The 144,179-nt window shown below is 43.9% G+C and overlaps 1 protein-coding gene across 1 annotated transcript; it reads left to right on the top strand.

The window, feature by feature from the left end:
• Positions 1 to 47,080: 47,080 nt before the first annotated feature.
• On the top strand, positions 47,081 to 113,987 carry Papss1 (3'-phosphoadenosine 5'-phosphosulfate synthase 1). Its single transcript, XM_051185490.1, has 12 exons — positions 47,081 to 47,175; positions 60,204 to 60,318; positions 61,898 to 62,133; positions 62,704 to 62,842; positions 64,771 to 64,889; positions 79,309 to 79,422; positions 81,674 to 81,785; positions 83,034 to 83,239; positions 84,304 to 84,439; positions 93,636 to 93,904; positions 99,898 to 100,127; positions 113,305 to 113,987. Exons 1-12 carry the CDS (start codon positions 47,116 to 47,118, stop codon positions 113,441 to 113,443), a joined length of 1,875 nt encoding a protein of 624 aa, XP_051041447.1. The 5' UTR covers positions 47,081 to 47,115; the 3' UTR covers positions 113,444 to 113,987.
• The last annotated feature ends 30,192 nt before the right edge of the window (positions 113,988 to 144,179 follow it).

Here is a 144,179-nt window from a genome sequence, read left to right as displayed (position 1 = left end):
GTACATTCATATGTGTGAATACATGTGCATTGTGTTGTGGCATGAATGCGGAGGTCAGAAGACAACATTGGGTATTTATCTTTGCTGTCTCCCTTGTTTGCCACTGTATGCAGTACACCAGGATGAATAGAATATAAAGTCCCAAGGATTATCCTGTCCCTACCTCCCATCTCTCTGTAGAAAGACTGGGATTATAGATAAACAAGTGTTTACCTTATGTGGACTCTGGAGATTCAAACTCAGGTCCTCAGGCTCACATTGCAAGTTCATTAGCCATTTCCCCAGCCTATTTCCTTAGTTCTTTGGGACAATTAACCTTGTCCTTTCAGTTTTAGCTGTCTTTCTTTGTCTGACTTTATTTGACTTGTGTTTGTCCTCTCTTACTTTGGTGAGAAAATGACTTTCTGTCCAAATATTTTCTTTTTAATAGGCGACAATTAGGGAAGAAACAAAAAGCCATTTGTCAAAGTAAGATGAGTGGTTACACAGGCTCTGCCAACTCAATTCCAAGTTTGACTCCCAACATACATAAGCACACAACAGACAGACAAGACACAGATGTGCATACACACACACACACACACACACACACACACACACAGCCCAGATCATCATAAGCTTTGAGATATATGAACTCCTCAGAAGGCTCCTCTCCAGAAACATCCAGACAACTAGAATCTATCTTAGCAATTTAGGGTTAGTTTATGACTTATTCTAGGGGTGTGGTAATTAAAAAAAAAAGTATTTTTTAAAGGCAGGATCTCACTTAGCCCAGGCTAGCCGTGACTCACTCTGTAGTTGAGAGTGACCTTACAGTCTGGTCCTCCTGCCTCTGTCTATCTTCTGAATATCGATCAGGTGCAGGCACAGGCTACTGTGCATGGCCTTATGAAAATTATTGTTTGGACATCGTTCACCAGTTGCTTAGCCAGTTAGAGTCCTATGACTCTTTGCCCACAGTGGTTACCTTTTCTGGTAACATAATCTGACTATCGATTCCCAGCCACTGCCTTTGATACGAGAGTTCTCCTAAACAGCTAGACTTTAACTAAGAAGCTAGCAAAACGTGAAGTAGCCTCCTCTGACTTCCCTCCTGGCCTTCAATTCCAAATGATCTTGACCAAACTCGGGACATTTTCAACTAAGGACTCTTCATGCTCAATGCGGTCTGTTACAAAGCAGAAACAGTGAAGAAGGTTCCCCTTGCCATGGAGGTCACTGGTCCCCTTTGCCAAAACAGTTCAGTGCAAGCTTTCCTGTCTGGAATGCCAAGGCAGGCTAGGCTGGTGAGCCTTGGATAATCACGGGAGAGTTAAAGCTGAGCCTTAGCTTCTGATATGGCGGGGGTGCCAGGGTGACCTTTTGTGCTCTCTCAGAATGCTAAACAAGAACACTCTGCTATGGGTGCCATGATGCAGGAAAGTGGGGTGCTGCTTTAGGGTGATAGGTGTGGCCATCTAAAATTATAGCTATGGAGGGCCGAGTGGAGAAACAGGGGTGCTGGCTGTAACTGTGGAAAACTCTTTCAGAAGACACCAGTGAAGGGAAGAAGGGCAGGCTTCTAAGAGCTTCCAGAGGCAAGCTCTAGAGCAACGTGCAGAAGATAGAAAAGGGAGAGCCTGGGGTCAGTGGCGATGGAGAGAAATGGCAGGCACACGGTTATAAAGTGGGAAGGAAGAACACTGAGGGGCTTCATGCTTCTGCCTGCTGTGGTCTTTGATAAGGAAGAGGAGGTTGAAGTATCAGCTTGGAAAAGAGAGGCAGGGTCTGAGAGGAGGATTTGAATATCTACTGCCCAAAAGGAGGAAAGAAGCTGACAGAAGATAAAACTGCCAATGGCCAAGGCCAACCTGAGGGTGGAGCTGCAGTGTGTGTGTGTGTGTGTGTGTGTGTGTGTGTGTGTGTGTGTGTGTGTGTGTGTGCATGCGTGGGGGGGGACACTGGCTGGCTGCATGGTGAATTTGAATTTATTGGAACATGAACCTTGTCTCCATTGGTTTCCCTCATACCTGAGGAAATGGTGACCAACTTGCCTATGCATTAGAGTTCCACTGACTAAACTTCACCCTGAACTGGTCAAGTTAGACCCTCTATGGGCCCCTGATACGGTGATTCTTCCGAAGCTGTCCAAATGATTAAAAGTCCAGCCAGGGGTGAGATCCACAGATCTATCGCAATGTCTGAATAAGCTTTAGTTACTGAGGGAATGGAAATTAGGCCGCACCACAGAAGTCTTGAAGCTAGAAAAGAGTGCAGTTCATACTTCGGAAGTGTGAGTCTGGGGCACGGTTATCAGGGAGAGATTTACAAGATCATTAGTTTAGAATGGGCACAATGGTTACAAGATCAGATCCAGTCATAGGCAAGGGGCCTTTGGTACGGCACTTAAAGGTTTGAAGCTGCAGGGCTCAGAGGCATGGGAAGCGGCCTCTTGGAGTTGTTATGGCTTCAGATGGAACATTCTTCTAGGCTAAGCAGGCTCTGACTCACACCTTTTACTGATCCTTTTATGATCCCAGAGCCACATTTCCCAGGAAATGTCTCTTGTCTTTGAACCTGGAGGTTACCTTTGCTTCCCTGGACAAAGAAACACATGCTGCTGGGGGTGTGTGGACCACATCTGTGCTCCAAGCTCCTGGGCAGGATGAGGCAGGAGGATCGTGAGTTTAGGGTAGCCAACCTAATGAGACCCTACCTTTAAAAAAAAAATTACCCAATATACAATGTGTCTTCCTGTGAATTAGTTTATCTCACAATGTGTCTTATTGAGAATTAGTTCATTCCTGAGAGCGCCGAAGGCTGACAATGAAGAACCCATGATTAGTAAAGTGGAGGGACCAGCTCTCTTGTTTGTAATTAATTTTGCTTGAGACTATTCACCCAGTAGCATGGAAAATAAGGACCAGGGAAGACAGATAGGCTGATAGATGTTTATTCAGGGAGAAATCACTTACAACAAACACAGATGACCGCCAGCAGGTTCCCATCCCAAGGATGCCTTCTGATGCTCTCTGTCTCTGACCAGGAAGCATAAGAAAGAGCCTCTGGGATCACTGACCCCAGACCTAGTTCTTCCAGGTCACATCAGCACCTGTCCCCACACCCCAATGGGTGTGGTCGGTGCAACAGGTGCAGGTGGAGTGAATACCTCACTACAACCCAGGGCTTCTAGTAAGAAAAAAAAAAAAAAAAACTATAACACTCCCCCTTCTGTATGTCCTATAATGTCCCAGGGGGAAACAGTCAAAAGGAGAATGGCTGTGTCATTGACTCTTTATATGAATAAAGACTATATTTATTATTCCTTTAACTTATCACATCCCATACCTCCGAAAGAGTTATACCATGCCACACTGTAAAATTCTAATGGTGGATTAGGCAGAGCATGTGGGACTCCCATGAAAGAGTGAGTTCCCATCCTCCCCCTTCCCCTAACAGCGCAGTCATTTCTGATAGATTATTTTGGTTGTGAGCCTAGCCTTTAAGGGCTGAGCCATCTCTCTCCAGCCCTCTGACAAGATTATTGTAAGAGAGCTGAAGGTCATGTGATCCGGTGGTGAAGGAGTTCGTAACTTGTGATTTATGAAGAAGAGCTTGTACTTTCTCCAGCAAGGGGAACATTAACCTTCTAGAAGGAACACTGCAGTCTTGATAATCTGTGGAGCATTGATTGTCACATGGCGTATCTGGGGGCATCATGTAAATCTTGGAGCAATACTGGTTGCCAATTGATCTGTTTCTGAGATATAATCAGTATTCAGATCAGGAGATCCTGGTAATTGACCCTGTAGTGTCTGCTGCTATGGCCCAGTGTTGGAGAAAATTACAAGAGGAAAAACAGAGTCTACATTACCGTAGAGAAAGGTGACCACAGGCATGGACACACAGAGCTCTCTCTACCTGGGGGGGTGAACACAAATGGGCTGGGAGTTGTGGGCCATGCAGAGATCAAGACCAGCCTTGAATACATAGGGAGTTCAAGACCTGAACTACATCAGACTTGGTCTCAAAAGATAAAGCAAAGACAAAAAAAAAAATGTTGTTGGGTGGGAAGTAAGCTGAGTATTCTGACCAGATTACCTGGATATGTACACACGTACACACACACACACACACACACACACACACACACACACACACACGGGGAAGCCAGAGGACAGCTTTCCAGAGTCCCTTCTATTTTCCTACCATGGGCTCCTGGGATAGGACTCAGTTTGTGAGACTTGTTCAGAAAGGGTTTTTACCAGCTGAACCATCTCACAGGTACCATGCTAGTTTCTTTGCAGGGGCGCGGTAGTATAGAGCAGAAAGACCATTCAGCTTGTGTGTTGGCTGGCTAGGGCTTAGCATAACAGCAGTTTATGCTCTCATAGTTCCTCTGAGGCTTCCAGGGAACTGGTTCTCCTCCGACTTTTCCAGACTCGCCTCTGGTAGCTCCAGATTGCCTTTGGCTTGTGACAATCACTCTAATTGCTGCTTCTACCATGGTACCGTGTTCTCTCTGCCTCTGCACATTGCCTGCCCTCTATTCATGTCTGTCCCCGTGTCCCAGTATCTTCATTTTGTAAGGGCGCCAGTCATACAGTATTTGGAACCGTATGAACCCCTTTAAACCACATCACACTATTTCCAAATGTCATTACATTCTGAAATGTTGGGGGTTAGGACTTCAACTTATCTCTTTTAGGAGAACATAGCAACCTGGGAACGTGCAGACGCGCACCAGTCCCTCTTCCCCTTGTTGCCAGGCAGGCTATCATTTTTACTTTCTTTGGGAAAAGACACAGAAGCCAAGAGTGTCCAGACTATTCTATTTCTAGCTCTTCCATTTCTCCAAGGGTTGGGATTTAGAGATTACCCCCCCACCTCCCTCTTAAAGGCAAGTTAGAAATAGGCTGTCCCATTCCCAAAACATCATCCAGTGGTGGCTGTGGGGCCAATTAGCTCTTTGGAGCTGCTAGAGGTCCTGCCTTAAAATGGTCTGCGGGAGTGTTCTGTCTCTCCTGGGCCCAAATGTGTGCCTGTGGGCACTGATAAACCTGGTTACCTAGACACCAGAAGCTAGTGTGCTCCTTGGTGCACTTGGGGCCACCTCCAATTGGCCATCCCCTCGGGAGTTGGTCCTTTCAGGCCTGAACTTGGTTGTTGCCAATATTCTCATTTGCCTTAGAAATAGCTGCTAGCAACTAATGCACAACAACATGTACTTAGATTTTCAAATTAAGATTTGGGAGAGATGGATGAATATTTAATATTGGAAAAAATGGGATTGGTATATGAAGCAAAGATACTGTTTTAAATAGCAGTGGAGGAGGCTGGAGAAATGGCTCAGTTGGTAAGGTGTTAATCACACATGCATGGGTTCCTGAGTTCAGACCCCCAGCACCCCTGTGAAAAATAGGGTACAGCAATACATATCTTGTATTCCCAGAACTGAGGAGGCAGAGACAGGCAGATCCTTGGGGCTTGCTGATAAGCCAACCTCGCCTTGGTGAGCTCTTAGCCAGTGAGAGACCCAGTGTAAAAGAAAGTGAATGGCATTCCTGAGGATGACACTTGAGGTTGTCTTATGGTTTCCACATGCACAATTACTCACATGTACCACACACACACACACACACACACACACACACACACACAATTACATACCCATGCACACACACATGCACAATACTGGAGAGATGGCTCAGTGTCTGAGAGCACTTAAAAGACCCAGGTTCTTAGTATGAATATGATGGCTTATAACCATCTATAACTCCAGTAAAGGGATCTAATGCCCTCCTCTGGCTTCCATAGGAGCAGAGATGATGTATTGCACAGACATTCATTCAGGCAAAGAACCTACACTCATAAAATAAAAATAAATGAAAGTTAAAGCTAAAAGGAAGGAAGGAAGACAGAAAGAAGAAAAGAAACATCACCTGACTAAGCAAGCTCACACCTTCACGTATGGAGAAAAGCTAACCATGGTTGAACATTTACATGACCTTGACCAGTGAAGGCTGTGGGCAGGGAGTCTCTAGCGTGTGTATTTCTCAAACACAGGTACAGAGAAGAACCTCTTATAAAGGAACTTTTATTTGAGAAGGAAAAACTGAGACAGCAATGTGGGACATACATACAGAGGCCCGGAGAACAAAGGTCAAGTTGAGGCTGTACTAGGACAGAAGAATGTGTGTAAGCTGTCTTAGGGATCTGGCAAATGCTGATTAGGGAGCACAGCAAGGACTGTGTGAACTTTAAGGTCACAGTTGGCAGTTCTCTGACAGTTAAGATAAAGCAGGCTCTAGTAGTTCCTGGAACAATCACCTGCAACCCAGGAACATTTTCCCTTGTGACCTCTTGGCTCTGCTTTTGATGGGCATGACAAGAATTATTTCCTCTGTGCACTCAGTTTCCACACTGGTAACTGCAGAGCCCATGGGAGGTGGCGAGGGAGGGCGAGTTATCTTTCCTCTTTGTCCTGAGAGCAGGTTAGCTAAGTTCTCCTCCAGCATGTAGCACCTTTGAAATCTCTACTCTCCATCACACATCCATTATCCTAGATTACAAACCCTTCCAGGACACAAACTAGTCCACAGGCACCTTCATTGCTTAGTTTTCTGTCTATGACTGTGAATGAAGTTTTAGTTAAGTAGATGAAAGATACTCTTACCAAGGAGTTGACTGATAACTTTCCTGGTACATATAAATTCAGTTTTGAAATTTGTATGTTTTATGCACTGTGATTGCTTCAAACAGCAACAAAAATATCCAGGCCAATCATCTGTATTCAGAGATGTGACAGTATGTTGACCATCATTTTTAAAAGTTTATTTATTTATTTCTTTATTTTATATGTATGAGTGTTTACCTACATGTGTGTATATTAGCCATGCCTGTATTTTGTGCCTATAGAGTTCAAAAGGGGGCAGTAGATTTTCTAGAACTGGAGTTACAAATGGTTATGAGCCACCATGTGGGTGTAGGAAATAGAACTTTAGTTCTCTGCAAGAGAAAAAGAAAAAGTGTTCCAAACCACCCAGCCATCTCTTCAGCTTCCCATTCCCTTCCTTCCTCCCCCTTTTTTGGTGTGTGTGTGTGTGTGTGTGTGTGTGTGTGTGTGTGTGTGTGTGTGTAGGTCAGAGGACAACCTGCAGGAGTAGGTTTACTCTTTCCATTTTGTGGGTCTTGAGGATTAAACACAGGTCATGAGGCTTGGTGACAAGTTCCTTGAATTCTTGTTCTTTTTCATTAACTGGCACTTTCTTTACAGTTTCCACTGAAAAACCCAACTTCTTTCTCGACATGGAAGCAGTGTCTCATGCCAGGTACTCAAGTGCTTCCAGGGATTCTGCTAAATAGTCTCCAAAAGTCTCCTTCAAGACTAATTGTGACTCATTGGGCCATTGCTAACAGGGAGCCATATACCCCTGGCTAGTTTGTGTCAGCTTGGCCCAAAACAGGGTTATCTGAAAGAAGATTGAGAAATTGAGAAACTGCTGTAAGATCTGACTATATGTCATTTTCTTAATTAGTGATTGATGGGTGGTACCATCTGGGCTGGTTGTCCCTGAGTCTATAGGAAAGTAGGCTGAGCAAGCCATGGGTAGCAAGCAAGTAAGCAGCATCCCTCTGTAGCCTCTGCATGAGCCCTGTCTCCAGGTTCCTGCCCTGTATGAGGGCCTGCCCTCACTGCCTTTGATGATAAACTGCTGTTTGGAACTGTGAGTGAAATAAACCCTTTCCTTCCCGAGTCACATCACAGCAATGGTAACCCTAACTAAGATAAAAGGGAACGACCTTTTTGCTGTATTATAATGTTCACAAGGTATCCTGTTTCTGGGACCCTTAAAGCATAGTCATACTCTACTAAACTCAAAGAAAATTATATATTAGAAGAGTATTAAATTAGAATCTGATGCCAGCTAATCATGTGACCTGCGTGGGAAGGAGGGGAGTAAAGCCCTAGCTGATTAGTTCCTTATTAAACTGGAGCATCAAATCCCTGTGCTGCTGTGGACATTCTGTTCCATATAAGACAAATGGAAGAGCAGGGGGATGGTATGCTAACTTGAAAATGGCAAGTACTGGAAGCTGGGTGGTGCCCAATGATAGGAATGGTGGCAAAAAACCACGTATGTACTGTTTCTTAATCTCAAACATGAAAATAATGCTCCAGGTTTGATGATGCTGGCCTGAGCAGCATAGCAAGACTCTGTCTAAAGGAAAGAAAGAATTGAAGAACAAGAAGTAAGAGGGGGTAAGAAAGAAAATTAAAGGGGTAATGGTGGTGGTGGTAGTGGCACATCCCCTTCAACCCAAACACTCAGGAGGCAGAGGCAGGTAGATCTCTGTGAGTCTGAATGTAGCATGGTCTACATAGCGAGTTCCAGACCATCCAGGGCTAAAAAGTGAAACCTTGTTAGAAAGAGAGACAGACTGATACACAGACACAGATATAGACAGAAACAGACACAGAGAGAGATACCAAGAGACAACAGACAGACAGACAAAAAGGCACACAGACACACTACTGCTTGCTTTCTGGTCCAGTATCCTTTGACCTGACTGGATCTTTAAGTACTTCTTCAGTTCAGTAAGCTTCTCTTTCTTTCTTTCTTTTTCTTTCTTTCTTTCTTTCTTTCTTTCTTTCTTTCTTTCTTTCTTTCTTCCTTTCTTCCTTCCTTCCTTCCTTCCTTCCTGCCTTCCTTCCTTTTTTTTGAGATGTGGTTTCAAGAGGTGGGATTAAAGGCATGTCCCACCACCAACCAGCTAAGCCTCTGTTTCTTAATTCACCAATTAGTCTATTTACCGGCTCACTCAGGAAGCTTTCCATGACACATATGATTTGCAAGGCACTCAGTGGGACACTGAGCCACAGATAAAGGGACTCACTCATGGGTGAAGTAGATAGACTGAGAACACCTTAAAGGCAGGAAGGGAGCCATTGTTGCATCATCAATACCTAGCATGGTGGCTAGCACATTGGGGAGATTTAACAACTGTTTATTGACTAACTTAATGAGGTTCTTGGCCATACCTTAATAAAGTAATGATCATCATGTGGGGTTAACTTGTCAAATACATGTAATGTAGTCAAAGATTTTAGTAAGTACTGTTGTGCCCAGACTCTGAACCCCCCAAACCACCAAGAGATCATCTGAGCAAAAGCTAAGAGTCTTTATAATTAAGGAGTTAACTGGGGTCCTCCATCTGTCCCACACAGTGGGTGGCCCAAGGAGCAGTGGGGCAGAGCAATGGGAGTGTCTTGGGGGTGCGGGGTGGGGTCTGCTAGTTGCATAGCAATAGTCTCAGGATTGGTGCACCTCCTGACATGGGCAACCTGTCCTGAGTTGATTGGTCAGCTGCAGCTGCAGAAAGGTTCCTATGCCTAGAGGCCATCCCAGGACAGCTGTTATGCCCTGCATTCCACTATTATCAGTAAAGCACATTCAGGGCCCGCCAGCTAACTTCTGATTGGTTCCTTGCCACATGGAGGGTATCTGGCTTCCTAGTGATTTGGGCAAGTTTGGGCAGGGTGGGGGTGGGGGTGGTGCTCAGCACTTGTTGCTGCTGACCCAGGGTCTATGTCTTGCTGGGTCTTTTCTGCAGCCTGTCATGGCTGCCAAAGCAGGGGGCTGGGTACCAGATTTTTAGTTGCATGGTAGGAACTTCAATAAGATTTTACTAGCTAGAAATCATCCTATGATAACCTATGATAACTGCAACTGTATGGCCGCACTATTGCGTTCCAATGCTTCCTTAAATGCTTTAAACGGCTCATCCTAACTTACAGTTCCAAAGTAACATGTTCTGTAATGCTTTTGAACATTTCATTCGGCCACAGCTCAACCTGCATGAAGTAACTGGCCTTAAGAGGATGCCATTTGTCCTGGGTGGCTCTGTGAAAAGGGTAGCATGGCACAGGATGACAATTGTTTCGAGGACATTTACAACAGCGGTGTGTTTGTGTTCTTATTGATTTCTTATTGCACTTTAAAAATAGAAGCCATAAATTATGCATGGGCAAAGCCACTTAGGAATTGTAAGGGAACTACACTTAAAAGAAATGGCCCAAGAACTGAAGAGTCAGCTGGCTCGGAGGGAGAATTTCGAACAATAATTCTGTGGAATGCTACCAGCCATGCTCTTGGCCTTGGAGATCACTAAGGGCTATCTCTGATGTAACCACAGCCATGGGTTAGATGTTGGCTGTGGGGAGAGCACACAGGACATGGGCCACCTAGAGGTAAGTGCATCCACTACAGGTGAGGCTGTCTTAGCAGCTATTTGTCCCAAGGCTGCAGAAGGAAGCCAGAAGGCAAAGGCTACCCTGCTACAGTGTAGTGACAGGCAAATAGCTCCCTCCCAGGTACATTTGGAATGAACTGGAACTTATGTGACACGGTCTCTACAGAGTCCAGACTAAGTAACATGTGGCAATTTGCTTTGAAGCAAATTGTGCCAGATGACTCTCTTGAAGTCTGCCTGACAAAATTTGAAGACAGACAGCTAGCTGGGGTCCCTTAAGGAGCTGGTACTGTAAAGAAGGCATGAAGGAGAGTGAATCAAGTTCTGATTAGTATTTAAAGTCCAAATGAGTCCAAGTTTCACATAAATTATTTTTCCCCAGTTGCTTCAGTTTCAAGAAACTTAACATTTCACTTAAGTAGCATCTTAATCTCCTAAGGAATGGCCCAGGAGGGTTGATTCCAGGGTTTATTAATATTTGGGAAGTATGATAATAAAGGGGGAAATAATCACCTGGCTTCTAGCAAACACCACTTTAATTAAAACTGTGGAGGGAGCCTCTCTGATTCCCTGATTTGGCAGTTTGTCTGGTGTTACAGCTCAAGTAGATTAGTATACTACTAAGAAGGAAAATATGCTTTAAATTTTCTGTCTTATTAGCATTCTCATATAAACATTCTTTGTAATCTCCTAGTAAGCCGTGGGGTCCTTAAACATGAAAACTAGTAAACACAGAGAGCTGCAAGCTAGTTTCTCAGCAAAAAAGTTTGTGATCTTGCTATCAAGAAGAAAAGAAACTAAACAACTTTGTGCATTGTTATAGTTTGGAAAAATAATGTTCCTCCAGAGACCCATGTATTAAAAGTTTGGTTGCTGGTCCAGTCAATGTGGTGCACAACTCTAATCCCAGCACTTGGGAGGTACAGGCAGGCCCATCTCTGAGTTTGAGGCCAGCCTGGTCTACAGAGTTTCAGGACTGCTGGGACATTACACAGAGAAAATCTGTTTCAACAAACAAAACAACAACAAAAAGAGTTCAGTTGCCAATATGGTCCTATGAAACGGTAGTGAGACCTTTCACCAGACTCCCTAGACTGTGTCAGCCAATCAGGATCTTGGACCACGAAAACTTCCTCAACTCCCACCTTTACTATGACAAAAGCCCTACCCCACCTGGGCTGGGCCCTCTCTGCTCTCAACCACCGCATCCGATAGAGAGTCCAAGCTTGAGCTTGCTTGAATAAAGGCTCTTTGCTTTTACGCATGGAACTCTTTTTATATACGGAACTCTTGGTTACGGGACTCAGTCTCCTTGTTGGTCTTTGGGGACTCCAACATCTGAGCATAACAATCTGAGCATGAGGAGGCTGACGCAGGAGACTGTGAACTAAAAACCAGCCGGGACTGCGTGGTGAGATCCTTTTTCAATAAACAGAAATAAAGCTGGTTATCTTTGATTTCTGTCATAGTGACAGGAAGCTGCCAGCTACATATATTCTATGCATTGGTTTTCCATGTTATGTCGCATGAAATCCAACACGTTTCCAGTACTTATCAGAGGTGGAGGTTGGAGATGACACCTGGAAGTTGTCATCTTTTACAACACTTGAGATACTAGTTTGTGCTCATTTGTTGGTTTTGAAACCGTTTCTCTGTGTAGGTCTGTCTGTCCTGAAACTCTGTAGGTCAGACTGGCCTGGAACTCAGGCATCTGCCTGCCTCTACTTATCCTCTACAAATCCTGAAAGTAAAGGCATGTGCCACTACCACCTGGCTGAGAGATTGATTTTAGGATATAACTGAGCTATCTCATCTTCCTCCCTCAATCTCACTAGTGCACTCGTTTGGGTGCCCTTAAACACAGACAGCTGCAGGAAATGATCGCTGTAACTGAGGTTTTGGAGGCACAAATTCTTTGGCTAAAATATCATAAACTCTCTCATTGGAGCAGACAGCTCACTTATCTGAAGGAACATGAGAGAAAAACAGACTTCACTAAGAAGTCAGGTGAGCCAGGCGGTGGTGGCACACGCCTTTAATCCCAACACTCACAGGAGAGAGAGGCAGGTGGGTCTCTGTGAGTTTGAGGACAGCCTGGTCTACAGACTGAGTTTCAGGACAGGCTCCAAAGCTACAGAGAAGCCTGGGGGAGGGAAGCAACCCCCCCAAACAACAACAAAAATATGTCTGGTGAAGTATTGAATCTTTTACACAATTTTAAGCTTTTGTATTATCTCTAGCAAATAGTAAATGCCACCTCCAGACAGATATCTAACGACCACATTAACATGACAAAAAATACTTTGAGACAGGTTCCCATGTAACCCAGGTTGGTTTTACGTTTGCTGTGTAGCCAGAGATGACCTTGCATCCTGTTCCACCTGGCTCCGCCTCCAGTGTGTTGGGATTACAGGTGTAAACTGCATATCTGGCTTGTGCAGTCCTGGGGGTTGAATTTGGGGCTTTATTCATCCTAAGTAAGTATTGAGCTACACCCAACCCACTAAAACTTCTTAAATATTGTCTGAAAAAATGTAGTGTGTGTGGGTGGGTGTGTGATGTATGCTGTGTGTATGGGTATGTATGTGTGTGTGTGATGTGTGGTATGTGTGTGTGATGTGTGTGTGTGGTGTGGTGAATGTGTAGTGTGTGTCTGTGTATGTGTGATGTGTGTGTGTGTGTGTGAGATGTGTGGTATGTGTGTGTGTAGATGGGTGTGCATGTATGTGTGTATGTGGTGTGGGTGGGTGTGTATGTGTGTGTATATGTGTGTGTGTGATGTGTGGTATGTGTGTGTATGGATTGTGTGGTGTGGTGTGTGTGCATGTGTGTGATGTGGTGTGTGTGTGTGTGTGTGTGTGTGTGTGTGTGTGTGTGTGTGTATGAGTATGTGAATGTCCGAAGGCTCATGTGGCCCATGTTGAGGTAAAGAACACTATATAGAAGTTGGGAGTCAGTTATTTCCTTTCACCACGTGGGTTCTGGGAATCGAACTCAGATCATTAAGCTTGGTGGCAAGTGCTCTTACCTGCTGAGAGCCTGAAACAGTTTTTAGACACATTATTTGGAATTTATGACTACTTTTAGTTTAGAGAAGGCCTTGTTTTGAGGTAAATGTAATATATACATTATATTTATATGTAATACAAATTAATTATATTTTATATAAAACAAGAAGAATAGGGTCACTCAGATAACAAGAGAGGTCTTATTTGAAGCCTCTTTTGTGACCTTTGACCTAGTTATCCTATGGTTCTGTTGTGCATAGTTCTCTTGATTTTCTTTTTATTTATTTTGGTTTTTTCGAGACAGGGTTTCTCAGTATTGTTTTGGAAGCAGTCCTGGAACTAACTCTGTAGACCAGGCTGGCCTCTGCCTCCCGAGTGCTGGCATTAAAGGTGTGTGACAACAATTCCTGGCTTGTTATTTTTTTTTTTTTTTTTTTTTTTTTGTTGTTTTTTTTTTGTTTTTTTTTGTTTTTGTTTTTGTTTTGTTTTTTTTTTTTTTTTTTTTTTTTTTTTTTTTTTGAGACAGGGTTTCTCTGGGTAATGGCCCTGGTTGTCCAATTCTCTTGATTTTCAAAGACCAAGAAGTTACCTCCCCAAAGAGGCTTGAATAATTCTGCCTGAAGGAAAAGCACAGGCACCTTTGGGCTTCTTTGGATACCCATGGATTTGTTGTTGCTGCACAGATTCACAAGCTATGGAGTAACCCTTTCCCGGGAAAGCCACTCTTAGGGGCATTGGATAAAGCCTTTTTGCTGCCATCCCCTTCCTCTAGGAGCTTTTTATCTCACACCCTAAAGACTCTGAAGATCTTGGCCACCATTCAAGCACAGCATGACTTTTTCTAGGCCTGTAACCTTCCCTTTTACGCAAACAATGTTTGGCACTATCAGTGTTTTACAAGGTCTAAATGATATTAAGGGCTCTTTTTAAAAGATTAACAGAACGCAAAAACTGTAAAAACAGAACAGTAAAACTGCGAATGCCATCTGACTTCATAGAGTCCGTCTTTACTTGCTCCTCAGTGCAATGCTGAGCAGAAACCACACCTTTAGATCTGGTTCAGATAATGTCTTAACTGAGAAAATCACTTTGAATAGGGCATTGCAAGTGTCTTCATCTAGCTATGAATAGCAAGTTTCTAGAGTTAAAGTGTCACCGTATGTCACAAGCTAGAAGGACTGGGCTTCAGCTAGAACACACAGATGTGGGCTGTGGTTTTGTGAGGTACCAAAACCACGGGAGTAAGTACCCCCGAGAGCCAGGAAAGAGTATTTAGCATTGGTGGTTGTCTGTCCTGAATATTCAGGCAATTTTCAGGTTGCCTGTCCCAAAGCGCCCATAGCTCAGGTTATATAGCCAGAGATACAAAAGCCAGGGGGACTGACCTGGAGGAGAGCACGGAGTTGACTGGTGTTGAGGAGAGGACTTTCCAGGGACCTCATGGACCAGCTGTGGCAGGGTTAGTTCTCTCTCTCTCTCTCTCTCTCTCTCTCTCTTCTTTCTCTTCTTCCCTTCTCTCTCTCTCTTTCTTCCTTTTTTATATGCATGTGTGTGTGTAGTGGGGGGGTACAGACCAGAAGATGTTGTTAGGGTTTTTTTTTTTCTCTCAAATTGCTTCATCATCCATTCATTCACTCACTCACTCACTCATTCATTAATTTTTTTCTTTGTTTTTTGTTTTTTGTTTTTTGAAGACAGGGTCCCCTCCTCCCTTTGGAGACTGTCCTGGAACTAGCTCTGTACACCAGACTCTCCTTGAACTCAGAGATCCGCCTGCCTCCGCCTCCCAAGTGCTAGGATTAAAGGTGTGCGCCACCATCCCTGGATCCCTGCTAGTTGTTTGTGACTGTGCCCAGGAGTCTCATTGAACTTGAAGCTCACTGTTGAGGTAGTCTAATTAGTCATCTGGTTCCCAGGCCTTGCCTTGGCCTGGGATCGCCGACACCTGTGGCCACTCCTGGCTTTGACGTGAGTGCAGGGGATTTGAACTCAGGTCCTTTTGTTTCATGGCCAGTGCTTCCTACCTACTGAGTGGTCTCCCCAGCCAGGTGTGTTCTTCACATGAGACAGTAGCAAGCAGTGTGCACCACCAACTTCGAGTCTTCCTTCACTCAGCAAACAGTTAGATGGAGAAGCTGAAGCTAAGTGTTTGGCATAAAATGCTAAGCAGAGTGGCCTTGATTCTTGTCCCCACGGAGTGTAGAGCTCTGTAGAAAACAGACATTTTTCCCCCATCAAATTATATATACATATACTTACCACCTGCCAGTTACAATGTTCTAAGGCATTTGTAAATGTCGTTATTGCTATGCACAGTAGTCTGCGTGGTATCATTGCCACTCTGTCAATGAAGAAACAACTACAGAGAAGTGTGGCTGAGGTCACTCATCTACTCCGCCCTGTGCCAAGGTTTGAAGCCCGTGTGTTTGGCAGCAGGATCCTGCTCGTCAGTATTTGTTTATACACTCGAGCAAGTGTTCTGTAGGAAAGTATAGGCTGTCATAACAACATCTGACAGGGGAACTGATCTAATTTAAGGAGAAGAAATTCAATTAAGCCTCAAGTTAAATACACGTTGCGCCCATTAGTGTCAAATGTTCCAAGTAGTTCAAGTGATGGCAAATAAAAATGGAACGTTTAAAGGCGAAAAAAGGCCAGCGAAATGGTTCGGCAGGTGAAGCTGCTTGCTGCCAAGACTGATGGCCTGGGTTTGATCCCCAGAAGCCACACAAGTACAAGAGAACTGACTCCCACAAAACTTCTGACTTCTCTACATGCAAATGTGTGTATACATGCACACATGTGCACACACAAGCACACAAATACATTCATTAAGATTTATCACAAACTGAAGAAGAGAAAAAAGATGCAGGTATGGAGGTGCATACCTGTAGTCCCAGGAATTGAGATGCTAAGGCAGGAGGATTGCCAGCCTGTGATATCTAGGGGAATAGAAAAGGAAACAAAAACATGGCTCAGGGGACTGAATCATTGAGTTTTGCAATTAGAAGGTCAGCAGTGTGTGTGGTCAGAGCGGAGAATCTACAAGCACAAGGGGGGCGGGTGGCCATCATCAGTTCTGCATTGATTGCTGGCACTTCTGTTCAGGGATATATGGCATCCCTTCTTTTGGAGGCTTTCCTCAGAGAACTTGGGAAACACCCATCACGGGCTGGAACACAGTGTGTGTTTCATGAATGCATGCTTCCTCGCTAGTGGGCATGCTCGAATAGGCAGACCTTAAGATTTCCTCCAGCGTTAAGGATCTACCATTTTCACCTGCAGTGGATTTCTGAATGTCCAAATTCTGAGCTTCTGATACTATGGTGGATTTGGTTCTGACGAAGTTTCCCTCCACAGTGTCAACCTGGCTTGATCTGGAAATTTATAATGGATCCAAGTTTCTCCAGACTAACATGAATTTTTTTTTACCTTGACAAATTCTATTTGTACATAGTTAATATGTTACTCTAACACAGGGTCATCTACCCTCTATTAAAACGTGTCACATTCATTGTTGTTATTAACGTTTACCATTTTGACAATCAAATGGAATCACGAACTGTTGGGCTTTGTGAAAGCGCCCTCTCGTGGTCAGAGTCCCCAGGTCACCCTTAGACAACTAGTTCTTCCAATTGTTTAACTCTGCAGGGAATTTCACTTTGGCGATTCTCCTTTTTTATAGATAGATATGCATATTGAAGTGGGAAATGCCACACTCAATTTTCCATCTGCGGAGCTGGAGATCTCATCAACTCTGTGACTTCTCGTTGTCTGAAGCCCCCCCTCCCCCCATTCATTCTCCTGCTGTTGCTTTCCTCCGTCCCAAAGCGCTGGCCTAAGTGTGCTCCACAGGCTTGTCAGGGTTAATGAAAGGTTTCGCCAAGATTTCACGGTGCAGCCCTGGCTGACCTGAAACTCATGCTGTAGACCAGATTGGCCTGGAACTCAGGGATCTTTGAGACTCTGCCTCCCCACTGAGCACAGCCATCCCTCGGGCCCTGTTCTCTTTGTCTGTGTTTTTGGTATTCTTATTTATTTTTTCTATGTATGACTCCCGTTTCCTTAGGGTTTTAGAAAGATATTTATAGCCAAATAATGAACATTACTCCTGGCAGGTTTCTTGTTTTGTTTTTTGTTTGTTTGTTTTTTGTTCAAAGCTACTTTTGGGGTTGTGGATGTGGTTCAGTTAGTGGAGTATTTATCTAGGATGCACTGGACGCTGGGTTTGACCTCAAGTATTGCATAAAACAGGGATGGTGGTGCACACTTGTAATCCTAGCACTTGAGAAAGAAGGAAAACATTTAATTGGGGCTGGCTTACAGGTTCAGAGGTTTAGATCATTATCATCGTGGTTGGAAGCCTAGCAGCTCACAGGCCAACATGGTGCAGGAGAGGGAGATGAAAGTTTTACATCTAGATTGGCAGACCGCAGGAAGAGAGAGAGAGAGGCACAGAGAGAGAGAGAGAGAGAGAGAGAGAGAGAGAGAGAGAGAGAGAGAGAGAGAGAGAGAGAGAGAGATTGGGCCTGGCTTGAGCATATGAAACCTCAAAGCTCACCTCCAGTGACACATTTCCTCCAACAGGGCCACACTGAGTGTTCAAACTGCCACATTTTCTATGTAAAGTGGTCTCACCTGCCCCCAAACACACACAAATACACATACACACACACACACACACACACACACACACCTATTTCTGCTTCCTAGGCAATGGGATTATGGCATGAATCACAATGCCCAGTCCCTTATTTTTCAAATACTAGTTTATTTTCCCATCAAAATTGGTGATTATAATGATTTTACTTGCTTCATCAGAAATACTTGCTATTATATATTCCCATCCTAGTAAAAGTGAGGGAAATTTTTCTTTAAAAATTATTACTTTTGTAGAGGGACTGGAAAGATGGCTCAGCAGTTAGGGACACTGGCTATTCTTCCAGAGGACCCAGGTTCAATTCCCAGCTCAGAACTCTTTATAATTCCAGTTCCAGGGGATTTGACACCTTCACATCAATACACATTAAAATAAAGTTAAAGAAATTATTTTTTTAATTATTACTTTCATAGAGATTGAATGAGAGATATGTTATACAGTCTTCAATATTCAAATATTTGTGTGGACTTGGAGCCCAGCACAGCAACCAGCCATGTCCAGGGCCTGAGCAGATGTTGGTTTGGTACTCCAGCAGCTGGCTCCTTTGGTTTCAAGTCTATCAAGGATTCATTTAGAAAGGGTAGACTTGTGGGCCTTGGCCATGGCTGCATATGAAAGTCACCTTGCTAGATTACAAATGCAGATAGAGAACAATCAAGTTGGGATCTCAGGGCCCAGGGCTCAGGAGCCAGCACAGAGAGCCGTTGGCACCGGCAAAATTGTTTGGAAATTTATTTTAATGTTTACCTAGCAACATCTTCTCATCTGTGACGTGTTAATTGTCACAACTGCTAAGAACTGATTGATACGGGGATGAAGAAAGACATGTCCAGGTACATGGGACAATTTAGCTTCAGAGAGAAGGACAGTGGCAAGGGGGCTGCAGTCTGCTGGCTTGGCCTTTGTTCCTTCCTTCCATGGAGCCCTTTGGTGTGGAGCAGCACTTACCGAGGAGGGGTAGCTGACAAGTCAGTGCTGAGCAAGGTCAGTGAGGGGGCCTGCCTCTCACATGCCCTCCCGAGTCAAACAGTGGCTTGTGGGCATGGAAAACTAATGAGAGAGTAGAGCTCAGATCTGAGTTATTTAAAATTCAAGGAGGTTTTGTCCTTCAAAGGCAAAGCAAAGTTAAATTAAGGGCTCAAATCATAGTTTTCAGTGTGATGTTTTCAAAAGGTCTTATTTTTGTGGCTGGTTTGGGGGATAGTTGTGTCTACAACTAAAGACACGGTCTTCTAATCTTTACCATAATTTTATCCTGTTTTTATAACCCAGGGGTAGAAACCACCAGAATTAAAGGGCTTTTTGTGTTCTTTTGTAGTAAAACACTGGTATCTATTCCATAGTAAGTGAAACACACATGCACACATATAAACAAAGAAAGGTAGATAAATGGATAATTAGGATCTCAGGTAGAAAACTGGAAAACTAAATGAAGATTTTTAATAGTATGAATTATAATAATATTAAAAACTATTAATTACTGTCATATTATTAACTACAGTAGTAAGAATTGTTACTTCATTATTACATTGTGAATTACAGTAATATTAATAACTATTAATTACTACTATTAAACTACAAAACTACTATTACACACCTATGTGGCTGGGAGTGCATTGTTGGTAAGGGTTAGAGGAGTTATCCAAATTCAGGGACTCTGGTCCCAGAATTTGCATATCCCCCACCCCACAGCAGCTCTGTACAATGAAGAAATTCTTGGGCTTCAGAGAAGATAACAGATTAAATATTTTGTTCGGTTTGGGTGATAAAAATAGTTTTCTGTGCCTTTTATATAAATGTGATTTGGGGTGTATTTTCATTCCGATTGTGTTCTTATTGGCTTTTCCAAGGGCTGGTTCTTAATTCTCTTTTTGTGTCTGGGATCCAGTTCTGCTTGCTTTGTACTCTAGATTTTGATTACAGGACAGGAAGGTACCTTGGCTGCAAACTAAATTGATCAAAAACCCTTGCAAATGAATGGCTTTCAATCGGGTTTGGCAAAGGACCTGTGACTAGTGAAGATAAATTTTATGTCTAAGCTCTTGTGGAGTGTTCCCTCAGGAAAAGTGGTTAATATTGCACAACTAGCATTTCCCATGGCCATTTTTTTTTTTAAAAGATAAAGAAATCCTTCTGCTTGGGAACTGATGTGCTATCTATACGCAAAGCCCAATCCAAACGTCCATGTGTCAGGACTGTAAAGCTGGTTACTTCAGTTTCTCTGCACGTTGGTGTGTTTGTGTGTGGGTGTGTGTCATGTGTACCATGGCATGAATTTTACTGTGAGAAAAATGCATCTAATGTGTGCACCGATACTGTGCAAGCTGTGGGAATATGAGTGAAGGAGATCTAACCTCTCCTATAACAGCAACTTAATATTCTGTGTTTGGAAGATCTAGTTGTACATTTGAAAGTAAGGGAAGAGTTAGCATACTGTGACTGTGGTGCTCAGAACAGCTTGGGCACACTGCTGCCGTGGCATGCTAAATAAAAACCAGCTAAAAAAGCAGGCCTGGGTTCAGTTTACTGGCAGGCAGTGCTGGGTTCCAGGAAAAGTAATAAACTGACACCACCCAGAGAGGGCCAGCATCTAAGGGCTTTAACTGACATTCCAAACATCCCAACCATTAGATAAGATTAGATAAGATCACCAGATGTCCTTGAGTCCCGCACACACCTATTCCCCTTTCACTAAGACACCTAGACAAGTGTCAGCCAGTCAAAGTCTTGAACCCTGGAAGTCCCCTCACTCCCAGTCTCTACTATGATAAAAACCCTACCCTGCCCAGTCTGGGTACCTTCTGCCCTCAACCACTGCTTTTGCATACAGATTGGGTCTCCTTGGTGATCTTTGGGGAGTCCCTGTGATCTGGGCATAACAGTGACTATAACAGCAATAAAAATGATTATGAAGTTACTGTTTATTTGAAGCTATGAGCCAGGACTTCTGCTAAACAAAGCTATAGAATAAAAAATGAGATTTAATAAAAGACACTTGTTGCTACAAGGTCAGTGACACACCAACACTGTGTGTGTGTATGTGTGTGCGTGTGCGTGTGCGTGTGCGTGTGTGTGTGTGTGTGTGTGTGTGTCTGAAGACCCCAGTGCCATAAGTGTAAAGGGAAGGAGAGGGGTGGGATGTGGCCTAAGTGATCAACCCAAAACACTTGGTAGGTCATTCTCACCTGGAATTTCCAAGTCATGCTGTTTTTCTCACCGAGGAAGCCAATGCCTTGGTTATATAGTGTCCAAAGAAGCTGCCTGCGTACACATCTCTCCTCCATGCTAGAAGGACTCTGAAGACTCTGCTAACAGAGATGAGGGTAGAGGGATCATTGCTGTCTAAACAGACGGGAGAGTGGAAATCTTGTGTGAGCCCCTTCCTGTGGTCCCTGAATGCTTGTGTATAAGCAGTGACCCATTGCCATTTGGAAGGGGAACACTAGAACTATAGTGCGTAGGGGTGACCTTACAAACCATTTAGGAAATATATACATTTCCATTACCGTGCCTCTAATAAATCTGGCGGTTGTACTGTGTGGGTTCTTTGGCTTTTGTCTTTGTTAACTGACTACTCTGAGCTGTCTGTCTTTGCATTTGAACTTGCAAGCAGTTTGTTCAGACCCACAGAGTAACATGCTGGGATTCTGACTGGAATTAAATAGCATTTATATATCAAGTTGGGAAAATCCAAAATCTTGGAAGACTTAATTTTCTTTGATACCATCCTCCTTCTTATACCACTATGTGAGTTTTGTTACCCAGACATCTCATTTTGGGAGTGCTAATATAAACGACAATGTGGTTTTTGAACTTCAAAGTCTGTTTACTCATTGCTAGCATCTAGAAGTGACTGCCTGTTGCATATTGTCCTTGTATTCTGGACCAGTGTCATAGTGCTTCTCAGGTCCAGGCGTGTTTGATGACTCTTAGGTTTCCTGCATGTGTTGTGCCCTGATTATGAACCCCAAATCCCCAAGAGACCGGTTCCTATGCAAGATCAAAGAGTCTTTTAGTGTTGTTTAACAAGCTAACTGCATTAACTTGGACCCTTTGTCCGTTCATCACAGCAGATGGCGGGAGAAGGACCTAGGGGAACCACGAGGAGGGGAACTTATTGGGCAGCATAAGGGGTGTGTCTGGGGGGGGGGTACACAACAGTCTTAGGATTGGTGCGCTTCGGGGCTTGGGCGGCCTGTCCTGTGTTGATTGGTTAACTTGTTGTTATGGCTCATAGGCCCTCCCAGGGTGGTTGCTATGCTTTGCATGTCACTGTTGTGCCACTTTTACTCCCAGAGCTGTAAAGCACATCCAGCCAGAGTCCTGCCAGCTGGCTTTTGATTGGTTCCTTGCCACGAGAAGGTTATCTGACTGACCTCCTAGTGATTAGGGCCGGCCCGTGCTGAGTCAGAGGCCTATCTGTCTTTTCTGTAGCCTGCCATAGCTGCTAAAGCAGGGGGCTTGGTGAGGGGCTGGTCCCGTCCTTCACATGGGTCATGTCATCCCGGTATTAGTTTCACAAGAGGTTTCCCAGTAAGCTAGCTGCACTGCTGGGGACCTGCTTCCGGGGATCAGGACCCTAAGGGAGTTGGCTGGGGCATGGAGGAGACTGACATCAACTGAGGGTGAATCAGGATAGCTGCCTGTGCTTATTGAAAAAAAGAATGCACCTTTAATAGTCTATAGTTGCACATAGAAGTAAATGGGAGAAAACAGGCACGTGAGCCAGGGTGTAGCTCATGCTCAGGTATTGAGGAGGCATTGATAGGCACAGTCACATGTTAATGAAGGCCCACAAGCTCCTCCTGCCAGAGATAGGAGTGTCTCCCTTTAAAGCAAGCAGGGACCTTCTTCAAGCCCCTAGGGGAATGGGGACTTTAGTCTAAGGGATCAGACACTCCATTGTAGACTATTGCAGCTTCTTGTGTGGCTTAGTTTATCCAAGCTAAAGCTCAAAAGTGAGCAAAGACTATGTTAGACAAATATTACTGTAAATGAACCTGAGTAGACCTTAAGAATTTATAAACCTTCTCTATCAAATATACTTTACTTATCAAGCATATGCTACTTATCTAAATATTTTAGCAGCTTGGTGTTAACTTGTATGGGAGTAGGCAGAGTCAGTAGGCTCTGTGTTTCTACCGTGTTCCAAAAGAATTATTTTGTTTAAGGAGACTGCCATTTTGTATATTTTCACCCTTCAGAGCCCACACGAAATTTCCCAAAGGTAAAGACAGGCGGGAACTCCCATAGCGCACGCATAGTGATAATCATTGAAAATGAAAGTGAAAGGGTGCTGGAGAATTGGGATCCAGTGTGGAAATGCTGGAACCTTGTCAGGCAGCGATGGTTGCCGCGTGGCCCACACTGCACTGGTCTGCACCTGTCTACATCTCCAGTGTTAGGGGCAGTGGTTTAGCCCCATCTTACTTGTTGTATGGAGAGTTTCTGACTTTTTCAGTTTATTCAGATTTTTCTTGTTTATCTTTTTTAAAAATTGTGGTGAGGACAGAGTAGCAACTACTAAACTATTTCTACCCCAGACCAGAAACCCAGATCTCCCCATTACCTTTCATTCTTCCATGGAGTATAAGACGCTATCCCACGGAATTTACCCAAGTCATCTCATAGAATCCTCAAGCCAGACTTATACAATGTCCTTGATCATAAACCCCTTTAAAAGAAAAGAATCTCATAACTGTCTAAACAAACCACCTAGCTGGTTTGAAAGAGCCAAGATTTTATTCCAGGCAACTTAGCTCCAAAGCTCAGGCTTTTAATCATTATAGTATTGGCATAAAATAATGTACATGCAGTTTTGTATCTTTCATTATTTATTGTTTTGTCCTGGAAATTGTTTTATAAATGCATAGAAATAATCCATTATTTTTGGCAACTGAATATTATTCCATTACAGGGCTCCCTTTTGTTCTCCAAGTGACATTAGGCAATGACAGAAGATACTGCTTCTGTCATCTAGGGCATGGAATTCAGAGGTATAACCTTACAATAAATCAAGAGTTGAATATTGGGAAATCTTATAGCATTTAAGTTATTTAATACTTTTCTCAAAATTTAATAAAATTTCAGTTAGGAATTTGATTGTGTCTTTGTTTGCATTCAAATTTCTTTAAAGTAATAGAATATAAAAAAAAGCCTCAAATTCTAAATTTGAGAGGTCAAGATGACTATGTGGATTCCTAGAAACTTCTGCCTATCTGTAAAATCCTTTGGGAGTTGAGAGGGGCAAAGCTGGAAAAGGCTAGAATTTTACTGATCTTTTCATCTCTGCTTACACAGAACATTGCTGTGAAAACACACAGTTCCTATTTGCTTAAGGAACACACTGAATCCGGAATGCATTCAACCTTAGAGAACACTGATCCGGGCTGCTGAGTCTCCTGATGATCTGGAGCTCTTAGTGTGGGTGTATTTGGAGATGAGCAACAGTTCCCTGAAGTCTTTTACTTATAGGATTTATGCTTTTTCTGTTAAAAAAGTAACAATAGAAACATAGCTGTGACCAGTCAGGCACTACTGAAGCACGGAAAGTAAAAAGTGAAATTTCCCTGCCTACCTTCACTCTATTTCCTAAGGATAACCACTACTAAGAGTTTACTGTGGAGCACAGGTTGCAGCTCAGTTAGTAGAGAGTTTGTTAAGCAGGTATGAGGCCTTAGATTCAATTCCCCAGCACCGTATAAACCAAGTATAAATGCCACGTACTTGTAATCTCCACACTTGGGAGAACTAGGAGGACCAGACATTCAAGATTATCCTTGGCTGGAGAGTGAGTTTGAGGCCAGTCTGAGATACATGAGACTTTGTGAAAAAGAAAACAACAGGTCACATATTTTATATATTATATAATAACTAGAATAAAAAGATTAAATGGGCAGGGAGATGGAAGGCCAGGGTAAAAGAGAGACTATGGGGAGGAACAACTAACAATAAAGGCCTTTTGAAATGACATATGGGAACCTATAACTGTAGACATCCTAAAATATACACATTAAAGATCTTTAAATGGTGTCACTGTCTAATGGGGAAGACAATACCCCAACTAGACATCTTATGCCACCAAGCAGAGCCTCCAGAGCTAGGAGTGGTATATCTTCTTGAGTCACTGGCCAAGAGGGTCCCATGTACCCCTCCCCCAAACCCCACAGGCTCCTCCCCCTGCCCCCAACACTATAACCTGATGCTAAAGACCTTTTTGCTGAAAAGAACACTTGCTTGTGTCATCAAACATGGAAAAGTTGAGTTGGTATCAAACCTGAAGCTTCACTTCTACTGCCTAGCATTCATGCTGCTAGAAGGTAACCTGTATACTACAGAGGAGAAAGACGATCGATCAGTATCACTCAGATATAAACCCTGCAACCTATAATAGTGGCCTGCCTGCAAGGTATACTGGTATAATAGTGGCACAAATGTCCTGGGAATAATCAACTACTTTTTGATTAGATATAAGGTCCACTCAATGAGATGGGACCCGTATCTGACACTGCTAAAGTGGCCAAGAAACTGAGAGTAGACAGGTGATGGGCCCAGGGGAAAACCTATTAGTGTTCCCATAAAGGGACACAGCAACACAACGACTCCTCATGACATTACCATATTCATAGGTCAGTACATCCCGCTAAACTCTCATCAGAGAAGTTCTTTATGCAGTCGATGGTAGTCAACAGTAGTCAACAGAGACCCATAACTGGACAATGTGTAGAGAGTGAGAGACTTGGGAGCACTTTAGGAGCACAGTCCTAAATGGGATGTCTTCATCAAATCCCTCTCGTTAAGGCTCAGGGGTCTGTGTGGAAGAGGAGATGGGAAGACTGTAACAGCCAGAGGTGGTTGATGACTCCGAGGGAATAGTGTCTTCCGGAAACAAGAGGACTGATCCACAAATGAACTGACGGAGATGGTGACAGCATGTACAAGACCTGCATAGCTTCAAGTCTGACAGGGTCCTATTTCTAAGAGGGGACAGTGGACACAGGGTCCTATAACTGACCAAGAAACTATTTGATACCTCTGACAAAAGGAAAAGCAGGTTTCTTCAAAGTAGTGTCAGTGGGTAAACTAACCATACTCCCGGGCAAGCTCTAGGTATAGCTGGCCAAGCTAAAGTGAATTCCATGTTTATTTGGTTGGTTGTTTCTTTTTCTTTCATTTATTTTATTTTGTCTGCGTGTGAGAGAGTACTGTTTGTTTTGGCTTTGTTTTGTCTTACTGGCTTTTTGCTTGTTTTGATTTTAACTTTTTTTAAAAGAGAGGCAGAGAAAGAGAAAGGCCATGAAGTGGGTGAGTAGCAATGTGAAGAGGACCTGTGTGTGTGTGTGGGGGGGGGTAGGTGAGGAGGAAACATGATCTATTGGACAAAGATTAATAAAAGTATTATGTAACAAAACATATATTCTAACAAACACACACACTCACACACATATAGATCAGGCTTGATGATGCATGTCTATAATTCCAACTGAACTGGAGGGTTGTAAGTTCAAAGCTTACCTAAGCTACATAGTGAACTCCAAGCCAACATGAGCAACTTAGCATGAGTCTATCTCAAACTCAAAAGTAGAAAAGGGTGTGTTAGAGTATGTTTTTCCTGCCAGCCTGGTCCCACCGCCACTGCACCAGCCCCAAATAACACACTGAGACACTGTATTAGATATAATTCTGTTGGTCTGTTACTAGTTTCTTATCAGCTAGATCTGTCTTAAAAATTAACCCATTTCTATTAATCTAAGTATTTCCACGTGGTCTCATCTTTCTGGAGAGAGGGGCTGGTATTCTGCTCTCTCAAGTCCCTACATGCTGACTCTTCCCTACTACTTCCTCTCTCCTCCTTGTCTCCTAGTCCCGCCTATCTTGCTTTCTTATTGGCTAGCAGTGCTGTATTCATTAACCAATACGAGAACTTTATTTACAGAATGATATCTCCCATCAAGGGTGATGGGTTAGATCATAATAGATCACCTTCCTGGCATGTGTAAAGTTCCAAGGTTCAATTCCAAGTTCTGTTCTTAAAAAAAAAAAAAAGAAAAGAAAAAGTAAAAGAAAAGAAAAAGCAAAACCATACAAACACACACACACATATATAAAATATTTCTCCCACAAAATGTTCAAAATGTTTATCTAAAGTTTATTTTTCTTCTCCAACTTCCCCATGCATTGATTTGTCATGGACATCTTTCATGTCAGTCCAGGTAGATCCAACTTATTATTGCCATGTAATACATTGTGTGATATAACACATTATTTGCTATCATCTTTTGGTTGCTAATTTAGGTCTTCTCCAGACGTTTTTTTCTTAGATAATCCAGCAAAGAGCAACATGATGATACATATAATTAATCTACATGTCTTTCTATCTTTGTTTTTTTTTTTTTTTTTGAGACAGAGTCTCTTTGTATTTCTGTATTGCTTTGGAGCCTGTCCTGAAACTAGCTCTATACATCAGGCTACAGAGATCCACCTGCCTCTGCCTCCCTAGTGCTGGGATTAAAGGCATGCACCACCAATGCCTGGCCTATAATCTACATTTCTTAAATCATCCTGTAAGGATAGACTTTCAGAGAATAAATGGTTAAGTCAGGGGTATGCATTTCTTCAGTTTCTGCCTAGGGAAATGCTGCTGTCTTTTTCTTGCTTCTGTCTGGTTCCTGTTCTATAACAAAGAAACCTGAAGCTTAGGCATTTGGAAGAAGACACTATTCTCTTTAGAGGCTGGCTGCCTGTTTGGCAGCATCTCCAATGACTCTCTCACTGCCAACTTCGAATGCCCCTCCTGCAGGCCTGGCTCAGGGTCTGTCCAGCTTCCTTCTCCTTCAGTCCTCCTGAGTAACTAACCCCTGCCACACAACACATGCTCACTGCCTGACATGCTGTTTTTCTTCTGTTCTTTTAAGCATATGTTTATTTTTCACTATTATTGTTATTATCATTTTAACAGGGATTTAAGAGAAAATTCTATTCAGTTCGCCATGTGAATCAGGAGTCTCCACTTCTAATACTGACAGTCTTGTTAGGGTAATGCTTTATCATCTTCTTTTATGTCATACTGTTGTTACATTTGTTTCTTAAAGATAATTTGCCCAAAATTGAATTAGTGAACTGAGACATATCTCTGTTTTCTTTACTATGGGAATCGAAGGGAGATGAATTTTCATTCTTGGAGATGCTTTTGAACATGTGATCTCTCTAGTTGGTAAGGAGTGACTTTTTTTTTTCTTTATGTCTTTTCCAGACAGGGTTGCTCTGTGTGACTCTAGCTGTCCTGGAACTCACTTTGTAGAACAGTTTCATCTTGATCTCAAGCGATCCGCCTGCCTCTGCCTCCCACATGCAGGGATTAAAGGCATGTGCAACCACCTAGCCACAAATGACTTTAAAAATATGTTTATTTTTAGTTAGGTCTATGCATGTGTGTCTGTGTATGACAATGTACATGTGAGTGCTGGCGAGAGAGGAGACTAGAGATATCAGATCCCTTTCTTGGGTCTGGAGTTATGATGAGTTGTAAGCCACCCAGTTTGGATGCCTGTGTTCTACACAAGAGCAGTGCATGTTCTGACCACTGAGCCAGCTCTCCAGCCCCACCGTGACTTTTTATCCTTTCCTGGTAAACCACCTGCAGTTGCTAATGCCTCCTCCCGAGCAGCCTGCTCTACAGATTCAAACACAGCCTTCTCATCTCTGAGCATGGTCCTCCATACTACCTGCAACCCCTCTATATAACATCTCCCAGGACACTTATCCTATCACTGTGAGGGCTCTGCAGAGTCACCCTCTGCAGAGCACATGGCCCATGGCAAAGCTCTTAGAGTAAACACAGGACAATGGTTAGGTCTTTAATTCTTACACATGTAACTCTAAGGGTTCTATAATGCATCTCCTTACAAGCCCCTCACTTTACTATCTGCCATCATCTCTGGAATTGCCTCCACTTGGTATACAGAAAGAAACAAAGGACAAAGGAGAGGCAGTACTGTGTTACTTAATATGTCTCATAGCGATGCGAACAAGATGGCGTGCAGTTGATAGTCGACGTAAATCACTACTATTTACGAAATTAACAACTGAATCAAGGGGCCACCAATGTGCCCAGACACTGGTGACTAGCGCAGTAGCAACCATCGCCAGTGTTTAGACAGATAGGCTGTCTCTAGGTACGGGAGAAAATGCTTGAGGTCCGCAGTGCCAACCAACTGGTATTGCTTACGTTCTTTGCTCTCACATTTGCTCTTCTCTTCATATTGTCTTAAGTTCAACCAGCTCAAGTTAGCTGCCTGTGCGCTTCCAACTTCACAGGACAAGTGATTCTGAAAAAAATCAAATGTTCAGTCAGCTCTTCTACACCCTGACAACAAACCGTCCTTGAGTGAAGTGGTTGCTCAATATGTATATGAGCTTTTTTTTTTTTTTGTTTTATATAATAAAAACCTAAGGTAAACTACAGGGACATTGTTTAAGCAAGGCGGGCACATACTGTGTCACGTTCATTTTTTCTTTCATGCCAAAATGGATTCACTTACTCCATGGTAGACAAGCTTTGAGACACTCCTCCAGTTAATCTAGCAAATTAGCCCTCTATGCCTTCTACTTCCCCTCAGAACTATCTCCTTCCCAAAAATGTTTACAAAGAAAGCTCACCCCCTTGACAGCATCCCCTGACTGCTGACATCCACCTCTTCTGATGCAGTATTTTCTGCATGACTCGCACTGTGGGACATTCCTCTGGACCTTTCCATAGAAATGTGTTTTTTTTTTTTTTTCCTTTCACCAAGTCTCTTCCTTCCCGACTCTGGAGCAAATTAGGAAATGATACATAGAGCTTCTTGGTGCTCTAAGTACCTGATGATTTCAAACATTACATTAATATTTATTTCTAGATAACTTTCCTACCAATTGACCATTAGAATTTTTCCAAACCCTTATCACTTTCATCAAACCCTATCTTTGTACAACATAGCTGTTTTCTGGGGGCTGGCTGCAACTGCTGCCATCTTGAATCAGAGCAGTAGTGATCATCCACACAAGACTGTTAAGATGTCAGGCCTAGTAATATTCTCTTGTGGAGAGAGGGCTGGTGTTCACAGGACTCCTGGGCAGGTGGAGCTTGAGGTGCTTTCTCAAGGATCCCAAGGTCTTTCCTCTCTCTGGGGTTGTACAGAGGTAAAGGATTGATGGAGTGGAAGTCTTCAGTAGGGTAGATGCCTGAGAGTTGCCTTTGGGATTCTTCAGCATTGGGGACTCTTTCCTAACACAGCCACCTCAGTTCTTCAGGGCTCTTCGTGTGAGTCATGTCAGCTGTGCGGAGGACTCTTCCACAGTGTAACTAACTGCTTTTGACTCATCCATGTCACCACAGTACACACCTTGGTCCACCAAGGTGCACACAGACAGTCTTTTCTTTGTCTCTCATGCTTTGTGTGTGGTGAATAGGAGTATATATTTCTTGATGTCTCCTTTGGAAAATGGCCTGACAGAGAAAATACAGTAACAACAGCTACCATTTAACAAGCTCTTGTTGCCAAGCACGTTCCAACAAAACTACACAGTGGACCATTTTATTCCCCATTTTCCAGCTGAGAGACCTCAAGTGCAGAGAGATAAACACATTCAAGGCCAGATGCCTCAGGGACACACAGCTCCTGAGATAGACTCATACCCTCTGTGCTGTCTCTTTCTCTCCTGGGATACAGTATCCAATGTGTTCACAAGTATGTGTGTATAATAAAATAATATAATAAATGTACATAATTCTACCACTTACCTCAGAAAATACAAGTTTCTACTGGTGCATATGTATGTGTTTTTCTTTCTTTTCCCACCTTCTTGCCTTCGGTTGAAGTCTTTCAATTCATTTAGACTTTTGGCATATGAACAAGAGGCAAACTATGAAGAAAATTATGCAAGCAAATAGTTACTATTTTTTTCCTCATTTATTTCCTTCCTATTCTAGCATTTGATTTTAGAATAATGTAAGGCATTAAGAAGGTTTAAGTTAGTTTGTGCATTAGTGTTAGATCTTGGATCCACTGCCAGTGACCTCTTATATTGTTCCAGCCACACCGTTGTCACCTATATTCAGAGTCTAGTTTGGTTTTACGCAGGTTCCCTATTTGTCGGACCTGAGTCAGGGATCTCTCACTAGTTCAGGACAGCTGCTTCTGTAGGTTTGTTTCCCCATTGTGTTCTTGACTCCTTTGTTCATACTGTTGCTCCTCCTTCACTTCTATTGTACTCCAGGAGCTTGGTCCAATGGCTGGTTGTGGATTTCTGCATCTGCTTCCATCTGTTTCCAGAAGAGGGTTCAAGCTTCTCTGGGGTTTGAAATGTAGGCTGGGTATCTTTTGCTTCATGTCTGGTATCCACTTATGCATGTGAGATACTGTAGTTGGTAGTTTGAATTGCCCCAAGCTCGAAAGGAGAAGCACTATTAGGAAGTGTGGCCTTTTTGAAGTGGGTGTGGCCTTGTTGGAGGAAGTGTGTCTGTCATTGTGGGGTGGGCTTTGAAGTCACCTCTGCTCAAGCTATGCATAGTTCAGACCACTTCCTGTTACCTTCTGGTCAAGATGTAGAACTCTCCGCTCCTCCAGTATCATGTCTGCCTACATGCCACTATTTTGCACCATGATGATAAAGGACTAAATCTCTGAACTATAAGCTGCCACCCCAACTGAATTCTTTCCTTTATAAGTAAGAGTTGCCATGGCCATGGTGTCTCCTCACAGCAACAGAAACCCTAGCTAAGGCAGATATCATGCTTGGCAAAATATTCCTCTTTCTTGCCTGGAGATCATTATGATAGTTTGGATGAGTGGAAGGCTTGATCCTCCCTCAGCTGGATATTTCTGAGAGGCCATGAAAACGCAGGGTGTGGGGAATCTAGTTGAAGGGTCCCTGGGGTACGTAATTCACAGTTTCTTGTTTTACTCTGCTCCATTAAGTGCTTTGCACTGTGACACTCAGACCCACTTCAGGCTGCAGACATGGGACCAAGGGACCATGGGCTGAATCCTCTATAACTGGGACTCACAATAAATAACTTCATTCAAAGTTATTTATCTCAAGTGTGTTGTCAAAGCAATAAAAAGCAAATTAACACAGTTATCTTAGATATCCCTACTTTGAAGAAATTTAAGAATCTGTTATAGAAGCATAACTTATGCTTATGATTTAATTGGAATTATATGCCAATTATTTTGAGAGACTTGAATGGGATTTTTGGGGGGGTATCTTTTCTTTTTAATTAGGCCTCCATTGCTATGAACAAAGCACATCTCCACATGAATATCTCACAATACAGTTTCACTGTTTGTCTTAATTAGTTTATTAGATTTATTTTAGATATTTTATTTCTGTACTATTTACATGAGATCACTATTTAAATTATATCATTATATCAGTGCCCATTTCATTGTTTGAATTTTGCATATCTACTTTATGGGAAATGTTGTTTATTACTTGAGGTTAGGATATTAAATAAGCTATCATCTCCTTGTAAAACAATAATATCCTTGCAGGGCATGGTGGCACACACCTTTAATCTCAGTACTCCGGGGGTAGAGGCTGGCCTGGTTTACACAGAGAGACCCTGTCATGAGTAGTTTCCCGCCAGCCTGGTCCCCCAGCCATGCCAGCCCCAAATAACACACAGAGACCCTGTATTTGATATAAAGCTGTAGGCCAGTTACTAGTTTCTTATTGGCTAGCTCTGTCATAAGTATTAACCCATTTCTATTTATCTAAGTATTTCCACGTGGTCTTATCATACCAGAGAGAGGAGCTGGCATTCTCTCTACATCCTCCATCTTCATCCCTCCTCACTACTTCCGGAATCCTCCTTGTCTCCTAGTCCCGCCTATCTTGCTTTCCAATTGGCCAACAGTGCTTTATTCATTAACCAATAAGAGAAACATATTTACAAGACCCCGTCTCCAAAAACAACAAAAAAGTCCTTTTTCTTTCCAAACTTTTGTCTTAGGTTTACCTTTTGCCTTTAAAACTAAGTCTTGTATCTTTTTTAAATTAATTTTTATTTAAATTAAAACAATCTTATTTTACATATCAATCCCAATTTCCTCCTCCTCCCAGCCTCTCATTTCCTCTACCTACCCCCCTCATCCTCTCCTCAGAGAGGGTGAGGCCTCCCCATGGAGGATCATCAAAGTCTGTCACATCATTTGGGGCAGGGCCTAAGCCCTCCCTCCTGTCTAGACTGAGAGAGTATCTCTTCCTGGGGAATGGGATCCCAAAGTCCATTCGTGCACTAGGGATAAATACTGGTTCCACTGCCAGAGGCCCCAAAGACTGCCCAGTCCTCCCAACTGACACCCAAGTCCAGGGGGCTTGGTTCGGTCCTATGCTGGTTTCTCGGCTGTCAGACTGGGGTCGGTGAGCTACCACTAACTCAGGTCAGCTGTTTTCAGTGGGTTTCTCCAGCCTGGTCTTGACCCCTTTGTCATCACTTCTCCCTCTCTGTAACTGGATTCCAGGAGTTCAGCTCGGGTTTTAGCTGTGGGTGTCAGCTTCTGCTTCCATCAGCTAATGGATGAAGGCTCTAGGATGGCATATAAGGTAGTCATCAATCTCATTATCAGGGAAGGGCATTTAAAGTAGCCTTTCCACTGTTGCTTAGATTGTTAGTTGGGTTCATCCTTGTGGATCCCTGGAGATTTTCCTAGTGCCAGATTTCTCATTAAACCCACAAGGACATCAGTTCAACTATGTTCATAGCAGCATTATTTGTAATAGACAGACCTTGGAAACAACCTAACTGCCTCTCAGCTGAAGAGTGGATGAAGAAAATGTCGTACGTTTACACAATGGAGTACTACTTAGTGGGAAAAAACAATGGAATCTTGAAATTTGCAGGCAAACGGGATGGAACTAGAAGAAACCATCCTGTGAGGTAACTCAGACACAGAAAGACAAACATGGTATGTACTCACTCATATATGGATACTACACATAGAGCAAAGGATTACCAGCCTAAAATCCACACTACCAGAGAAGCTAGGAAACAAGGAGGACCCTAAGAGAGACATACATGGTCCCCCAGAGAAGGGGAAAGGGACAAGAACTCCTGAGCAAATTGGGAGCATGGGAGGGGGGTAGGCGAAAGAGAAGGGGAGGAGTAGGGGAGGGGGGAGGAGAACATGAGGGATCAGGAATGTCGAGTTGGGGAAAGAGCAGAGAAGGAGAGCAAGAAAGGAGATACCTTAATAATTCTTGTATCTTGATATCGCTATTTCCCCCCCCCCCTCCACTACCCATAGTCATCGTGGTCCTAAGTATGGCTTGGTGCCATCTAGCGGCGGCTGTTCTCTAAATGAATTTCCAGGAAGTATCAATGATATTTGGGAATTCTTTGGTAGATAACACAGTTTTGTTGACCCAGTTTGGGAAAACTGAGTGTAGATACTGGGGTTTGTGGTAGACAGGAGGAAACCATCTACTCTGTGTCAGAATTCATTATATCCTGGGTATATTTAGCAAGGCTTTGCTGTATTTATGTATCTGTATATTTCTCTCTCTCTAGTAAAATCTAAGCTTCAAAGAGCCGAGGATTTTTATCATTCAATCCGCAGTTATGTTACCAACAATAATAATTCCTAGCAGGGAGACATTCCGATATCGGAGGAAGTGAGTGAAAGATACCTGAAATGTTTTTATATGGGACATTTGCCTTTTTCTCTTGGCACTCTATCAGCCAATGGCTTTACAGCTTTGAACACTTTCATCGTCAGGTGGATACAAGATTAAAACTATATAGCTCCATTTCTGCTTTCATTTTGTTTTGTTTGAATCAGGAGTTCATGTGTCCCAGGTTGGCCTCCAACTCTCCATGTAGCCAAGGATGGCCCTGAACTTGTGATCTTCTGGCCTCTACCTCCTAAGTGCTGGGATTATGGACATGCACCACCACCACACCAAATTTTTAAAGCTTCTCCATGAGCTCGGACTCCTTTAATAAGGTTTTGGGATAGCTGGTTTTTGTTTGGGGCCATAACAATTATTTTACTATTGATATGCATCGAGATTTCTTTTGGCTAGTATCTATTAAGATCCTAGAAAATTGCTCTGTGGTATAACAATATTAAGAGGTGGGAACATCTTTTTGAGGTGGAGCTTTGTGTGAGGCAACTGGATGACAGGACATCTGCCTTGGAAGGGACTCAAGTTCATGTCTAGGTACAGAGCTCTCAGGGTAGGTTAGTCCTTGAGAATGAATTCTTATAAATAGCAAGCCTGACTCCTCCCTGGCCTCTGCCTTCTCCTTGCACAGTTACTTTCCTTCTGTACTCAGCGTCTTTAAAAGCCCCATCCAGCACATGTTGCTATGAGAGCCATGGGGTCCTCATCAGAAGCCACTGTACTTGGACCTTCACAGATACAAGCCAAAATACCTTCTTTGGGGGATGTTTTATTATACCAGCACCAGACAGACTAAGACAACAGGATTTCAGGTATTGTAGAACTGTGTTCCAGAAATGCCAAAAAAAATCTGACAAAGGTCTTCAGGTCAACTTCTGTGTTGGGTTTGGCATATTCGTCTAAGAACTCTGTATGACTTCTCATATTGAAAACCCTTTGCTTTGACTATTATAAAGGCACTTTATTTAATTGATGACATGGTTACTATGGATTAAATGCCAGTTGGCAGTTAATTTCCTGAGGAAAGTAGAAGACTCCTAGAACAGTGACTCTATTACTTTGTTGATATAGTGTCTTTGTGTCTAGCCCAGGCAGGCCTTGCTCTGATGTCCTCCTGTCCCAACCTTTGGAAGCTGGAATTAAAACTGTATGTGCTTAAAATAATTGTGTTTCAAAGAATTATTCCATTTTATTTTCTAGTCTCTATGTCCAAATTCTCATAATATACATATATTAAATGAGGGAAAACATGTCTTTTTATTTTATATATCATATGATTTCACTTTTGCGTCTCTATGATTTTAAATAAGGAAGCTTAGTTAATTCAAAGAATTATAAATACTTAAAGTACTATGAATTAAATTGATTTTAAATAGTGAGAAAATATTTAAGTATGAAAATTAATGATTATATAAGGTATAAAAATAATTTACCTTTAAGAATGAAACACCATGGACTTCCTTTGTAGACTAAAAATAGAATTGACTTTTCCTAGATTTGGTGGCTTACAATTGTAATGCTTGCACTTGAGAGTATGAGGTAAGACGATTGTTGGGGTTCAAGGATAATCTGGGTTATACAGTGTGCTCTGGACTAGCCTGTGTTTCTCTGTATTGCTTTGGAGCCTGTCCTGGAATTAGCTCTGTAGACCAAGATGGGCTCGAACTCACAGAGATCTGCTTGCCTCTGCCTCCTGAGTGCTGGGATTAAAGGCATGCACCACCAATGCCCAGCTATGATTTGATGTTTTAAAACAACATAAAAAATCTGAACTGCCTAAATAATAATACATTTTTATACCCCACTAGAACCAAATCGAACACAAACAACTCATCCCCAGAGTCTTGCTGCTATCAGACACCAAGACCCAGCAAAGAGCACAGTTTACAGACATTGCCATCTAGTGTCCAACTTTAGAATTTATTTGTAAAGACTAAACTGATTATTTCAAAATGTAGATAGAATCTTGACTGGAATTTGAAGTCAGAATCAGAGATCAAGTCTTTCTTTTCATTTCTCCTCCTCCAATTCCCTTTTCTTCATTCTCCTCCTCCATTTCCTGTCTTCTCCATCCCTCTTTTCTCCTCCCCTCTCCTCTCCCTCCATCCCCTCCCCTCTCCTCCCCCTCTCCCTCCATCCCCTCCCCTCTCCTTCCCCTCTCCCTCCATCCCCTCCCCTCTCCTCCCCCTCTCCCTCCATCCCTTCCCCTCTCCTTCCCCACTCCCTCCATCCCCTCCCCTCCTCTTCCTCCATCCCCTCCCCTCCTCTTCCTCCATCCCCTCCCCTCCTCTTCCTCCATTCCCTCCCCTCTCTTCCTCCTCCATTCCCTCCCCTCCCCTCCTCTTCCTCCATTCCCTCCCCTCTCTTCCTCCTCCATTCCCTCCCCCTCCCCTCCTCTTCCTCCATTCCCTCCCCCTCTCCTCCTCCCCTCCATCCCCTCCTCTCTCCTCCTCCTCTTCCTCCATTCCCTCCCCTCTCCTCCTCCTCCATTCCCTCCCCTCCCCTCCTCTTCCTCCATTCCCTCCCCCTCTCCTCCTTTTCCTCCATCCCCTCCCCTCTCCTCCTCCTCTTCCTCCATTCCCTCCCCTCTCCTCCTCCTCCATTCCCTCCCCTCTCCTCCTCCTCCTCCATTCCCTCCCCTCTCCTCCTTTTCCTCCATCCCCTCCTCTCTCCTCCTCCTCCATCCCCTCCCCTCCTCTTCCTCCATTCCCTCCCCCTCTCCTCCTCCTCCATTCCCTCCCCTCTCCTCCTCCTCTTCCTCCATCCCCTCCTCTCTCCTCCTCCTTTCCTGCCTTTCTTTCCCCCCTACACACCTTACTCCCTCCTTTCCCTTCTCCTCCTCTCCCCCTTTCTAACCAAGATACTCTTGCATAACTGGAGACAGAGCCTCATTATGTAGACCAGACTAGCCTGAAGCTGTGATATCTCTTCCATGTTCTTACTAATGCTGAGATTATAGGCATGCACCACTAAGCTTAGCAAAAGGGAGAAGCCATTAAGGTAATTGGGCAATGTGTTAAAAATTGAGGAAAGGAAATAGTAGGTTACCAAAGATGTGCATTTCTAATATGTAGGAGGACATAGAGGAAATGTCAAACAGCCAGAATACATGATAACCGACAAATAACACAAGGAGTCCATCTTTCATTTTTAATCTTTGTGAGTGTTATATGCACATGTTTTTGTATGTATGTGGGTGTGTGTGCATGCTGATATGTATGTATGCATGTACAATGTGGATGTGGAGAACAGAGGTTGATGTCAATGTCTTAGTCATTGTCCAGCTTATCCTGTGAGACAGGGTCTCTTAGTGAACTCAGAGCTCATTATTGAGTCCCAGCAAGCTCCAGGGTTCCTGCTGTCTCTGCCCCCGGCCCCAGCAATGAGGTTACAGATTTAAGGAACTGCACTCAGCTTCTAAATGGGTACTGAGGATCTGAATTCAGGTCCTCATGGTTGTTGGCCAGCACTTTACTGACATCCATTCCCCCAGCCCCAAGAGTCAAGTCTTTAAAATGATCCAAAAATAGTAGCTTTGGTCATTTAAGGTTTTTTTTTGGGGGGGGGGACCCCTACACTAGAGGTTCATCACTTTTACAGAATTCATTTGTTTTGACCTCTAGCTACATTTGGTGAGCTTACACATGAAGGTGTGTGCCTCCCTTAGTGGCCAGGAATGAGCATGCGCATGGCATTGCTACTGATCCCAGAGAGAAGGAAGTCACCATTGCCACTGAAGCAGCAGCTGCTCCCCCTTTGCAGAGGAGAGCTGGCTGAAGGATTTCCATGTGTAGTGAGATTTTGGCGAGCAAAGCCTGCCCACGCTTCTGGTAGACGTTCTTCAGATCCTCAGAATAAAAGTACTAATCAATAAAGTAAAAGTAAGCGTTGGTCATATAATTTGATAAAACTTACTTGGATAACTGTCTAAACCTTTACCATTAGTACATACACCAAGGTTTTAGGGGCAAACTTCTTATTAATGTATCTTCAAAGTGTCCTTTCCTTTATTTCCACTTTAAACTTTGGGACGAAAGCTGAGCACGTCTGTCACCTTTAATCTTTTGTGAATGAGTTCTATTACCTTGAGCTAAGGATGCCCAAACTGTGTCTAACATCTTTTCTTTTTTGATGAAAGAAAATGGATGTGAGGGTGATCTGGCTGCAACATCTGTCACCCCATTGTTCACCAGGGTTGATTGGGCTGATCTGGCTGGCTAGGCGGTGTCCCCTTCCTCCATCACCGCTCCATGTGTGTCCCTCCCGAAGCTTTACACTCGGTGGAAGAGGACGGCCTTTCCCGAACAGAGGAGGACCAGCCTTCTATCAAGGGTATACAAGTAGCTTCAGTCCCCTGCTAGAACCTCCAAACAAGCTCTCAAGATTAAAGAAAATATTTCACACTGTGTGTGTGTGTGTGTGTGTGTGTGTGTGTGTGTGTGTTGGGGGGGTGCCCGCACGCATGCACATGTAAGTTCAGTGTCCACAGAGTCTAGAAGGTGCTGGATCTTCCCGAGGCTGGTGGCAAAGGAGCTTGTGAGAAGCCTGAAGTGTGTGCTAGCAACCCAACTATGGGCACTTGGAAAAACAGTATGCAATCTTACTGGCTGAGTCACCTCGCCAGCCAGCCCTGTATTGCCATTAATTAAAGCTTGTTGGTTTTGATTTCCTTAGCTGAATTTCCATGTCCTTCTCAGACAAGGTCCAGAGGCCCCTGATCCAAATGCCTCTTCCTTGAGGAATAATCTGATACCAGAAGGTGGCATGCAGTTTTCTAAAGGAAAGAAACAACCACATCAAGGATCAGCATGACACTATTACCCTAACTGTGGTAATATATTATTTATGATGTATTAAAGCTTGCCTGAGGATTCAGAAATCAAAGTCAGCTACATGCCATAGAAGTCAGGTACACACCTTTAATCCCAGCAGTCAGAAACTAGGAGGTAGTCGTACATACCTTTAACCCTAGCACTCAGGATTAAGAGGTAGACAGATCTCTGTGAGTCCAAGGCCACCCAGATCTACACAAGAGCGAAACAGTCTAAAAGAGAATTATAGTCTAAAAGAGAAATTTAGCTCACACATTTAATCCCAGCACTAGGGAAGTACATAAGACAGAAGCATGGTCAGTAGAACAAATCATTCTCCAGCCACGCCGAGGAGAGGTTACAGTCTGGGCTAAGTGAGAGCTGGTGGAGACAGGATCAGCCCGTTCAGTTTGTGAGACAGAGGTAGCGGTGAGAGCTAGTGACCAGCTGCTTTGCTTTTCTGATCTTCAGTTTGAAGTTGGAACCCCAATATCACTCTCTGGGTCAATAAGTAGGAAATCATGCCTGACACTAGAACATTTACTCACTAGCCAGGGATAGTGGGGTCATGGATCTCAGAGAAGAACCTACAACCAGCACATCACTAAACCAGCGTAACCACTAGTTACGTTGTTTGTGCTTACCCCCACAGATGAATGTAGTCCTTACCCGTCATCGAGGACAATTACAGAGAACCACAACCAGTCAAGTTGCAGAGTTGTGGAACTCTATCCCAAATGGATACATCTATACAGAGAACCATGCTGTTGGCCTGGCCCTAGCTGCCTTGAGAGGCACTCCATAGGTTTTTCAGGTTAAAGTCCTTGGCTCCTGGACACAATGTGCCTTCTAGTTCCTGAGAGACTGACTCACTCCCTCAGGCATTGAAGCTTTCAGGTTGCTTTGTGGTTCTCTCTATGTTCCCTTAGTAATCAGGGAAGCATGAACGCTTGACAGGACAATTGGACTTAGACATCAATCTTGTGTATCCTGTATGACTTGCAAACTTCACTGTGTCCCAGCAACTGTATTAATCCTGATTGCTCTCAATAAAAAATTCACAACCCCAATTGTGCTGTGACCTCCTAACCAGCCAGATTTTAATTGAGGCCTTATCCCTGACCTTGGTCTGGTAAGTAGGTAGGGGTGGTTACACATCTACAACACCACTCCTGCACCTAAGGCTCAGGGATTACTCTAGAAGACAATGAGCAAAGACTGTAAGAGCCAGAGGGCCAGGGAGTTTGCTGTGAGATTGTGTCTTCTAGGGCTGTCATGTCAGAAGCTACATCTACAAACTCTCATTAGTATGATTGCCTAAACATGAGCTGGGCAAGGATGACATCAACAGACATGCTGATGTGGACATCAACCCTCACACAAAGAACTATAGGCAACTAAGAAATGCTGAGATGGGTGGAAATAGTCTCCCCTCAACCGCCCCCCAAAAAGGCATGTGATGTGGAGCTCTTTGAGTTTGAAGTCAGCTTGGTCTGTTCCAGGACAGGTTCCAAAACCGTACAGAGAAACCCTGTCTCGAAACACCAAAAACCTAAAAAAAGACTCTTTCCCAGAGAAGAGTATGTCGGTTGGTTAAGTAATACCAAACTATCAGCCCTGAAAACCTACACACAGCAGTGCTCAGACTGAGCAGGTTGTATTTATGAATTTTGGAATATGAACACACACACATACACACCAACAATTAATGAAAAAAGAGGCCATGAGTTTGAAAGATATATGGGAGAGGGAGCAGAGGAGAAGGAGCAAATGATGTAATTATATTATAACCTCAACAAATAAAACAAATAATTAAAAACAAAATGAAACCCTAGAAAACAGATTACTTTTTATTATTTTAAATTATATGTATATACAAATGTATCTATGTATATGTGTATATTTATATATGTATATAATGTGAGGGTACTGGGTCTTCTGGAGGGGTCAGTTACTGGTGGTTGTTAGCTGCCTGATGTGGATTTTAAGCATTGAACTTGAGGCCTCTGGAAGAGCAGAGCAGGACTATTAACTACAGAACCATCTTTCCAGCCTAGCAATGATTATTTCTTTTCTTTCTTTTTCCTTCTTTCTTTCTTTCTTTCTTTCTTTCTTTCTTTCTTTCTTTCTTCCTTCCTTCCTTTCTTTCTTTCTTTCTTTTTTTTTGTTTTTTGTTTTTTGAGACAGGGTTTCTCTGTATTGCTTTGGGGTTTATTCTGGCACTCGCTCTACAGAACAGTCTGGCCTCGAACTCACAGAGATCCACTTGCCTCTGCCTCCTGAGTGCTGGGATAAAAGGCATGTGCCACCACCACCCAGCTCAATGATTTCTTATTGTGTTCCAGAATCCTATCTAGATCATTGCTTTACCTTCTTTTTTTCTTTCTTCTTTTTTCTCTTTCTTGATCTTGTCTTTTTAGCCTATTTCTGATTTTGCTGGTTTTATTTGTTTTTGATGGCCTTGAGGATTCCAAGGACTATTTGCTAGGGATTTTGTAGCATATCCCACTATTTGGAATCTGATTTATAACTATATTATATTACTAGTATATAAGACAATTCTTCGAAGGCGATTTGATTGCAGAGGAAGGTCACAGAGGTCAAGCATCATTTCCTCTACCGTATGAAGGCTACACACTAGCAAACTCATTGTTCACTTGCCCTGGCTGTGGGAGATTCAGCCGATTTCATAACAACCAAGTTGCTCTTTGCTGCTCTGTTTCTATGATATGCTCTTTGGAGAAAGCATGTGCAGCCCACAGTAAGGGCCAGGGCCTTTTGCTCCCATGCCTTCCCAGGCTCTACATCAACTATTTGCAATTCTGCATGGGAGGTTTCCTCCTTCTTCTTTGTTAACTCATTCAGCCACTTGCATGCATCAGCAGATGCACAGGTGTTTGTTTTACATTCCTGATACTCCAACATCATGTTATTTGTTCCTCAGATGCTCTCACTGTTGACCATTGGAAGCCCTCTCAGTTGGTTCCTGTTGGTTCCTTTGACAGATCCTTGTAAAATAATGCATTTATTTATTTTAACATCCTTCTCTTCCTTTCTCTCCCATCCCTTCTCTTTCTTTCTGACAATTTTTTCTTGTACCCCAGACTGTCTTAAAACTCACCATTTAGCAAAGGGTGACTTTGAATTTCTGATTCTCCTGCCTCTCCATCCTCAGTGCTGGGATTAAGGGTTTTTGCAGCATCATACCAATCTTACAAAATGCTGGGATTGAATCTATCTTCATGCATGCTGGCTGAGTACTCTGCCAGCTGAACTGCCAGCTGCAGCCTCCAGTCCTGCATTTTGCTTATTTTCTGACCAAATATGTGTCAGCTCGTCTTAGTTTCTGCCATGCTCCCAGAACCAGCCATTTTTTCCATGGAGCCCTGGATATTATTATTTCTAATTGGAAATGATATTAGAAAGCATCTTCTTGTTTGTAAACACTGGAAATTGAGTATCTGGGTGTTAGGTACTTATTCTTCTGAATGTCACTTTTTTTGAGCACCCCCCCTGAGCTGAGAGACAAAGAAAGACATTTTCATATTGTACTGACTGGTTTTTCTCAGCTTTTGACACTCACCTAGATGTACCTGGGAAGAGGGAATCTTGACTGAGGAACTGCCTCAATCAGATTGGCCCATAGTCAAGTCTATAGCGAGCATTTTCTTCTTGACTGATGATTGATGTGGAGGGGCCTAGCTCACTGTGGGAGGTGTTACCATCCCACAGGTGGTTCTGGGTGGTGTAAGAAAGCAGGCTGAGCAAGCCACAAGAAGGTGTTTCTCCATGGCCTCTGCTTCAGTTCCTGCCTCCAGGTTCCTGCCTTGGCCTCTGTTAATGGATTGTGTGGGAAAGTTAGGCCAGGGCAGTGACATCGGATAGTGCACACACATTTACAGACTGCTTTTGTTAAAAGGAATGGGCTCCTCACTGGGGCCTATAGGGTAACTAAATTCAGCCTGGAAGCCTAGCATATCTGTTTTCACAGTTTAGCCTGTTCAATCTCTGCATGTAGCCTTATTCATCACTCTAGGAATGTCCTTTTGAAATGCTTTGAGATCTAATCTACCTCACTTTCCTTTAAAGCTGAAGGGACACATGTTAAAAGCCATTGTCCTAAACCTGAAGTCATCTAGAGTGGAACAATTATAGTGGCATCTTGCCATGCCAGTGAACTTGTAGAAGTGGCCACACCCTTTGGGTGTGGTTTCAGGTGGGGGCATGATTCCTTTAAGGTGGAGGAGCTTTGGGCACATGCTCTCTTGGGTCTTGGAGAGCATCATAAGGGCAGAGACTGCATCTTGTGGAGCGGTTCTTTACTCTTATCTATGTAAGTTCTTCCCCAATAAAACACCCATTTATCATTTATCCTGGGTCTGGTGAACTCATTTAAGCCCTGCCTTCAAACAGTAGAGCATCAAAGGACACGTCACATACCGCATGTAAAAAACATAATTATGATGGGTAGACACTACCCTGGAGCCAGAGTAATCATCTCATGGGTACCAGAGATTGTTCCCTTCAGGCACCAAGAACTGCTTCTGTCCCCTTGCAGAACCAGAACTGAGATAATGATCACCCAGACCACACTTAGCTGAAATACACATTCATCTTCTGTCCTGCCCCCAACGCTTCCTCTGTTTGAACTTGAAGCTCATATCACTGTCCTAAAGAGAAAACTTGGGGTCATCGCAACCTTTTACACGTTCTCCTTCTCAATGTGCCACACTGACTTAATCTCCTTTGCTTTTCAGCATCACTTATGTCTTAAACTGGTGTATTGTTGCAGGTGAGACAGAGGGCCGAGCCTCACCCACTGGGGCTACAGGAGCTGAGGTTTTGCTTTAAAACTCCAGTAACACTGGGAAAAGAAATGAAGACCTGTTCTTGCTGCAGCTTATTACATCCGGAGACATTGTCCAGGGAGGAGGAGCCAGGTTAGGGCTCAGCTCTGCCTGAGATGGAGCTGGGAGCCGGAGGAGGCACAACAGGGAGGGAGGGAGGGAGAGCCACCCCCCCACCCCCACACCCCCGCACAGAGTGGTCTCCAAGGACTTACAAGAGTAAGATCAGTGTAGGAAGCTCAGAGAGTCAGGGAGACACCCTTTAAAAGGGTCTGAGGAGAAACGCGCCCGGAAGGAGGTTGTGCTCCCCCTTGTCCAAGTGAAAAACCTTGGCAAAGTATTCACAGGGCTTCCAAACAACTGGGATGAATTAAGGCCAGGCTACTTTATTAGCAGGAAAGGGAACTTCTCAGGTGTCCTTTTGGTTAAGTGGATAATTCTGACCAAAGCTCTATTGAAAGAGGTTTAAAAAATGGATCTGAGAGCCCATTAGGAAGCAGGACTCACCGATTTTCAAACTACTGCCCAGGATATGAGTTTTAGTCACCTCCATCCTGTGCAGATGTCTGTGGTGACCACAACGATTTGACAGTTGTATTGGGCTCAGTGACGCAACTTACATATCAAGAGTTTATCTGGCTCTTGCTTTATGGACACTTTCATTCTGTTTTTACATTATTTTGTCTCCCCTTTGCCAGCCTTCTTGGAATTCAATAACCTGCACTAAGCTCTCACACTGCCTTCCTCAGAACAATGATTCAGAACTATTTGAACTCTATCTCCCAACCTCAGGCTCTGATGACCCTAAGTAAATCTTTGTTACTTTTGCAATTTCTGAGTTTGGAGTGATACCTGTGTTTTCTTTTCTCCCTTACGAGTTTTAGAAAATCAGTTGGCAGGCTGGAGAGTTGGCTCAGCACTTAAGAGCATTTGTTGCCCTTCCAGAGAACCTGGGTTCGATTCCCAGAACTCACATGGCAGCTCCCAATTGTCTGTACAGTTCCAAGGGATTTGATGCCCTCCTAGGGGCTCTACAGGCATCAGTCACCCAAATAGCGGGCAATCACATGTGCTGGCAAAACACTCATCTACAGAGAAACAGAGTTGGTTCAACAGCATCTCCCAGGGATAGCTAGTTTTTAAATTACGTTTAGAAACACACTCATTGTCTCTTTATCTTGTGGTTGTCCTATTAGTCTTCTAATTGTGACATTCTTGGACCAGCTTACAATCAGTGAGTACTCCCAGGGCTCAGATTGTATCTAAGAACAATTTCTCTCACACAGGATGGACTCTGAGAAATGGCTACCTCCAGAGGTGGCACTTTGTTTTCCTCTGTTTTTTTTTTTTTTTTTCATGTGAAGCTCGGAATCTTTTAAAAAGAAAATAATTAATTTTTAGATGCATACAAAAGAAACTTTATTATGACATTTTCATAAATACACATTGTTGGGCCGTTACACACATTTTTTCTGTTTATTGTTGACCTTATTTTGGAGTCCTCTTTCAGTCTTATGCTACTGTTACTGGCCGAATTTATAGTTGTATTGAAATTCAGTCCTACATCCAGACCCTCAGATTAAGAATTCTCTACGTAGAGCTAAAAGGAAACATTGGCATTTTAGGTGGTGGAGGAACAAGACAAGAATTGCATTTTATAAGTAACAGCCTGACGCATTATTGGGAATGGAGAGGGTGGTGGGGGAGTAAGTAGAGGGCAGTATATGTTGCACGTGTGTGTGTGTGTGTGTGTGTGTGTGTGTGTGTGTGTGATGATTATGGCTAGATGCGGGGGGAGGGATTAATTTGAGATCTTGTCAATGGGGTGAACAAATAGAAGCTGATCGGCTAGCAAGAGGCAAGGCCAGCAAGCCTCACGTGTTGATGGTCAGTGTGCATGTTTGTGTGTGGTTATCAGAGCAGAGTGAAGGACTGCTGTTTGGACGACTGTGGAACAGGAGCGGAAGGTTATGGGGATGGGCAGGAGGGACTGTCAGCCTCATTCCTTTATGAACTGGTTTTGGAATAGATGAGGTTGAAAATGTCCTCTATTGGTGATCACTCTGCCTTGCTTACCCGGGGACTTGGATTTCAGTCCTCTACAAGTAGCAAGTACTAGAGAGAAGCTCCTTCGGGGCTAGTCAGTGGCGACAAACACAGCGTAGAAACATCCTAGTAGGAAGTGGGGATCTCTAAGAAGCGAAGGGGGCACCTTACAAATACTTTGCAATCCTGGATGAGAAACTATTGATGCCAAAAGATGGGGAATTTCCTTTTAAAACAGTGTGCACCGAGTAGCAATTTAGAGCGTTGAGCAACACGAGAACCAGCTTTTCACGAAACTCATTCTTCCTTTTGCAAGGTCCTTTTGGAAACATTTTTGGAAAGCGACCTGGTTGACAAGTGCACAAATTGGGCCTGTGGAAGCCATAGGCTGGGCTAGCGGAAGAAAAGCTAGACAGCAGCAAGAGTCCACGTCAGCTTCTTCCCCAAACAGCCTCCGCCCGGGGCGCCTCCTACGCCCCTGTGCAAGCAGCGCGCCTGCCTGCTCACTGCGCAAGCTCAGCATCCGGAGGGGGGGTTCCCCCAGTAACCCTCAGGCCCCGCCCCTTCCCTGGGTAAAGGCGGAGCTTCATGCATCGCCCCTGGTGATTGGACGTTGAGGCTCAGATCCCCGCGCTTCCCGCTTCGCTCCGCCCTCCACGCCGCAGAGACGCCGGGCCCCGGCGGAGGCGAGCCCTATCCACGGCGCACGTCAGCGCGCGCCCAGAGCCCCGCGCGTAGGCCCCGCCCCTTCTCTCTGCCCCGCCCCGCCTCCGGCCTCTCCGCTCCGGCTCAGCTCCCGGGCGCTCGTTCGCTCAGCAGCTGGGCATCCGCGCTTCGCAGCCATGGAGATCCCTGGGAGTCTGTGCAAGAAAGTCAAGCTGAGCAATAACGCGCAGAACTGGGTGAGTGGAGGCCGCAGGCGGGAGCGCGAGCAGCGGGGGCGGCTGTGGGAACCGCGGGCTGCCGGTGCATCCTGCAGGAGCCGGGGGCGGGGACGCAGGCGGCAGCGGCCCGCCGAGGCGAGCCCCGGCCGGGAGCTGTCTCCTCGGCTAGAGAGACCGAGGGCTGCGGCGGAGACGGAGGAAGGCGCCTCTGCATGGTCCTGGTTTTGTCGGCTCTGCCCGTGGGCTTGGGCCGGGTTTGGGTCGGTGTCCACGTCTTTACATTTCTGAGTTGCAGTGTGCTTACAGCGTACCCAACAATGTGGCCATTCATGAATCCGGACTGCTCCGAACTGAGGCTCTTTGTGTCTCTGTTTTAAACCGGAATGCCTGACAGAGACATACTTTTAAAGACTCGAGTCATGGTGACAGTTAGGTGTGGGAAGATTAATGGCTTCTAACATTGATTAGCTTAGCGAGTGCCAGTTGGCCTGGTTGGCCAAGTACTGTACCCTCAGGAGGTCCTTTCCTTCTGTAGTTACTCATTGGTGGCAGAAGCTGAGATGGTAAGCGGGAAGGTGGAGACCATCCAACTTTGGAGGCTGCAAAGGCACTGGTTTTAGGCTTAGATGGATTTTTTTTTTTTTTTTTAATTCCACAGCTAACAGGATCGTGAGGTTTAAATTCAGTGTTGCAAATCATCGCTTGCCCTTGGCAAGTCAGGGGGAAGGAAAAAACCGTTTTCAGGCAAATGTTTTTTTGAAGTCATTAATTTACCCTGTCTGCTGACAGGATCAAGAATTCTTACTGTCTCCTTTCATTCTTTTCCTTAACTTCTTAGAAGGCGAGAAGGGACGGAGATAAAAGGGAGGTCAGGATGTTGGAAGGAGACCTGGACTTCTGGCATGGGCTCTAGTCCCAGCCTTGACATTTGTCAGTTGGGCAGTCTTGAGTCTGAGGTCACTGAGGATGCAACAGTGTATCCTTTGCAGGACTGTTTTTATGGGTAGAGAAGATATGAACCTGGGAGGGCGATGGAACATTGCAACAGGTATTTTATGGGTAGATAAGAAGGTTGATTAAATTGGAGTGTTTTAAAAAAGTAATTTCAGTAACATTGTCTATGTCATTTATTTATTTAAAATTATTTTATCCTTTTGTGTGTCTGCCTGTATGTGTATGCACTATGTGTGTGCCCGGTGTTCAATGATGTCAGAAGGGAGTGTTGGATCCCCACAGACTGGAGTTACAGATGGTTGTGAGCCACCCTGTGGGTGTGCTGGGAATTGAACACAGATCATCTGCAAGAACAAGTCCTCTTAATCTCTGAGCCAACTTTCCAGCCCCAAGTCATTTATATATTACACTGTTTGCTAAATTAGTGTGTAGCCATCCGTGCTAAACATGGATATAAAAAAATGTGGGGCTTAGTGTTTACCTTTTAGTTGCCCATGGCAACTGATTGTAAGTGGCATTTATCCCCTGATATGTTTTCATGGACCATGAAGACAGTTTTATTGCAGGTTAGAAGCAAGGTTAGTTTGGCCCCAGGTGATTTAATAAGTTTATGGAGGACCTCATATTTCTGAGGTGGGTGGGAACCATTGCATCTCTTGAGTGGAGACTGGCTTGACAACTGCAGGGAGTTTTTGTTGGGCAGCAGAGATAAAGCTGGGGTGGAGCAGGGTGGTTTTTGTAGGGAATTTTGAATGGAGCTAGAATTTGTAACTTCCTGAACTTTGTCTTTTCTCTCTGTGAGTGAATAACCTCCAGCGCACTTCAATCCAGGGACGGTGACAGTGTAAGGAAGCTGCACACTGTTCCCGTTACACAGAAGTGCTAATCCAGGAAGGCTGGTTTGCAGAAGAAATGCAAGCATTGGCTGCACGACAGTGAGGGTCAGGCGGGCTGGGAGCATGCCTGGCAGTGCAGTGTGAGTTCAGGGGGTTTTGTCACTGGTTGATCCAGTGTGAACAGAGGGATAGCAGGGTGTAAGGAACAAAGAAAAGACAGGGGAGACCAGGCTAGACCGAGGGGATGAAACGGAGAGAACCGACAGAAGATGGTCCTGAGGTTTGATCTGAGAAGATGGTTGAAAAGTTAGGACCCTGATTGTATATGACGGTGGACATCTGCTGTCCCAGAACTCAGTTATCACACTTAGTATTTCTATTTTATTAATGAAGCAATTGAGGTGTTGAGTTATTAAGGTGTCAATTGGCATTTTAAGCCTGTATTCAAAGGACAGCCTCAGTTGAAATACTTCGTGGAGTAATTCTGTCTAGGAGAAATTGAACCACCTATGTAACAACAATAACATCAAATTAAAGACCACATTAAAATAATTGAAAAGTATAAAATAAATGTCAATAATATATTTTGTTTAGCCCGATGTAGCCCAAATATTTTCATTTAATATGTTTCTTCCATATACATATAGACTCATTTGTAATCAGTGTAAAATTACTGGTGTTCTGCTTATTTTCTACGTTAGGATCTATAGGGTGTTTTGCATTTATCACACATCTTAGTTTAAGGTAGGTATTTTGCATCTTTGCCCTCTGGGACCTGTGCACATTGTTGTTACAGGTATTGGATTAGGTTAGGCTAGAAGTAAAGACCTGATGGCTAATTTGAGTAGGACATAGAAAGGATGTTAATTAATGTATTGAGAACAGATTCTAGTCTTCTGCTAGGAAATGTGTAAAAGAAGTGGGTTCATGGAAGCCCCTAAGTAAGAAATAGGAAAATGTAGTGTCACGGTCGTAGGAAGTGCTTTGTTCAGATGTCCACATGCCAACAGGTGTGGTAAAGAATAGCCAAGAGTCCTGTTTTCCACAGGGGCCCCTTGTATGTCATCTTGAAATGTAATGAATACTGTCTTAGGTGATGCAGTCTTCTTGCATGGGGTCAGTCTCCATCTGCCCTTTGTAATGTGTCATTTGGGGTCACTCATTTGGGACTCAGGTATCACCTTTTTCTAGAATCATGTCCAGCTGACTGCCCTGCTCAGGTTAGCTTTATGGTGGGATGGGTTGTACAAGCTGGTCATCTTGTTTTTCCCAGATACAGGTCTGAAACCCAGGATGAGATTCTGAAGGGTAGATAGTCTCTTTCCGGGTTTTCTGCTTTCTTCTCCCATCTCTCCCCATACTCCTGTAGCTCAGCACAACTTCCTTTTTACATCTTACACGCTTAGCCGACAGCCCCTTAATGAAGACTGGGATCTTCAGAGACTGGGGCTATTTTGCCTTAAGTGTGTTGCCATGTGGACCTCTTACATACTGACTTGCTTCTGGGTTGAATTGCTCACATAGCTTTGCATGTGGTACTGCTATCCTGTCTGTGTGTACATATTTCATTAGAGATGTTTTGTATCTACTGAGCTCTTAAGTGGCAGGAAGGGGAGAAGGGTAGAGTATAGAGTAACCTAGGTGCTTCTGAGAATAGAAATCCCTCGTCTGTTTAAGTAAGGGAATGAATGGTGTGTATGGTAGGATTCAGATTGCAGTTCTGACCCTTAACCATCTGCACGATTGTGAGCACATTCCCTTAACTCCCCTGTGTTATTAAACAACCATCAGCATCAGGCTAAATCATGCATATGTCAAGGGCACTGAGGTTTAATTAGTTAAAAGTTAAGGCTCTACAGTTCCTGGCACGTGAGTCCTGTTCTTGCTATTATTTATTAATCAAGTATTTAATACCTGCTTTGTATATGCACATCCTGGGTGTGCATAGGAAGACGGGCCAAAAGGAATTCTGCTCTGGTGGATTTTACCTTCTACTTGGGAGACAAACAGGCAAAGAAATTACTAAGACAATTCTCCCTTTCACCAATTTCACAGTTGCCAGTCTGTTCTTCTGTGTTGTTAGATTCCTTTCATAGAAGGCCAGCGGCCCAGTCTGCAGGTGGGGGAAGACTAAGATGGTACAGAGTGACCCAGGCTGAGATGGCACACGTAAGACATTGTCCTCCATGTAGTCTGGGACAGGTGTTGGTCATCCTACCCTGAAGGTGTGGGAGCTGATACTACAGGAAGTGCTTAGCGGATAGGGAAAGCTCACATTCTACTAAGAGGCATACTGCCTAGTAGGGCTTGTATAAATACCCTCCAGAGGCCACGTGGTAAGGGCTGGTTACAAGCCCATGTGCTATTGGTAGGTGGGAGAACCTTTTAAAGGTTCTGGTGGGAGAAGTCTGGTCTTTGGGGACATTCTTGAAGGGGCGATTGGAATCCTGCCCACTTCCTGTCACTTCGCAGCTGCCACGTGGTGAGCATCTTGCCCCTCATGTACTCACCGTCACAAGATTTTGCCTCACAACAGTCCCCAAAGCAGCGGGGCCCAGGGACCATGACCTGAAACTCCTGAATCTATGAGTCTGTTTTTATATCTTGTTGTAATAACGGAAAGCTGACTAATGTTTAACAAGATGGTGGTAAAGACTAGAAGGTCTATGTTGTTTAGTGCGTAGCCATTAGCCACACGTGACAGCTTTATTGTTAAATAAAATAAACTCATTCCTTAGTTGTACTAGACACATGTCTAGTTTATGATCACCACAGTGTAGAACATTCTATCTGCTGGAGGTCTAGGTCTAGCCTTGTAATCACTGTGTGTTTTCTGTTTTTATTGTTCTTGTCTATGTATTTGCATATTTGTGAATTTTTGCTTTCTTCCAGGACAAGAGGCAGTGACTATTTTGCAGTTTTGTTTTTGGGCAGCGTAGCAGGGTGTCTAGCTGTGCTGGCTGGCCTTTCTCTGCAGGTTGCTTCTGTACATTTGAAGTGTCAGTAAGTGCCCTGTCTGTTTCTGTCACTTTGAATTTCTCAGCCAGGTGAGATTTTCACCACCTTTAGGGTGGTTAGCAATTCTGGAGATATTTTGGTTGTTTTTGAGGGATGCTGTGGGTGATGATGCTACTGACGGCTATTGGGTAGAGGCCAATGCTGCTGCTAGATATTGTGACCAGGACCTATTAGCTTATGTGTGCCTCCTGCTCTTTATTTGATCCCTGATGTCATGTTAGCACCCAGAGGATAGACTCAGAGGTCACTGGACCTTTTGTTTCTCTTCCCGTGTGGCCACAGTGAATAGACACCCTTTTCCATCTTTAATTGGTATATTGATGGTGGGTGATGAAGCCTAGCTTGCTAGGGTTGTCGGACCCACACTTTCATCTTAGAAACTCAAGTAACACCAGGGATGTCGAGATGTAGAAGCTTCCATACCTAAGAAGTGTATACTTCAGCAGCCGCTTCATTTCAGCCTGGCAGCGAGCAGTAGTGGCTTTGGAGGTGGAGTAGGCAAACAGTGGGAGGGGCTTTTCTAAAGCAGAGGTTGACAGAGGACTCCAGGCAGCCCTTCCAGCTGTGTTCAAACCTGTGATGCCTGTGAAACCGCCCCATGGCTACGATTGCTGGCATCCTGATGATGGGTTCTCTTCATCCATTTCCTTTTACCTTAGGTTCTGTTTTCTGTCCGCCACCCTATGCCTTCCTGGGTTCCCAGCTCTACCTGGCTGAATTCCTGAGTTCCTCTTCAGTCACTTAATTGAAATCGAAGCTATTCATTTGTCTTATGATTTTGGTTCTTCCCTGGGGATGAGGTATGGGTGTCTTTATTTGGCCATATTGGATTCAGATTTATTTATTTTAATTGTTACTTATTATCAGTTTGCTTGTTTTGATAAGGTCTGATACAGTTCATGCTGGTCTCAAACTTGCTATGTAGCTGAGGCTTGCCTTAAATGCCCAACTTTTTGCCTCCACCTCCTCGTGCTGGAATTACAGGTGTGTGTATTGCCATTCCTGGCATCTGATTTATTTTTAAATATGAGAAATATCAAATATATGTAAACAAAAAAAAAGTTTCTTATGCCCAGACTACCATCGTTTCCTGCTAGATTTGTTTTCAGTGTAGTAGACAAGAAATCAGCAGGGTGGATCCTTTTTAGTGATGGAGTAACATAGTCTTTATGTGTCTTATATTTTCTCTCCTCTGTAACTTCAGCAGTTTATAGTTTGTTGGGTAATTTTTATACAGTTGAGCTCAATTTAGTAGAGAAAGCAAGAAATACTTCATAGGAACAAAACAAATTGAAACACATTAGAATCGGGTTACTTCTCGTCGAGGAGCAAAGTGACCTGGAAACATCTCAGGACGAAATGTTGAGGAACAAAGTGACCCGGAAACATCTCAGGAGGAAATGAGCAAGTGGATCCGGTTTGGTGAACAGAGGCTGGTAGCAGTCTTCACGGATAAGTCGAGACCCTCGCTTCCTTCCCTACAGGGCTGGGAGCACACTAGACATGTGCTGTGCTTCCCACAGAGGCCAGTGTCAGCATCTGGAACCGTTTCAGGCATGAAGTGCACAGCTGCCAAGCTTTGTTTCCTCAGGAAATAAGTCCACTTCCCCATAGTAGAGATTTTCATAAGTAATGACTCAATGTATGTAGCATCGTTTCATTGGAAATATATCCATCAGTGGTATTAGTGGAAGAAGGGTGTAGCTCTTGTGGTACGCGTATTAAAAGAATTGTCAAGTTGTCCCTTTGACCCCTGAAGGTTTCATACCTCAAGGCAGTGAGCAGTAAAAGTCAGTTGGGCAGGAGATGCCTTTCCGGCACATGGTAGTGAAAGCGAGAGTGGGAAGATAGCCCTGCCTCCAGGCGCCTCCACACAGCAGGGCAGCTGGAGCAGAGTGTGGAGCTAGATGTCTGGGTGGAGACTTAAAAATAGTGTTGGGGGGCTGGAGAGATGGCTCAGTGGTTACGAGCACTTCCTGCCCTTGCAAAGATCCGGAGTTCAATTCCCAGCAACCATGTGGAGGTCATCGCAACCGTCTATAATGAGATCTGGTACCCTCCTCTGGCCTGTAGGCATGTATGGAGGCAGTACACTGTACACATAATAAATAAAAAGTCTTAAAAGGAATAGTGTCTGGCTGGAGGGATGCTGGCTGTTTAGGAGAGCTCAGTTCTCTCCCAGAGGACCCAGGTTTGGTTCCCAGCACCCACATTGGGTGTTTTACAACTGCCTGTAACTCCAGCTCCGGGGAATCTAATGCTCTCTCCTTGTCTCTGCAGGTACCTGCACACACAGGGCACACACAGGGCACACACAGGGCACACACAGGGCACACACGCATAGATACACTCACATATACTTATGGAGGCTTGTATCTATCATCTCAGCATTTGGGAGATGGATACCATCCTTAGTTACCTAGTGAGTTCACTGCCAGCCTGGTGTACATATCCCGTCTCAAAAAGATAAAAAATGTGGTTATTGGTGGACATCAGCAAGATAGCCAAAGTTCCAAGTGTTTGTTCTCTGGTAAAAGATTAACAACACTATACACAATCGCCTTCAAGAGCCAGGGAATCCAGGTGAGGCATCGTAGCGCATTCGTACAGCATATAAGCGAGGACAGATAAATCCATAAGGCAGGGAGATGATTTTGTGTTATGTACGTCACCCTCTCCCCCTCCGGACAGCACAGCTTGGAGAGAGGCACCATCTGCTTTGGACGAGGAGGGGTGACTACCTGACGTAGCCTTAGACTAACACAGAGCTCCGCCTAGTGAAAGCCAGCACTGGTTAAGTTCCCGCAGCTGCAGTGTCCCGGTTGGTACCCGTGAGTGGCCTCCAAGTCTGCCCTGGCACCATGTGGGATTCTGCAGCCTAGAATCAAAGCTTGCCACATTATCAGGATACCACACCAAACATCGGGACTCACAGTCTCAGAAACGCTAGTGTGCATAAAGAGTCAGGTAGGTCTTGATAGGGCAGTAGTGGTGATTTTGGTACCCCACTGTCATCTCCAGGTAGGTGTTTCTAATGGCTAGTCAAGAAGATCTAAGCAGCGTAACATCTCCTTAACAGAAAGTGAGCTTAAAGCAGTGGTAAAAAGCCTCCCGACAAAGCTTAGTCTGGATAGAGTTACTGCCCAATTATTTTTTTTTTTTAAACACTTTTATTTTCTATGCAAATGTGATCCAGAAAGTTTATATGTAAAGGTGGGGAGGAGCAGCCGAGAAGGGAGTATTACTGATGGACAGAGGAGCCTGGTTTCCAGTCTGTAGGCCCCGTTTCCCTTACAGGTCAGGGGGTGGCAGAGGGCAGGTCTAGCCATTGTCAGGGATACCTGTGGTGGGCGTGTGCCCAGCCTGAGCTCTGGCCACTGGAGTGGGGACTCTAGGTACCACCCAGTCTTTAAAGAAGAATTTGCCATCATTCTACGAATTGTTCTGTAAGATAGACTGGAGCCCTGACGCATGAATCATGACTTCTCTTCCCTCAAATCCAAGGTCAGAACAAACATAACTGAGAAAGAAAATTTGTAGAAAATCTGATAAACAGATGAGAACATTTTCAATGAAATTCTTATCAAATCCGATCAGAGATGATATGAAGGCCTTCACATACTATGACCAGGTTGTTGTTTTTGCTTTACAGATACAGTGTTCTTCTACAAATCACTAAGTGCAGCTAGCATATAGACTTCAGAACCTAAACCAGTGATCCTCAGTTGGTACAGAACAGGCCATTGTCATTAAGCTAGCATCTCTTCGTTATGAATGATCTCAAATTAGGAACGGCAGGATTATAAAGTCAGTATATAATAGCCCTATGGCCAGCATTCTCCTGAGTGGAGAAAAACTAACAGCATTGCCTGTAAATTCTGGAATGAGACAAAGGTACCCACTCTCCAGTCTTAACATTTTGCTTGAAACATTATTAGTTTGAGCAGCAAGCCAAGAAAAATAAACAAAAGGGATACAAATAGAAAAAAGTCAAATTATTCTTGTTTGTAGACCACACAGTCCTTAAAAGACCCTAAAGACCCCATCAGAAAACAGAGCAGGTATTTCCAACACAGTAACAACATACAAAATCAACATTGAAAAAAGCATCTTTTATATATCAACAATGAACTGGAAGCTAGATATGTTGGCATACTCTTTTAATCCCAGAACTGTGGAGACAGAGGCAGCTGGATCTCCAGGTTCGAGGCCACCCTGTCTACAGAGTGAGTTCCAGGACAGCCAGGGCTACACAGAGAAACCCTGTCTTGAAAAACTAAAGAAAGAACTCACTGAGAAATTGGAGAGTTGGTGGGGTGGGGAGGGGAAATCTGCATTTCACAATAGCACCCTCAAACAAAGCAACTGTAGGAGTAAATAACTTAGGAGGTGAAAGTCCTCAACAGTGAAACTCTAGAAAGATAGTGAAGAGTGAAGAAGACACTGGAAGGCGGAAATAGCCCCCTTGCTCATGGATAGGCAGGAACAGTGAAGATGGCTGTATTAGTGAGAGAGCAAGGTAGGGGTTTAGCACAGTCATTATAGAATCTCAGTGACATTCTTCACAGAACTAGAGAAAACAGTCAAAGTTCACAGGGAAGCAGAGTGCCCAGAAGTAGCTAAAGCTGTCCTCGGAGTAGTGCTGGAGGTGACATAACACCTGAGCTCATATTATATTACAGAGCCAGAGTAACAGTTTATTGGCTGGGCTTGACACATGAACACATCTGCAGAGCAGTGGGAGAGAATTGGAGACCCGAAGGAAAACCCAGTCACAGCACCTAATGCTTCACACAACTGAAAACTATACGTTAGAGAACAAGGTATCCTCTGACACTGTTTCCACAGGAGAACAATTAATGGAAACTAGACCCTCCTCTGACCTCACATAAAGTCAGTTCAGAATGGATCAGAGACCCTCCTAGAAGACCTGCAACTGTGGAATTGCTACAGGAAATGTAGACGAGATATTTCAAGAGAAAGTATAAACCAGTGTTTCCTGAACTCGTGGCACAGGAAGTGATCGTAAGAATCGACAAACTGGGTCATATCAGTAGGATTCTGTGGGCTGCCAAGGTGGCTCGGTGGTTAAAGGGAACTTGGTGGCAAGCTTGATGTCCTGAGTTTGATCCTGGAACCCATAGAGTGGGACCGGTTTCCGCAAGGTCCTCCGACCCCTGTATGTGCACAGTGTCAAATGTTTGCACTCCCACACTCAAAAGAAAATCATGTAAAAATGAAGATTCTGCATGGCAGAGGACATGTCGCTAGGGTGAAGAGAGGCTACAGAGCAGTGTTTGCCAGCAGTGTATCAGACAGGTTGCTGGTGTTCACCACTAATCCCAGCACTTGCAAGGCAGAGGCAGGTGAATCTCTGAATTTGAGACACACCAGGTCTGTATAGTGAGTTTCAGGCCACACAGGGCTTTCATAGTAAGTGTTTCAAAAAGATAAAACCAAAGTCAACCCTGTCCCCAAATAGCAAAAGGAGAAAACAGGTAAGAACATTGATGGCAGGGACTTCATAAAGAGGAGCCGTCATTCACTAGTAGGAAGGTTAAGGTGTGTGGCCACTGTGGAAGTCAGTTTGGAGGTTCCTCAGCATTCTGAAGATAAAACTACCATATGGCTCTGCTGTACCACTAACCATTTTAGTTAAGAGTTTCTGTTTGTTGTAATGAAACACCACCAAAGGCAACTTGGGGAGGAAAGGGTATCCATGCTATCATCAAAGGAAGTCTATCAGGGTAGGATCTTGGAGGCAGGAGCTGATGCAGAAGGCATGGAGGAGTACTGCCTACTGGGATGCTCAGCCTGCTTTCTTATAGAACCCAGGACCACCAGCAACTCACTATGGTACCACTCACAATGGACTGTTACTTCCCACCCAACTACTAATTAAGAAAATGCTCGACAGATGTGGATACAGTCTGGCATTATAAGGAGCCATTTTTTTTCAGATGAGGTTTCCCCTTCTTAAATGACACTAGGTTGTATTAAATTGACACAAAACTAGCCAACACACTGAAGGGTTAAACTAATTAATCTTAATCAATCAAAAAAAAAAAATCAGGAGTCAGGAGGTGGGGTAAAAACATGGATGATCAGAGAACTGAGAACAGCTGCCAGTTGCTTCCTACCTGCCTCGTTCCTCTGTCCAAAGAGGCCGAGATCCTGTCTCTACCCCACCTAATCACTTCCGGTCGCCAGCTCCAGAGTGCTGGGATTAAAGTTAAGAGCCACCACCGCCCAGCTTAGGTGGTTAACTACTGGCTAGCTCTGCCTTCTCATCACCAGACACACTTTATATCACACAATACCACACCGCTCTTGATTATAGAGTTTCGGATCCTGAGTCAGGAGTCAGGATACCGCATAGATATTGGACATTGTGGGCATAGCTGTACTATTTGCAATAGTCAGGAATTGGAACCAGTCTAGGTGTTCACCAGCAGATGAGTGGATGAACAAAGTGTTCATATAAACAACGGGATTTTATGCAGCCACAAAAAAAAAAAAAAAAAAAAAAAAAAGCGCCACTCTTAAATTTGCAGGAAAATGGACAGAGCTGAATCATTATCTCTAAGTAAAATAAGACAGTCTCAAATAAGACAAATACTGCATATTTCCTCTTGCACCTAAACTTAAAATTTGTTTGCATGTGTGTGTATAGTTTACAAAACTAGAAAATGATCATAAGAGAGAAGGAAGAGATCTTAAGGGAGGGTGACAATTCCAGGCACCAGCAAAGCAGAAGCCATGTTAACTGGGCGAAGAAAGGGAACTCGCTGAAGCGGTGTGGCGGGAGGGCGGTTGGGGAGTTTAAGAACCAAGTACCATTTACGCACATGGTTGAAGATCTGGTGAAGATGGATGGTGGTAGTTGTGAGGAGTTGGAGGGGATATTAGGGTAGGGTGGGTATGCTCTAAATACACTGCATGCATGCATGAAATTACTACAAAAATTGTCATGATTAAAAATATTCCACTAGCTCCTTTTCTCACAGAGCTAGAATAACCTCTTAGAAAGTTGGTAAAGGACTTCAGAAAGTCTCAGATAACTAGAGCTGTCTTAGCAGAAGAGAACCGACCAGGAGATGTCACACTGCTTGATTTCAGAACACACTGTAAGGCTGTAGAGATAGATCCAGGCACACATACAAACCACAGGGGCAGGATAGCCAGTCCAGAATTAAACCCACACATTGTCTGTTGAGTTTGGCAGGGGTGGGTGCCTGGAGCACATAATGCGGGAACATCAGTTTTCAGTTGGTGCTGTTGGGTGAATTCCCATGCGAGTGAGTGAGACCCTTCCCCCTCCCTTGGAGCTGCTGTCTTTATCATTCTACCAAAGGAAGCCCTCACCCCACACTTTCCCTTCTCTCCTGCTCTGCTTTCTTTTCAATGTGGTGTGTCCTAGTATTGTCTTAATAAGACAGTCTTAGTGGCTTGATTATCCAGTGAAATATAAGCTTATCAAAGGTGGAGGCTATTTACTTGACATACTAGATGGATCTCAGTAATAACTAGTTGAATGAATGGTTGACTAAATAAGTTTGTGGAAACAATGAGGGCTGGAATATTCCAGATTCTACTTCTAGTTATGAGATCTTGGGCAAATTGTTTAATAACTTTTCTCAGGCTCAACACCTTCCATAAAACTATAGTAGTAAGAGTACCCATGTCGTTGGGTTGCTGAGAGGATTAAGTTGGCTGGTAAATAGAAGATGCTAAATGCAAAACAGTATAAAAGTGTGTAAAAGGAAATGAAAGCATTAGCTGTTTTAGCTTTTCCTTGCTTTTGACATCTTACACAGTGTAGTCGGACTTTTCATCAGTACCATTGGCTCCCCAGTAATGACATGGAGACTTATTATTAATTATGAAAGCTTGGCCAATAGCTTAGGCTTGCTTCTAACTAGCTCTTATAGCTTTAACCCATTTCTATTAACTTACTTTCTGCCTGTGGCTTTATCACCTACTCACTGTAGCGCCCATCCTGCTTGCTCTGTCTCTCTGCCTTCTTTTTCCCAGCATCCTCTGTGCCTGGAAATCCTGCCTAGTGACTGGCCATTCAGCTTTTAATTAAACCTACCAGAGTGACACATCTTCACATTGTACAGAAGGCTTATCCCTCAACAATGCAGAATACTGATTGCATGTTTACAAGGAATACATGTTGACATTTTAGAGGACTTGTGTGAACCAGAATTCTTTTTTCATTTTCTCCTTTTCTAGGGGATGCAGAGAGCAACTAATGTCACCTACCAAGCTCACCATGTCAGCAGGAACAAGAGAGGTCAGGTGGTGGGGACCAGAGGTGGCTTTCGTGGTTGCACGGTTTGGCTGACAGGTATGGTGAAGCGAGAAATGAGTGGTTGTGGTGGTGCATGCCTGGAGTACCAGATCTTGGGAGGCTGAGGTGGGGATTGCCTCTGCTTTGAAGGCAGCCTGAGCTACATAGGGAGTTCAGCATCACCCTGGACTGTGTAGCAAGATTGTGTCAAAACAACAGCAACAACAAGACACTGAGTGACATCTTAGTGGGTGACTTGAAGCAGAACAGGGGTGTGGGTACACAGGTGCCAGTGTGCACAAAGGAGCCACCAAAAGGACAGTGGCAGGATCCATGAGGTAGGGGTGCCAAAAGCGAGCTCTGTCCTTCTGTGGGAATACTGGCAGTATTCCATGAGGTGCAGGGAACGCATGGCTTGCTTTTCCTAGGAAACTGAAGTCCACATTCCATGAAGATTTCTTCTGGCTTCTTCCTCAAACTTTGTGGTAACATTGTGGCAGATGGAGGGAGCCTCTCCTTCCCAAATTCCATAAACCACTGCATAGAAACCAATCTGCAGTGGCTGGCAGGAGGCTGTTCACCCACGTGCCAGGGTGTCACACTGCTCTCCCCATGTATGCAAATGCTGCAGAGCCATCAGCAACAAAACCACAATTTAAGAGATTACTTTCTTGAAGTTCAGTAGCTTCTCTAGGATACACCCTGAATATGAAACACTTTTGTTTACTTTTTCTGGGGACATTTATTGACCAGGTTGTACTTTGATACTTTCTTGAAAAATGTTGGTATATTAGTTCCTAGAACCTTTGTAGCACATCAACCAAAATCAGTCATGCAGGAGATGACAGCCATCTTGCTCTCCTGCAAGCCACTTACACTTCCTTTTTTAAGTATGAGTTTTTAAATATGAGTTTTTCTTATTGACCACTTACACTTCTGAGTGACAGTGTGCTGCCATGATTTTGTTCTAGATCATTGGCATATTAGACTTCCATATTCATCTTTTGTCTTAGCGTTCTCTTGACTTTGGTCTGTAATTGCAGTCTTCAAGTTGGTGAGGTATTAGAATATAAATGTTTTCTTTCTTTCTCTTAGTCATTTAGTGAATAAACATGGTTGGGGAGGAGAGTGAATGGAATCAGGATAGGTTAATTATATTGTGAATTGACTTCTAGATAGTTCTTTCTATTGTGTTCCATGAGCGGCACGATGCTGGAATATGGAGGTAGCTTCATGGTTACCGCATTGACTTTCCTCCTTCCTTTCTCTTCCCTTACCATATATAATGTGGCATTTGTCTATAAAAATATAGCCATGTATCTTTCAATAGTGTTAACAGGGACAAAGTAAATATACCTAAGCAACCATGGCACTAAAATTGGTTTAATAATTTTTGGATATTATTGGTGACTGGCGATTTCTGGGTTATTTAAGTTATCAAAGATAAATGCTTGTGAAGAACACCCCCATTTCCCCTCAAAACATAAACTCTAGATGCTTATAGATGTTTTGAGTAGATAAAAGGCCACTCTTAGAGAAATAATGGCCAAGAGTGTTTCTGAGACCCTGATGCTGTGAGTAGTGGACTCCTGGCTCTAACTTCACAGGTGGGATCTGTTTGGACTGTTCCCTCTAGGATTGTCTGGGGCAGGGAAGACGACCGTGAGCATGGCACTGGAGGAATACCTGGTCTGCCATGGCATCCCATGCTACACTTTGGATGGTGACAACATCCGTCAGGGTCTCAATAAAAACCTTGGCTTCAGTCCTGAGGACAGAGAAGAGAATGTTCGACGCATTGCGGAGGTCGCGAAGCTGTTTGCAGACGCTGGCTTAGTGTGCATCACAAGCTTTATATCCCCTTACACGCAGGTGTGTAGCTTTTGTGCTACCTGGTACAGATTGTGTAACTGAAAGTGTCGTATCAGGCAAAGCACGTAGTTAAATATTGGCCTGTGTTTTGAGGCTAAATCCAATTTTATTATACCCTTGGAGTCCAAATAACTTAAAAAATTATATTCTGTGATTTTTTTTTTAAAAAATAAGTCCAGTGTACGTAAAACCTGTTATTAAAACATCCTGAAGTCTAGCAAAGTTGGTAAGGCAAAGTCATTTCAAACTTACCGCACACGCACGCATGCACGCATGTGCGCGCGCGCGCACACACACACACACACACACACACACACACGCACTCTCTCATTTGCAAATATATATACACACACATATACATATACACATACTCACTCTCATATGCAAATATATATATATATACATACACATACACATACATACACATATACATAGATAAACACACACACACACACACACATAAACAAACTCAGGTACAGAGTCCTTTTCATTTGTCTTTGATGCCGGTACATCTAACTTTTTATTGTTCACTTTTTATTGATCACTTGCTCTTTTCTTTTTTTCCTGAAGGATCGCAACAATGCCAGGCAGATTCACGAGGGTGCAAGCTTACCTTTCTTTGAAGTTTTTGTCGATGCTCCTCTGCATGTTTGTGAACAGAGGGACGTCAAGGGGCTCTACAAGAAAGCACGGGCAGGAGAAATAAAAGGCAAGGGACATTCTCTTCAGTTTCTCTTTGTCTAGATACTTCATGCTATTGGGTATGGGTCTGATGGTCCTTTCTTTTAAAAAAATTAAATTGTATTTATGTCTGTGTGTCTGTCTCGTCAGTGCAGGTGCAGGAAGCTAGAGGCATTTAATCCTCTGGAGCTAGAGTTCCAGGCAGTTGAAAGCCACTTGACATGGGTGCTAGGAACCGAACCCTGGTCCTTTGCAAGATCACTGTATGCTCTTACAGTGCTCCATCTCTCCAGCCCCCAGGGCTGATGCTCTTGGCTAAGAAACTGGGAGTGAGTAATGACTTGGGACTGGTTGAGGAGCACAGTTGGTTCTTCTATTCTTCCCACTGTCAGGCTTAGCAGCAGTACCTGGGATTGTGACCTTGTGACCTTTGCTGGCTGTAGACTTCTGCTCACAGCACAGAGCTGGGGCTTTGAGAGGTAGTGCTGAAACCCGCGTCATAGAATTAGGTGTCTGAAAGTGGGTTGCCAGCCATCTCTACCTCTAGTCTTTGTTGGGGCATGAAAGTGTAGGATGTCCCATAGCTATTGGGGAAATATGCCCAATGGAAGGAGAGTGTCCTGTTTTCATGTCATAGTGCTTGACATGGCTCTTTAGTCAACTTCTCTAAGACCGTTGGGTTTGAATTAACATATCCGATTCCATGAAAACATGCATACCTACACCTAGCTTAGGGCTCATGGGCTGTTCACAGCCTTGTGTGCTACATTTGTTATTGAAGGGGAATCAGAGAGCCCACCTGCTGCTATGTTTGATACGAGTTGTGTTCATTCTGTTGGCAATCCTGGAAACAGGACATATTGCATTAATAAAACATTGAAGATAGCTTATACCATGCATGAATATTCTTTAGGGATGATTCATGCAGGTAACTCGCTTGCCTTCCTAACAAGGTACAATAAATAGCCTGGGACCATTGCAGGAGCTGTGAATTCTAGATTTGGGCCTAGGAAGGTAAAAGGAAATTGGAAAGGAGAATATCTGTTACCCATTTTTCTTCTGTATTTGGGCCTGAGAATAAACAGCTGAGGCAAATTCAGCCTGCCCTGGTGATGTCTAGTCTTGTGAGCAAAGCTGATGGCAGATCTCCCTGCTTGGGGGCTCAGCTCATTGATGAGGCTACTGCCTGTCATACCTCTCATCTATTAAGATGGCAGCTTCTTGACTCAGAGAGAACTGGCTGCCTGCTTGGAGTAATTGTTGACAGTGGGCAAGAGAGCGGATTAGCTATTTCACATTCCCATGCTTATTTTTATGTGTGTGTGTGATATTTAAAATGACGCCCAGTATTGAAAATGCTGTGTAGTAGTACTATGTTTTTTGTTACACTTATCACCAGGCATGTGTGTATAAGCCAGAGGACAACTGTAGGAGTTCACTCTCTCCTTCCACCACATGGGCCCTAGGCTTTGAACTCAGGTTGTTAGGCTTGGTGGCAAGCTCCTTTACTCTCTGAGCCATTTTCCTGGCCCTGAGTGTCTGATTGCAAGGATGCTGGGAGAGGTCTCAGAGGGGAGGCGTGCATTGGTTTCATTCTAGCTGAGCTGTGCTGTGGCTCTGAGGTCGGTGTAAATGAATCAATCATGTTCGATAAGTTGCCTTCAGACAGAAATGCCCATGACACCCGAGGCTGGCAGGAACTTGACCTTGCGTTCCACCCAGGAGACATGATTCAATGTTTGCTTCATTAGTATTTGTGACAACTTTATTGAACATAGCTACAATGAGTAATGAGACTAGGCTGTATGTGGAAGGAAGAGGTCAAGTTTAATGAGAAGTCTCCCGAGACAGGCATCAGTACCATGGAGGCGTGAGCGGTAGCTTCCGTGCAGTCTGATACCGATGAAATAACCCATTACGTTTCTGCCCACCTCTGCTGTCCGCTGTCCTTCAAAGGCTTCACTGGGATTGATTCTGAGTATGAAAAACCAGAGGCCCCGGAGCTGGTGCTGAAAACGGACTCCTGTGACGTCAACGACTGTGTGCAGCAAGTTGTGGAGCTCCTCCAGGAACGGGTGAGAGAAAGCAAGCGGAAGAAAGCCGCCCAATAACCTGCCTTTAAGAATGACTTTCTTCGGTAGTAGCATGCCTTTCAGATTCTGCATAAAAGCCAGGAGCTTCCTGTGTGTTACTACTTTAGCAGCATGGGACATACACAGTGCATGAAATACCCCAGTTATTGTGAATGTCTTAGAGTTCTCTTAACTCTAGTAACACTAGTAACTAGTAACAGTGCAAAACTGGTGATTACTCTGCGGTATGACCTGGGGTTAGACTCTTTACGTTTGAGGCACAAAGACTTGTTAAATTCCTTAGACGGTTGATAGGTCTACATTGTACACACTTGCTTCAGTGTGGTGGTGCTCTTACGGCTGGATTTTAGGGGAGGGTCCTGTGGAGGGAGACTTCCTGGACTCAACTACCTCTCTCTAGTTCCTGGGCATACGGAAGCATGACACTCGAGGGCCGAAAAACAGATACGTGGTTCCCTTTGATTTTGTTCTGGTTTTAGAAATAACTTTTCTTTCCTCTAAACCGCCAGTACCTCTTTGTTCACTCCACTGTTCCATATTCACTTTAGCTGGAGAGAACCCAGCCTCTGTGTGGGTGAGGGGACTTGCCTTACTAGTGTCCTCCTGCTTGTCATGTGTCCCTATTTTTGCTGGCCACTTCTACTGTGCATGATGAGCTCATCACCCATTCTGTGATGACGTTTGGACTTCTTTTCTCATGCACGAAATTCTGGCCAGAGTCCCCTTTCATCTCCAGTCTCTCATAGCTTTAATTTCTCTGCCTAAATGCGTCACCTTTGAAGTTTTCCGATTATAATATATATCCCAGGTAGTTAGCACAAGGCTTTCCTTCAGAGTTTATTTTTCTTACTCAGACATTTTCTCTGAATAAATAGAAATACTAGGAAACAGTGACTTCACTGCTCTGACATTTTATAGTTTTGGTTGTGAGCCTAGCCTTTAACGGCTAAGCCCTCTCTCCAGCCCTATTCTGACATTTTATGTGTAGGTGTTTTATGTGTGCATGTGTGTGCTCTGTGCTGCTGATGCCCTGGCCACTACCTTCAGGCTAACGGCATTCTTAGGAGGGTTTGTTTGTTTGTTTGTTTTTAACTTCATCTTCAGTTTGTAGGTTTCCTGTTAACTAACTTCTGGGCTCCAGTCAATCCCGTGTCTTCGGCTTCCATCTCAGCTCTCCAGTGTGGTCATGGCAGTCATTCTCATGTGCACCAACCGTATATTAATTAAAACCCTGTTACTGTCGTTCGCAGCAAATGTAGGCACAAGCAGTGCAGAGGTTAATCAGCCACGAGTCCACCCTGGGGGTTTGCATTGTAGGTCAAAGGAGGAGAAAAAGGGGCACTGAGCTCCTGGGGATTGTTAGACACTGATTCAGCGATGCAGGGTGTGTCTGGAGGTGGAGACGGGTGTCTGGGAAGGTTCGTTTTTGAGATGCCTCCTCTGCTTGGCCTTCTTTAGAAGGCATGTGGGCCAGGTGGATTTTCTTTCTAGTAGTCCTGTGAAGATGTCCCTCCACAGCCATTTCATTTGCCTGAGACAAGCCCTTCCTGGCTGGCCTGGAACTTACTGTGTAGACCAGGCTAGCCTCCAGTTTGCCCCTGCCTTTCCAGTGTTGAGATTACAGCTGTGTGTGCCACCCTGCCTAGCACTTTATTGATTTTTGGAAATCCATGGCCATTACATTGTTTTAGAATTTGTGTTCGCTTTAATTGACAAATAGTAGTACCTTACTTATATAGAGGTATTGTGGCTTCGGTATATGTGCCCACTATGTAATCATTAGTCTAGCCAGTCTCTTTTTAAATGTTTCTTTTACATCATCACCTCTTATCCAATAGGGACTACAGTTGGCCATGTGTCAAATAGTGAGCTATTATTGTACAGATGCCCTGTTTTTTTTTCAGTTAATAAATAACTGTAATTATTTGAGTTAATTTATTATTCTTTATTGTACCCAAGCTTAGAGAAAGATAGAAGGATTTTTTTTTTTTTTTTTTTTTTTTTGAGACAGGGTCTCTGTATGTATTTCTGGCTGTCCTGCTGTCCTGGCGCTCCCTGTGTAGGTCAGTCTTGTCTCAAACTCCCAGACATCTTCCTGCCTCCTGCGTGCTGGGTGTAAAGGTTTGCACTGCCATGCCTTGCCCAGAAGGAGTTTTTAAACTGTGATAATCATTAACTAACAGTTTAGGTGCTGGAGAGTTGGCTTGATGGTTAAGAATGCTGACTGCTCTTCTAGAGATCCTTGGTTTAATTCCCAGCACCTACATAGAGGTTCACAGCTCCCAGGAACTTCAGTGCCAGGGAGTCTTATAACCTCTTCTGGCCCCTAGGGGCACCATGCACGTACATTGTGTGCGCATGTGCACGTGCACACACGTACATATGCTGGGCAACACACATAAAAAACAACACAAAAACCAAAACCAATTTAGTCACCATTTGGCTGATTTTTCTCTGTCATGTACATCTGTGTTGAAGTTCTCCAGGGATTCATATGTGCTGACCATATTCCACTGCCCTATGAATCAGTTATTTTACCGTTAGAGTCACCATTTAAAGTCTTGATTGATGGTTAAACTCTGGGTAGCTTTGATGGCATTGCACTTGACTATGGGTGATTTTTTTTTTCTCTTTTTTTGGTTATCTCATTAACTTTATTGAGTGCTGGATAGTGCATCTGAGCACATGGCAAAGATTGAGATAGTATTTTTTTTCTTAATTACCTCTATTTGTTTCTCTCTCTCTCTCTCTCTCGTGTGTGTGTGTGTGTGTGTGTGTGTGTGTGTGTAGGTGTGTGCCATGGTGCACATGGAGGTCAGAAGACAGCTGATGGGGATGTCTTCTATATGTATATTTGTCTTATTGGTTGATGAATAAAACACTGCTGGCCAATAGGTCAGCATGATAGGTGGGTCTAGGAGATGAGAAGGATTCTGGGAGGTGTAGGCAGAGAGTCAGTCAAGATGTAGCATGCCCTACTACCGTAATTTCTTCTCCTAGCATCATCCTTATTTGGGGAATGAATTTCAGTTACATGCATGTGAGTACTGTTCTGTTGTGCGTGGTGAATCTCGTTAACTGGACAACCACTCAGAGCCATATGTGGTCGACACTACATCAGACACTGGGATGTGGCGGCTGACCAAATGGTACAGTTGTTTTATGGATCCACGTGTTCGGTCCTCCCACTCTTACTGAGTTTACAGTGTGTAGACAGGATGGCCATGTATATGTACGCTCATGCTGCCCCTTTTGTATCGTGATATAGAGTTCAGAATTACAGTTGGAGGAGGGCACACATCTGCTCAACCATGTATTCTTGTTGATTGTTTCCTAGTAAAGTTGATTGACTCTCAGATAAGCCTTAGGGCACGTGGAGAAGCTGGTGAACAGATGCTGGATCACAGTTATTAGTTGGTGGGATGCACACTGCTTTCTCATAGAGTTGGTATGATGCGTACTCCATCCACCATGGGAAGGAAATGCAGTTCACCTTTATTACTATCGCAGCGATGTTTGTGAGTTTCCACAGGTGGTTAGGGAGAGAACATGGGGGAGTCTAGAGCAGACTGGAGTGTGAAGAGGATGGAGGACAGTGGTGACTTAAAGCAGAGGAGCACGGCCGAATCAGTGTCCAGTATATGCCTTGAGTGGTGATGTGAAGCCAGGTTCTAACTAATCAGCACCCCATGTATGAATCTAACTGTGCTGAAAGAGACTCCCAGGAGCCGAGGTGTGTAATGTGTACTGTTTTTCCGCCTGTTGCCGCCCGGTCTTGTCCCGCCGCCGCGCCAGCCCCAAATAACACACAGAGATTCTGTATTCGATACAATACTGTTGGCCCTGTTTACTTGTTTCTTATCGGCTAGCTCTGCCTTAATTATTAACCCATTTCTGCTGATCTATGTATTTCTCTTACCGGGGAGCCGGCGGCATACTGCTTTCTTCAGACTCTCCATCTTGACTCCTCCTTACTACTTCCTATTTCCTCCTTGTCTCCTAGTCCCTCCTATCTTCCTTTCCTATTGGCCAACAGTGCTTTATTATTAACCAGTATGAGAAACATACAGAATGACATCTCCCATCAGAGGTGGGAGCCATGAGCAGCTTGCTAGGCCCGTTGTTAGGTTACTCTGTTAGGCTGTGTGCTGGGTATGTCAGTAGTGCTGGTGTATTTAATGTGTTTTAAAGCCCCGAGGAGTACTTAGCTGTTGCCATTTTACTGATGAGGAGCAGCTTTGGGTTTGTGATGTATCTCAGAATAGTCAATCAAGGTGTTGGGGGGGGGGGTTGCCACAGGGTGGATTCTGCAGCACACACGTTGATCTTTCTAACACACTGTCATTACTATATTATAATTACTCTTATTTTTTTCTAGTTTGTTATTGAAATAAGACTCTTTTATCCAGTTCCCTTTCACGTTCCTTGAGAGTTGATTCCTGAGTGTAGAAAGAGTGAGTGATTTTAGAATACTTTGTAAGTACTCTAGAGAAAATCAAGGACAGTACTGCCTGGCTTGGAAAAGATGTTCATTATAGAGCGAAAGACACTTCCCAGGTTTGAGTCTAGAGAGTGTGAAATGTTCTGCATGGTGGGAAATACATGTAGGCTGTTTTTGTTTAAATGCATGCGTGAGACCAAGCATGCTCTTGTACTCGTATGCATGCCTGCATGCTCACAGAGGTCAGAAGAAGGCATCGTGCCTTCTGGAGCCAGGATTATAGGTGGTTGTAAGCTGCCGGCATGGGTGTTACAAACTGAATTTGGGTCCCCTGGATGAGCAGCAAGTGTTCTTAACCACTGAGAAATGTCCCTGTTAGTTTTATTTGTAGCATGAATAATAAAAAAAACCCAGAGGCAGATATTGGGGTTCAAGTTGAAGATCAGAGAAGCAAAGCAGCCAGCCAGTAGCTCTTATCTCTACCAAGGCTGAATTGGAGATTCCGTTTTTCCTGTGACTGGGAACTAAATCTCAGACTATAGCATGAGACACTGGGCTCCTGTCTTTTATATACCTCTAGTGCTGGGATCAAAGGTGTGAGCTCTGTTTCTCTTTTAGACTGATTCATTCTCATGTAGCCCTGGGTGGCCTTGAACTCAGAGAAACCCATTTGCCTCTGTCTCCGGAGTCCTGTGATTAAAGGTGTATGCCACCACCACCCAGTTTCTATAGTTAACTAGTATGGCTGGCTTTCCATTCTGATCTCCAGTGGCTTTATTAGATCATAAACAATATATTACCAATATATTTACCCATTATTGTTATTATTGTTGTTATTACTACTATTATTTTAGATAAGGGCTCCCTGGCTGTCCTAAAACTTCCTATGTAGATCAGGTTGGCCTCCCACTCACAGAGATCTGCCTGCCTGTCTCTGGAGTGCTAGGATTAAAGGTATGCACCACCACACCCTGAATCAAGACAGGGATTTTTAAAGGTTAGGCGAGGAGGTTCTAAAAGTTGGTTTGGAGCAGTTGCCCTTGTGCAGGCATCGTTAACATGGGTGGTGTACAGTCCAAGTCAGACAGGTGGGCTGACACAAGCGGTTCGTCTGCAAGGTTGTGGCTGTGTTCCAGCGGTTGCCTGTGGCAGCTCATGGGCTCCTCTCCTTGGTTGGAGCCGAATAAAACCCAGTGCTGTTTATAATGACAATCCTGTCCCTGAAATAAACTGAGAAGAGTTTTATCTCTGCTTCAGGTTCAATTCTAAGGGTTGTGTTTGTTTTTCCTCACAGTGACTGGTTGTCTTTCCTCTGACGCCACTCAAGTGTCCCAATAGCTCAGATTAATTCTTATCTTTCTGGAGTTAGTTTAGTTCTCAGGGTAAGGGCCGGATCTCAGAAGACTGCCTGTTCAGATAGGAGTCACGAATGTGCATTTCTGCCCAGCTCTATATAACTTGGGGAACCTCTCCTTAGGCTTTATATGACTCAGGGAAGCATTGGGTTGGTTGCTACTGGCTTATTATCAGTTTAGGAACAGCTTGATGGAAGGGTGTGTAGGGTAGTGTGGGGTAGAGGGAAGCAAGTCTCCATGCCTTCTTTAGGCTGCCCCCCTCTGAGCATCTCAACGCATAGCAACGGAGGAGCCTTTGAATGCCATTGTTTAGGGGCTCCTAGGGGAGGCTTTCTGTAGATGGGGACTGATTACAGGCATGGCCTGAGGCTGAAAGTTTCCAACCTGCAGTCAAGGTAATCCTTCTCGTGACAGAATTCCATCTTGACAGTGTCCAGGACACAGCAACCAAGAGTCTCTTCATATGAAAGACATTGTCACTTAGGCCATTCAAAGCTTGTAGACTGGGAACAAGGAACAAAATGTGTAACACAGTTCCCATTGTGCTGTGGCTTTGTGTTAAAGGAATGTAAGGATTCAGGCATTATGCTGGTCCCTGTCACCTGGCAGAATGCTTTCAGGCAGTACCCTGGTCAACTCAGGTGCAGAGGACCCCTTTAAAAGAAAGACCCTGTCCACTCTCTTTCCTGTTCCCCTCTCTTTTTCCGCCTCTTCCCCTGGTGTAGACAGGACTTTTCCTGTCTCCCTCTTCTCTTCTGTCCTCTCTCTGTGTCTCTGTGTCTCTTTACCCCTTTCCTTACCCCCTCCCCTATCCCTTTCTAATAAAACTCCTAACTTAACCTCTGTCTGCCTGGCATGTTTGTCCCCTGCCTGGGTCACCCTCGCACGCCATGGAATCTGCCAAGGTCCCTCACACAAGCTTCCCTGGAGCTTTATTCATAACAGAGAAGGGCTAACGAGGTCTGAAGGAGCTTGGGAAGGCTGGGCGGGTGGGATTAATAGTGGCAGATGGCATTTTCTCCAAAGCATTACTTTGGAGAGACTCTTCTGAAATGAATTCTACCTGCTTTTCTTAACTTACCATCAGCAAGGAAGATAAATACTTATTTTTCATGTTCAAGAAAAGTGGGAGCTACAGCTGTGAGGCGTGAGGCCTTTGGTCACATGGGTACTTCAGATTCTAATTACTTTTTCAGTCTGGCTGTATGATATAGTCATTCAGATAAAGAATATATATCTCAGCATTTAGTCAAAGGATCTTCATTTTCATTTTCTTTTTTCCTTCCTTTCTTCCTTTCTTCCTTCCTTCCTTCCTTCCTTCCTTCCTTCCTTTCTTTCTTTCTTTCTTTTTTCTTTTACATGTTTTACATGTCAATCCCAGTTCCCTCTCCCTCCTCTCTTTCCCTGCCTCCCACTGGCCCCCCCCCATCCCATCTCCTTTCTGCTCCCCAGGGAGGATGAGGCCTTCCATGAGGAGTCTTCAAAGTCTGTCATATCATTAAGAGCAGGGCCTAGGCCCTCCCCTATGGGTCTAGGCTGCGAGAGTATCCCTCTCTGTGGAATGGGCTCCCAAAGTCCATTTGTACACTAGGGATAAATACTGACCTGCTGCCAGAGGCCCAGGCCTCCTAACTGACACTTCATGTACATTCATTCAAGACTATAAGAGCAAGCAAGCACGAGACTTACTCCTTTCTTTTCTACTACCCCCTGAGTGGTCACTAGATGGCCTGCTAGTATTGCATTTTAACTTGGCCTGTTAGAGCACAAGGGAGTAGGCTTCTTGCTGCTGGTTTTAATCTAAAGTGATATTTTAAATGCTGTTTTTAAATCTACCAGGAACTCTGGATTTACTAGTGCTATAAATTATTTAAAGGTTTGTCTTCTTGCAAAATGGTGGTTTAGTGCTCTAAATGGATTTTATACTGCACATAAAAGCCAGACTTCGTAGCTCAGTTTTGAAGTGTTGCCAGAGTGCCGTTTGCTCGCTCTTTGGATGTATGTAGTTGAGATAATAGAAACTTCATAGTTGCATGAAAATGTGATTGTGCCCCAGCATTCAGTCTGTTGAGCAGATCTGGCTCCAGAAGAAGTGTAGTAAATACGTAAAGTGTGGGCTCACTGTTTATTAACACGCTCAGGCTGCTACAGGAAGGCTTACATGAGAGGACCAGCAATGCTAGTTTTAGATGGTGATTATTTGTCCTGCTCACAGTTTCCAGGGAGAAGCAAACAGTTGCCCAAACAAGGATGTAGATGTCACATACATTGGTCATACATACTGTTTAATCAATTAAAAAAAAGTTTGGGTATCTGTCTTGCATTCTATATCAGATTAGTATTTAAATTCATACCACCTAATATTTCTGTACTTGGAGGTGTGGAACTCAGCCCTCATTAAGGCGATGTGTGAACTGTTCAGTAACTCAGGACACTTTGGGCTGCCCAGGCCTCTGTTGCTGCCACCTGGAACATGGGTGCCTCTCTGATGGGGTGAGGTGTCTGGCCAGTTTGTGATCTGTATGTTGTTTGGAAGGAAGTTGCTGCAATAAAGGGGATTATGTGAATGATCAGGGCACAGTGTTTCTGAGTGCCAGGCGAGTCTGCAAATCCTAAGGAGTCCTAAACAGAACAGTCACTTAATGTGGCGGGGACTCTGCATTCTGCTGTCTTAGGTATCCACTCTCACTTTGAGATGGTATTGCCTTTTGGGTGTTTAGTGGTGGCTTTGGATACTGGGGTTTGTCATTAGAATGTGGTAGAAACTGGCTGTGTCTACATTAAACATAAAAAAGTAGTTTGGGTATTTTGTTTAGATGTATGTCCATGTAGCTTGTGTGTGCCTGGTGCCTGCAGAGGCCAGAAGAAGGCATTGGATCCTCTGAAACTGGAGTTACAGATGGTTCTGAGCTGCCATATGAGTGCTGGGAATTGAATCCAGATCTTCTGGAAGAGCAGCCAGTGCTCTTAACCACTGAGCTATTTCTCCAGTCCTGTGTCTGCATTTAAAAGGTTCTCTTTGTATTTCTGATAATCAGTTGCCTCATCTCTACTGAGAGTACACAGAGCTATCTTCCACTGAGCAGATGTCCTGTCTTCTCCTTGACTCATGCCATTGTGTTGGTGTTAATTCCAGAAATATTAACTTTATCTTTCCAGAGGAAAAGCATAGCAGACTCTTGACCTTTCATTTAGCATTTGCTATCCACCAGAAGAATTGCACACCCGTGTTGAAAGGCTAAAATTCACTTTATGAGTATTATTAGATAGGAATCTGCAAAGGGAGGAATTTTGTTGAATGCTCGTGATGAAAAGTTATTTAGACTTAAAAATAAAATATGAAGCTATTTCTTCTTGATCTTGAAAAAATGCTCATGGCCTTCATGTTGATATTTGAAAGCAGCACATGACTAAACATGCACGTGTGCCGAAGCACAGTGTGGGAATGCATTCCTTTAAGACACGTGGTCTGGGCAGAAGGAACCTGTTGATGTCATCTGTGGAAACACTGGCTCCTTTGCAGATCTCGCTCTGTTCAGGGAAAGGTGGCTGTGGACACCCTCTAAGCTGTGTTTCTGGGGAGTGCCAACTCACATTGCAGGGAAGGGTAGGCGGAGTTTTTTGTAAGGACAGCCCAACATAACCAAATAACACACAGGGACTTATTATTCATTGTAAATGCTCGACTGAGGCTTATTACTAAGTAGCTCTTACATCTTAAATTATCCCATATTTCCTATCTACCCTCTACCACGTGGCTCTATCTATTTTCAGTACACCGTTCTTATCTTGCTTCTCTCCACCTGTTCTCGTGACTGCGCCCTTCTCCTCACTCTCTCTCCCTGTCCACAAGTCCAGCCTCACCTCTGCCCGCCTCGCTATTGCCCGTTAGCTCTTTGTTCAAGCGTCGAGAGTAGCGCATCTCCACAGTGTACAAACTCACTACTCCGTATCAGGGAGGGGCATGGTTCCAGCAGCTCCTGCTCTGTGCCTGGAGCATTGTGTGGTCTGGTCTTGCTGCTGTTACTCATCAGTCTTGAGGATCTTTATCTTGGGGTGCTGGCCAAAGAAACCAGCTAAAAAAAATGTAAAGTAACTTGTCTCAGATGGAGGTGAAGGACTAGTCTACTGGGTGCTTTTCTTCCGACGTCTCCAGACAGTTATCAACAGTAAATGCGGGAGGAAGGGAGAGCCCCAGTCCCCCTCACCACAGTGTGTCCACCCCACTGTAACACAGCAGAGAGAGAGAGGACAAAATAAGCAAGCGGGAAGAAGCTCTGCCCAAAGCCGGGCTGAGACTGGCTGTGTGGACACCCATGGCATTGTCCCCCAGGGGGTATTCTGTGTATGCTGAGTTCCGAGGTGATGGCTGGAAACGCAGCGGGGCTCTCGTCACTGCGGTAGGATTGCAGGAAGTCAGTCTGCAGCTGTTCACATCTCCTTAATAGAACCATTTCAGACCAAACAGGAATGGTGGCTGTCTCTTCTGCGAAGAACACAGTCAGAACACTGGAAGATCGTACACAAACCAGAAACCCTGAGGATTATAAATAGCGAGCAGGAAAATAACTTTGTTTCTGGCCTCATTTCTTTCATGCGTGAAATAGAACTAATAATAGTAGTACCCGCCTTAGAGTTTACTGAGAATTCTGTGAGTTGATGTAGTGACATTTAAGTAGGGGAGCATTGCTTATCTCTCGGGCCTGGATTTTTTTTTTTTTTTTAAAGTGGTTGAGGAAGAGGAGGAACCAGGCTGTGAGGTGAGGAAACCTGTTAGGGTCGCAAATATAGAATTGGAGGAACAGATCACAGAGTATCAGGTAAAAAATGTTGGTGTTTTCCTTTCTTCCATCACAGCAGTAAGAACACCAGAAGTAACTGACTTATGGGCTCGGGCTACCTCTGTCTCCTTTTGGTTTGAAAATGTGTCCCTTAAATTCTGTGCCTAGTTTACTGACTTCCATGTCGTTTCTGAGAGTCTTACTATGCTCTTCCTTATAGAAGCCTAATGAGTACCTGGCCTTTTGTATAGTTGGTTACTCTTAGCATTATTTCCTTCCCAGGGTAGAGGGTTTCGGTTGTTTATTTCATAGCTGCTAAGAATATGTATGCCTTAGTGTGACTCTGGGGCCTTTTGGGTCCAGCTGAACTCACGGGGTGTGTGCAGCTGCTTCCTGCAGGCCACAGACCCTCGGGAAAGTAGATTCTAGACTGTCACTTTAAGTTGAAGTATCATGGGCTTGGCAGAGACTGCTGATGGCCATTTGCCCTGTAGTGACACCCACAGTGGAGTCAGTTAAACGGGACAGTAGGCAGATGACAGTGACAGGTACAGGCCGGTTTGCTCTATTCTTTCCCAAGTCCTACCCACTGCCCTGCTCATGTCTTAGGTAAAAACAGAGAGTAACACCTAAGCTGTTTATCTGGCTAGATGTTTTTCCTTTTGTATGTGATTTTCCTTTTTAGATGTGTTCTTAAAGTCAGGCATTCCGTGACTGCTGACCTGTCATGTGCCCGCCCCCCCTCCTTTTAAAGCGGGCACACACCCACTTGGGCTCGGGTTCCTTTATGTGGGGAAGCTCATCTTATGAGTACATGGTTACATGTGAAATCCATCAAGTCAGACTGGAGGGGCTGGAGGGGCTGGGGGTGCTGGGCTGCCTTGGATCACTTTTTTCTTTAATGACTCGAGGTAGTATTTCTCCCCAGTAAATACAACAATAACTTTCTACTATGAAATATGAAAGGTCTAGGAGGTTTATGGAGAGTTGTGCTGGACAGTTTGTGCCGTATATACATGCTTCCTGTTTCTGCCTTAATTGGTGGGGCACTCGAGGGGCAGGGGTCTCTGGGAAATGCTGCCATGCTCCCAGCCTGATGCTGCAGGCCAAGCTGGCCATGGTCCCTTGCTGTGGGTTTTGATTCTATTATTTCTTTTCCCGTGTTTGTAGTCTTGCTTACTCTTGGGTTTATTATCAGAAGACAGAGGCCTTGATTATAAACAAAGGGGAATCACGGTTTTGCTACCTGATTTTGTGTTGGTGCTGAGCTGTGTTTCTCCTTTTCCCCCATTGTGGGAGCAGAGTATCTGAGAAGATGGAGCTGTAGGCCATCAATTCTAGATTCTCAGACCTCCACAGGGAGTGCTTAAACAGCTACCCCTTAACCCTTTTGGTATAAACATGTGACTTAGCCATATTAATATTATTTTCCTCTGTTGCTATACAACCAAATATAGTCCAGTGCCACTCTAAGCTCTTCCCTTAGATGAGGCATGTGGTACAAACATCCGTAGATTGTGCTACTGAAGCTAAGGCAGCTGTGGAGTCACTAGGTCACAGATACTTACGCCACTGCCATCACGTGTTTAGTTCACTGTTAGCTGAGTGGACCAAGGAGCCTGCTGTGTGGCAGTTAAGTGTAAGTAGGTTGTGTCCTTAAAGTTTTGATTTTGGGGCTGGGGAGATGGCTCATTCAGAAAAGTGCTTGGCTCACAAGCATGAAGACCTATGTTTAGACTTTCAGAACCCACATAAAAAACCATATCAGCACATGCATGTAATGGAGGTCTCAGGAGGCAGAAAAAGGAGGTGCTAGATGTTACCTGATAGGCAGTCAGCAGAATGGTGAGCTCCCTGTTCAGTGAGAGACCCTGTCTCAGAAAATAAGGTGGGGACTGATAGAGGAAGATACCCCGTGTGGACCAAAGCATGCTCATGGGTGAGGGCACACACACACACACACACACACACACAAGCGCGCGCGCGCACGCACACACACACACACACACACACAAAAGAGCCCACACTAGAGAGTGACTGAGGAAGACACCTGATGTTGGCCTCTGGCTTCCATTTATACTCTCACACATGTATGTATACATATGAACACGTATACACATGTATATGCCTATAAAGAGAATTTGACTCTTCCAGTAATATTTTATTTTGAATTAATTTGATCATTGTTGCTTTGTGCTTTTAAAGAAACTTCTTTTAATGGAAGTTTTAGCTTCCTAATACCATTGATGCTGTATAGTAGGCATCATGCCTTTGAACATGGACTTCTGACATTTAATTGTTTGCAAGCCTCTCCCATCTCTTGTCCTGGCTTGATGTGTTTAGGTTTCCGTAGTATCTCTGCCTTTTTGTATTCTCACCCGCTATGGGTGGATGTTCTTGATCTGCCATCTTTGTTGTGGATTTTGGTCCTTTTGGCAGGGACAGTGTGATGCTGAGTTTCTTCACAGGTGTCTTTGCCATCTTTGGTGAGGTGTTGATTCAGGACTTTCTGGCTGTTAGTGATGTTTTTGGTTCTAAGTGATTTTTAGGTTTGTTTTCCTACCTCCATGAAGGATGTCAGTGGGCATTTTAACAACATTCTGGAGTACTGGATTTTTTTTTTCTTGTGTGTTTTAAGATTCTTTGTGTATTTTGGATAATCAGTTTTCTGGGTTTTGTTTTATTATTATTATTATTATTATTATTATTATTATTATTATTATTATTTGCAAAACATTTTCCTAGGCTGTTGCTACATCTTTTCATTCACTGGAGAATTGTTTCATTTTAAATGACAAAGTATTGCCTGCACACATGTATTAAAAGCCCACAGTTGGCTCCATATTGTGTGTGCTAAATAGAGATGACGTGGCAGATTTGATATTAAAAAGAGTTAATGTGGTTGGGCCCGCTTAGAATTCTTTAGGGAGCGGTAATGTGTTGGGGCCAGTCGTGTAAAGGTGTGGTAGAGCGTAAGTGGATATGTTGTGTCACAGGCACTGTGTGCCTGCACCTCGTCCGTCTACTCCATGCTCGCATGTGCAGTATGGGTAGGGAGAGAGGGAAGAGAGCCTGCCTGCCTTAGTGTCGTGGGCGAGTACTTCGAATGTTGACTGCAGTTCAGACTGTTTCTTGTGGGATCAAAAAGTCCTAGTTTTCGGCTGATATCCATGGGAGGCCTGCCTGTGTCTGAAGAGAGATGCCGGAGGAGGAGTGCATGGGAGGGGTGTGTAGGAGGAGGTGGAGGAGGGACTGGGAAGAGGGGGAACAGGGAAACTGATTGGGAAGGGGAAAAAAAGTACTAGTTTTTAATGACTGTGGGAGGGAAGCTGGCACATTCTGAAATATTAAGTTTTATTTATTTATTTTTGGGGGGGTTGAGATAGGGTTTCTCTGTATAGCTCTGTAGACCATGTTGGCCCCTGTCTCCTGAGTGCTGGGATTAAAGGCGTGTGCCACCACCTCCCGACTCTGAAATATTAATTTTATGAATAGAATGGTGGCTTTGGTGACACTGAGGATAAAGGTACATGTTTTGTGTTTGAAATTTTTGTCGCATTTATCTGAGGTCAGCTCTCTTTAGTTACCTGTTCCGACACACACAGTTCTAGGGCTTGTTTTTCCTTTCCTATTAGATAATGGGGCATACGCTTGCGTGTGGGATGTAATTTCAGAGTCGACCAACTAACAGCAGGAGAACTGAAGAGGGAATGTGGTACTAAAGCTCCCCTTTCTGCGAGAAATGCTGATTTTTCTTAGGTAGGAGACCCCTGGGGACACCGGCGTTGTGGGTCACATGTCTAACAGCCCTCTTTGTTGTGAAGGATATCGTCCCTGTGGATGCCTCCTATGAAGTGAAGGAATTGTATGTGCCAGAGAACAAACTGCATCTGGCCAAAACTGATGCGGAAGCATTACCAGCACTGAAGATCAGTAAAGTAAGTTCTCCGTTGCTTTTCAAGCCAAGTGGTGGGTGCAGCCACGTGAGGAGCGGTTGGCTTGATGGATGGGGACTCAGTGGCCATGTTTGAAGTCAGGGTGGCAGCAGCAGCAGCAGCAGGTCAGGGTGTGGTGAGCATCATAGATCCTAGGGCTGGAAAATGTGTTTAATGGGGAACAGTGTGCCCACACCACCACAACTCTGATTTGCATTTGGTCATATTTGTTTATCTTGAAATATCAAAGGACAAAGATTATGCGAGATTTGGGGCCATAAGAGAGAAAGGAATGTTTCTAAAACATTAAGAAATGCTAATCCACAACAATTAGAATGAGCTTTCACCACTTAAAACATGTTTCCTAATTTCCTGCCCAATATTTGACTGTCCCTTACATTAAGAAAAATGGACACATTAAGAATAGTTGTGTTATAGGGAGGGAGGGAGAGGGAACTGGGATTGATATATAAAATAAAATAAACAAAATAATATTTTTACATACAAAAAATAGTTCTGTTGTATAGCTGTGTCTAATGGTATCATTAGGTGCCTTTCTCAATTAACAATTTCTGAGCTAAACGAGACAGGATGAGCGTGAAAACTGATTTATCCTCAAATCTTAGGAAACTTTATAAACAGTGTAATTTATACATATTTTAAAAACACATAAAGAAAGAAAAGACAAACAAAATGCTACAAAAGGTAAGGAATAAGAATATGGAATAGTAGTTGGCTTTTCCGTCAACTCTTCATTATGATAAGAAGAATCTAGAACACTTGAGGAAGTGTCACGTCTCAGTACTGAGGATGGAGAACTAAGCTTGGCCTGGACAAATGCTCCTCCGCGGTTGTTCAGATCTTAATGGGCTGTGTGTGGCCTGGTCTTAGGTGGGCGAGTGTCAGGGAGGGATGGTATAAAGCTGTGCCTTCCCAGCTGGCCATGGAGAAGGACCGGCGTTTGTGCAGACCGGGAAAGAGCGCTATCTGTAGGTGTTGGACTGCAGAACCTAAAGGTGAACTTCTTCGGTCGCAGTCTGTTTATGGTGCCCACAGGCCCATTGCCTGTCTGCTCCTTCACAGTTCGTCCTCACAGGTTCTGCTTAGTCATATTGAAGACCGAGGCTTCAGCCTAAGGAGCTTGCAGAGACACAGGCGTTTAGCTCCTAACTGATGCCATCTAGAGTTGAGCTAAGCAGTGACCACTGTCGTGGGTTCAGGAATGGCTGTGTACTGAGGCTGTATAATTCCTCATGTTGCTGGCTGTTTCCGTTCACACACTGACCATCGCTCTTTAGGAATGAATGGGAGACTCCATTTTTCTGCACACCCCGGGCCACGTGTTTAGTCTTTTCTCGTTTGGGATCCCTTGCTGTATGATATATGCAGTTCACGAGTTCTTTACTGTTCTGTTGGGTTGTAGCCACAAGTCTGGAAGTTTAAGCAATAGTGACCTCTGTAGGATGAAGTTACTCTAGGAAAGAGATTTTTTTTTTTTTTTGGTAAATATTTTGTTTTAAAGTATCTTTTAGTTTAAGATAGTGATTGTCAGCCACATGGTGGTGGTGGCCCATGCCTTTAATCCCAGCACTCTGGAGGCAGAGGCTAGTGTATCTCTAGTAGTTTGAGGCCAGCCTGCTCTAAAGAGTGAGTTCCAGGACAGACAAATAAAACAAGTCCAACAATGAACGGGAGGGAGGAAGTGACTATCGACATGTAGTTTCCAGGTCTTCACAGACAGCAGGCAGTTCTGGAAACTCGCAGAATTATAAAACTCCCACTGCCTTGGAAATTGAATGTGAAGCAATGCTTGCTGCTTGACAGGCTCTCGCCCTATAGTTCAACTTGACCTGAAACTTACTATATACACCAGGCTGTAGTTAAACTCACCTCGATCTGCTTGCCTCTGCCTCCCAGATGCTAAGATTTAAGTTTGCACCACCATGCCCCTCTAGTAATCTGTACTGTAATGCATCTCCCAGAGGCTGTCTGGATAGACATGAACATTTGAGAACCACTGGCTTAGGTGAGGCCATCTGTGGTAGAAGTGTGTGAGGGTAATGCGTTATGGATGTGCTGGAAGAAAAGCTTGATCTCCAGGAGTTCCTATTCTGTAGGGCCCACACCTTATTGACTTGTTTGTTTCCATTACTTTCAAAATTAAATGCACAACACTTTTTGCTGCTTGAGTTCATAAATACATAAAATAAGTGTTTTTTTTTTTTTCTTCCCCATTTACTGTCTGATTTACCAGGTGGATATGCAGTGGGTGCAGGTTTTGGCGGAAGGTTGGGCGACTCCTCTGAATGGCTTTATGAGAGAGAGGGAATATTTGCAGTGCCTTCATTTTGATTGTCTGCTGGATGGTAAGATAAGCTACATCTAAAATGAAATTGGGTATGGAGGAGGCATGGCATGATTTCCAGTGTTTGTCACTTTTCATAAAGGTAGTGATGGTCTCACTCTAGTAGTCATGAAGACTAAGCTATATTGGTTCCTAACACTCTGAGTGAACCATGGATCTTATTTCTACCCTTCTTTTTCCTTCCCATAATTGTTATTCATCATGGAGAAGAAGGAAAACCTGCTATCAGGGCAGAAAGTGAGTCATAAAAGCGTGCCACACCAGCCTGCCCACTGTGGAGAGCTCCTCTCTGTGCCCGCACACGCTGAACCATCCCTCTACGAAGCCTTGCCATGAAAGTAGGGGGCCAGACCCCTGGATTCCCAGCACCTATATAAAAGCTGGATATGGCCACGTGTAACTGTGACCCCAGTGTTGAGGGGTGGAGACAGGCAGATCCTGGGAGTTTGGTAGCCAGGCAGCATTCCTGAACTGTCACTTTACTGAGATTCTCTGTCTTGAGGGAGCAAGGTGGAGGGTATGGAGGAAGATGCCTGTCACCCTCCCTGGTCTGTGCACACTCACACACACACACACACACACACCTCAGTGAATAAATAAAATGGAAAAATTGGATTATCCTTATCATAGAAATATACTCAAGGATATATAATAAGTTTGCCACTGGAATGTAGTTATTTGTGTAACTCTTTCAACAAAGACTTAAATTTTCCTTGGTTTAAAGATTTAAATGAAATAGAGTCCTGGACTCATTTATATAATGGAAGGTACAGTATTCTTTTTGATAGTCATAACTATCTGATGCGTCCTTTGTAGATGATTTCCTTTACAATTCTGTATAAACTTTCTCCCTAAGGATAGTTGGATGACTTGTGACAATTAGTATATGAAATGTGTTGGTTCTTTTGCCTCTTTTAAAACTTCTTCCTCCTCTCCCATCCCCACCTTCCTCCAGCTTATCCCCGTACTCCCTCCCTCCTCCCATCCCCTTCCTCCCTCCTCCCCACCCTCTTCCTTCTTTTCCAGCCCATGTCTTTGCTTCCCTTCCGTTCTCTTCCTGCTGCCTTCTCTTCCCTTAACTTTCTGAATAAACTGGTTGTTCCTCTGACTCCTCTGCGTCAGGTACTAAGAGACAGTGCATTGCTTCGTTAACACTGTTTCCATCAACTAGTGAACTAATAATCTGTTGTGTGTATGTCCATGTCTGTGCACACATGTTGAGGACTTGGTGTTCTTTTGGGCCCTGCAGGGGGTGTTATCAACTTGTCAGTGCCTATAGTTCTGCCAGCTACACACGAGGACAAAGAGAGGCTGGACGGCTGCACAGCATTCGCTCTCATGTATGAAGGCCGTCGGGTAGCCATTCTTCGAAATCCGGAATTTTTTGAGCACCGGAAAGAGGAGCGTTGCGCCAGACAGTGGGGAACAACATGCAAGAACCACCCCTACATTAAGGTCTTGACTCATCTGACAGCAACACTGTGTTGAAATGTGGCCGTCGGCTCTGTGTTAATTGTTCCCCTGGGCTGTCAAGTTTTGCAGAATTGAGACTGGCTCTTCGATGAGTGTAATGAGCAAATGGTTTTGCCATTTTGGCTCATGTAAATATTTATCCAGTGACTCTTTATAGCTTTTTGAAATCCCTGATGCTGGGCATTAAATCCAGAGCCCTGTGCTTATAACACATAATTTACAGTGTTTACTGGGTACCAGGTACTGAGCTCAGGGCTGGCTTGGAATGCAGGGCTTAGACGTGTTGGGAAAAAGGTTTGTTCTCTTGGAATGTAGTGATAGTGTTCTTACAAGGAAGATTTGAGGGTCAGTTCCACTGGGGGCCCACACCAAGGTGGCAATATTTTTGACCTCTTAACATTGTTGTATTCTTGTGGAAAACCAGAGAAACATGATTCATCTCCCTGAGGTGCCTCATTTGAATAGTGAGTGTGGAAATGTCAGTATTGAAGGCAAATCTCTGTCAGTTGTGTAGTGTCTTAAAGTAGGTTCTGAGCTTTAGAAAAAAATGAAGTGCACTAGGGTGGGCTTCAGCTGCATTTTGTAAATGTGGGTCCTGAGGGTGCAGACCTCCAGATATAGGGCAAGGCGGGTGAGGGCAGATATAATTTGAGAAAGTGTGCATGAATTCATCAGTGAGCATGACAAATTTTCATATACTTGTCAGTAATCATTAGTGTCAGAGGTTTGAGATTAGAGGACACATAAGATGTAACCTATAGGCCTACCTATAGGTTACAGATCTTTCTGTTAACCAGTATCTAATAACAGTGGGGAAAAATGCCATTTTTTAAAAACTAAAAACGTAATAATCATTCACATAGGTTTTGGTTGCTTTTTTCAGAAATTCATTCAGACATTATATCACAGTGTTTCTTCGGCATCTTTCATTCCAGTGATGTCCATAAGCTTAGGTTGGCCTTTAAGATGGAGACCAGCTTGCAGAAGCTGGGCTTACCTTTTCTTGATTCTGTTGTAGCATCTTATTTCCTATTGCTTCCCGTTAGATGGTCATGGAACAAGGGGATTGGCTGATTGGAGGAGATCTTCAAGTCCTCGACCGAATTTACTGGAATGATGGCCTTGATCAGTATCGTCTTACTCCTACTGAGCTCAAGCAGAAGTTTAAAGATATGAATGCTGGTAAGATGTGGACCACTAGTCTAGTATGAGAGCACTTGGAGAGAAAGTTCCGCAAGTTTTTCCTAATACTATCTCATATGTATATAACAGGTGGTAACTAAAGGTGTATGAGGTAATAGAATCGATAAAGAAAAGTGGAAATCAAGCCAGGCCTAGGTTTTTTTTTTTTTTTTTTTCTCGTATTTTGCTACATTCTTAGAATTTGAGTTAACATTTTGCATATGGTATGGAAGACGGATGTAGCAAATTGGCTGTTTATTGTAAAACACACGTGTTAGAGCTGAGTAGAACTGTATAAGACAGTTTATTGGAGCTTTTCCCTCACACCCGTGCTGCACCTCATGGGACAGAGGGTACCACTTCCCTGCGTCTGTTCCGTTAACCTGTGTTTGTTGTATGTCTTTGTCTGCTCGTGTGCTGAGTGCTGACGTTTCAACAGTAAACACGAGAGGGGGCTTTTATGGGTAAAGAAGAAATCAAGAAGCAGCAGCAGAACCAAGTTGCTTCCAGAGCAGTCCCGCAGTGCTCCCATGATTCCGAGGGTGAAGGGAGCACCTGCAGGACTCTCATCATTCTGGGATGTAGCGGAGCAGTGTGCTCAGGGAGGCCAAGGTGCTGTTTTCTGCAGCCTTACACTCCCAGGCATCCAGGACGCGATCTCCTCACCAAGTGTCTACGTGGGAGTTGGTAAAGGATGTGCAGCCGTGGGCACCAGGTGTACGTGCTTGGAAATTGAAGGTGCTTTGGTGAAAAGAGCACTCACTCCCGGAAGGCTTGGCCAGACTGTTTAAAGGCTTAAGGGTTCTCCATTGTTCCGGTTTCCTATGTCAGCCCATCCGCAGAGGTGGCAGAGCCCTAAGCCCCGGGCCGCTCCTTAATGCTTTCTGTGTGGAAGTCTCTGGAGGTCGCCTGGAAGGGGCAGATGAATGTGGGTATGAATGATATGGAATGAATAACGGGCAATGGCTGACTAACCCAGCTATACCTAAGAGCCTGCAGCCTCTGTCCCAGGTGGTGACGAGCAGTGGGGACAGGGACAGCCCTGCACACCCCTTAGCTTCAGGTTGTTTGGATAGTGTCCTGCTTTACCATGTGGGAGTGTCATATCTTGTTTTCCTCTGTGAGGGCTCTTTGACAATTGATGGTAATGCTTATGGACCCTAATGCACAGGGCTTGCTTTAGTTAGTTAGTTAGTTGAAATGGGTTCTCACGATGGTTCTGGCTGGCCTAGAACTCACTAGTAGACCAGCCTGGTCTGAGTGCCTCCATGACCAACATAGGGTTTTATTTTAAAAATTGGAATGAGATCAGATGAGTAATGCACTGTGGACAGCAGCGAGCACACAGTACACAGTAAGAGAGAAAGTTAGCCTGGTTTCTGGGTGTATGCTGAGGCTAGTCTACCTGAATTGGTGTGAAGGTTGGAGAAGGGGACACCCATTTCCTCTGGAGCCTGCTGTGCTTGGCTGCAGTTTAAAGTCATGTGGTCATAGGTAGTGTAGACATAGAGGCTTTTGATTGGCCACACACTGCGGTGCACAGTGGCTTCTGCTCTGCCTGCCTCCTTCATCGTTCATTTCCGTGTCCTGCTTGGCTCCTACAATTGCAGGGTAGGACCTCTCTTTGTCTGCTGAACTTCTCTGTGAATTTGAAGCAGACACCTGGTGTATTAGTCAGAGTTCTCTAGAGAAATAGAGCTCATAGAATGAATGGATCATTCTATCATCTGTCTGTCATATATCATCTGTCTGTCTGTCTGTCTGTCTGTCTAAAGGGGATTTATTAGAATGGCTTATGGGTTGTGGTCTGGCTAGTCTGGCAATGGCCATCTGCCAGTGGAAGGTCCAAGAACCCAGTAGTTGTTCAGTCTGCAGGGTTTTAGATGGAGTCAGACTGACAAACAAGAATACCCATCATCCTTGGTTCAATATCCAGTGATTTCTGAGTGCTACGTACAATGGCAGGCTAAGGACAGCCTCATCTCCTGCTTTCAAACACACTGGAGCTCATTTAAAAATGTGGCATGTGATTCCCTTGTATCAGTATGAAATTTAGAGACGCCATGAAGGTTGCTTCTGGCCATTGTCCTGTAAAGGAGAGAGACAGCTTCCTTTAAAAAAAAGTCCTTGAGAAGAAACTGTATTATCACCAAGAAACGCGCGCGCGCGCGCGCGCGCGCGCACACACACACACACACACACACACACACACACACACACACACACACACACACACACACAGAGAGAGAGAGAGAAGAAACCATTTGTCTTTTCCCCCCATCTGGGTGCTGTCAGTGAGGAGAGAGTATTTGGAGTTCTTGTAGTCATTCTGTGTTCTCATAACAATTCCAAACATGTGTTCTGTGTTGAGTTTCTGTCATTTATCTACAAACTTCATATTTAAAAAGATAATACATATTTAAATTATTTAAGACACTTTTAGTTGGATCTATTATTTATAATCAGCAATAGTAGTGCATTTCATGTGCTTCCTCTCCCTCCCTCCCTTCCTCTCCCCCTCCCTCCTTCCGTCTCCCTCCCTCCCTCCCTCCCATTCTCCCTCTGTCTCTTTTTCTGGTGGTGAACAGAAACAAGTTTAGGCCTTGTTGAGACCACCTTAGTTTGTTTTTGCCCAAATATGAATTCATATCTTGAATCAATGTTAGTCAGTTATTGGGTCTGTTGAGACATCTTATCGTGGAATTATTGTTCATAATTAGAGACTTTACCAGCCCATCTGTTTTGTGCCCTTTGTGAGCCAGACATTTTAAGTCATTTAGGGAACTTGTTGCATAATGAGTGATTGCAACTTTGTTTAAAGTAGCTGAGAGCCAGTTATTAGCCTTACATCAAACAACAAAGATTTGTGGTGTTATTTTGTTTACTTTTCCATTTTAGACCAAGGCAAATAAGCAACAGACGCGAGGGTTTACTTTGTAGTTTTTGTTTACTCATTAGGAAGCCAATGACAGCCAGTCTGATGTGTTCAAGAGGCAGAGAGCAGGGATAGTGCCTCACTTTTGTCCCCGCTTGTCTGTTCATGCCTCTCCTTGCTCCTCTCCACCTCATCTGAAGTGAGGAGAGAGAGGGGGAGAGAGGGAGAGAGAGAGAGTTCACTGAGCACCCGGTCAGTCTGTGAGGGCTTTGCGGCTTTTGTTGAGTTGCTGCATTACGGACTGTTTCAAAAGAATGAGTAGAGATGTTAGAAGGATACTGTAGGCAAAGTCCGGGGCAATATAGGAGGCTGGTGAGGCAGTGAAGTTAGTGTGTTTTCCTACGGCAAAAGCAGTGAGCTAGAGGTGTTGCAACCAGAAACCAGATAAGGAGACTCCCTGTCTGGCAGGTTCTGGCCACAAGCAAGAAGCACCCTCGGATAGAGTCCAAAGTTAACCAAGTGAGCATGGAAGAAGAGATGGGTGCAGCTGTGGGAACCCACAAGTAGTGCGTGTGTGTGGGGGATTGAACTGGCAACATTAGGTAGGGAAAGTAAGCAATGCCTTGCCCCTCCCTTCCTCCCTCCCTCCCTCCCTCTCTCCCCCTTTCCCCCTCCTCCCTAACTGCCATTGTCTTTGGTCACTCAGCTGGTGTAAAGCATGGGCCATCTAGCTCTTTTCACTAGGTTCTGGCAGTTCTTGCTGCCCATGCCATTGGATAGGTCATTACTTGACTTACCTTACTCACATCCAGGGAGTTGTTGCTGTTTTTCACAACTGACATCGTTCTTTACTTTCTAAGCAGTGAAATCCATTTTGAAAAGGACTTCTCCCCTCTCTTCTGGCCCCCTTGACTTGCTGGAAGGAAAGGGCTCCAATTTCACATGTTTCTTGCTGTGTGGCCTCCTGGCTTGCCACACTGAGCTGTCCTTTTACACAGACATGGTATAGAGGATTGGGAAAGCGCTGAGGATTAGACCGAGTGGGGTTTGGGTCGAGGCAGTAATGCCCAGTGTGGGAAGACAGAGAGTAGTGAATGTTGAGATGATTTCGTGATGTCTGCGCCTGATGAGTTGGGAGTCAGGCGATGGAGATACGGCTGAGATGCCACGTAGTCACTGAGCACAGATGATGGTGAGGGCCTGAGTATGTGGTCCCTGAATGAATATGTCGGTGGAGTGTCACACAGCACAGAGTGACCCCTGATGCTCCAGGTGTACAGTGAGAAACAGGTGGTTGGACCCAGATGGCCCAAGCAGAGCCTGAAGTTTCATGTTTGTTTGATTATGGCTGTGTAAAATATGTGCACAAAAAATAATTAGGAGCTAGGCAAAAGCAAGCATTCAAACCTTTGAGACGGTGATACTGAAATGTTCTATTTGTAGACAATGTCATGCTTTTTATTTTAAAGAGGGTTAGGTAAGAGGCGGGTGAGTTTGGAAGACCAGTACCCTGTGTGACATTTAGTCTGGGAAGACAGGGCTAGATGTCCACAGGGACAGAAAGCGGGGCGCCTTTGGGATTTGACAAGAGGTCCATGCTCACTGAGTGGCAGAGCAGGAAGCAGCTCGTCGTCTGGGTGAGCGCGCTTCTCTGCAGACAGATTTCTAAGCCTTCCCTGATGGACTCAGAAGAACCAAACCAAACGTTTGTTCTTTCCTTCTCTGAAGCACACTCCCTTGGGGAGAGCTTGTCTGAACTGGTTTTCATCTGTTCGGACCTTCCCTGTCCCTGTCTGCGGCACTGCCAGACTGCAGAGGGAGAGGGGTCAGTACAGATCCCTGTGTGAGGTGATGGGGGTCTGAGCACATGCGTGGGAGAAAGGGGAGCTGGAGTGTTCTGCATTGGGGAGCAGACCTGGAGGTGGGGACAGGTAGGGACAAGGTGGCAGGTTTGACTCGTGGGTGGTTTCGGGACACTAGGAGGCAGATGGAGAGGTGATCTGAGCTTGGAGCCAAGGTTTGCTCAGTTCACAGGAATTTGCAAGTCAGTGCTACGGAGCCCAGCCCAGTACCCTTGGCGCTTGTGACCTCCTCACAGTGTGCAGGGTATGGTCTGTCAGGTGAATTGGCCCTGGGGGGGGGCACATTGGTTAAAGGAGGAGAGAGAGTGGGACAGTTGGCAGAGATCTGTTTTATGTGGAAATGCATACCTCTGCTTTACCTCTGGCGTCTGTGCCCCCTTCCTTTCTGTACTGTCCTGTGTCAAACCTGTAGAGTGTCACGGGGCTAATTCTCTATAGGATGTCACAGGCCACTTCAAGTTCTATTCGTAGCCCTTACTTGGTACTAACATGCTTTCCAAGGAGCATTCAGAATATAATGTGATTGTCCCGTGCCAGGTTTTACATCCAGCTTATATGTGTCCTCCATCTTTGACAAAATGGATGATCCTGTGTTCACATCCCCTCTGGAAAGCAGGGATGCCTCCGCATTTTCCTCTTGGTTGGAATTTTATTTTACTTCTTCTTGTCCTGTCTTCTGTAAATTGTAGCTGGCATGCTAACTAAACCTGGCAGCCACAGTGTCCTGGTGTCCAGAGATTGCCAGGCTGATGGGTCCAGGTGCCATCTCTGGATGCTTTCGCACTGTGGGCTTGGGTTGAGTGGTTGCAGCAGAGCCCTGTGGCTTGCAAAGCACTGAGCGCTTCAAGGCTTCTTAGGGATCAAATTTGCTTTTATGAACGGTCAGCTCCCATAGTAAACTTCGCAGAATGAGGGTTATGTAACTGGATCTAAAAGTAGCTCTGCTTCGGGTCCCCCTCTTCTCTTTTAAAACACGTCGTTACGGGGGAATTCAAAACATATGCAGAGAACAGCGTGCTGGGCCCCTGTGCCTCTGAGCCAGCTTCAGCACTGCTTTGGGGGGCATTCATTCACCTTTCATCTGCACCATCCCTGCCCTCTCTGGATGCGCTTGCCACATTCTGAATCAAATTTCAGCTCTCATGTCATTGCATCAAAATATTTCAGTATGTATGTCTTTAACAGAAGAGGCTTCCGAACCATAGCCATGGTTCACTCTGACCATTTCACTCTGACAAATAGCTCTTAGCCTTAAAATTATCGAATGTTTCATGCCCCGACTTCTAGTATTTTTATTTTTAAAAAAGGAAATGACAGGGTACTGTTTTGTTTTTGTTTTTAGTTCATTTGAAACACTACACTACAAATTGTGACTGGTTGCCATCTCTCCTGTCTTAGGGTTCCACTCTGCTCTTTAATTTTAAAATAATAAAAAAAGTAAAAAAAAAAAAAATTAGAGAACTATTCCACGGCTAAAACACCTATATATTTTAAGCTCAGATCCCACAGTCATTTGCATTCTGCTGTTGTTGCTTTTACATTACTTTGGTCTTTGGGAGTGGCTTCCAGACGAAAGCCCTCATAGCTCTGGAAGTAGGGGCAGTCCTCTGCCTGCCTGCATCATGCTCATAACTCAGAAGAGCACCGCTGATGCAGTCAGTGCTCCTGGGGTGTCCTCCCATCCCAGGCACACAGTTGGCCTTCCTAATGGGGCCTTAAAAAGGATTATTCATTTTATTCTCTGTGTGTGAGTGTCCGCTGCATGTGTGTAAGAGGACGGTGTGTGCTTGGTGGTGCCTATACAGTCAGAAGGTCCAAAAGCCCTGGAAGTGGTTGTGAGCTGCCTTGTGGGTGCTGGGAATTGGACCCTAGTTCTCTGACAGACAAGCCCATGCTCTTAACCATGGAGCCGTCTCTCCAGCCTCCCCTCAGAGCTCCTTTATTGCTGTGATAATGTCAGCAATTCATTGTCTAAGTTTCTGTCCCTTCTGGTCTAGAATCCAGGGTAGGTGTCTTTAGTTTCCTGAAGTTTTATTTTATTGTCACTGAAATGTTTAGGATCGTGTGTGTGTGTGTGTGTGTGTGTGTGTGTGTGTGTGTGTGTGTGTGTGTGTGTCCTGATTCTAAACACATTCTTAAGCAGTGATCAATCTGTACACTTCCTCCACCTGAAAGGCAAACAATATTACGTGCTCATATACCTCTGTCAAGACTGTGCCAATGGAGGTGCACGTCTTTAATCCCAACACGAGAGGCAGAGGCAGAGGCAGAGGCAGGTGGAGCTCTGTGAGTTTCAGACCAGTCTGGTCTATAAGAGCTAGTTCCAAGACAGCCTCCAAAACCACAGAGAAAACCTGTCTCAAAAAACAAACAAATAAACAAACAAACAAACCCAACAACAATAAAAACCCCCAACCAACCAAACACAAAAACAAACCACCACCACACCACCACCAACAACAACAAAAAAACAAACAAAAAAAAACTGTTCTGAACTTTGTATCTGGTTAGAAAAAGCCCTGTTGATGTTTGAAAGGTAACTTAAGAGTGCCAGAAGATAATGATAATATTCCAGATATTGAATACTAAGGGATTGTGACAAAATAAAAACACCCAAATTCTGATTTTTTGTAACTAGTTATCCTGCACTTGTCATGGTGGTAGAGGGGTCAGAATTGAAAATGATGTCCACTGTGAAAGGTGGGCTTGGAGAGGTGGCTCCAGAGAGACTTACACTGCTCTTGAAAATGACCTGCAGCCCGGTGTTGGTGGGACACACCTTTAGTGCCAGCACTCAAGAGGCAGGCGGATCTCTGTGAGTTCGAGGCCAGCCTGGTCTACAGAGCTAGTTCCAGGACAGGCTCCTGAATCGAAAAACCAGCAGGGGGGAGAAAAAGAAGAAAAGAAAAGAAAATGGCCTGCGTTTGGTTCCCAGCGCCCAGGTCAGGTAGTTCACAACTGCCTGTAACTTCAGCTCTAAGGAGATCAACCCTGCTGGCCTCCGAGGGCATCGCCTTCATGTGCACATCCCCTCCACGGATGCACATAACTAAAAGTAATATAGGCGAATCATTTATTGTTCTTAGTAAAAGTGAAAAATAAAAGTAAACAAGAGAGTCTGTGAGTCAGGCATAATGGTGGGTGGCACGACAGGTGGCTGGTGGGGTGGGGCGGGGCGAGGTGGCAGGGGCGGGGCTAAGTGGCAGGGGGCGGGGGGCGAGGGGCGGGTGGCAGGTGGCGGGTGATGTGGCAGGGGGCGGGGCGACGTGGCAGGTCGGGTGATGTGGCAGGTGTTGAGAGAACAGTGAACACAGAGCTCCTGTGCCAGGGTGGTTCTTCTGTTCTGTGAAATTACATCCCAAGGCTGGCTGCTGCGGGTCGCTTGGTCCGCACAGAGGGGTGGGGCCAGGGCCGTCGGCGGGTGAGGCCGGGCCGTGGGCACAGGTGGGTGAGGCCAGGGCCGTGGGCACAGGGGGTGAGGCCAGGGCCGTACAGAGGGGGTGAGGCCAGGGCCGTGAGCACAGGGGTGAGGTCTTCTGTTGGGCCAGGGCCGTGAGCAGAGGGTGAGGCCAGGGCCGTGGGCACAGAGAGGGTGAGGCCAGGGCCGTGGGCACAGAGAGGGTGAGGCCAGGGCCGTGGGCACAGAGAGGGTGAGGCCAGGGCCGTGAGCACAGAGAGGGTGAGGCCAGGGCCGTGAGCACACAGGAGGCCAGGGCCGTGAGCACACACAGACCAGGGCCGTGAGCACACACAGACCAGGGCCGTGAGCACACACAGACCAGGGCCGTGAGCACACACAGACCAGGGCCGTGGGCACACAGGAGGCCAGGGCCGTGAGCACACAGGAGGCCAGGGCCGTGAGCACACACAGACCAGGGCCGTGAGCACACACAGCTAACGAGTTCAGTTAACCCTGTAGCTTTCGCCGTCTGAATACTAGCCCTGACCCTGAGCAGAGACTCTTAAGTCGCAGATGACAACATAGTGGCTTTGTTCTCAGTCACAGTAATGTGCATGAATTTGGGTAGCAGATGCAAAGTGAAGCTGTAACTCTCTTCATACCCTGTCTCTTCTTAATAAAGTCCTGGAAATGACCTGAGTTTTGTCATCAGCTCAGATCTTAGGGTCTTTGGAGGGTTTGACTGAGAAGTGTCATTGACACACTGACCCCAGATTTGTATGGGTTGTGAGCAGCTGAGTATGAGGACCAGAAAGAAAGCCTGACACTTGCCGTCATTCCCCCTGCGTGCAGGAGTAACCGTATGTCTGTGGCTCTTGTATCACACTTCCTCAGGTGAGTGTGGGCTGGTAGCAGTGATGGTGACTGTCTTGGAATACACAGTCACCAGTCCATGGCTTTACCCATTTCTGATTCTGAGCTTGCGTGCTCAGTACTTGTAAGCATCAGTCGGGAACGAATGGCTTGTTCCTGTCCTAACTCTGGAAATTCTCTTTTCAGATGCTGTCTTTGCATTTCAGTTGCGCAACCCGGTGCACAACGGACATGCCCTGCTAATGCAGGACACCCACAAGCAGCTCCTAGAGAGGGGCTACCGGCGCCCCGTCCTGCTCCTCCATCCTCTTGGAGGCTGGACGAAGGATGATGATGTCCCTTTGATGTGGCGTATGAAGCAGCATGCTGCAGTGCTGGAGGAGGGTATCTTGAATCCTGAAACAACAGTGGTGGCCATCTTTCCATCTCCTATGATGTATGCTGGGCCAACCGAGGTAGGCTGCTTGTAGGATACCAGCGCAGTGCTGACGTCACTCTCGCCAACACTGTAGCATCACCAGCCTGCCTGTTGACCTTCCCCCGATGGCTAGGTGTGTTCCAAACCCCCAGTACTGCTGAGTACTCTCCTGCAGCTGGGAGTGTCCTCTAGTGTCTGCATCCCGTGGGCATCCAGTTGTCGGGAGAGTTGGGAGAGGTTTTTTTTTTTTTTTTTTTTGTGCCTTTTTGTGGTTCTTGCTCTAAGCTGTGAAGGAGATACGGAAGCTAGAACAGGGCAGCAGCACATGGTGGTTTTGTATCCACCAGCCAAGGTCCAGACATAATCAGAGCAGCACTGATTTTGTTCCTTCAATAAGACCCCAGAGCAGAGGGCAGATGCAGTGTGACTTTGGCTTTTTCTACAATTCTCAAGAGCTGAAGAGTCTCTCGTGTGCCAGCCAACCGTGTCCACCGTAACAAAAGCCCGAGGTAATGGACTTACAAAGAGACAAGGTTTGTCTGGCTCATGATTTGAGTGCTTCAGTACATGACTGGCGGGCCTTTCTGCCTTTGGGCTTGTGGTAAAGTGATGTATTGTGGTAGCGGTGAATGGCAGAGCCGAGTGATTGCATTGCGGCCTGACAGCGAGAAAAGAGGAAGGGGCCCGAGTCCCACTGATTCTGTCAAGTCCCCCTTGGTTCCATGTCTTAGAGGCCTCACCACCCCCAGGAGTTTCAGACTAAGATGCAAATCTTCCAATGTATGTGCCTTTAGGGTAACTTTGCAGAATCACATGCTTGCTTTGTCCCTGGTCCCAAAGGCATTCGTGTACACGTGTCCATCTGAGTGTGAAATGCATTCAGTATTTTAGGAAAGTGTCCAGCAAGACAATCATTTTTTAAAAAAAGATTTATTTAAGTTTTAACTGTGTGTCTGTGTGTCAGCATGAGGTTGTGTCAGCATGAACACAGGTACAGGTGTCTGTGGAGGAGGTCAGTGGCATTGGATCCCCTGAGAGCTGCTGTTAGAGGTATTCAGACACCCAACATGGTTGCTGGAGACCAGACTTGGGTCTTTGAGTCTTTTGGAAGAGCGGTACTGGATCTTAACTTCTGAGCCTTCAGCTCCCGGGAGACGATCCTTATCGGTTCTTCTCTGAAGGACTAGAACATGATTGAATCAGGAAGTAAAATTGCTTTCTGATAGGAGGGCAGGGTATTGGAATTCTGCCAGCAGTTAAAGAGAATGTTTGAGATCTTTTTATAGCCATATGTAAAGATGATGAAAATTAGGTTTCTGTTTCAAGGTAGAGTAGGCTTTCAAAATATATTTGCTGAATGAGTTAATAAATCAGCTGAGTGATCTCAGAAGTGGTGAGTGGAAATTCCAAGCCAGCTTCTTGTGTTTTCAAGATAAAAGAGGAATGCACATTATTACCGTGCCATTTCAACCCTTCCTTACAGGAAGATGAACTCATTTAGACTTATCTGAGAGTCAAGACTCATTTGTAAAAAGATCGGAGTAATTCGGTGATACCAACTCCTTCCAACATTTTAAAAGAATCCACGACTTTTGACTATTTGCAATGCAGCCCATGAATCTTTAGTGGAGCTTAGCTTCTGGGGTTGAATTCTCTCTTAACTCTTTATGCAAGAACAGTGAACAAACAAAACAGCAGTCTGAAAGATGGAAATGTGATTGGCTCCACTAATACATTGAAACGTTGTGTGAGGTCAACACCCCATGTTGCCGGTCTTTCTGTTGGAGTAAGGTGTTGGTTAGAATTGGCCAGCGATGGCCCTTGGTGTTCACCGTGTGCTTCCATGACTTCTGTCTAGTTCTTGAATTGCTCTGGTTGGTATTTATCACTGCTGTGGAGGTGAACTAAGTCTCATGCAATAGCCAACTTTATTCAGAGCCCCAGACAGTTTGTACTCGAGGGTTAAGAAAGGTCACCTGAATGAAGTTCTCATGAGTTCAAGCTGTACATAGTCACCGGGACAAGCCACAGATGGCAAAAACATGTTTTTCCATAGAGGCATACAAAGGACAGTTTAAACATGTAGTTGAATAACATCAAGCGATAATGAGTAATCTGAAGGAAACTCACTTCTATCTGCTACACCTGGGAGGAACATGAAACGGTTCCAAGGACAGCTTGGTGTTTTGAAGAAATCGAGGTCACAGCCTGTTGTCTTGTTCTCTTGGAGCTTTCTCACAAGCACCCAGAATTCTCCTCACATCACTTTGTTTCTGGCCCATGTCCGACAGTACTGATGACACTAACCTCATCATTTTAAGCAAGTCATTTGAGCTGAGTTTCTCTAGCATGCCATGTAGTGTGAGAATGACGCAAATGAAGTTAGGCAGTGTGCTGATTAGTTTTTTGTCAACTTGACACAAGCTGTTGTCATTTGGGAGGAGGGAGACTTTAATAAGAAAACGCCCCTACCAGGTTGGCCTGTGGACAAACCTGTGGAACATTTTCTTGATTTATGATTGACATGGGAGAGTCTAGCTCACCATGGGCTGTTGGGCCTGTGTGTTATAAGAAAGCAGGTTGTGCAAGCCTTGGTAAGCCGCCATCCTCCATGACCTCTGCATCAGCTCCTGCCTTCAGGTTCCTGCCTTGAGTTCTTGCCCTGACATCCCTGGATGATGGACTTGGGGTTATATAAGCTGAAAACCCTTACCTTCCCAAGGTGCATAGTGTTTATTGTAGCAATGGAAACCATAATTATGGCAGGCAGCACTAGGCTTATGAATAGCAACCTTATTAAATATTCAGCTTGGAAAATGAGCCTCCTTATTTGGAATCTGTTTGTGATTCTAGTGCTCTGTATGAAAATGGGGTTGATGTGAAATTTTATTCAGTATGTTAACAAAAAAATGTTTTAAAAAATGAGGATGGGAGGATTTGTTATGAAATAGCCTGTGATAATAAACAGAAAGTTCTTTCTTGAATTAGAAAGGGGTTTGGGGACAGAGTAGGATTCAGTCACTGTTCTCACGCCCTGGAAGGGGTCCTCTGTGTTGAAGGTTGTTAGCACTGGATACTAGACGGAGAGCAAGGCTAGGGTTTGGAGATTCACGGGAGCCCTTGCCACACACTTGGAGAGGAGAAGGAAGGGGCTGGGCAGAGCACCTGGAGAAGCCGAGCTGCAGTTCAGGTGTTCTGTATGTTATATGTATTAACTAACTCAACCCTTGAGCTACCACGAGAGAGTAGGTGCTCCTCCTCATGTCTAGCCCTGTCTGTGTTTTTGTTACTGGTTTTGTACCTCACTGTCTGGCTGGTACTAACATGTAGAAGTATGTGTTACTGGCTGGCTGAAAGTGAGTCATTACCTTGCTTCTAGTTTTCAGTGTCGCCGTCCTGACTCCACATAAAGGCGCTGTCTGTATCTCGTAGCAGTGCTTTGTAAGTTGGTGTAAAAATCCTAGAACAGGAAATATGGCAGAGACCTTAGGATGCCTTGTCATTCATAGACTTCATGTCAGCACACGTGTCCTTGGCCTGATTTGTAATGTCGCTGGTGTCTACCTGAATAATACTAATAATACAAAGGGAATGGAAATAACAGTCTTTGTGTGCGTCTATGTATATTTGCACACTGGACTGATGCTGTATGAGGGTTCTGAGATGCCCATTTTATTCCCTTTCTGTGGCTTCTGAAGCTGCGTCTATTGCTTAGTTGAACAGTAGTTTTTAACTTCTTATTCTTTAAGGAATAAACTAAGTCCTAGCAATTGTTTTGATATTTGAAGTAATTAAATGTTTCAGTGTTTATAATCTGACATGATTCTAGTGGCTTGTGAAAAACTACCCATTCTTTTTGCTCTTTTCTTCCTTACCTCTTTCTTTTTGAGATACAGGGTCTTGCTATGTATCCCAGGCTACTCTGTAACTCACAGTGTAGCCCAGGTTGTATAGTCCTCCTTCCTCTGTCTCTCAAGGGATGGGATTACAAGAGTGTGCCACCATGCCTGGTTCCTGTCTCTGTAGCACCTCACTTATGCGTTTGGCCTTTTTTTTTTTTTTTTTTTTTTAAACAGCCTTTAAGTGAAGACTATAATAATAATAATAATAATAATAAAATAATAATAATAGGAGGAGGAGAGAGAAGAACATGAGGGAGCAGGAAGATTGAGTCAGGGAAAGAATAGAGGAGAGCAAGAAAAGAGATACCATAATAGAGGCAGCCATTATAGGTTTAAAGAGAAATCTGGCACTAGGGAAATGTCCAGAGATCTACAAGGATGGCTCCAACTAACAATCTAAGCAATAGTGGAGAGGCTACCTTAAATGTCCTTCCCCGACAATGAGATTGACGACTACCTTATATGCCATCCTAGAGCCCTCATCCAGTAGCTGATGGAAACAGAAGCAGACAGCTACAACTAAACACTGAGCCAAACTCTTGGGATCCAGTTGCAGACAGGGAGGAGTGATGAGCAAAGGGGTTTAAGACCAGGCTTCAGAATCCCACAGCAACTGCTGACCTGAACAAGGGGAGCTCCTGGACTCCAGTCTAACAGTTGGGAAGTCAGTATAGGACTGACCCAGATTTCCTGAATGTGGTGTTAGTTAGGAAGACTAGGCAGATTATGGGGCCTCTGGTAATGGATCAGTATTTATCCCTAGTATACGAATGGACTTTGGGAGCCCATTCTACATAGAGGGCTACTCTCTCAGCCCTGCTCCAAATAATATGACAGACTTTAAAGATTCCCCTTCCTGGGGAGCAGAAAGGGAATAGGGTGGGAGCTGGTGCGGGGGGGGCGGGAGGATGGAGGGTTTGGGAACTGGGATTGACATGTAAAAAAATAAGCTTGTTTCAAATTTAAATAAAAATTTAAAAATGATATAATAATAATAATAATAATAATAAATAATAATAATATGATGATGATGATGATGATAAGGAACCCACCTCATGTCTTCAGTTTTTTCTGGTGACATCAGGAACAAGCCTGCCAATAACACGTATTTGCCAAGTTGTCATAATAAAGTACACACGTGCTTCTTCTGTAATCGTGCTCTGGGTTATTGAGCAGTCACTGGTACCAGATTTGTTTCCTTAGCACAAATGCATTTCAGAACAGTGAGCAGCTGTTAAGGCTGTGTGGTTATCAACAGGATGTTCCTCATTTTCCAGTCTATAAGATTTAATGGCTCGACTCCTAAATTCCAACCTAGGAACAGAGTGGGAGCTGAGCAGGGAAGAATTTACTTCTAATACTGAAACTGGTGTTGTGAATATACAGTTTTATTATCTATTTCAATAATTAGTTGGCAAATTAAAAACGTTTGCCTCTTGTCACTAAACACTAGATCTATTTCCTAAAGAACAATTAATGCTAAGATCTGCTATATGAAAGTGTTAAAAATGAGATGGGTTTGAGACTGTATATCTAATGGTCATGTCCTGAGCATAGGAAGTTGTAATGAGGATTATCTTTTAGAGTTTTTGTCCTTGGAGAGGGGAGGAGTTATTCTCCAGTTGTTAAGTGACTCCATGTTAGAAACAGTCATGTAAGTGAGCAGAGGCATGCAAACAGGAGCAGTTGAAATACTGCTCCATGGATTCCCGAGTCGTCCCTTAATTAGGTCATGTTTTACACCAGTCTCTGGAACAGTCAGTATGGTATCTGTCGGGGTTTAAGCCTGCCCTATTGATCCCTTTGGAAGGCCCCCTTATCCTTACTTACATGTAAGGGTCAGCCCCATTCGACTTCTAGCCTTGCAGGTTGGAGCTTGAGCTCTGTGAATGCTTCTTATGTTCATGTAAAATCTTACACGTGGATATATGTATAGCCATGTACCTCATAAACAAATAATCTATGAATGTATGCACCTATATATTCATGTCCATTTATGATCTTGCTTTGGGGGCAGCTCAGTGGGAAAGAGTTAAACACAAATGCATATGCATTTATTGTGTATTTGCTCTTTCTTATCACTCAGTCATCAAAGCGTGGTCACCTAATGTGTGGACATCTTTTCTAGGTCCAATGGCATTGCAGAGCACGGATGGTGGCAGGAGCCAATTTTTATATAGTTGGACGAGACCCAGCTGGCATGCCTCATCCAGAGACAGGGAAGGACCTCTATGAGCCAACCCATGGTGCCAAAGTGTTGACGATGGCTCCTGGCCTGATCACCTTGGAAATAGTTCCCTTCCGAGTTGCAGCTTACAATAAGAAGAAGAAGCGGATGGACTACTATGACTCTGAGCAGTAAGTTTCACACTGCCCCAAGCGATGGCAGTGCTTTGTGGTCTGAGCTGTTTCTAGGAGGTTAGCATATCATCTGGTCTTTATAATTTCTGATGGGAGGCTTTGTTGGATCCATCTCAGGAAAGATCAAGAGAACTCACTCAATATTCTAGACCAGAAGTGAAAGTAAAAATTGCATCTGAGCTGGCTATGGTAGTGCACTATTTAATCTTAGTGCTTGCGAGGCAGATCTCTGTGCTTTGAGGCCAGTCTGGTCTACATAGCGAGTTCCAGGCCAAGCAAACAAACAAGTAACAACCCCCCCCCCAGCACACACTGGATCTAGAGTTGGTGGTCTGGGGGATTTTGTTATGTGCTCTTAGATATGTCTGTATGACTGCTGTCAACTTTTAAAATAAATGATTGGCGTGCCAGGAGTTGTCACAGAGGCTGGTAGTCCGAGCTTATTAGAAAGCTGAGGCAGGAGGATCACAGGTTCAAGAATAGCCTGTCTCAATAAAAAGTAGAGTGAGCTGGGGGTGTAGTTCAATGATAGTCTCTTAGCATGCACAAGGCTTTGGTTAAATTTCTGGCATTGCCAATACGCACATACATAACACATGTACATACATACATGGTAATATTAAGATGTGTCTATTTCTTTTGGACTGACAGATTTGTAAATTGTAGTCATTTCTGTCTGTGGATGATGTCTGTGCAAGTGTACAGTGACAGTGTGCAGCTAGGTTATAGGGTCTAGCCCTGTCTTTGCTGTATGACCTGAATTCTAAGTCTTTCCGTATCTCCTCACCTCTGGAATGATGGCAGGGGCTGAGGCACTTCCCTCCCAGGTCTTTCTATGGTTCTCCCCATGACCTGCAACACCGAGCTATTTTCTTAATGTAGGGTCTCACCGTACAGTCCCAGCTGGCCAGGCACTCACTGTAGCTCAGGCTGGCCTTGAACTGAGATCGATTTGCTTCTGCCTGCTGAGTGCAGGCATTAAAGACATGAGCTGACTGGCTGATTTTTGTCACAAGGGGACAGAACAGGGAAAAGAAAAACTAAAACCTCTCTCTTGTTTCTAAGAGGCATATCAGCACACACTTCCAATCCCAGCACTTGGAAGGTAGAGACATAGGATCGGTGGTTGAGGGTCATCCCTGCAGACCAGCCTGGACTGCATGAAATCCTGCCTCAAAAAGTTAAAAATAAATAATACGCAAATAAAGTGAACAAGCAGAAGGGCTCAAAATGGCTCAGCAGGTAAAGCTGATTGCTGTCAAGTCTGCAGATGGGAGTTCAGTCCCTGGGACCCACATAATGGAGAAAGAGACTTAGATTCCTTCAAGTTGTCCCCATGTGTGCCATGGCATGAGTGCACATGCACAGACACACAAAGAAATAAAAGTAATTAAAGAATAAGTTAAAGGGCTATAAAGCTTTGAATTTCTTTGAGTAACTCATCTGGATTAAAAGCTGTCATTACCACTGGAGACTGGAAGATGTCTAGTCTCACACGTGCTGACACAGCAGTTCTAGAGACAGTATACCTTCAGTGAGTGATGAACTGTAGCTGGAATTCAAGAAGCCCTAAATGCCTGTGGGCAGAAAGGTTTTCACTATAGACACAAGGAGGAATAGAAGGGCTCCTCGGGGCTGCAGGGGTTGTGTGTGGAGGACAGCACAGGAGCTGTTCCCCTGCTTGCTGAAGGCCTCAACTGTGATGCAGATCCAGGGTACTCCGAGCCCCTCACGAGAATTCACAGCCAAAAGCATGCTTTTACCCTTGTTACAGAATTATATCCCTAACCACATGGGCTTGTTCTTGAACCTTGAAGATGACTGTGTGTCTGTGTATGTAATGCACATTTGTACATGCACACACATGTGCGTGTGAATTGCCCCATCCCAAAGTACAGTTCCAAGGAGATGGCTTAGAGTCTGTATCACTTCAAAAGGTGGCTGAAATCTAAGTAGAAATGGCAAGGGAAAGTGAAAGCAGTTTGGGTACACTCTGGTTGGCTCTTTTGTGGTTGAGTTTATGTGTACCACCATCAAAGAGCCCCGTTAGTCTGTGGAGAGACCACCAGTCAGCAGTTCTTTTGAAGGCCCCCTGCCTCAAGCTCTTGAAGGAGAACGGCCTTCTCCTGACCTGTAAGCCACGTGGTATCTGAGGCGGTTGTTGGGGTTTCTGCTTCTTACCCCAAGTGCAGTTTGTCTATTTGTATACAGTCTTCTCGACCTTCATTTTCTGAGAACTCTGGTGGACTTGAGTGTAGAGGCAAGGGTGAGCAAGAAGAGCGATGCAGCCATTCTGCCCATCTATAAGCTTTTACTGAAGGAGTTTCCATGTTGTGGCATTAAGAAAGCTGAGCAAAGGTCTGCAGAGATAGCTCCATGGGTAAAGTGCTTGCTGTGCAAACCCGAGGACAGGACTTTTATCCCTAACACCTGCATGGAAACCCTGGCGGGGTGGGGCCACACAGATGGCTCAGCATTTTACGGACAGGCGCTGCTCTTGCAGAGGACTCGGCTGTGACTCATAACCACCCAAACTCCAGCTTCAGGGGACCTGACACCTCAGGGTTCTGTAGGCACCTGCATTCCAAGTGTGTACCCACATGTGGTGCACAGTCACATACGTAATTAAAACTAAGTCATAAAAAGCCTGGCACAGTGGCCTGTACTTGTAACCTTACTCTCAGGGAGACAGACTCAGTCGGATCCCTTGCATTCCCTGATGAGCTTAGCAAGAGGTGGTTGGCTCTTGAGGAATGACATCTGAGCTTGATCTCTAGCCTCTGCAGCCATGTGTACATGTGTGTGCATCTGCACCTGCAGCCCTGTACACACAGGCCCCCCCCCATGCACACACACACACACACACACACAGGCACGTACACACACGTACGCACACACGTATGCACATGAAGAAAACCAAACAGAGTAAACAAGCACCCATTTCCTTTCCAGCCCCTGGGCTGATGCGCTTCCTCCCTGTGGTCCCTCTGTGAGGCCAGCTGCTTTCGGCGCACACAGGGTCCTAGCTCCATCTGTGTGCAGTTGATTAATGCTCCTCTAAGACCCTTGATAACTTTGATGTTTGGCTAAATCTGGGTAGTGCTGCTTTAAGTCTGTCTTTTAATCATTTAAAAGCTAAATAATTACATCATTTCTCATAAGATTTTCCAGAGATGAATTCTAAGTTAGTCACATGAGTGGCTCATTTCCTTGGAATTTTTTTTTTTTTTTTGAGTTACCAAATCTTAATAAGTTGTAACTTGGGAAGCTTTAAAAATGCCTTAGTTTTTAAATTTTCTGTACTCGTGTTCAAATATAATTAAGTTGATGGGAATATGTTGGAGAGTGATTAAAATTTTGTGGAAGGGCGATTGTCTTTGATGTAGCGAGAAAACAGTTATTAATTATGCACATATGAGCTTGTCCATGTTTGATTAATGGACATTACTCAATGCCAGCTTTTATGTAATTAATGATTTTGTAGCTTTTGGTTTGATTGAATACTAGTGTAAGACAAGGCTTAGGGAGGAAAATTCCCCGAAGATTTCAGGAAAGATAATTATTGATAAGAATTATGATACAGTCATCTGTTTATGTTTAGGAAGTCGGGGAGGCTGTGTTAGTTTTAGAAGTGACTCAGCGAGACCGGGCTGCAGGATTTCAGTCCCATTACAGATGCTAACAACTATTAGGGTATCTTTTTCTGTCTTTTCTCTTTTAAAGTATAAATATTTGTATTCTGGGTAGACGAATGCAGGATCACTTAAGTTATAGAAACAATATGCTCAATAAAAGGGGAGTGCTTTGATGAGAAGTGCGCATGCAACTGAGTAAATGATGCTATGGGAGGGTAGATGTGTCTGGGCTGGCATCATCACACTCTAACAGACTTCTTCCTGCTGTTAATGGTAGAGTGCATTCTAACTTGTGCTCTCTAGCAGTGAGAGAGCCATTAAAGGTGCCCCTCTCACTATCCAAGGGACACCACTTACCATCTAGATGTCCCTTTACCATCTGGAAGACATTCCTTTGTGATCTAGAAGATGGCCCCTTACTATCTGGAAGATTCCATGTCCCCTTACCATCTAGAAGACGCCCTTTTACCTTCTAAAAGATGCCATGTTCCCTTACCATCTGGAAGACACCCTTTTTACCATTCTGGAAGATTGGTTGATGGCGTTGGACACACAATGACTGCACGCCTCTTTCAAGGTGTTTTTGGATTTCTTTCTTTTTGTGTACATTCACTGGTGAGCCTACCTAGTATGTTAGTTTTTTGAGCTATGACTATTAAACCTGTACATCAGTGTTCTATGTTCTATGTATATCAGTCCTCTGTTACTATGGTTTTTTTGTTTTGTTTTGTTTTTGTTTTTTTGTTTTGTTTTAAAGTAACAAGTTTTTGAAGCTGGTTAGGTCAGAGAACCAGGTTGTTTTGTCCTGCTGCCAGACCAGCTCTTCTGTGGCATCTCTGGAGTCCCCTCCCATGGTGCTCCTTGCCAGTAGAATTCATTTCTTTGCAGGTATAGGATTGGGCTCCCTATCTTCTAGCTATTGAATGGTGATTGCACCCTGCTCCTAGAGGCCTCTCGAAGCTCTTCCCTGCCACTTTGTCGTCTCTGCAATATGACCCTTCATCCGTTACACACAGTCTCTGATGCTTTGGATCTCTCTCACCACCCACCCACCCCTTTTTTTTTTTTTTTTTTTTTTTTTTTGTAGCAATTTAGCAATTTGAATCACATCTCCAAAATTTCCTTTGTGGCATTCCTACAGTATGCTGCAGCATACTGTGGAGGTGACACGGGCAGAGGTCATCAGGACCATCTTTAAATTCTGCCTACCACTAGAATGAAGTTCTGCTTCGATTTCTTGATATAAATTATAATGACCAGAATTAATGTTACTCTAATGATATATCTAAATCCTAAGTTTCGTTGTTATTCTTTTTCTTCTTCCCAGTTGTGATGCCTAGTGTTGAATATGAACTTGTCAGGATCACCCAGGGGCGTGCCCATGGGAAATGTCTGGTTTTTGTTAACTGGGGTGGAGACCTGTGCACGTTGGGTGTCACCCTTTCCTGAGTGGGACCCTATACTATGTAAGTAAACCGAGCTGAGAAGCAGCAAGCATTTCTCTCTACTTCTTGACTGTCCTCGTCAGGGTTTCTATTGCTGCAGTGAAACACTGGCCAAAAAGCAAGCCGGGGAGGAAGACATTTCTTTGGCTCACACTTCCACAACACTCTTCATCATTGAAGGAAATCAGGCAGGAACTCATGCAGGCCAGGAACCTGGAGGCAGGAGCTGAGGCAGGGGCCACGGAGGGGGCTGCCTACTGACTTGCTCCCCATGGCTTACTCTGTTTCCTTTTTTAAATGGAATCCAGGGCCACCAGCCCAGGGATGACACTGCCCACCATGGGCTGGGCCCTCCACATCATTGAGTAATTAAAGAGAGAGAGAGAAAAAAATGCCATACGGGCTTGCCTACAGCCTGGTCTTGTGGAGACATTTTCTTCTGAGGCTCCCTCCTCTCAGATGACTGGCTTGTGTCAGGTTGACGTAAGACTATCCAGCATGCAGTGTGTGGATGTAGTATGACTGCCTGCTTCTAGCTCCTGCTGCCTGATGGGCTGTACCTTGAGTTATGAGACACAATAGGCCCCTCCTCCTTAAGTCACACTGGTCAGGGTCTTTCATGACAGTGACAGGAAAAGAAACTGAGGCACAGCTACCTAGAACGAACATTGAGATCCCTTTTGTTGTCCTCTGCTCTTCACCCTCAAATCCTGTCCTGACCATTGAAATATAGTTGGACTGCTCACCTCTTCCTTTCTTGCTACGCAGTCTTTGCTGTGCACAAGCCCATCTGTTAGGGTACCGGGAGCTGTCTTTTTCAATGATGCTCAAAATGCTTTCGGTTTACTAGTGGAATTTCTCCTGTGGAGTTGGGAGTTGGGTTGTAGCTTTGTGAGTGTAACTCTTACCAGGATCATATCTGCTTCCTTCACCCTTGGCTCCTTAGTCTCTGTGGTTGTCATAAAAAGATGAGGCACACAGAGTAAGGATGGAGGGCCGGTGGATTTGGTTACAGGATACTGTAAAGCACTCTCAAGGGGGAGAGTGGACACTGTCCAGAGATGATTGTGCTGACCTCCATGCTTAGGTAGGTTTTATACAGTTTTTTGAACAGATGGCTTTCTTGGGGGTGTTTTCCTATGCAGGTGATTGACCGCCCATTTGGGAGAGGACACAGATGTGTCTTTATTTATTTATTTTAAACAGAAAGCTTCCTGCTAGATAGTTACTTTCTACTCTTGGTCATTCAAAAAATTGTTTCTTCACAGAGGCCAATATAGCTAAGATTCTATTCTACTGACTAAAAATTATATAACAGAGCAAATTAAGAGTTAAAAAAAACAGGCTGGGTGTTAGTGGTACACTTCTTTAGTCCCAGTGCTCAGGAGGCAGAGGCAGGCAGATCTCTGTGAGTTCGAGGCCAGCCTGGTCTACAGATCTAGTTCTAGTACAGGCTCCAAAGCAATACAGAGAAACCCTATCTTAAAAAAACAAAAAACAAAAAATAAACAAACAAAAAACATAAAACAACAACAACAAAAACCCAAACTAGCATGTAAAAATAGCCAAGACTCACCTCCTAGCTGTTCACAGAAAGCTAAGAACCTAGGGTGGGCATGGGGTTTGACTCTGGGTTAGGCTCCCAGGTACTTGGGAAGTCCCACATTTCCCAGCAGCTTTAGCGGAAGCTGCAGACCCAGGGGTCTCGGCCTGTGAACTCTGACCTGGGATTAGGGCAATGCTCAGATCTGAATGACCGAGAGGATCTTTTTTATAGATTTTATGAACTCAGGTGCTGGCTGAGATATGACGCAGTAATAAAGCAGTTGGGTAGCATGAGTAGCACCCTGAGTTCAGCCCACAGCATTTATAAATAAACGACAATTTAAAAGAGTGAGGTGCTAGGTGGAAAACAAAAATTTAGATTCAAGCTGGGTTTAGTGGTGCATGCCTTTGATCCCGGCACTCTGTGCATTTGAGGCCAGATTGGCCTACAGAGTGAGTTTCAGGACAGACAGAGCTACATAGTGACATCTGTCTCAATACCTCCCCACCAAAAAGGAAATTTAGATTCAAAATAATTGAACTTAAATCTTTCTATCTCTGCAAGTTTTTGTTTGGTTTTGTTGTGTGTGTGTGTGTGTGTGTGTGTGTGTGTGTGTGTGTGTGTGTGTGTCTGTCTGTCTGTCTGTCTGTCTGTCTGTCTGTCTGTGTCTGTAAAACTGGATGTGAGTATGAGTGCAGGCTCACAGGTCTCCTGAGGCACATACATGTAGCAGTCATAAGACAGTCTCTGTTCTCTGGTGTCACAGAGCCCTTGCTTTTTAACCTTGTTTGAGACAGGGTCCCCTTGTTGTTCTGTTCAGCACTGCATAGTCAGGCTGGCTCTCAGAAGCTTCCGCAGAGTCCCCTGTCTGCTTTCCATCTTGTCATAGGAGCATTGCAATTATAGATGTGGTCTACCATGGCTGGCTTTATGTGGAATCTAGGAGTTCAAAATGAGGTCCTCATACTTGTGTGGAAAGGACTTTCTCTGCGGAGCCACCTTCCCAGCCCCCTGATCAAACTTTTCATGTATTTCATTTAGGCTTTGGTTAGAAATAATAATAAGAAAAAAAAGTTTGTCATATATGATGCTGTCCAGTGGGTTTTAGTGTCTGAAAGAAAGCCACAAGTAACTGTTCATCTGGTTTTGAAAAGATCATTTTCAATCCTAGAATTCTTAGGGTTTTGATGTGTTATAAATGACCAGCTTTCAAGTTGGATGAAACATTAATTAGAATAAAAATAATTAGATCCACTTACAAGTCACCACCATTAGTTTTATATCTGTCAAACGAGAAATTCTCTTTTGCTCGTCTGCAATTGCTTATCATCCACTTTGCACTGTGAGAATGCTGGAGATTTGAATGTGAGCCTTCAAAAGACATCCGTGAAGGCCATCTGCTGACCCCAATTCCTGTCCTGAATAACTTGTCCTGGTAGCTCTGCAGGCAGCATGCATGGAGGGAGGGAGGACAGCAGATGGCTGTGAAGATTTACAGTCGTCAGCAAGTGGCCAGAAGTCATCTGCCATGGAGTTCTTCAGGCTGCTGACCACATGTGGTTAGAGCCTTAATGGCCCCATGTAGGCTGCAAACTCTTGGGTTCACGCTACCCCTCTCTGATGTAACAACTCTTCCTTTTGTTTTTTAAGAGTTAGCATTCTGTCTGCTGTAGATTATTTAAAAAAAAAAAAAAAAAAAAAAAAATCTGTAGTCCAGTGGCGTTGAAAAGGAGAAGAAAAAAAGAGGCAGACGTACTTGGGGTTTCTTTCTTCCGGGTTGCCATAAAGGATTAGTTTGCTAGTGTTATGAAATGATCCCACTTCAAACCGCTCTGTAGGAAGAAAAGTGAAGGGCTTTTTCTGTTTGTGGCAGATTCCGGATTACTCATAGGTAAAGTTTTAGAGGTAATTTTAGATCATTCTAGAAATTGTTCAGATTCTATTTTATGGACTTATTTCCACAAAACCATCCTATTGTGCAACTGTAATTTAATTGTAGACAGTGACTTGAACCTGGCCTCTGATAAAAAGTAAGATGCTTATGTAACAGAGATAGACATGCAGGAATGGGCCTAAGGCAATGTGTTTCCCATAGCCAGGGTGGGGAACCACCACATGGAAACAGAAACTCCCATCTCATGGGATGAAGGAATGGATGCCTGGAGCGTGCAGGGCAGATGGTATAAAATGGCTTCAGGAAGAAGTGCCCAGGGGCCTTGGCTTAGAAAGGCAGTTTCAGAAGGAATGCAAGCAATTCTGGATTTCAGACAGTTTAACATTCTGGGAGGAAGAAAGGATTTAGTCTGGCTTTTCCCCTTTAATCCCAAAGTTCAGACAGAGTCTTTCAGGAGTGGCTTGCTTACTTATCCCCACCACACCCCAGCAATTCATGTGTATGACTCGAGCTCTCATTGCTGGAAGTAAAACTTCAATTTTACACGGGCAGAAGCTTCAGGGCCATGGCTTTCCGCAGGAGGGTATCTTTAGAGATTATAAATTCCACTCCCAGGGAATGGAGGCAGTCCTTTGCTGACTGATTCTCAGCCACATTCATGACGTCTTGGTGAGTTGGCTTAGATTACATCGGGAGGTATTCTGTGTCCTGAAGAGGATTCCCCCCACAGTGCTGACAGGTTCACCCACACAGATGCTCGTGGTCCTGAGAGGGCAGCTTGGTACCTCTCTGAGAGAGTCCAGACCATCATTTTCTAGCTCCCAACCATTGCTCTTCCAGTCTCTGCACTTAACCCCTGCCCCTCCTCCTTGTTAAAGCCCTGTCCCCGAGCGGAGCTCCCCCCCCCCTCTTCTGCTTTTGTGTCCCTGTCATTGTTCCCCTCCCCCGCCTTTTCTTGACATTTATTTTCTCCTGCCTGGATACTTGTGAAGATTTCCTGCTCTCCCCTAGAATAGATCATGCTTGAGCCTGTGGGTGCCATTTGTTTGGTTTGCCCCTTCATCATTATGGGTTATTTCTTCTACTAAAGAAAATTTAAATTCTGATTTGCAAGTGTGGGTTTTGGTGGTTGCGTTTGCCCTGGGTGCCTTGTGGCTTTGACATTTTAAGAGTCCATATCTGACGGCCATCTTGGTTTCCTTCTCCCTTCCCCTGGAAGTGCTCTTGCCTAGTGCTGAGGAGGTGAGTCTTCCTCTTGTGACAGCTTATTTTCTCAAATTCAAATTCACTTTTCATTTCAGTATTCTAAGTACACACATTATGTTGCCAGTAAAGTTACATAAAAAAAGTGGAGGAGGATAAACTATTAGTTTATTTATTTATAGCCATAGTAGCCAACCCATGTAGAGGCCAATTCTTTGAAGTTGGCAATTTTTATTTATTTTAAGTTTTTATGTGTTTGACTATTTTGACTACATACATATGGCCTGGTGCCCATAGAGGCCAGAAAAGGGTGTCAGATCCCCTGGAGCTGAAGTTTCATGCAATTATGGTTGAGAGCCACCATGTGGGTGCTGGGAATTGAGCATGCAGTCTGTGAAAGAGTGCTCTTAACCACTGAGCCATCTCTCTAGCCCCCAAGATGCCTTTCCATATAAGACACTGAGCTCAGAGAGGTAGGAGATAAAGCCCCACATTTAAGTGTTAAATGGTTTGTTTTGAAGCAGCATGTAGCAATTGTTTCCTTTTCACAGATCACCTTTGATCATTTCTATCATTTGAAAACATCTTCCAGCCAAGAACATGAGAGATCCAGTGCGTGTGTTGTCTATCTGTTTAGCAGGGCTGGAGAAGCAGAGGAGGACAGTGTGAGGCAGTACCTTCTGTTAACGGTTGCATGTAGAACTGTAGAGCATCGGCACTGGTCTTCCTGGCATTGGGTCTTCCTGGCATTGCGTAAATGAGTTTAACGGTCCATATTCACATTCTATGTGTACAGCATTCTAAAGCCAAACCCACACAAGTTTCAGACTCAGTGTTCCTGTGTAGAGCTGGGTTGTCTCTGGTCACCTGGTAGAGAGCTAGGTCTAGGAACAAGGGTCTTAGGCAGGCCAGTGTGAGGAACGCAAGTAGTCCTGCCAGGTGGAGCCGCTGCTTAGAGACCAAAGGTAACACCGTGGCCAAGGCCCTGTCTCTGTGAGCATCTGGCCATTGAACACCCACATCAGAAAAGCCGGTGCACATGTGTGGGGCGATCACGAAGACGTTCCGTCATTCCTGTCTGTGGACCACTTCCAGGGAAGGTACAACCTAGAGCACTTGCTTGTGGGAAAGGCCAAGTGTCTGAGGCTTGCCAGGTCTCCCTCCCCATAGAGGAGGCCAGCAAGGTCTGGAGGAAGTTAGCTCTGAAGGGGTTATAAAGAAATCATTGTGAAGGAGTCTCCACGTAAATAATCCAGATGTAGATTAAAAAGAAATGTGGCAGTAGTTCAAATCAACCTTGGCTTTTGTAAGTCAAGAGTCCTGTGTTGAGCTAGGTCCTTGCCTTTCCGCTGCTTCACACTTGCCCAACATTCACAGAGCTCCTCCGGTGGAAAGATGATAGAGTACTTGGTCTCCAGTGAGTAAACATTTATTATCTGTGCCCTGTGTCTGTGGTGCTATTCTGGGGCTCTCGTTTGTGTTGAAAGGGCAGGTAGGGCGGGGTGAGTAGTGGCTGTTGTGATCACTGTGAGAACAGAACGCTGTAGCAGCGCCCTAGTGATCTGCTTCGCCGGGATGATGTTCACATAATTGAGGCTTCACGTTAATTTAAGGTTACAGTACTTGAAATGATTTAAAATATCTTTAGAAAATATAACAAGCTGTTTTACTCACTATAGTAACCATTGCTGATTATTTATCTGTAATACATCTGTTTGAAGGAGGCCCTCCTTTTGTAGCTGTGGTTGGCCTTGAACCTGTGGCAGGCCTCCAGCTCTACCCTCCAGAGTGCTGGGGTGAACAAGCAGCTACTTTTTATCTCACAGACAGATCTCGTTTCATTTTGTCACTGGAAAGTTTCTTACTACTGATAACTTTGTATGTTACTTGATATTGACAATACTGACACTTGATAATCGCTGTAGAAAACAGTGAGCGAACATAAAACACCTGTAATATTTCCTAGACATTCCTGGTTCTATTGTCTCACATTCCCTCTTTCCTTTCTCTGCATCTTGACAGAATTACAGTTCTGAACTTGAGCCACCATAACAAAATACCGTAGTCTGAGTGGCTTAGATAACAGTTATTTTTCATAGATGTTGAAGCTGGGAGATTCCGGTCTGAGGGTCCAGAGCATTGGCAGCAGCCAGCCACTTTCTTGCAATGTCTTTGAATGACTGTGGGGATCCCAAGTCTCTTTCTTTCTAAGTGGGTCTGTCACACCATGGGATATTGCTCTCATTATCTCTTCTAACTCTTATCATCTCCCCAGAGCTCCACCCCTAGTGCGTCTCATTGGGAATTAGGCCTTCAGTGTGAGCTTGGGGGACACAAATATTTCTTCTGTTTATAATGTGTGGTAGCCTGATGATTACATTTATAACCGTTAAGTACATCTTGGATATTTTATCTGATGCTCACGGTAATACTCTAATCAGAGCAGGTGGTAGCTTATTTAGGACATGGTAAGAGAAGAAACCTGGAACTCTTACTTTGTAAGCTGGTTCCGTGTTTGAAGGGAGCAGGTGAATTACACATAAACAACATATGTTGTAGCTGTAGATGATACAGTTTCTCATCCAAGGAACAGTGTGCATGGTTACTTGTGTGTTGCATCATGTACCAGACTTTCAGATTAAAGCTTGCTTTCTAAACGTTTAATCTGTGCCAGGCAGATTCGTCTTTGTGTTTCATAAGAATAAGTATTAAAAGAATCCAGGACTAGAGAGAGAGAGTTTAGTGTTAAGAGCACTTGCTGCTCTTCCAGAGGACCTGAGTTTGTTTTCCACCCTCTACATCAGCCACCTGTAGCTCTCGTTCAGGGGCACCCAGAGCTTTCTTCTGGCAAATGCATGCACAGCATATACTCACACATACACATTAAATACATACATACTAGAAGTGCTAATTCTAACAGCTTTTCTCAGGGGCTGGGGAAAGAGGTGAGTGAGACAGGGAAATAGGAAGAGGTCAGGAAATGGGTAGGGAACTGCCTGGGGATTGCAGTGGCAACTCCCTGAACCCGAGTGGGGATTATCTGGAGCTAAATAGTCACTCAGAAAGTGGAGGAGGAGAGCTGAGGAGCCTGGGTGCCATGGCAGCTCATTTCTGTGCCATTACCTCATTGTAATAGTGTGCTGTGCTAGGCAGGATGTCCCTGTAGGGAGGGGCAAGTTATCGAGGACACAGAATCTTGCTGTGGTTTTTTTTTTTTTTTGGGTAATTTTTGTAAGATACTGATTGATCTCCATAATAAAGTGAAGGATGTTCAATTGTGTGGTGGCTTTGCTCGGTGACAAATTAGACTTGAGAATTATAAATTAGACTTGAGAATGGTGCTTTCTCTTGCTAGTTTAGTAACATGAGCTGAAGGAACAAACGCCCCTTAAACATTTCCTAGTAACTTTGTGAGACAGGGAAGTGACTGGCTTTTCTCTCTTTTTTTCAGCCACGAAGATTTTGAATTTATTTCAGGAACACGGATGCGCAAACTGGCTCGTGAAGGTCAGAAGCCTCCAGAAGGCTTCATGGCTCCCAAGGCCTGGACTGTGTTGGTGGAGTACTACAAGTCCTTAGAGAAAGTGTAGCGGGCTAAGCCAGGCATTTTGCCTGGGATGAAAGGCTGAGTGACAGAGGGGACCATGCAGTTACTGACGGCATTTCTCTGTGGCTGTGCCCATCTCCATGTACACCAGTTCTGGTCTGCCTTTGAATTCTGTTTTGAACTAGTGTAACACATCTCTGGTCTTAATGTATCTCTCCCACTTATTGTTAATATTCTTATAATGCGATTTTAAAAATCTTGCCTTTTTATATTGTATTTATGCTTCTGTCTTAGGATTTTTCCACGCTGATTTATTAGTTATACTCACATCATCTAGCTTTTAATTCTTAGGAAGTGAGGGTGGGAGGAATCACTAAACAGTCAACTTGACTACACCTTGTTTGGGGAATTTTACAAAATATCTGTAGCAATTAGGTATTTTTTGTTTCTCCTTTCTTTTCCATTGGAAATGTAAACTGCTCCCTCACTTGCAACCCAACATGTTGAGGTATTCTTGCAATCCGTGTTAAAGTGCTGAATGAATGCCTTTATTCAATAAAATTGATTTTTGGGGGGCTTCTTATGTACTTTTGTGTACACGTACTCCTTCCTTGTGAAAATTCCTGGCAAAGGGGACCCGTGAAGTCATCTTTAATTTCTGGGGTCTGATGTAGCTCCTAATATTGTGTGTTTGCTGAAGCTCTGCCTAGCAGGAACCTGTACTCCATAATTATGTGGGTAAATTATAAAGAATTCTCAAGTCCATCTGAAGTCTCAGTTTTTCCCTTCATATCTGCAGTATTCTTAAACACAGGATTGGGATGGCAACAGAGTGCCACCACTTTGTAAGCTGTAGCCACAGTGTAGGCCATAGCTGCTTGAAGTCAGGAAGGCTGTCTCCTGCTCCGCGCTCTTCCACCCACGTGGGCAAACACATGCTTTATACTCTTCCACCCACGTGGGCAAACACATGCTTTATACTCTTCCACCCACGAGGGCAAACACAGGCTCTATACTCTTCCATCCACGAGGGCAAACACAGGCTCTATACTCTTCCATCCACGTGGGCAAACACAGGCTCTATACTCTTCCATCCACGTGGGCAAACACAGGCTCTATACTCTTCCATCCACGAGGGCAAACACAGGCTCTATACTCTTCCATCCACGAGGGCAAACACAGGCTCTATACTCTTCCATCCATGTGGGCAAACACATGCTTTATACTCTTCCATCCACGTGGGCAGACACATGCTTTATGCCCTTCCATCCACGTGGGCAAACATGTTCTTTATGCCCTTCTATCCATGTGGGTAGACGCGTGCTTTGCTTGCCTTGATGGATCATGTTGTGGTTGTGAGGCAGACTAGAAAGATGGAAGATTCTGCGAACATGAAAGAGGAGCTTTTCATCCAGGAATCTGATTGAAGCCTTTGCCAGCAGAAAAGCACAATGGACAACTGAAGACCCTGCCCCTCTCAGCTGCAAACCTGCAGTCTTTTGTTCTAGGAATTTCACCAGGAAATGAATATGTAGGGAAAGGACATGTACCAAACCCCTTGCTCAGACCTAGTGGCTTCTGGTTTTACCTTAGAAAATACTCTTTGAAAAAGACATCTCTAGAGCCTCATAATCTCACTTATCAAAAGAGAGAGAGAGAAAAAAATGAGGGGTTTCAGTAACCTTTAGAGATGTGAGAGCCATCAAAATGTCCTATCTGGCTTATGCTAAGACAACAGCATCCCTTGAGGAGCCCATACCACACTTGGATATGCCCTTCTGGACTCCCTTAGAGAAGCTCACATCCTATCCGCCTCTGCCACTTTGTTTCTACAATAGAGAGATGTTTGAAAGGAAAACCACATAAAAATAACATTTACATCTAGCCATGGTACCTCTTGCCTGCCTTTTCAGAGGTTTAGGAGGCAGAGGCAGGTTTACAAAAGTAACAAGTGAACCTAAACTAAAGCAAGACCTTGCCTTGAAAAGTGTCACACAGACCTTGAAGTAGCCTGGTTTCAGTGTTACCTCTAAGTCAGTGGGGCAAAGCTGATCTCACAGCCCCCCCCCCACATGTGAGTGGGGAAAAGAATTCTATCACAGGAAGGCCAGCACAGCCATCATACTTCAAAATAATATTTACTGTCAAAATGGTTTTAGAAGTTACTACTCAGGAAAAAGATATTTTAAAAATGCCTTTCATAAAATAGCACTGACTCTTGGGTGTGGCGCAGACCTGTAACCCTAGACCTTAGGTGGTGGAGGCAGGAAAACTGTAAGTTCAAGGCTAACCTGGCCTACATACATAGCAAGTTCCAGTTTGGGGTTGCCCAGAGACCCTGTCTCCAGAGAGAAACCAAACAACAAAAGAAGTCTCAGCATTTTTAACATAAAGTAAGGTCAGGAAGACTGGCTCTCCAAGACACTATCCTCCTTAGGGATGACAGGGTGGCAACCTGGGACGGGATGCTGCCTTAGGGTTTCTGTGACCGTGGTAACTCTTATAAAGGGAAACAGTTGAGGCTGGCTTACAGTAATTCTTATAAAGGGAAACATTTAGTTGAGGCTAGCTTACAGTAACTCTTATAAAGGGAAACATTTAGTTGAGGCTGGCTTACAGTAATTCTTATAAAGGGAAACAGTTGAGGCTGGCTTACAGTAATTCTTATAAAGGGAAACATTTAGTTGAGGCTAGCTTACAGTAACTCTTATAAAGGGAAACATTTAGTTGAGGCTGGCTTACAGTAATTCTTATAAAGGGAAACAGTTGAGGCTGGCTTACAGTAATTCTTATAAAGGGAAACATTTAGTTGAGGCTAGCTTACAGTAACTCTTATAAAGGGAAACATTTAGTTGAGGCTGGCTTACAGTAATTCTTATAAAGGGAAACATTTAATTGAGGCTGGCTTACAGTAACTCTTATAAAGGGAAACATTTAGTTGAGGCTGGCTTACAGTAATTCTTATAAAGGGAAACATTTAGTTGAGGCTGGCTTACAGTTTCAGAGGTTTAGTCCAAAAGCATGGTGACATGCAGGCAGACATGGTGCTGGAGAAGCAGCTGAGAGCTCTACATGTTGACCTACAGGCGGCAGCAGGAGACTGCCACACTAGGCCTAGCTCGTGCATGTAAGACCTCAAAGCCCTCCTCCACATTGACACACTTCCTCCAACAGGACCACACCTTCTAATAGCACCACTCTCAAACTCATGAGCGCACAGGGGCCGTATCTATTCCACAAAATGGAAATGGGGCAGTGGTGTAAATTGTTGTGAAATAATTCTCTTTGGGGGCAAACACCATCTTACGTCAAAAGGCACACTAGACAGACATCTTTGTAGAAGTAACTTTGTGCCAAGTTGTGGTTTGGTCGAGTCGCCTTGTGAACATTTTTTGGTGTCAGTCAAATGAATGTGAAGGCCACCCGCTCAATTCACTTCATAGTTTATTAACTCCATTTTCTTAGGGCTTAGTAAGTCAGTCCATTTTGATTCTGATCATTTCATAATACTCTTTCCATTTGTGATCAAAATCCTGGTAGAATTAAGATAATATGGTAGAAATGAGACTAACAAGGATGAATTATAGTCTAAAAAGTCACCTTGCATGTTCTCAGGTAATTTTGTCCTGGGCTCCTGCCCACTAAAAACACATCTGGTGAAACTATGGCTCTGGACCCCATTCCCTTGAGGTTAGCCACCTACTTGCATGTTTTAGAAACACACTGAAGAAATAAAATAATAATAAAAAAAACAGCCAATAATTTCTATCAGTTCATAGACTGGCATGCGTTTCTAAAGCTGATAGATGTGGAAATTTTATTTTTCCCCTTCCTCGTTTATAAAAAGAGACCAAACCAATCTTTAAAACATCCAACCCTTCCGAGGAATGTCTCCTGCCAAGTGGTTTCAGAAATCTAAGTGCCTTTTAATCTATTCATCAACTGGAGAAGGGGATGGAAAAATGATTTTTTTTTTTAAAGGAAAGTGTGATGATCTTGGCAGAAACCGAGTGTCTTAAATCTGTCAGTTCTCTCTTCCACGGTGATAATCAAGACCACATATTTGAGTTTGATTTCCATCCAAGAGGGGAGCAATTATACCTATCTCTTGGAAGCCAGCCTTCAGATGCTTAATCAGGAGAAATTCGGAAGTTGTGCTTCCACAGATGGCCTATCTTTATGAGCACATATGTATCTAGGAATGGGTTGGCTCACAAAGTAAGGAGGTATTTGCCCACTGGGCCTCTTACATGCAGCACATACTTCTTAGAGTGCCTCCAGGCCTCTTGTATTGCTGCTAGATGCCATTTCTGATTCTACATAGTCTTGTGCCAAATATGCTATATGTCTTGCAAAGACCACCTGCCCACACAACTCTTAGTTTTCGTTCCTGGACTGAAGCGAAATCTGGCTTCCCTGCAACTACGGATTTACGAATTGTAGTTCTCCTCATCTCACTTCCTGCCTCCCCAGGTTCCCAGGGAAAATGGCATCAGGATTAAGAACCCAGCAATGATGAGCAATTGGAGGTCTGAATGTAGCCTTGTTAAATCATAGCTGGAGTACTGAGTGCTGGAGCCTAGACTGGGCCAGAGTGAAATCTGAGCGTAGACATTTCTGAGGGGCCCGCTGTCCTTCCTTGCGTGTTAAGGCACAGGGACTCCGTGCACTTGCTTCTCAAGAATGTCTGTTTCCTTCATGTAAGAGAAGCCCTAGGAAGCCTTCTTTCTGCATCTGTTGGTTCTCATATCTCAGCTCTCATCGATCTGTTTGGCCGACAGTGTTGTACACTGGGGTGGCGTATTTTTGTTCTCCACGTTGATAAAACACCAATTAATGTTTATGTGGCCCAATACAGCTGTACTCACCAGCTAGTCAAGGCTGGGAAATTTGGTGAAGGAAAAGAAAAATAATTTGAAGAAGGAGCCAGAGAAACTTTTAAAATTGATTAATAGATAAATTAAAATCAAGCATAAGTTTTTAAAACTAAGCTGCTAGGACACTGCCAACTGTTATATAGTCTCAGTGCACTTAGGAAAAACCAAAATGGACTAGCAAGGGTAATTCTCTAGGGCAGTGGTTCTCAACCTTCCTAATGCTGCCACCCTTTAATATAGTTCCTCATGTTGTGGTGACCCCCCCCCAACCATAAAATTACTTTTGTAGCTACTTCATAACTAATTTTGCTACGGTTATGAATCGTAATGTAAGTATTTGATATTCAACCCCTGTGGAAGGGTCATTAGACTCCCAAAGGGGTCGAAACCCACAGGTTGAGAATCAGCGCTCTAGAGCCAAGTTACTGAAGTGACCTGGTTGGCTGCCTGGTTTTGTGGATTTACAGTGACACTGTCAGACTCTTTTGTTCACACAGAGGCAGAGTTGAGTCATTCAGAGAAGGAGCCTAGGCCCTGATCAGCTGGCGCTGTTAGATAGCTGGCCCTTGTCAGGAAGTTGGCCGGCTTCTATTCTGGACCAAGAATTACTTCTGTAGTGTGGATCCTCACATCAGACTACCCCTCTCCTCCCCAGAAGGAAGGGGCAGACCTGGAGATTGCAAAAATACTCGTGTTTGTTAGTGGGTAGCTCTCATCTTTCTATTCCTTTCTCCAAGGTATTGAGGAGCTGGGGAATTGTGGGGGATGGGGAAGGAGAAGAAATCAAAAATTTTCCTCACAAGTTTTCCCTCTCAGAGTCACGCACAGGTATCTCCTGTTCTGTTGTTGCATGCTAATGACAGCGAGGCTGCCCAGAGTTCAGTTAAGGACACCACATCAATGATGTGCTGCCATGGGTCCATGTGAATAGATTTGTTTACTGAATTTACCAGACCTTTATTTTTTTCTTTAAATTAGAAACAATCTCATTTTATATATCAATCCCAGATCCTCCTTCTCCCTCCCATTACCATTACCCTCCCATCCTCCCATTCCCTCCACTGATCCCCATGCCATCCCTCTTCTGCTCCATAGAAAGGGTGAGGCCTTCTATGGGGGATCATCAAAGTCTGTCACATCATTTGGGGCAGGGCCTAGGCCCTCCCCATGTGTCTAGGCTGAGAGAGTATCCCTCTATGGAGAATGGACTTGTAAAGTCCATTCATACACTAGGTATAAATGCTGTTCCAGTACCAGGGGCCTCCTAACTGTCACCCACGTGCAGGGGGCCTGGTTCCATCCTCTGCTGGTTTCCCAGTTGTCAGTCTGGGGTCCATGAGCTCCCCCTTGTTCAGGTCGTCCATTTCTGTGGATTTTGCCAGCATGGTTTTGACCCATTTTCTTATCACTCCTCCCTCTCTACAACTGGATCCCAGGAATTTGGCTCAGTGCTTAGTTGTGGGTGTCTGCTTCTGTTTCCATCAGTTACTGGATGAAGGCTCTAGGATGGCATTTAAGGTAGCCATCAGTCTCATTATAGGGGAAGGACATTTAAGATAACCTCCCCTATTGCTTAGATTCTGAGTTGGGGTCGTCCTAGTATATCTCTGGACATTTCCCTAGTGCCAGATTTCTCTTTAAACCTATAATGGCTCCCTCTATTAAGGTATCTCTTCTCTTGCTCTCCTCTATTCCTCCCCTGACTCAGTCTTCCTTGACCAGAACTTTTAAAGCATCATGTTGCTACAGCAAAAATCCCTGTAATGGGAACTGAAAACTTGTAACAAAAATAGCTTATAAACACTCCCCCTTCTACATCTATGATGTCTGTCTAGTAAACCACTGACTTATACAAGTTGGCGACCATCAGAAGCTCCAAGAGTGTAGAGGTTGTGTGACAGGTTGACAAGCCTGTGAGCAGGATACAAGCATTCACTTCTGGATTTCACAACTTCCATGATGTAATTTGTGTTCTGTATGCTAGATTAACATTTCCCCATACATTTAGCTCCCTTTAAAAACACAAGGACAACATGAGACATCCAAATGCCAGTCTCTCATGGAAATTACAAGACACCACATACCCGGGGGACTTTGGGTGTGGCATCTCTCAAATTATTTTATACTTTTCACTTTGGATGAAGAAGCAAGGGTCACTCTTCCTTTTACTCACATTGTATGGATTGAAAGTATTACACTCAAAGTTTAGATTATGTTTTTCCTTCTAATGGCAGAAATAACCAAAAGAGAACAAAGAGCTTCAGTAAAGAGGATGAGAAGAACACAGTGTTGACAAAGATTTGCAAACCCAGTTAAAATTCTTTCTTATTTGGTGTGTATGTTTGTCTCCTTGCATGCATGTGAACCACGCGCATGAAGTGCCCGCAGAGGCCAGAAGAAGGCATCAAATTCCCTGGAACTGGAGTCAGAGACAGTTGCGAGACTTGTTGGCTGAAATAAGACACGGGCCACCCCAGATTCAAGGGGAGAGGAAGTGGTCTCTCTCCCTTGATGGCAGGAACCAAACAGCCACATAAAAGTCAGTCACATTGCAAAGGCAAGAAGGAGGGAGGTAATTTGTGGTAATCGTTTTCATTTAGGCAGGAACCCCATAAGCCAATGGGCCAGAGAAAGAGCCTCATTCTTTCATATACTGGGATCCTCTCCTAGTCCTTCCATCTTAACAAGGTCCAGGAGATTGGTAGACTTAGCTGTGGGAAGTTTCACTCCTCCCTCACACCGAGGTACTGAAAATTGTCCACAGCAGAGATGTAGTAAACAGAATTTCCCGCAAACACTCCGGAGTTGCTGTCCTTTTCTGTGATGACAAGTGGCTGTCAGTCATAAACTGCTCCTCCCTGACAGATGAAGAGGCACCTCTGTCAGTTCTATATGCCTCAAGGTGAGACCAAGGCAGAGCTGTGGTTGTCCTCCCTGTAGGATCCCCCAGCTTACCTGGTAGCTTCAGGCTTCACCGCCCAAATTAAATATCTGTCTCCTTCTCACAGGCTGTGTTTTTGTCCTCTGCTGCCTCTCCTAAGGGCGCTCTTTGTTGGATTTAAGAATTCACTTGGACAACACAGATGATCTTTGTAAGGTCCTGACTATAATTACACCTATAAAACCCCCCTTTTCAGTCCCAAAGAAGTCACACTCACAGGTTCTGGGGATTAGGTCACAAAGATCATCTCCCTCCCTCTTTTAAAGAGAAGATGGTCTATTCAACAAACCCCAGGATATTGGAAGGATTGGGATCTTTTCCATAGAAAAAGCTATTTATACAATGGAGTATTACTCGGTTGTTAAAAATAAGGACACCAGGAAATTTGAAGGCAAATGGATGGAACTAGAAATAACAGTCCTGAGTGAGGTAACCCAGACCAAGGAAAACAAACATGGTACGTACTCCCTTGTAACTGGATATTAACTATAAAATGAAGAATAATCATGCTACAATCCACAGGCCCAGAGAGACCAGGTAACAAGGAGGTGGGACTCCCAAATCTCCTTGGGAAGGGGAAATAGAAGAGAGTTTGTGAATGGACTGAGGGTGGGCTGGGAAGGGAACATCAATGATCAGGATGGGGGAGGGTCGGGGAGGGAGAATACTGAAAAAGACTACTGGAAAGGGGGGGCATTTTAGGATCAGGTAAATTCCTGGTGCAAGGGAATCTTCTAGGAGTCTACAAGGATGGTCTCAGCTAAGACTCCCAGCAATAGCAGATACCTAGCCATGTCCTGTCACCAGACTGGTGTCTAGCTCCTCAATTATTATCAGATGGAAACAGATGCAGATCTACAGCCAAACATTAACTGGAGTTTGGGAATCCTGCAGAGGGGGTGGGGGGGATGATTGTAGGAGCTGGAGGAGTCAAGGATATCATAAGAAAATCCACAGAATCAACTAACCTGGGCTCAGGGGCTCACAGAGACTGAACTAACAACCGGGGGCCTGCATGGGACTGACTCAGGTACTCTGCATATATGTTACAGTTGCATAGCTTGGTCCTCTTGTGGGGCTCTGTGGGGTCTCCCTTTTTTTGTGTGGTCTGTTGGCCACCAGGCTATAAGGACAAAGGGGGCAGAGGCAGCAGGCAGGGCTTGGTCAGCTTTGAGTATAATGGAAATAATTTTAGAGCGAGGAGAATCCATAGGATGGGCACAACATTTGGGGTATTACCTAATAGGTGCTCATAGTATGCTTTATTTACATTGGCAGCACTTTCCCATCATACAGATGGGAGTAATATACTTATCTTCTGGGCAGTAGGGGGGGCTTTTATAGGGAACTGTGTCAAAGGTCACACTTAAGTCAGGCAGCTAAGCTAAGGGACAACTTTCCAAATAAGGTCAGGCACAGAGTAGGAAGCCCCTGCTGGGGGAATTTTGTTTATGTTGTCCATTATCCATTGGAATAGAGTATTTGGTTTGAGAGGTGGAGTTCACACTCAGCTGACTGGGATGGATCAATGAGTCCTTGGTGAACCAAGATGAAAGAGTGGCCTGTACAGGGCAAATTGTTGGGACTGGAAGGTTTGGAGGTCCTTTTGGAGCTGGAAGGCATAGTGGCCGGTGCATCACAGCTATGGTAACTGTCTCAGGTTCTTATATTAGTCCTTGAGTTCTATAATTAATAAATGATAAAAGAAACCCCATCAGGGGAAGGGAGTCTTCCATTTTGCTCCGAGTTTGGAAAGAGCTGTCCGGACATGGTGGCCTGCCAACCTTAAGCAGCAGGGCCTTCCAATAGGACTCCTAACAGTGAGACCAGGGGTGGTCTCTGACTCTTACAAGAAAGGTCAAAGGAACCAGTGAGCATCCAGTCACTGTCATAATATTTAAATAGTTTCCTGATTTAAAAAAAATATTTTAGACATGAGTTAATATAAGAAATGATAAAATATGTAAATGTAGAAACTTGGACAATGTGAAAATGATAGTGTGATAGTTTGAAGGAAAATGGCCCCAAAAGTAGTGACTCTATTAGGAGATTTGTTGGAGGAAGCGTGTCACTGTGGGTGTGGGCTTTGAGGTCTCTTATATGCTCAAGCTTCCCTCAGTGTGACAGTCAGCAAACTTCCTGTTGCCTCTGAGTCAACGTGTAGAACTTTCAGCTCCAGCACCACATCTGCCTGCATGCTGCCGTGCTCTATGCCACAGTGACAATGACTGGACCTCTGAAACTGTGAGCCACCTCAATTAAATGATACTATTTATCAGAGTTGCCACAGTTGTGGTGTCTCTTCACAGCAATAAAAACCCTAAGGCAGAGATTGGTACAAGGACTTGGATATTGCTATGACAGACCTGACTATATTTTGGGGATTTTGGAAGGACTTCGGAATTTTGGGATAGAAGAACCATTGGGTGTTAAGTGCTCAGTGGGATGTCTTAGAGGAACTTATAAGAATGTTGAGAGCGGGGAGAGGAGGGAGGCCTGGTTTGTGATGTTTCAGAGGGAAGTTTAAAGGCCGTACCAGGGCCATTTGTTATTTTGAATTAAGATCCTGTGGTTCTGGTTAGCTGGGGATGAAGAATCAGCTGTGATTAAGGAGATACCAGAACTACTAAAGCAAAATTTTGCTTTGCTGGGATAATTGATACTGGTCAGCTGGAACTAAGAAATGAGTGGTGATTAAGAAGAAACCAGCATCCCCGAGGTGAAATTTTCTGGGAAATGTTTCCTGAGAGCACAGGGAATCTGTGTCCCAGAGGCAGCCATGGTTGTATCATGGTCTTGTGTAAGGTCACCCAGGTGGTACTGGTTTTGAAGGCTGAAGGGGTCATGGAGAGCAGCTGAGGTTCAGCACTGTGAGACTCCAGGAGGGGCCATTGGTGAAGGTGCAGCCTCAGTGGTAGCCGAAGGCCCAGGACTGAAGGGGTCATGCTGAGAAGTTGAGTCTCGGCACCATGAAGAGAGCCTATGAGAGGCTATCGGTGCAAGTGCAGCCCAGTTGCCGCAGAAGACCCCAGCGTTTTGGAGATGCCGGTACCATGGGATGAGCGCCAAAATCAGCAACAGCAGTGGAGTGGAGCCAGCTGCAAGCTAGAGGACAAACTGTGTGTGCTACAGAGGACAGAGTCCACAAGATCCTGAGTGGATCCCAGATAATTGGGTGTTCAGTTAATTATACTGTTGGAGTTTGGTTTTGCTTGGTTCAGAGTGTGACGGTGCCCTGGCCCTTCCCTCTTGAAGAAGGTATTTGATTTAAGTTTGATTATTAGAAGACCCCACAGATGAAAGACTTGAACTTTTAAAAGAGATTGGATATTTTAAAGAGACTGAAAATTTAAAGTCTGAATCAGTAAAGACTGGGACTTTTAACATTATTTACGATTTTAATGTCAGATCTTGGGGATGAATAAGAAAGGATGTGTTTGTGTGTCAAGTTGACACAAGCTAGATTCATCATAGGAAGGAACCTTGTTGAGGTAATACCTCCATGAAATCCAGCTGTAAGGCATTTTCTCATTTAGTGGTCAATATGGGAGGGCCTAGCCCATGCTGGATGGTACCATCCCTGGGGTGTTTGTCCTGGGTTCTATAAGAAGGTGGGTGAACAAACCATGGGGAGCAAGCCAGTAAGCAGCTTTCCTCCATGGCCTCTGCATCAGCTCTTTCTTGCCTCTAGGATCCTGCCCTGCATGAGTTTCTATCCCAACTTCCTTCAGTGATGTACAACAATGCTGACATGTAAGCCAAATAAACCCATTCATCCTCAACTTGCCTTTTGGTCTTGGTGTTTTGTAACAGCAATAAAAACTCTAAGAAAGATAGTGATAGATACCTTGTACTTTAGATTCTGTGAGATTAGCTATTTTTCTTTTAGTACCATAAAACTGACAACGTTGTATTCCTTAGTCTTCCATCCCACAATTCATGATGCAAATGAGTTTTTCTGTGCTTGGGTCAAACCAGGTATTGAAAATGGAATTCCTGTTTAGTCTCATCTAAATTATTTACCTTCATGACTCTCAGAGTGGCTTTCCCAGTGTATATAAACCAAGCACAGAAACCCCTGTTTTATATAAAAACAAGTTATAGAAAACTATGACTGTCATACTTTCAGTTGTCATAATACCTGTGTCCTCATGACACATGGAGAGCAATCTGAAATGGATTGCCCAGCAATTTGTTGCCAAGGTGTCAGAATCTGTCTTTGTGGGGCTGCAATCAAAACCAGCGCAGTGGCCCCAAATTCATACCTGAGTGGGGTGTGTGGGTGAGGGAGGGCTATAGATGATAAAGAAAAGATAGAGAGACAGAATAAAATCAAGATGGCAGATTCAGTTAATTCTGAATTGCTATGAGTTTATTTTTCATCACTCTTATATACCTTAACCAAAAAGGGGAACATGGTATCATGTATACAGACCAAACAGACTTTTCTTCCTCCTTACTCTAAGGGTTCAGTAACCCCAACTTAGATTCAACTTCTCGTTCCCTAGCCTTGAGATCAGGAGTAGCCGCACCTCAGATCAGGTCTGTTGTTATTTAGAATAAGACAGCCAAACACCCTACTGTAGCCACACCTTTGACCTTTAGGTCTTCTGACTTGCTGAGGACAGTTTTGAACTCTCTGTCCTTGTGCCAAGATGGAGTGCAGCCTATGGACACCGACAAATTCCCCTTCCTTAATATAATTAAATGATACCTGTGCTTCGGCTATAGGACAGATGGCTGTGTCTGTCTTAGGTTGTCTTCTTCCACCTTCCAGCCTTACCCGTAATGGGAACACACATTCCGTCATGAGTGACCTGTCTTACATTGCCTGAAGGCAAAAAGCCCTTACCCATCTGTGACTATCAGCCTCTGTAATGAACATTAGGGGATAGTGCGTAGCTTGATGCCACATACCTCTGAGCCAACTTTGCATCAAGAGTTCACAAGTAAGCTTGACAATGCATGTACTTTTGTGGCTATAGCATCTCCTGCAAAAGGAGAGCATGAATCAAGATAAAAATGGCCTTTTGAAATTGGTCTGGGATGTCCCAAGTAGATTTAGCTGTATCAAAATCTAAATCTGCCTATTACATTGTGTCTAATGATTCATAAGCATCATGTCTAATTCCTAACAGAGTGAGCTCTGACTTTTTCATCCATAAACAGTTACCTAGTATAGCAAAGGTTGTAAACATTAATGATTCCTATTGCGGTTAAATAAGGATCAGGATAAACAAATAGGCCGAATAGATGTTTATTCAGGGAGAAATAATTTACAACAGATGAACACCAGCAAGTTCCACCGGATGCTCTCTTGTCCGAGTCCTGCCAGCAAGAGAGCGTTCCAGGCTCTTCCTCCAACCTCCTTCCACAGGTCACTTCCGCCCATGGCTCCAACCCAATGGGCGTGGTCAGTGCCACAGAAGGAGACAAAGTAAATATCTCACTACAGATTCCTGTATGATTATTAACAACTGACACATCATTGACTAAATCACAATTCTCATAATTTCAATTCAATCAAAGGACAATAAAATGTTCTCATGGTGAATGAAGTATGAATAACTCCACAATTCTGAACCTTTCCTTTTTCCCTCTCTAAAGTCTAATGCACTGCTGCTTGAAATTTAAAAGATAAGTTTGAGATACCACAGTCCTTGAGTATTAAATATTAACTGCAAACCTTTTGTCCATTGCCTGCTCAAATACTGAAGAGGAGATTTTGCCACCCATTACATCCATAGTAGTGGTCAATTGTCATATATGAGTCCTTTTTCCCCAAAGAGAGAAACTGGCAAAACAAGTTCTGTGTCCCAAGATGTGGTGTAGCTAACTGTTAACGGTCGGTCCTTGGCTGGATTCCAGGATGAAAACTCACAGGTCCGGGAAGTCGATGCAGCAGGCTTGTTGAGAAACTGGAGATCTCGAATCTCCTTTCCATCTGAAAATATCAAACTGATTGTTTCCTTTCTTTGCCAGACTGTAGAGTCGATGACACAGGTTCAGCAGGGATCTCACTCGAGCTGGCTTGGACAGGTTCCTGCAGTCTAAGGTCCGGGTTTTCTCTGCTCCCTGCATCTCACCAAATGGTCTGGCAGCCACTGGGCCTCATTTTCTTCCTTCGAGAAAACACAAACATGCCCTTGACCCCATATTAGGACAGGATCGGGCCCTTTCCATAGTCTAGTGCATGGATCTTTCCATTTGACTTGAGTTCCATCATGCCAGAATCTGTCTGAGGCAGATTGCTTAAGGGCATCCACATTCAAAAAATTTAAAATGAAGAGTGCGTGATTTAATGCATCATGTCTGGGGGCACAACTCCCCTCTACTTATTTTTATAAGTTACATTTTCAAGGAGCTATGAGCATGCTCCACAATTCCTTACACTTGAGTGTTATAAGGAATGCCTGTTTTCTGTTCAATTTTCCATTGGGCACAAAATTGCTGAAATGCTCTACTAGTATATTCAGATTCATTGTCTGTTTTTATAATTCTTGGAACTCCCAAGTAAGCAAAACATTTTAAGCAGTGACTTATCAAATGTTTAGTTGCTCCTGCAGTTTGTGCAGTGGCCATTAAGAAGCCTGAATATTTTTGGTTGTGAGCCTAGCCTTTAACAGCTGAACCATGTTGTGGCCATTAAGAAGCCTGAATAGCCAGGCATTGGTGGCACACACCTTTAATCCTAGCACCCAAGAGGCAGAGGCAGTCGGATCTCTGTGAGTCCAGGCCAGCCTGGTCTACAGAGTGTGTTCCTGGAGAGGCTCCAAAGCAATTCAGAGAAACCCTGTCTCGAAAAACCAAAAAAAAAAAAAAAAAAAAAAAAAAAAAAAAAAAAAAAAAAAAAAAAAAAGAAGAAGCCAAGCCTGAATACATACTGACTGCCACATGTACATATTTTAATCTGCCAAATTCAAATTCTGCAATATGAGTAACATCCATTTGCCATAAGTGATTAGGAAGCAGGCCTTGAGGATTTATTCCTAAATTAGTTACAGGTAAATATTGTGGGCGCACATCAGTGTTTGGCAATTAGACGAGCAGTCTTTCTAGTTAAACTAAATTGCTTTCTTAGACCATTACTATTTTGAGGATGAAAGCTATGTGACCACTGAGCTAGTTCTACCTGAGAAAGCAACCAACTTCCTTAATCTATCTACTGACTCGTTTCCTTCATCCAGTGGGCCGGGAAGGTTTGAATGAGCTCCTATGTGACCCACAAAGCACAGTGACTTTCTTTGATGAATGACACTCTGAATTTGCTCAGTGTTCCGACCTGAACATTGCTAGTTCCAATGCACAGAACTGTTTCTATCACTTGAAGGGCTTTAAAAACATAATGGCTATCAGTATACAAATTAAATGAACCATTCACTAGAAGCTGAAAAAGTATTGCAACAGCTCATACTCTACTATTTAAGCTGAAGCTGGTGCTTACTGTACTACATACATATTCTTTGCCATCAATAACATAAGCTGCTTTTCCATTAGAAGAACCATCAGTAAAAACCAACATAGCATTTTTTACACAATTACTCCTTACAATTTTAGAGAATATAAAAGGATGCATTAGCACAAACTGCATCCTTTCTATTAGCTGGAAACCAGTTATCAATTTTTCCCCAAAACTGAGTAAAAGCAATTGCCCATGAATCATTGTTTTGAAATAACCAATCAACTTATTGTTTGGTATAGGGAACATGTATTACATTTGGTTCCCTGACAAAATATCTCCTAGACTCCATATGACATTTCTGTATCATACAAGCTACTCCTTCAAAATACGGATTTAACACTTTGGCTGGGGAAACAGGTAAATGCAACCAGAATAATGGTCCCTCTTTCCATAAGACAGGAGTCAGACTATGCTGTGTGGGAAGCACATAAGCCTTGCATGCATGCTTTTGCATAGTCAATATAACATATCTGCTGATGCTGGATTACATTCTCTAGTTGTAGGAGGACTTGTCTATCCTCTTCAGTTAGCTGTCTAGGTGAATTGGGATCACTATCTCCTTTCAGAATATTGCTTAAAGGTTTCAAATTGCCAGTAGATGCTTTTAAAAAAAAAAGGGTGTAACCATAGAATATTTCCCAACAACTTCTGAAAATCATTCAGTGATTGCAAGCTGTCTTTTCTAGTTTCTAATTTTTGAGGCTTAATTTCTTTAGGATATAACCTATGTCCCAAATCCTGGCTTTTCTAATCTGACCTGTAAAGCTTTCATTAGCTGACATGGTCTCATTTGCCTCTACACAGAGGCCTTTCTAGGTGGGGCCTAAAAGGGCTTCAGTTCCCTGAGGCTCTTTCTCAATAGCTTCTCAAATCTTAAATTAACCTCCATTCTCTCAATTTCCTTTTTAACCACAAAAATAAGGGAATTTCTGTATCCTCCCTTCTGCTAACAGCTATTGAACGATCCACACAGAATCCTTGGGCTCTCGAGTCATGCTGTCTTTCAACATTTCCCACTGACCCTCACTGGGGTCTAGCCATGTGCCAACCTTTCCTGTTAAGATACTGTCTGACCTGGTGCCCCTTTTGAGTATAACCAAAGCAATTCAAGTAGTATCTTTTGTTAGGATTCACACATTTACAATCATACTTCACTCACGCATGTGTCCACACCTTACATACAGAACAGCCTCCCTTTTCCTAGGCCATGGTTAGTTTGTTGAAATAAAACATCCTTAATTGAAATCTCCTGTAATACAGCAACTATAGCCAACCCTTGAGTATATGAGTGTCCAAAATCTGAACAAATCCAAATTTATCTATGTCACCTTTTTTCTTATTAGGTCTTCAAATAGTTTCTGACAGGCTGCATTAATTTTTCCATACACCAGGCTGGTCTTCAGCCATAGCAGCAGCTCTCAAGGCTGCGGGGCTTCTCGGCTAGGCCTGGCCTTATCTTGCCTTTGCTCTGGCACTGACCACTGTATCTCATCTGTTAACGTCTTGAAAAGTCAACAATCACCATTGTAGCAACTCTGAGTTCTTGGCCCCCACCGCTCCTGCTGACCTAGTGCTTATGCCGGCCACACCTTTGCTTCCCCAAGCCCCTGTGCAGCTTTGAGACAGCTGCATCATGATGATGTCTCTGAGGGGGAAGCATCCTTATAAATTCTAAACATTTCTCTACTTCCTTCTGCCTTACTCCAGCTCTCCAGACTATTAAAATATACCCAACTAAATATACAATCATCTGACTAATACTTTTCTGTTTCATATCTTCAATTATACACAGTTTTACTCCTGACGTTCACTTGCCATACTTCACTTTCTTGTACTTGCACTGTCTTCACACTTGTACACACGCGGTGTCTATTCCTCTGAGGTGTCCATTGCTTTTCTTCCCGGTACCCAGTCCCGCATTCGGTGCCATATGTAAGAGGCTCTGTCTTTGTGGGGCTGCAATCGGAACCAGCCGAGGGGCCCCAAGTTTGTACCTGAGTGGGGGGTGTGTGGATGAGGGAATGGCTAGTTATAGATGATAAAGAAAAGACAGAGACACAATAAAATTAAGAGGACAGATTCAGCTAATACTGAATTGCCATGAGTTTATTTTCACCACGCTCATATACCTTAACCAAAAGGGGGAACATGGTATCATGTATACAGAACAAACAGACTTTTCTTCCTCACTTTTGCTAAGGGTTCAGTAACTACACCTTAGATTCAACTTCTCAGATCAGAAGTAGTCACACCTCAGATTCAGGTCTGTTGTTATTTAGAATAATACAGCCAAAACTCCCTATTGTAGCCACACCTTTGACCTTTAGGTCTTATGACTTGCTGAAGACAGTTTTGAACTCTCTGTCCTTGTGCCAAGATGTAGTGCAGCCATCTATATGGGCACAGACCCCAGGGGATCTTGCTTTTAAGTTCACACATTGACAGTGTCCCTAATTGCCAAGATGGAATGGGTTCTAGTAGGAAGCTTGTATCAGCAAGACCTTGAATCAGGTACTCAGTCTCCCTAACAAGGAGCGGAGCCAGATGGGTTCTTATAAGAGTCTCCTCATCTCTCACTTGTTTTACCTATTGAATGAGGGCCTGGTGGTTTGGTAGCTCACTCATAGTTCCTGGCACATCGGGAAGAACTCACACATAGTCACAGAATTCTCTGGTCGTTGTCCTGTTTCCTAGTCAGAGCCTGTGGCCCCCTCTGATGTGGCCCAGTGCTGGGAAACGGTGATCTGGACCATGGGCACAGAAGGAACATCAGCTGATGGCAGCCTGCCCTCCCATCTCTGCTATTACACGAAGTGGTTGGCTCATTCTAAACACATGGGGTTCTAGGCATATTTATAACACTAAATACCACCAGCTTTAAGCCAGCCTTTGAGCCTTATAGAGATAAAGCTTGTGGGTGGGAGGCCTCTTGTCATAATCCATGGAGTCTATTTCGGGATAAGGACTTGGGATGGAAAGGTAAATCTAAAGCAGGAATGATGATCTGGCCTCCAGTGGTATTAGGAGCTCCTTGGCAAGGGCTTCGGGGGTCTCCTTTGTTCTCTCAGATCCATTTGCCAAGGAAGATCTGAGCGAGAAAGATTGGTCTTGTGCCTGGAGCTGTCTCATCAGCTTTTTATCCTATATTTCTATTTTCATCCATCTGGGTCCAGACTATGAGCAGAGAAGAGGTAGTATCAAAGAGAGCTGACAGCCTCTTCTTTAGCTGGTGTGGAAGACTGTCAGAATTTACCCACTGATCTCCAGGAGTTCTTTGTAAGACTCCTAAGATCTGCCATCTTGGAAAAACTCCTGGTGGTCAGCCAACATGGCCTTTTCCACTCTCTTCATTGTAGGGGCTTAGGGAAGTTTGAGGAGGTAAAGTGTTTGCTTTGATTACTCCCTGGGTACTTGAGCAGTTATCTGTCTAACCTCAACACGCTAGTGCACAGTTTTCTGCATTCAAGTACACATAGGTCAGAGTTTAAAACCTGGGGTACATGAATAAGCTACATAAATTTTATGCCCCTCTCAAATTATCTAAAAAACCCAACCAATTCATAATTTTGTATGCATACTTGTGTGTGCATTTTCCTAGTAGATTCTCACATGTCTGTTTATTGTTACCCACAAAAACAGTAGCAATCACTGGATAGTGTTAGGAGTAAGGTTTTTTTCCTGCTGACCTGGGCCTAGAGCCGTGCCAGCCCCAAATAATACACACAGAGACTCTGTATTTGATATAACACTGTTGGCCAGTTACTTGTTTCTTATCAGAGAGCTCTGTCTTAATTATTAACCCATTTCTATTAATCTCCACATGGTCATATTTTACCGGAGAGAGAGCCTGCCTGCATTCTGCTGTCTCCATCTTCTATCTTGACTCCTCCTTACTACTTCCTCTTTCCTCCTTGTCTCCTAGTCCCTCCTATCTTGCTTTCCTATTGGCCAACAGTACTTTATTCATTAGCCAGTATGAGAAACATATTTACAGAGTGACATCTCCCATCACTAAGTATTTCCACGTGGTCTCATCTTACTGGAGAGTGGGGCCGGTGTCTGCTCTCTCAAGTCTCTCCATGCTGACTCCTCTCCCTACCACTGTCCTAGTCCCACCTATCTTGCTTTCCTATTGGCCAACAGTGCTTTATTCATTAACCAATAAGAGAAACATATTTATAGAATGACATCTCCCATGAGGATAGCGTGACATCAGCCTTGCTGTGTTGGATCACACCATTGGGCATCCATCCACACTGTATTCTCTGTCTCTCTCTCTCTCTCTGATATGCACTGTATTTTCTAGAAAGAGGGTAACTGCTATTTGTAGCTAATATTGTTTACATAATTCCACACAAGTGATTGGTAGAATTCACTGAGTTTTGGAATTTAGAATTGGCAAGGAAAGGTTCAGATTCTGATCCTTTGCCTTTGTGATCATGTGACTTGGGCCAAACTGCTTTAAACACTGGGCCTCCATTTCTTTAGTTGCTCTAGGAATTCTTCCCCTTGTGACTCACAGAAAGTTTGAAAGGGGTGCCCAACCAGCCTTTATTTTCAATTTCAATGATTTTTTTTTCTTTTTAGAAATATTTTAAATTTTGATTAGCATACAGGGTAACAAACTCTACACCAAACTATAGACAGACTTTGGTAACTCCTAGCTTTGTGTGAAAATTTTGCTAAAACCACACAGCAGGTGCATTGTAAAGTTTTAATTAGAAAGTGCTGATTATGGAAAAGTAGAGCACTCAGGTAAGGCAAGAAGAAGAAATCAGTAACAGTCTCACCACAAATGCACCTCTGCTTTATCCAATGCGTGCCTTCAAGTCTTGTGTTCATGAATAGGTTTTTAAGTGATCATAGTGTGTTTCTCCTCAGTTCTGACAGCTTGAGAACATATTTTAGCTCTTCCCTTATTGTTGGGTGTTAAGTAATGTTCATTTTCAAAATGCTAGTGAGTTGTTGTTGATCATTAGAGATAAGACTTTGGTTTCTGAGATGGTGTCTCATGATGTAACTCACCTGTCCTTGAATTTAAGGCAGTCCTGCTTCAGCATCGTGAGTACCAGAATTACAAGCATAAGCTGCCTGGTTGGCAAAGAATGTTTTTAAAGAGTATGAATTCTTGTACGGTAGATTCCTAAAGGTAGAATTAGTATAACAGAGAGCATTAAACTATCTTTAAAACACACACACACACACACACACACTCACACTCACACTCACACACACACTCACACACACTCATACTCACTCACACTCACACTCACACACACACACACTCACACTCACACACACACACACACACGGTTTTGTAAATTATTTTTTATAGCTTTCACATTAAGCAGTCAGATTTTTGCACACATAGAAAACTACACGTAGTCACAAGCATAGCTTGTTTCTTTTTCATTTCTGTTTTTAATAAGAAAGCAAAGCCCGGTTTACTTATATTGCCATTGCTGGAGATGGGCCCTCAGACCCGTGCCAGTCAGTCTTTTTCCCTTGTTCTTTGCTGAGGAAACCACAATATTGCTTTTATTTATAGTTTTATCATTGAAGCACCCCCCCCCAATACTAGCTAAGCTTCTCTGGCTTGTAAAACTTTATATAAACCCAGTCGCACGGCATGTGTCCTTTGGTCTGACTTTTAATGCTTGATTTTATATCTGTGAGATTCATTGATGTTTCATGTAGCTGGCAAGCTTTTGGTGTCTCCAAATGTGGGTGACATTATACCCCTGTCCATTCTCATCTCACTGTTATGCCTAAAGGCATTGTTAAACCTAGGGGCTCATAAACAGTACAACTTTCATTCGGACATCATTCACTTGCATGTGTAAGGGAAAAAACAAGTATGTTTTGTATGTATGCTTCAGTTTTTATGTGTGGAGTATGTTATAGGGAAAGTAACTAATGTACAACATATGGAAGATAATCTGTGCTATGAATACATGTTCTTTTATTTCATGCTTTTTGAGACAGGGTATTACTATGTAGCTCTAGCTGTCGTAGAACTCACTGGGAAGGCCAGGCTAGCCTCAAACTCACAGAGAACCACCTGCCTCTTCTTTCCAAGTACTGGGGTTAAAAGCATGAGCTACTACTATATCTGGTTTACATGTTCTTCATTTTAAGACAAAAGTTCATATGTGAGAGTATATGTGTGAGGAAAAGGAAGACATGTCCAGAGTAGATTGTCACTGACTTACTACACTGTGACTTATGTCAGTGTATGTGGCACCTGAGAGGGGAAGGGTGAGTAGGAGCTGACTTTGTCATGATTATAAAGTCATGCATTCCATCACTCAGCTTCCAGGCTGTGAACAGCAATGAAAGGTATGATTCTTGGCTCATTGGAATATACATACATATATGTAATTTTAAAACTCCCATTTACAAAGTAATAGTGAGTTTGAAGTAAGCACCTTCCTTATTTTCCATATCCATCTTTATGACTCAATCTATGTAAAAGTAGACTTATCTTCCTTCATACCACAGGGTCTCGTCTCTCATCTGCTTTATTTGTGTGTTTCTTCAGCAGCATCAAAGTCTAAGTGCCACCAAATGAGGGTAACTTTCTGTCCTCTTCTGTGCTGACCTGGCAAATGGACCTTTTATTTGAATGCGTCTTACTATTCTAAATGCTATCTTGGCTTGTGTTAACGTTTGTTGACTCCTGACAGGCAGACTCTCTGCTCAGAACTGTGTTTGAACAGGGAATGCAACCTTGGCACAGGGCCTACAGGAAGGGCCCGGGTCACGACTGGATTCCCAATTCCCAACAGCCCTTAGCTTTGCCAGCATTTGTTATAGCAGCCACTGGCATCCTTGGGACTATGGGCCATGTGACAAACACTTCCTTGTCCACAGCATCTTGTCTGCTAACTCAAAAAGATAAAGGAGAAATCTTTTGCTTTTGTGATTTTCATGAAAGCAAGTACCAAGATTTAAAAACAAAACATCAAAACATGCTGATTTCTGCAAACTTGGAATTTCTTCTTTTCAAGAGTAGGCAACCTCCAGGAGATCCTCGAGGTTCTTAAAGTAAAACACACAGAACCTCAACATCGGCCATTCATTCTAAAACAGGATTCTGTGCAACGAGTGTGACAGGACTATTCTCCCAAGTATCTCAGCAGAAAGCACAGCATGTATCATTTCATAATGTACCATGTTCTACAAAACAGTATTAGGCAACTGTAACCTTATATAAACTGGGTGGAGTGAAATTACAGAAACTGAAATGGCTACAATGTTATTAGGCGATGTAAGGGTGTGGATCCTAGCCAGTGGTTCTAAGAATGGTAAATTTCAATGTCTAGAGAAAGTATGTCTAGGTTGCTTCTGATGAACTCCGAGAAGAAAGACTGTTATGTCTTTTTTGGAACAGCATCCGATCCCGAGGAGTCTGTCCTACATATTTTGAAATTAATGAAAGGAGATATTGGACCTCTAGAGGGAGACGAAGTTACCAGATGCTGGTACTGGGGGAGGAGGGACCCTTCATCTCTCTTATCTACAGTGGTCTGAGCTACTTCCTAGCCCAAGTGTGCAGCTTCAAAATGACATCTTTAAGAATGCAAAATTGTATGTATTTGGGGAGGAATGAATGGGTTTTGAATTCCCCATGCCAAATCTCGATAGTTTATAAAGTGAACAGAGAAAGTTACTTTATTCAAGGATCAGCTGCCCTTGGAAAGAAGCAATTTCGTGACGAGGGTGCTCAGTACCATTCAGCCATCTATACACAGCATTGGAAAGAGGATTGGCACTAGTGGCTTACCTGTCACTCTTCCCTGATTTATTTTCTGTGCCCTCCCATTTCCTGCTACCGAATCCTTCCATTTCCTTCCCTCTGGGAAACTTCTTCCATTCTGACAGTGTTGGGAAACTTTTTCCATTCTTACATTGTTTTGCAAAGATTCTGTCTTCAGCTAGCTTCCAACAGGTACTTTTCTCCAGTTAAACTAAGTGCTTTTGAAAGAGAAGAGGAAGATCAATCCCTGAGGTGTAAACAATAGGGAACCCTGCATGACTCCCCATGTTGGGGAAATCTGGTTTATGACCGATCTATAAAGTCAACTATTAAAGGGCACATGGGTACCCTTACCCCCTTCTGGAAGTTATAGTGTGACCTGTGGCTGCAGATATCTACTTTCATGACTAGCACAGTTCATGCTTCAGTGAATTCTCCCCATGTGGCTTATCCTCTGTCCTCTAGCAAAAATGCCTCTGTCTATAGTCCATGTGGCTGTCCTGCTGCCAACAGCAGAGGTGAAAAAAAAAAAAAAAAAACTAGGTCAGCATGCCAGAGGAAACTGAATGGTCAATGTACTTAGGTAAAACAGATGAATCAACTCATCATCCCCTCCCCTCAGATTATACAAGTGCAATAGTCTCTTGGGTAAGGAATAATTTCCTATTAGTTCCGAGAACCTGTTTTCTCATGTTCAGTTTGTGAACACAGCAGCGTAGCTCTGATGGTGTGTGAATGACTGGCGAAGATGGGGTTCCATTCCCACCTCTCACTCAATTAAAGCTCCTATCACATTTTAGGAACATGGGTATCACAGTTTAATAAGGATCGGGATAAACAAATAGGCCGAATAGATGTTTATTCAGGGAGAAATAACTTACAACCTAGACAGATGAACACCAGCAAGTTCCACCAGATGCTCTCCTCTCCGCATCCCACCAGCAAGAGAGCGTTCCCTGGCTCCTCCTCAGACCTAGTTCCACAGGTCACTTCCACCCCTGGCTCCAACCTCAATGGGCGTGGTCAGTGCCACAGAAGGAGACAAAGTAAATATCCCACTACACATGGGTCTAGATGTAACAGTACTGAAGGGTGGCAGTCATGGGCCTTGTACATTAGAGCTACAAATAGTTTGATTTTTATAAATATATTTTAAAAGACATACTTGAACTTGACTTTTGGGTTTGTGAGCTCAAGTGGTTTGCCTTTTTCCCCTCAGTCTCCTAAGTAGCTTGGGACAGTTGATCCATGCCATTCATTGCACCCAACTCAAGCCATAAATAAAAAAAAAATATTCACTTAGATTTTTCATTTATGACATTTTTTTGTTTGATAATTTTTGATTTGCTATTCTGATTTTTAAGCCATGCTTAAACTTTAACTTTCAATTTCTATACAATTTTGACATTAAAAGAATAACTTTTACAATATATATAAAATTTTAACTCTTTCCTACTTCTGATGAAAATATTTCCAATTTTATATCCTATGAATATAATTGCATTTCAATTTTCAGTTATCAGATCATGATTGTCAGTAGGGATCAACTTTCATAAAAGATCTTTACTCTAGCAGCATAGTGATGATTATACAAATCTCTGATCTGTGAGTGGAATATGCAGATGGGAGGGGTAGTGATTAGATTCAGGTCTTTAAAACATTCTACCAGCTTTTGCTTGTGATAAAAAGAAAAAGAAAAAAAAAAAAAAAGAAAAGAAATCAGCTTTCTCTAGCCTTTTCAATGTCATTGCTATGGCAGTGTTTGTCATTTAACGAGGAGCTGACTTCACCTCAGTGTGGCCTTCGAGTTGCCAGCAGCTGACTCAGTGGTGTCCAGGGACCACGGTGCCACTTGACAGAGCAACACTGGTAAGCCTGCTGCATGGCTGTGAGCAGCAAGACAGAAACTCTCTGGAGTCATGATCTGAGCATAAAGACTTTTTCAGATCTGACAGTGCAGAAACACATATCTTTGTGCTGGATAGTTTTATGTCAACTTGACACAAGATAGTTATTAGAGAGGAGGGAACCTCAATTAAGAAAATGCCTCCATAAGATTGGGGCCATAGGCACAGCCCATTGTGGGTGGAGCCAGTCCTGGGCTGGTGGTCCTGGGTTCTATGAGAAAGCAGGCTGAGCAAGCCATGAAGAGCAATCCAGTAAGGAACACTCTCCATGACCTCTGCATCAGTTTCTGCTTTCAGGGCTCTGCCCTGTTTGAGTTCCTGCCCTGATTTTTTTCCTTTCAATGATGGGCTGTGATGTGGATGTATAAACCAAATAAACCCTTTCCTCTCCAGGTTGCTTTTGGTTATGGTGTTTCATCACAGCAATAGAAATCTTGACTAAGATATTCCTCTAGGTATTGTGAGAGACTTCTTCCTCCTTTTTCCTTCTCTTCTCTTCTCTTCTCTTCTCTTCTCTTCTCTTCTTTCTTTGTTTCCTTTCTTCTCTTTCTCTTTTTCTTTTCCTCCCCCTTCCTTCCTTCTTATTTATTTATTTATTATTTATTTGTCTGCTTGTTTTTCGAGACAGGGTTTCTCTTTGTAGCTTTGGAGCCTGTCCTGTTCTGGAATTTGCTCTGTAGATCAGGCTAGCCTCGAACTCACAGAGGTCCACCTGCCTCTGTCTCCTGAGTGCTGGGATTAAAGGTGTGCACCCCCACCGCCTAGCTAGAGACTACATTATCAAACAGCGTAGCCTTCACTCTCTTCTCATTTAGTCAATAGGAGCCATAGCCTCATACCCACCTTGACTGCCTCCACCTGACTTCCTTACTTTCTCTTCACAACCACTTCACCCACTTAGTATAAGACCAAATTCTGGAAGCCTCTTCCAGCCTTGCTCCCCTGCTTCCTCCTCCTCCCTCCCTTCCTCTTCCTTGATCCTCTGTCCCATTCTTGACCATGCAGAGCAGGCACTCCACCACTGAGCTACAACCGCAGCCCTTACACTTCCCTCTGACTAGGAAGACCCGTGGATCCACGGTGACCACAATGCTGTGTGTTCCTGGCATCTGTCTGGGTCCAGCAGACAGGAGGGAAGTCCTTCTTGGGCGTGGCTTCTGATCAGTTAAGTTTTCTCAGCAGCAAGGGCTTTTGTTTCTCTCTCACTACTTAAGGATAAAGGCGCATCTCCTAGGCCATGACTCACTATCTCCAGACAGCACACAGATGAGTACAGCAGTTCTGCTAAAACACTCTCTTTGATGGTAGGTAGCCCTTGTGATATGACAATGTTGGCATTGTTTAATTATTCATGGGAAAATTTAATCAATATTCATTAAATACAACCGTTATGGTGACTGAAGGGTTATGGCACACAAAGGAAAAGACTCCCAGACTTCACTCTGTTCTCATGCCATGAAGTCTTATGGGTTCTTCCTGCTTCTGATTGATGCTAACAGGGTCTCCTCATTACGTGCAAACAGTTCTCATTATTGGGAACAGGTGATATCTGGCCAAGCGAGAAGCAGCTGATAGCCTGTCCTTATTACTCCCCCATGCCTGCCCTCAGGCCTTTCCTCACTGAGGGTGAGGAGGGATGTTTCAACTTTAGAACATATAACGCACAGGACTTAGTTCTCCAAACTATAGGTGAATGCTCTGTTTGGACAGCATTGTTATTGTTATCGGCAACATATTTTTATATGCAAATGGCATGAAATTAAAGACTTGGTTTCAGCAGAAGCGTGCAGATTTTCATATCTAACATCCTGCTGGCACTATTTAGGGAGGTCAGGGGTTTTCTTTGTGGCTAGAACAGATAACCCTAATCATAGCGCTGGTAAGGCTATCCCCAAATCTAAAGTAATACAATCCAAATTCAATTTAATTTGACAAATTTGTAGTGAATGATGATGAGGAAGGATAGGATCTTTCATTTATGAAGATTAAAATGCTTTGAAAACATGAGTGGACATTTTCAGGATAGTACTTATATCTGATCTCAAAAAATTTGTGGAACACTCTATAAAGTTCACCATATATGCGCATATAAAGCAGTGTATTTAGTAATGGCTCACATATAATAGTGTCTGCAATGTGGCTTCCATTATATTCCTCATCTGCTAGCAACTTTCTCCAAATTGAATTTTTTTAGGTTGAAATTTTCCATGCCTCATTTAAGCTCAAAGCTATTTAAAAATTAGTTTTTAAATTCCCAAGGCAATTATCTTGCCTATCGTAGGAGCCTCTTCTAATTTCAGTAAAGGCACGAGAAGTTTTTGAGTATTTGAGTATAATGGCAAGGATTTGTGTCCTTACCTAGATCCCTGAGTCCCAGGTAGCCCATACCAACGACCACTGCATGGTACTCATCTCCTAAAGGAACTGGAGCAGGCTGCCTGGGACCAAGTGCCTTGATCATTGCACAGCTAGTCCTTTGTACGGACTGGAGTTATAAAGATCCTTAGACGCCCCTGACGTTGGAATACACCTAGTCAGCTGGTAATTGTGACGAATCACAGTGCCATAGCTCAGGCCTCTGCTATGTTCTCTTCTCTCCTTCCCCCATGGAGCAAACAAAACAACTTTAAAACTCACAGTATCTTACTGCTATAAAATATGGGGGAATATAGACTTTTTACATGCTTTTTTATTGAAAAAAAGATGCCCATGGTGTTACTTGTGGATCGATATTGCCATACAGGTGTCAAAGCTGGCCTGTAGGCTCTATTTTTGACCTTGGATATCTATCTACATATGTAGTTATAGAGCATCCCTCCCCTAACAGGGAAAAAAATAAACACATGTGCCTCAAGCTTGCTGCTGAATGATGAGTGACAAAAAGAACCAGAGGAAAGAAACCACAGGTTCCTTTCTTTCTGGACCCACACAAGAAAAATGACGTTCCTCTATCTTACGTTTCTGCATGTCATGAATCTTTACCTTACACTTGATTTAAACTTTATTTTTATCACAAGCCACTAAAACCTCATCACCTTTGAAATTATGTAGTAGTATTTATTTTTTAAAAAAATGATCATCAACTTTCCCCAGGGTCTTTTAAAGATGGCTCCGTACTTACATTCTCCTGAGGCAGAGCCATGTGTGTATCTGAGTTACTGGTTTCTGTGTCTGTCTAGTCTCTTCCTGTAGGTCCCCCATGTAGACATATACATACATATCCATGTAGGTTCAGAATTTCCCACAAGGAACAAAGAATCTTATAATGAAAAGCAACATTTTCTGTGGCTGTATGCCAAGGTACTGGGTCCTTGTTCTTCTCCAGTTGATGGATCCTAACGATTCTCTGTCAGCCAAAACCTCTGAGAATTCTGCACAACGTCTCCTCCGATTACCGCATCTGCCTCGGCTTTGCAGGGCTCAGTTCCGAGGAAATTTGCCTCTTCGACCCTCTCTCATGTTCAGTGACATACTGAGATCAGTTGATGCTGGGCGGGACATAATTAGCAGCAACAACAACAACAACAAGAGTTTTTCTTTACAAATCTTAGGCTTAAAATCTCCCCGGATGAATTTGCCAGCTTTCTTTCCAATTGGAGCCGACCTTACCATGCCTTTTCTCAGTTCGGTTAGACAAAGGCTTCAGGGCGTGATTTGATCAGTTTTATGCTTGAGAAGGTAGAATACATGGTTGTTGTTCCCTTTCATCTTTAGCATTCTACATAGAAATGCGGCAGAGCCCTGGGTTGTCTGTAACTGATCTCTGGTAGAACTTGCTATGGTAATTGGGAACATTTTGTGATCTGCTCTGTGGTATGTAGCTGTAACCACCAGTGCTTTGGCTGTTTAGCCTGGGAAATGTGTCTTGTATGGCTGAGAAACTGACTTTTAAATGCATTTAAATGCAATTAATTCCCATTTAAATAGGTGCATGGTCCTAGGACCACTCTAATTCACACCCCAAGAGTATAGAATTTAAATCTTGAAAATTGTGCAGGGATTTTTGACAAAAGGGCGTGACTTTTGGTATCTACGAACAAACTGCTCCAAACCTAGCAGCTGTAAATAGTATTTTGTTGCTTTGTGTTAGCATCTTGTAAATTGGCTGTGCTCAGTTTTCACTGTAGACCCCTGATGTGTAACCATCAAATGTCAGACAGGGCTGGCTCTGTCTGCTGTCTTCCTTGGACATTCGATGATAATGATCTTCCACTTTACATCAGGTACCTGGACTGGTGTCTGGACCAGGATGGGGCTATCCTGACATCCCTTTCTTCAGGGAGCTTCTGTGTGTGACCACTGTGGTTTTGCTCATAGCATGGAAAACTCAGAAAGTTAAGATTCCTACAAAATATCTAGCTTCCTCAGTGTTGGTGTTTGAAGAGTTGGGAAGTCAATGATGTCATGTTTTTCAGGCATGGAGAATGGCCTAGGATCACATCTGTGACATATTGTTCAGAGCAATGCCTGAGTTTAAGAGGAAATGGCCTGAACCTGACCTTTGTATAGGAAAGAAAATAGCTCTGTCTGTGTTTGGTTTTCACAATTCCTTTGTAATGATACATTCCCCCAAGTACGAGCAGAAGGAAATGTAAAGGCAAAGCAAGAGACTTCTCTTTTCTGGTAACCAATGGAATGAGTTGTTTATCTGGAGGCCTATGGTTCTAATGGGGGTCAATGATGTACAAATGGAACAGGGGATGTCAGAGTGAGAACAAATAGTAAAGTGATCACCATGAGAGAAGCAGATGTCATTAGATTAGGGTCCCTTTCAAATTATTGGGAAATCAAATTCTGAATACAAGGCCTCCTGACAGAGAATGTATATAAATGGACATGTATATTTGTAAATATAATTTCATATGTTTATAATTATTTGCTTAGTTAATATATAGCTTCAGTGCTTTGTTTTTTCTCTCCGTGTGTGTCAGAGAGATGTGTGTATATGGTTTTGTGTGTATGATGTGTGTGTGATGTGTGTGTATGGTGTGTGTGTGTGTGGGGGGGGTGTAATGTGTGTGTAGTGTGTGTGTGTGTAATGTGTGTGTTTGGTGTGTAGATGGTGTATGTGTGGGTGTAATGTATGTGTGATGATGTAAGTGTATGGTATGTGATGTGTGTGTTTGGTGTGTGTATGTAATGTGTGTGTATGTTTGATTTATGTGTATGTGATGTGTGTGTATGGTATATGTGTATGCATGTGATATGTGCATATGGTATGTGTGTGTGTGGTGTAATGTGTGTGTTTGTGTGATTTGTGTATGATGTGTGTGTATGGTGTATATGGTGTGTGTGATGTGTCTGTGTGTGTGATATGTGTGTGGTGTAATGTGTGTGTGTGTGTGTGTGTGTGTGTGTGTGATCTGTATGCACATGTGATGTGTATGTATAGTGTCTCTGTGTGTGTGATGTATGAAGAGGACACCTTATTTGCAAACATTTTATTACACTTACTGATTGGTGTGTATGCCCTGGCATCTGCGTGGTGTGAGAGGGTCGCTTTCAGAAGTCACTTCTCTCCTTTCATAGTGTGTGTCCCCAAATCCCACTCAGGTCCCTTCAGGCTTGGCAGGAAGCACCCTCACCCACTGCATCACCTCACCTGCCAGCTTCAGTGTCACTAATCTGATGAGACTCCCTTGTCCGGCTGTGTTTAGTGACAGGCTGACTTTTTCTGAAAACAACGATTAATGAGCCCATGTGACTAAATGTCCTCCAGTTTCTGTGAGCATTGCATGAGCTTGGTAGAGCTCTGGATTTTTCATGAGGCTCAACAGAGACATTTGCTCCTTTGATATGTGTTTCACTTAACATTCAGAACATTCTGGTTTGG

Source organism: Phodopus roborovskii, unplaced genomic scaffold, assembly GCF_943737965.1.
Source record: "Phodopus roborovskii unplaced genomic scaffold, PHOROB, whole genome shotgun sequence".
NCBI classification, from domain to species: domain Eukaryota; kingdom Metazoa; phylum Chordata; class Mammalia; order Rodentia; family Cricetidae; genus Phodopus; species Phodopus roborovskii.
This window is presented reverse-complemented; position numbering and strand designations above follow the sequence as displayed.

Coding starts and splice junctions, on each gene's coding strand:
- Papss1 (XM_051185490.1), top strand. CDS start 47,116: ATGGAGATCCCTGGGAGTCTGTGCAAGAAAGTCAAGCTGAGCAATAAC. Junction 79,423..81,673: donor CAGCACTGAAGATCAGTAAA/GTAAGTTCTCCG, acceptor CTGATTTACCAG/GTGGATATGCAGTGGGTGCA. Junction 81,786..83,033: donor TTTTGATTGTCTGCTGGATG/GTAAGATAAGCT, acceptor TGGGCCCTGCAG/GGGGTGTTATCAACTTGTCA.